The sequence below is a fragment of the Triturus cristatus genome, chromosome 12, assembly GCF_964204655.1.
Source record: "Triturus cristatus chromosome 12, aTriCri1.1, whole genome shotgun sequence".
Lineage (NCBI taxonomy): Eukaryota > Metazoa > Chordata > Amphibia > Caudata > Salamandridae > Triturus > Triturus cristatus.
Genome location: NC_140595.1, coordinates 548,938,071 through 549,082,249, shown reverse-complemented (window position 1 = coordinate 549,082,249; position 144,179 = coordinate 548,938,071). Strand labels below are relative to the sequence as shown.

At 42.9% G+C, this 144,179-nt stretch overlaps 1 long non-coding RNA gene across 1 annotated transcript; it reads right to left on the bottom strand.

Annotated features, from left to right (window-relative positions):
- Positions 1-28,358: 28,358 nt before the first annotated feature.
- Positions 28,359-112,535, bottom strand: LOC146776256 (uncharacterized). The gene is made up of 3 exons (XR_014972347.1): positions 112,443-112,535; positions 79,814-79,912; positions 28,359-28,901 (listed from the first exon to the last, which is right to left on the bottom strand). It is a non-coding gene; the product is annotated as an uncharacterized LOC146776256 (long non-coding RNA).
- Between the last annotated feature and the right edge of the window lie 31,644 nt (positions 112,536-144,179).

The following is a 144,179-nucleotide window of genomic DNA, read 5'->3' as shown; positions in this document are numbered from 1 at the left end:
TGAGAATATTTGTATATATTTTTTTTAATACTATAAAATTATATAATGAAACTATTTAAACTTTTCTTTGTTTTCAGATTTTCGTCATTATTAGTAATAAAGATTGAGTATGGCAAGAAAAGATCAAAAGAAAAGAAAAAAAAACAGTACTATTCAAAGGAAAGAGAAAAGCAGAAATTAGATGGAGTACAACATGTAACATTAAAGAAAAAGACTTCTTGTAAGAGAACTAAAGAATTTGTTAAAAGACTTTTAAAGAACGCAATTAATTTTCAAAATGAGAAAAAGAGAAAGAAAAGTACTACAACCAATCAGAAGGAAATGAAAAAAGGACACATTAATGGAAAAACAGGTTATGGGAAAACAGTCTACGTTGAAAGAAGGAGAAAGGAATATAAAGACATTAGGAAGAGAATGTATAAAAGTAGAGCATTTTACAAGAAAAAGATTGAAAGTGTAGCCAAAAAGGGTTTTGAACTGAAAAGAAGATTGTTTATATTAGTATTGAAGAGAATGAGAACATTGAATAAAACAATGCAAAGACTGGTTAATAGAACTAACTTTTGCAAAAACAATTCAAGAGAATGGAAGCACACTTCTAGAACTGAACCTTTTTTTAATGAGGAAAGCTATTTTCAACAAAATACATTAATTCATGCAGTTGATACCAGTGGTCTTTGTTATGAGGTTGAAAATGGTTGTCCAATTGAAAAAGAACAGATGGTTCCTAGAAATGTGGAAGAAGTAATAGCTGAAGAAGTTCAAGGGAGACGTACACAAGCTCCAGTGTATAAGTGGGATTGTAGTAGTATTTGTAGTATACAAAAGGAATCTATTGACATATTATGAAATTTCTTATGATATTATGGTAAGAAAAGTGTTAAACAGAAGATTAAGATGTTGCTAGGACTAGATCCTTGTAAAGTGAGCAAATATACTAACTTGCAGGGTTATTCTCTGGCTTTTCTTTCAAAAAAGTGTGTTGAAGTACTTTTCATCATTTAAGAATGTTAGCAGTACATCACTCAGAAATGTGGAGGTTAGTAAAAAGATTGTACTATGTGAAAAGTCTTGCATTATCTTTAAGTGAAATAAACACAACTCTGTTGCATGGTTCAGTATTGGATTTAAAAAAAAAGTGTAGGTGTTGAAGAAGAGGTGGAAGAAGTTTGTAGAAGAAATTACAAAGTTTAAGGTACTTTCTTTTTTTTTATTTATATTTTTATTGCAACCTTTAAGAATTACATTCAGAATTCATTCCAGTTTTAGACTTAAAGATTAAACTTAAACATTGGTCACATATGAAAAATTAAGTGTACAGTATCTAGAAATTTAAAGAAGTAATCCATTAGACATAAATAAACATAATTAAACATACTTCAATTATACAGATCTGATATTATTACTCCAAGTCTCGATCGGTTTCCAGATCATATTACCTAGGGCTCTCGCCGTTTTGCCTTTACAGGCAAAAATCGCCTTCTCCTGGTTATACATACCCAACAACCTGGCAAACCACACCTGGAAATTGGGGGGGTCTATATCCTTCCATCGGGCTGTTAAAGTTATCCTATAGACCGCCGTCCCCAAGAAAAGACATATTTCCTCCTCCTTAGCTTGTCCCAGTGTATTATCATAACTCAACATATACAGGGTGGGGGATTCGGCTACTGAGTGCCCAAACACATCCCGCCAAAAACCAGCTATCATATCTCTCAGATCTGTAAGTTTATCACACTCATAGAGCATATGGAATAAATGTGCCCCAGTTTTACCACATCTCGGACATTCTGAGGTTGCTTTTTTCCCCCAGGAGTAAAGCTTAGATGGTGTGAAATAAAGATCATATATAGTCTTGTACGACTGAGCTTTCAAATTAGAGGTCACAAACATCTTCATTGAGAGGGTTAAGGACATATCAATGTCCACGTTGGAATTGTTCAGTTTGCTTGACCTTCTCACTTCCGTGTTTTCCAGATCGTCCCGATGGCTTTCGATTAGGATTGCATATACAGTACCAATCCTAATCGTAGATTTGGCCATACAATCAAATAGGGGGATATTATCCAGAAGAAAATTAGCACTTTTTATATTTAAAATCATATTTATCTGAATAAATTTGAATATACTATTATCGGGGATGGAGAATTTACTCTGCAGTGCTTGAAATCTATTGATGTTACCAGGCAGTAAGAAATCCCCTATCGTTAAGACTCCCAGATATTCCAATCTTCTAGATATGCTATCATATACTTGTGCTGGTAAAACTGTAGAATGCCACAGTGAAGTATACTTATTGTATTTAGGTATATTTAGGTGTCTCGTAGTTTTCCTCCAGATTCCCCAAGCACTTATTATGATCTTGAACTTGACTTTCTTATAGTACGAGGGTTCCAGCTGCTTTACCAGGAGTCCATTAGCCTTATCTCCAATAACCAGCTCAAAAATTGAGGGTATGTAGTTATCCCCTATTTCTTTTTTCGGGTATTTTAACAAAGAGTAATATGGTCATCTGTTGGAGCAAGGTAGCCCACAAGTAAAATCCCAAATTAGGAATTGACAACCCCCCTCTCATAACTGGTAAAGAGAGATACCGAATAGATCTCCTTATTTTCCCATAGCCCCAGACGAATTTAGCCATCTGGAATTCCAGGGCCTTAATAATTTTATCATCCACTAATAGCGGAATCGCACGAAATAAATATAAGACCCTGGGTAGAATATTCATTTTAAGGAAATTCCCTCTTCCAATAATTGAGAGATGTAAACCATCTACCCTTTTCAAATCGTTCTTAATCTTTTGGAGAAGAGGATCATAATTTATTTTAGTAATTTCCTCTATTTTGGGAGATATCCGAACTCCTAGATATACTGCGCTATCAACCCTTCTTGAATCCACAAATTGGGTATTCTGAGTGCAGATGACCAATGTTTTATCTCTATTTAGAGAATATCCCGAAAACCGACCAAGGACGTGGGTAATCTGTTCAATTATCGATATAGCCTCGGTGGGATGGGATGTTATTACTGCCACGTCATCGGCATAAGCTAGAATTTTGGTATCGAAGGGGCCTACTGTAACCGGTTTGATTACCTCTGTGTTTAACAGTTTTAAAATTAGGGGGTTTATATAAAAGGCGAAGAGAATCGGAGAGCATGGGCAGCCCTGACGAGTCCCTCGAGATATATCAAAGTGCCCAGACTCAAGACCCATTACCAGAACCCTTGCCTTGGGTGTATAGTACATAGCTTTGATAGATTTCATGAGACGGGGACCGATTTTATTTTGCTCTAGCACCGCCCATAAAAACTCCCACGAAACCCTATTGAAAGCTTTCTCAGCGTCCAGGAGGATCATCGACATCTGGCCCCCCGTGACACCCACGGCATCAAACAAAGCAATAGCACGGCGGATATGATCCGTAGTGCCCCTGCCCGGAATGAAGCCGTGCTGCCACGGGAAGACCAGGCGCTCGACGACCCCCCTGAGGCGGTTAGCTAAAATCTTAGAGTATAGCTTCGAATCAGTGTTTATAAGAGAGATTGGGCGGTACGATGCAGCCAGATTGGGAGGCTTATCTTTTTTTGGAAAGATAACTATATTCGTTTCCGTCCATGATCTCGGAGGGATGCCACGGACCTGAATACCTATAAATAGATCGAGAAGTAACGGTGTTATAATATTACCCAGAATTTTATGCAACTCCAGTGGTATTTTATCTGGGCCTGCGGCCTTGCCTGGAGCAAGCTCTGTAAGGGCCATTTGTACCTCCGACTGAGTTATATCCCTTTCTAGATCATGTCTAGTAGCACTATCTATTCCTAGATTGCCCTCCTGCTCAGTTGCCCACCTAGCGAGTTCGTCTTTAATTATTACAGGATCCAACATATCCTCATTTTGATATAATTTCTGATAGTATTTTTTAAAGACCTCTAAGATAGTCTTAGGTGTTGTATGTTCTTGGCCATCTGCCTTAATACTAGCAATTAAACTCAAAGATTGTTTTTGACGAGTGCGGAGAGCCAATTGCTTACCGACCTTCTCGCCCGCCTCATAGATCTTATTACGATGAGATTGGTAGGTCTCGGCAGCTCTCTGGGACCACCTGCTGTTAATCTCCATTTTGAGAATCGTCATCTCTCTAAGAATCGGTCCTCCATCTCCACCTTGCGTTATTATAGCGGTGTGCTTTTCCTCTATTGCGGCTAGTTCTTGAAGTTGTAATTCATTAACTCTAGCAAGCTCCTTCCTCTTTCTGGCCACATAACTTATTGTTTCCCCACGGATTGAGGCCTTAAAACAATCCCAAACCATATCTCGCGAGGCGCTGTAGCGATTACAGTCGATAAATCCTTGTGCCCATGCCTTGATGTATTCTACATATTCATTATTAACTAATAGTTTTCTATCGAAGTACCAGCTTGACCGAGGTCTGGAAATATTGTTAGTACTCATTGTGAGCACTAAGGCATTGTGGTCCGAGATAATCTTCGGGAGTTTATTTATTTGTGTCTCATTAACACGGTTACTTGTCATCCAGATGTAGTCAATGCGAACACATTTCTAATGCGGATGTGAGAAGTACGTATATCCCGGATCATGATGATGCTTCATATCCCATACATCCGCCAAGCCTAGACTTTCCTTAAGTTGTAGAATGGCTCTGTATACCTTTGGTTTATATCCAACATATTTAAATTGATCATGGTTGCATATTAGCCCTTTTTGAGTCAGAGAGATGTTAAAATCCCCACAAAGTATTAGCGTATGGGGCCAGGATGCTAACTCCAGTTCTAAATCGGTAAAGAAAGAGGGATCATCCTGATTGGGTGCATAAATAGAACATAGAGTAATACCTATTTTAAGCTCCACAATCACCCACCTACCCATAGGATCAGCTGCCTTGCGTATAGGCTGTCCTAGAAAAGATTTTGCCAATATAGCTACGCCTCTTGTTCTAGTAGTATGGCTTGTACTTGCCAATAAATCAAAGCCCGGGACCCTCAATACATTTCTTTCTGTCCATGGGATGTGTGTCTCTTGCAGACATAGTATATCAAATGTATTTTGGGTAATCAACCCACACATTTGATCCCTTTTCCCCCTATCATTAAGCCCCGCTATGTTCCAAGAGCATAGTTTTAACCTAGCCATTTTCTAATGTATTTATTATCCAATCAGATTTTACCATGTGACCAAACTCAACAATAATCTCATGAATTCCATTTCTACTTCTGTTTTTATTTCTACATCTACGGTTGCCATTTTTATATGCTTCCCCCCCCTCCCCCCTCCCCCATCCCAACTTCTCCCCCATCCCCTTGCCCTCCCTGCCCTAAGCCACCCCACCCCCCGCCCCAGCTTCCCACATTTAGGGCAATTAGACTCCATAAGAGTCTATAATGATGGACGTGTAGTGCATGGCCGGTGCTCGCTGCTGAAACTATACACCTCCTTGCCCTAATATCTTTAACAATTTTTCCCTTTTTTTTTTTTTTAAATACTCCAAACCTTACCACATCCCAAGAAAAATAATTTCGAGATAACACACAGGAGAGAAATAAAAGGGATATCAAGGTTTCAATATTGCCCAGATTCTATCAATATATGTGGGCAAGAAACTCATCCCTAAAGGCTATCCAGATATTCCTTAGCCTTAATTTCCGAGGTGAAGAATTTTATCTGATCACCCTTGATCACTTTCAGACAAGCCGGGTTATTCAAAAATGCCTGAAACTTTTTGTCCTGAAACGGTCTGATGAGCTGGCGGAGACGCCACCTCCGCTCAACCGTTGCATGACAGAAGTCAGGGCGTACAAAATAAATTATGTGACCACTAGTTTTTTTAGCCTCAGGTCTCGCTTTTTCCCAGAATGCCTGTCTTAGAAGAAAGTTACCGAAGTATACCAATATTGCCCTTGGATATGCTCCAGGTTTGGGCGTATTTCTCAAAGTGAGCGGTATCCAATGTGCGCGCTGCACCTCAATATCCCATTTCCAGAATGACAATCGGGGAGGGAGTCCTGAAATAATTTAACTATGAAGGAGCGAACATCCCCCCCTTCCGCTCCTTCAGGAACTCCCAAAACTCGTAGGTTGCCTCGCCGTAGGCGATTTTCCATGTCCTCGAGCTTCCACATCATATCCGAAAGTTTTTTGTCATGCGCATCAGTCTTTTCACGATTTAGAGCTGTTTCTGTTTCATTCGCCAGTAGTCTTGACTCCATCTCAGTCATTCGATCATTAAAGGAGCCAATTTTCCTTGAAAGTTTACGGACCACGCCCTGTACTTTACGTAGCTCTGCTTGAGACTTACGGCCATCATGGGATGTCTCTTCCCTGTGAGTGGCTATAGCTAGCAAAACAGTTTCTAACGTTGGTGCTATTGTGTCTTGGGAGGTTCCTGGCTCCTGATGTTGATCAGTGCCAGGAGTAAACCCAAGTGGCTGTATAAGAGTGACCACTGGGAGAAGATTACTGGTTGGTGTATAATCCCAAGTCAGGTCTATTGAATCACGATGGCTTTTTCTATGTTTGAGTGTCATTTTCTGAGTGGTTCTGACTCTATTGGCGTTAATCTCCTCGTCGCTGGATTCACTCAGATGAGATGCAGTATCTGTTGACCACCCCAACTCATTTGAAAAAGAATAGAAATCACTAGGATCTTTATCCTTATCTCTATCTTTATCCTTATCGGTATCTTCCTCACTCGGATTTTCAGAAGCGAGTTGTACAGATTCGAGTCCGTCCGGTAAAGATGCTAAAGCCTGGTCTGATTGCGGACCTCCTAGGCTATTTGCTTGAATAGAAAGAGCTACTTGTAGGTGTTTGGTCAAAGAAACATCGCTCCCAGGGTTAAAGGTGAGTGATAGAGGGAGGTTACTATCATGTTTTCCCTTTAATTCAGACTGAGCATGCAACTGTGTCTCGTATCTGGCTCCATCTGCTAAATCTTTGGGATCGTCCCCTCTTGGGTGGGAGATCCCTCCTCTCACCGTATGTTCCTGAGTCCGCCTGTCAGCTGGGGAATTGCCTACCACATCGATTCCGGCTTCCACATCTGACTCTGCAGCGACTCGAGCAGCGCCCGCCGACAGAGCCTCAGACGCGTTCCGAGTGCTAGGCTGGCTCCGCCCGCCCCGGAAGAGGTCGCGCCGGGGTCCCGCGAAGGAGCTCCATCACTGAGGGGGCAGTCTGGCCGCTCTTCCGGGTGGCGCCACTCGCACTCGGGGCTTTGGATGAAATCCTCTCCGTTACCCCCACCATAGACGTATCTGTTGCATCTCGGGTGGCCAGCCTCACAGCTCTCGCCTCTCTTGCCTTCAAAGACGCCTCAGCAGCCGTATTCTTAGAAGCATTCTTCGGAGCCATCCTGCCACCCTGCTGACCTCCTGCGACACTCCGGTAAGTTTGATAACACTTCTTATGAGTTTGGGTTTGGTTAATACTGCACAAATACCGGATCACAGAGAGGCCGATCACCGTGGCCAACGCTGAGACTCGGCCCGTACCCAGTGTTCCGTTTTTCTCGGAAAACTCCTCCTGCAGCATTATAACTTCATATACTGCAAATACTGCAACAGCTTAGCTCAGTTTTTTCCCCCTGATCAAAGCAATAACCTTAGATTTCCATTCTCCACGTAACAGCCTTTAGTCAAAAGATCTGTGAGCACCGATCAGACCGCACTACACTACAGTCTCAGGCGGCCGCCATCTTGCCCCCAGTTTAAGGTACTTTCTTGTGAAAAACCAAACTATGTTTGTATTTGTTGTTGACATACTCACTATAGAAGTCAATCTAGGAATGTTGATGTGTATTTAAAAAGTGAAAAGGAAAACATTGATAATTGGGAGCAATTTGGTGCTTAATAGTTGGTGGAAGGTGGTTTTGAGTTGGGTAGTGATCAACATATTTGTAAATATTGTTACAACAAATAAGAAGAGAACAAAGTGCCAGCTAGAGCTGTACATACCAACCTAGAGATGATAGCTATTCCTCCGGAACTGGTAGATTTAAATACATATGAGTCCATTCTTATTCAATCTGTGCATCTGTTTCAGGCTATCGTTCATATGAAGCCTAAAACAGGTAAGCTGACTCCAAGAGATTTACAAAGAGGTTTAAAGGGGAGAGTTGTGTATTTACCTTTAGATTCTAACAAACATATTGAAACTGTTGGCATAGAGACAGAGGAAACTGAATCTGTAGTTATTCTATTTAAAGGTGTACCAACAAAAACAATATGGCAAGAGTTAGTAGATGTCACCAAACTTCAAAAGGCTACATTATATCTTGTACAATACAATATTTATTATAAAACTTTGTATGAGTCAGGACAAGAAATATCTTTAGAAGATGATAGAGAAATTTCAATTGGCCAAATAGAAAAAGTGGACAACTCCAGGAGTGAAGACATGTATTAACATTACAGTATACATCCTCTACATTCAAAAGAAGTTATAGGAAACACTATTGAATTATTCCAAATGAAGAAAGCATAGGGAAGTCCCATGAGTATATGGGTAAAAAGTATAGAAGCTCATTGTTTTCCACAGCTCTACCCCACTGGAAAAGGTGGACGATACAATGAACAACCAGTACAGATTCCAGCTTCAGAATATCGTACAACAAGATTGTACTCAGAAGATCCAAGATTTGGAATGTGTATTCCTTATGTATTTCAACTTCTGTTGGAAAGTGACTTGTCTGGACTTACGTATGCAGTGAACCACATATTAAAAACGGGAGTTCATCTTACCCATGTTTTTGCAAAGGAATTTTTGGACAAAGTTAAAAAAGAGACTATCATTTAGACTCTCAATTAATTAATTTGATGGTGTGTCAACGTGGTACTAATGAGAATTGGTATCAACGTCACGGAGAACTTAAATGTATGTTAAGAAATTTAGGAACCCCTATGTGGTTTGTTACGCTTAGCTGTGCTGAATATGCATGGGACGATTTACTTGAATTTCTATGACATGCAAATTGAAATGTAAAAAACATTGAATTGAAGACAACTGGAGATCTGTGTTTCTTGGATCCTGTAAATGTGTGCAGATATTTTAATCAAAGGTTTCTGGCTATCATGTCTTATCTGCAATAAAAATAATCCACCTCTTTGAGAAGTTATTGATTTATTTTAGAGAAAGGAGTACAATGTCAGAGGTGCTCCTCATATACACATGCTATTGTGGATTAAGAATGCACCTACACTTGGAACTGATTCTGATGAAACTGTTTTGTCTTTTATTGAAGACTATATTACCTGTGTAATTCCAAAAAAAGAAGGTGAAAACAGCTTAAGACAAGTTTTATGGTTTCAAAGTTATCGATGAGGAAAATATTGTCAGCAAAAATACACGTCAAAGAAAAGATTTTATACAAAATATCGTTTTGAATTCCCACGTCCTTTAATTTCAAAAGGAAGAGTCAATAGTTTCATGTCAGCAGTAAGGCGTACTATAACTAAAAAACCTCAGAAGAATACTTACAAAATAAAAAGAACTGAAGAATCAAAGTATATTAATTACTACAATCCAGTGATTTTGACAATGTGGAATGCAGACATGGATATCCAATATGTTATGTTATTTGATTGCTGTTGTTCGCTATGTTATGTCATATATAACAAAATCTGAAAGAGATGTGGAAAGAAATTTCACAAGAGAAGACTCTTAGTAACAAATTGCAGAGCTTTAGTTTTAAGATGGTTTCCCATCAAGAAATTAGATCCTACGAATGTTCGGATCGGATGACCTCTGCACGTTTATATTCAAAGTCAAGAGGAATCATTTGGGTAAGTCTAGGTCTTGCTGCAACATGAAATAGAGTATTGAAATCGCTACAAGAATTTAATTACTTAGCATTGAATGAACTGTAAAGTACAGATATTGTTAAAACTAATATGTTGGATACGTACTATCCCAAAAGGAGTCCATATCAGGAAAACATATGTCTCTATGAAGTACTGCAATATTACAGTTTTAAGAGAAATGTTACAGAAAATAAAAAGGAAGAAAAATATGCAGTGATTTGATGTAATGGATGTTTGGCAAAACATGCCAAAGGAAATCTTATTAACCACAGAAAACAGTTGTGAAACTCCAGAAGAAAATGATGTTTTTTATTTAGCACTTCTGCAACTCTTCAAGGCTTGGTGTAGTGAAATGGAATTACTTGGATACTTTGAGTGCTATGAAGATTATTTTAATGCATGTAAAGATAGCATTCAATGCACAATTTTTCCAATGTATTGACACATGTTAAATGAAAAGATTGAACAAGAAACTACTATTGCAGCTGAAATAGCTAGAGACATTTCTCAAGATAGTCATGGTTCTGCCTCACTAAGTCAAGATACACTAGGTCAACCAATTCTTCAAAATGAAGCAGCAGGAGCCATGAATGAAGTAGAAATGGCAATGCAACAAGCACAACAGGATATTATTGAGTTGGGAAACTTAGAAGAAAAACTAAATATTGAACAAAAGAAATATATCAGCAAGTGACACAACAGATACAGCATGATTTACTGGATGAAATAATGAATGCCAATACACATAATTTAAACCTAATCGAATGTACATCAGCGGGCAAGCTGGAACAGGAAAATGTTTCTTAATTAATTTTTTGACCAGTTATCTACATAAAACCACTGAATCACATGTATCTTGTGTTGTAACCACTCCAACTGGGTTAGCAGCACACAACATGAAAGGGATTACATTACATCGATTACTCATGCTACCAGTTGAACATGAGAATGAGTTGGAATATCACAAGCTATATGGAGAAGCTTGTTATGAAGTTTCGAGAGTACTCAAGAAAATGAAACTTCTAATCATTGATGAGGTGAGCATGGTCTCAAACTTAATGCTTGACTTTGTACATTTAGGAATGCAACAGATTTTAAAAACAGATTGTGATGTTCTATTTGGAGGAAAGCATGTAATTCTATTCGGCAACCTACTACAACTTACTCTTGTAAAAGACAACCTGTTTTAAAAACACTTCCCAAAGAATTCTTAGTGTCTTCATGGAGAAGTATTGGAAATGTCAACATTTGGTCTTATTTTAAATATAAATAACCTATTAAGAATATGAGAAAAGCAGGTGATTAACATTATGTAAGCATTCTTCTCAAGTAAAAAGAATTGGTGTTTTAACAAAACATGGAAAAGAAGCTTAACAAAGTCGACTTTTAAAGAAATTGTTTCCAAATAAAAACATCGCACCTGAAATAATATCCCAAAAAATTGAAGGATAGAAGTCTATAGTTTCCCTAATGCCTACACTGCAAGAGTGTTCTACATTCAATCAAGAACTTTTGAAATTGGAAAAACAACCAATACTGAAAATGGAAGCTATCGATAAAATGGAACACAAAGGAGTTACTATTCTTCTCACAGAGAAATTACAGTCAAAATTGGATTCTTCGTAAAGTCGGTGTCTAAGACGGCAGGTTTAGAAAAGACTTCATATATATGTGTGAACTGTCGGGTGATTTTACAGCATAATTAGAATGTAGAAGAAGGTTTAGTAAACGGAGCAATGGGAAAAGTTGTTGAGTTTGTACATTTTCAGAACAGAGATGGAATTGAATTTTTGAAGATTAAATTTAATCAGATTGAAGAGCTAAAAGAGATTGGACATTGTATTGTTTGTTTTTTGCTTGTAAAAGACGTATATTTGTAGAAAACAGTTTCCTCTTTCTTTAGCATATGCTGTAACCATTCATAAATCTCAAGGTTTATGTGTAGACAGTGCTTTGGTAAGTATTGGAAGTACAGAGTTTAAAGTAGGCATGGCTTATGTTGTATTGTCTTGAGTAAGGACATTATCTGGTTTGTATTTGATTGATTTTGGTGAGAAATATAATAGTGCTGATGTAAATTGTGTAAGAGAGTACAATCAGTTAAGAAGACTTTATGCTCCTAACTTAGGTGAATATCCCATATATAAGAAATGTACAGTGTGTCAAAAATGGAAATATGACAAATATTTCACAGAGATTCAAAAAAGAAAACAATTCAAGAGAATGATGAAACTGCAAAGAAAATCAAAATGGACACAGTTGATGATATTTTAGGATACCAGTTAGAAAATATGCTAATGTAATTGTGAATGTTTTGTTTTATCTAGAGGATCTTCATCATGAAATTATGGAAAATCAAGAAAAAAAGATTCTGTTCTTTACTACATTATATTTTTCAAAAGTTGATAACTGATAGAACTAAAATCCATACTGCTTCTGGCATACGGCATCTTTTGGATATATGTACTGGATCATTGAAATTTGCATTCAATGTACAATAAGATGCAGAAGAATTTCTTATGTGTATGCTTGCAGTATTGGAAGCTGAAGGAATAGGAATTGAAAATTTGTTTGGACTATGTTACAGATGGGATCACAAATGTGAAGAGAGTTGATTTTCATTTACTTCTGAAATAGACACTGAACAATTCATATATTTGACTATACCAGATTGCAAATCAGTGTCTTTTAACAAGTTACTAAAAACAGCTAATCAAGATATGAACTGTTCTCATTGTAAATCAGAAATGTTGCAAACATTATTTATAGAAAGATTTAGACAATATATAATTTTAATGCTAAAATGTTGCAGAGCAGATGAAAAAAAATTGGAAACCAAAATTAAAACATTTGTGTCAAGTATCAATTGGATATTTTCAATACAAATGGATTTGAAAACATTATTCGACCTATTGGGAAGATGTGAACAGTAACTGTTTGGATTATTGTTTGTGCTAATTCCTATTGCATTTGCAAAATTGTGTTTTAAAGAAGTAGTTTATATATTTGATCTTCATAATATATATGATGTAAATGAGAGTGTATAGGTTACAAAACGTACTGCAGAGAAATACATGATTTAATGTAGTTGAAGAATGTAATTTAGAAACTGTTGATAGGTAAACAGATAGTTGCACTTGTTGTAAATATTTTCAACACAGATTTTCTTTTTTTTACAATCTCATTGATTGTATTTTTTCCCCGATGTTATATGATAATCTACATTGAAATCACTGTGTATGGTGAAATTCAGTAGAATCTGATAACAGCAAAAAAAAGGAAACTGAATAGGTTATGTAATTCTAAAATGATGTTGTCTTCTTAAAACACTAATATTATTTGCAATAACAGTTTTTCTTATTTTTTTTACAGAAAGTAATGCCACAGTTTGGAAAGATTTTAAATTCAGTTGACAACAACACTACTGTAAAATAGTTTCACTTAGTTTTGTATTTTCTTTAATAAAAAAAAGGTAAGGTGAAATAATGCAATAAGCATGATAATATGAACTAATGTTTACAGTTGCTTTTACTGCACTCATTTATTTTTTCAAACACTACCCATGCTCTCATCTATACAGTTAGGCACTATCCCCACCCTCTTGCCATCACCTATGCACTATCCATGCACTTTTCCAATCACCTAGCCTGTACTCATATGGTTATAATATCACCCAGACACTACCAATGTACTCCTCCAGTCACCCAGGCACTCTCTGTACACTCATACAATCTACTAGACATTACCCATACACTCCTCCAATCACCCATGTAGTACCTATACACTTCTCCAATCCCCTGAACATTACCCCTACACTCATGCAATCACCCAGACACTATCCTTGCACTCTTTCAATCATCCAGGCAGTATCTGTACAATGCTCTATTTACCTAGGCAGTACACATGCACTTATAAAATCACCCAGGCACTATTTATGCATTCCTCCAATCACCCATGTACTACTCCTGTACTCCTCCAATCACCCAGATAGAACCCTTCAAGTTATAAAATCACCCAGGCACTACCTATGCACCCGTCCAATCACCCAGGCACTACCCCATACACTCATGTAATCAGCGAGACATTACCCCTACACTCATGCAACTACCCAGGAATTACCTATGCATTCCTGTAATACCCCAGACATTACACCTGCACTCATGAAATCACTTAGGCATTACCCATGCACTCTTCCAATGACCCTGACATTACCCCTGCACTCATGCAATCACCTAGCTATTATTTTTGCAGTCTTTCAGTCCCTCAGGCAGTACCCATGCATTTATAAAATCATCCACGCACTACCTATGCACACCTCCAATCAGCCATGCACTATCCATGTACTCTTTCAATCACATAGGCACACCTCTTTCACTCCTCCAATAACTCAGGCACTATCCTTGTACTCAAATAATTACCCAGGCAATACCCATGCACTTATAAAATCACCCAGCCACTACTTATGCATTCTTCCTATCACCCAGACACCCCCACTACTGACATGTAACCACCCAGACATTACTCCTGCATTCATGTAATCAGCCAAACATTACTCATGCACTTCTCCAATTACATACACATTTCCCCTGCACTCATGCAATCACTTAGGAATTACCTATGCACCAGAGTGCTACGGGGAAGTGGGGTGGGGCAGGGGAGGGGCACAGTGGGTGGGTAGTTGTCTGACATAAGGCAAAGCAGAGTAAAATAAGTAAATAAATAAAACAATTTACCTTGCGCGTGCTGCATCACAGAGTTGGCATTGCAGTGCGCGCAAGGTAAATTGTTTTATTCATTTATTTACTTTACTCCGTTCTGCAGTATGTCAGAGTGCACTACCTGCACTCATGCAATCACTTAGGCATTACCCATGCACTCCTCCAATGACCCAGACATTTCCCCTGCACTCATACAAACACCTAGCTATTATCCATGCAGTCCTTCAATCACTCAGGCAGTACCCATGCACTTATAAAATCATCCAGATACTACCTATGCACTCATGCAATCACAGAAGTACTACCGATACACTCCTTGATGCACCTAGGCATTACCCATGCACTCTTCCAATGAGCCATGCACTATCCATGTACTCCTTCAATCACCCAGTCACTACCTTTGCAGTCCTCCAATAACCCAGGCACTACAGCTGTCCTCATATAATTACCCAGGCAATACCCAGACACTTATGGAAACATCCAGACACTACCTATGCACTCATGCAATAACACAGGCACTACTGATGTACTCCTCAATGCACCTAGGCATTACCCATGCACTCTTCCAATCATTCAGCCAGTACCCATGCACTTAAAAAATCACCCAGGCACTACTTATACACGTTTCCAATCACCCAGGCACTACCACTACAGTCATGCAACCACCCAGACATTAATCTTGCACTCATTCAATCAACCAGGCACTAGCTATGCATTCATAGAATAACCCAGACAGTACTCTTGCACTGCTGCAATCACCCAGGGTGTATCCATGCACTCCTCCAATCTTCCAGCCAGTACCCATGCACTTAAAAATCACCCGGACACTGCTTGCACACTTTTTCTATCACCTAGGCACTACCACTACAGTCATGCAATGACCCAGACATTACACTTGCACTGATGCAATCAGGCAGACATTACTCACACACTCCGATTAACTTTATATTATCCGTGTACTCATGCAGTCACTTAGGCATTACAGATGCACTCCTCCAATGACCCAGACATTACCCCTGAACTTATGCAATCACAAAGCTATTACCCATGCAGTCTTTCAATTTCTCAGGTAGTACCCATGCACTTATAAAATCATCCAGACACTACCTATGCACTCATGCAATCAGACAGGCACTACTAATGCCCTCCTCAATGCACCTAGGCATTACCCATGCACTCCTCCAATCAGCCATGCACTATCCATGTACTCCTTCAATCACACCAGGCACTACTTTTACACTCGTCCAATAACTCAAGCAATACCCCTATACTCATAATTACTCAGGCAATACCCATGCACTTAAAAAAAAATCATCCAGGCAATTCCTCTACACTCATGTAATTAGATAGACATTTATTTCTCGTAATCTTGATCACACGGACCAGGGTTCTTGGGGGTCTCGTGTGCTGGAGTCACCTAGGGAGCTACCCGTAGAAGTGCCTGTGCCTGTCCCTTCTGCTTTGTCTAGGGAAGGAGAAGAAATATCAGCAAATATCTCGGCAGTTTCTTTGTTTGCGATGTTTACTGCTTTGTCTTGTGACATAAAAAGAGGGTTTGAGCAATCCTCAGCTATGCAGACGGAGATCCGGGATTATTGTCAGATACTAGATAACAAGATCGATGGGCTGTCAACAAGGACAGGAGTCTTGGAAGATAAGCTAGCCACACTGTCGGCACACCTAGATAAAGCAGAAGAGGATATTATTAATCTTAAAGGAGAGGACCAGGCCTTGTTAGACAGGATGGAGGTTTTGGAAAATAATGCAAGAAGGGGAAACATTCGCATCCTCAATGTCCCGGAGGGATCTGAGGGTTCTGATGTTAAGCATTTTGTTGTCCGCTTGCTGAAAGAAGCACTATGCTTGGATCAATCTCTGGAGCAGCTGGCAACCGATATCCAGAGGGTACATAGGGAACCCTTTAGACAGAACCCCCAAAGGTCCAAACCACGTAAAATCCTTGTTAATTTTCACACGTACACCCTTAAAGAGCAGATCCTTATTGCAGCTCTTAAACAGAAGTCCCTACCTGGTAAGGGGTTTACTTTCCTTATCAGGTCTGATCTATCTAGGGTTACCCTGGAGAAGCAATGGGAGTTCGGGAGGCAGCTGGAGGCCTTTAGGAAGCTAGGTGCTTCAGCTTAATTGGTGTTCCCGGCTTCTCTGAGGGTTATGTACAATAACAAGATGGTAAACATTAGGTCAGTCCAAGCTGCCGATGAACTCCTTCTGGACATAGGTAATGTCATCTGGTAAATAGTACTTAACTCTCTTGATAACATATAGTTGTCGTGGTCGCCTGTAGGTACTGCACTATATTCGAATCTATTGCTCAAGTAAATGAAAATAGTAAAAAAAAAAAAAAACTTTATATAAGGTGAATGAAAAAAAAAAAAAGGAGAAAGGGAAAAAAAACAAAAAAAAAACTAAAGATAGTAAATGTAGTTATCTTCCCTTTTCTCTATTCTATTTCTCTAGGTGTTGGGTTTGGGCAGGTAGTAGCGGGTGCCTGAGGTAGGGGTGGCATCTACTGGACTCGATCCGGTTAGATACTGTGACGGCTTCAAGTCCAGAGATGCCACTATCCATGGGAGCGAAGTAAATGTCTGTACTCTCCTGCAAAGACACCGCTCTCCTCTGCCACCTTGAAACAACAGGCGGAGAACGATATCCTTAGGGAGTGTAGAGACCAGAATGAGCCACCAGGCAACTTCGGGAATACAGGGAAGGCAGGGATACAGGACTTATACTTTCAAAACAACCTGCAGTAACACAAGAACAGAATAAAGGGAAAAGTTAGGCTAAAGCTCCCCGACTATCACAGGCCCTATAACTTGGTTACAGACAAATGTGTACGTTCCCATACTTACACATAGCAACACTGTAGGACGCTTAATGATGCGGAAATAATATCCTTGGTAATAGTTCACAGTTTTTTAGCCATGCAGTTCATCAAATGTAAGCATCCAGGGAAATAAACGAATAAGGTACTCACAACCTCGCATAAATATCCCCCCTCTTGGCAATCCAGGAAGCGTAGTCAGAAGAGAGATATGCACCCGCAGTAATCAGGATAATTCTCCTTTTTCTTTTTTTAAATTGTGGCGGTCTGAAGCAGATGCGTTTGTTAGCGGGGCTGAATCGCTATGGTCCGATGAGATCGGTTAGGCATCACGTTAGAGCATCGCAATTTCTCCAGCAGGGGTTGTGTGCTCACCTGATGTAGCATTGTTGCGGACGCGTGTAGAGGTACACGGTATTCCGGGTTGTGTTGGCCAGATAACAAAAGAGTCTTTGTGTCTGCTTTCTTGTGCCCCACGAGGCCGTGAGAATTATGCTCGTAAGACGGTTCTCACCAGTATATCAGAAAGAAAGGCTGCCTGATGCCTTTCGTAATTGCCAATCGCTGATTGCCATAAACCCACAATGTTCTCCTTGGGTATGACTAATAAAGGGAAAAAATAATTTAAAAAAAAGAAAGTGACGGTTCACAGCACAACTCGCGCTGATACGTCTGAACGTCGGGTATCCCGCAAATGCGCCTCGCGGCGCGTTCACCGGTTCTGAATCTCAGTGGTAGTCTTGAACAAAGTCTCAGTGCATGAGGCTCAAAATTATGCTAGAAACGGACTCTGCATCCGTCCTCCGAGAAATAAGGTCGGTTGTTCGTATTCCGGGAATCAAGGCGTGGCTCACACAATCAGGAAACAGGAAATTCAAAGCCAAGCACTCTGGAGTCGTTTCTGATTGCTTATAAGCTGATATTAATCAGCTGACACGTTCCCAGTGCAACATGGGAAGGCACACATTTCTCCCACCCACCAACTGCATTATGGGACTGGGAGTTCAACGTCTAACAGATACACCATGGGTTCTCCGCGGGGGGGTTGAAAGGGTGGAGGGTGGTAGGGTGGGTGGGGGGGGGGGTTGCACTGGTAAAATTTATAAAATTCCTCATCAGCCAACTTTTGTGTTTTTTTTTTCTTTTACTATTTTTGTTAGTTCCACTTTCATATTGTGCTGCAAATTTTTTTTTTCTTTATAGAGGTGGGTCAGTTTATATCTGGTTGTATCATAATGGCAAGGTTGGCTGTGCTCTGGATCAGCGGGGATGGCTAGTTTAAAGATGATGTCCTGGAACATCAATGGGCTTCGTACTAAACCTAGGGCCAGAACATTGATGCAGTACCTCCGGGATTCAGATGCCCAGGTCATCATTCTCCAAGAGACGCATTTGATCCAGTCTGAAATTGATACCTTGGTTAAAGGCAATAAATGGATTGACTTCACATTATTGACCTCTCAATCCATGACCTCCCGAGGCGTTTCATTGATTTTCAAGAAACATCTTAGGGCCAGGGTAATAGACTTTAAGGTTGACCCTATGGGGAGATGGGTTATTGCCTCCTTGGTAATTCTGGGTGCTCGTTTTACAGTGGTTGGATATTATGGCCCCAATCTTGACGATCCTACATCCTTGGAAGTGATCTTTTCCCACCTTTTGTCCTTCCCGGATCCAGTGATACTAGCTGGTGATTTTAATATCGTCTTAGATCCAATCTTGGACAAATCTCATAATAGTAGATCTCGTGTCCCTTCTAAATCAAGATCCTTCTTGTTGGATGCAATGAAACAATATGGGTATGTGGACATTTGGAGATTAAGGGCCGGGGGTTTTAGAAATTATAAATATAACCATCAGTCCAGGATAGATTTTATATTAATTAACCATAGTATTATTGACGTTGTTAAAGATATTCGATATCTTCCGTTACACCTTTCCGACCACTCAGCTATATTCTATATCCCTGGAGCTTATGGTACCTACTTCTGCCGTAGTGAGGACTTGGTCGTTTGACCGCACCTTACTCTCTCATCCTGAAGATATCAGCTTCTTAAAAACTGAGGTGGGGTCCTTTTTAGAGGTAAATGTGGGTTCTGCAGGACCCGGTGTGGTCTGGGACTCACTTAAAGCCTTTTTGAGAGGCCTTATTACGGGTAAGGTGTCATATAGAAGGAGGGAATACAGAGAAGCCATTGCCTCTGTGGAGGCGGATTTGTCTAAAACTCAGACTGATATCGATGCTAATTTAGCATCCACAGATGATGTCTTAACACCTTTGCGGGCTAAGTTATTTATTTTAAGGGGCCAACTGACCTCGATTCTTAACCGGCGTCTTCAGGAAAGATGGGAGGCCAGCAAAATCGCACACTTCCAGTATGGTGAGGGTGCTGGCAAGTTATTGGCATGGAAAGTTAAAACTGATCAGGTTCGTAATAACATCAACCAGATCAATATCAATAACGTCCCTCTTTTCTTCAGATGCAGATATTAGAGCTGCATTTAGAGATTATCAAACCATTTATCATGAAGATAAAGTATTGGATACTGCTACTATCAATAATTGGCTTATGAAAATAGATCTTCCAAGTCTTTCTGCTGATCAGGCAGTAATGCTAGATAGTAAAATCTCTGAAGAAGAGGTAAGGAAAGCCATCCAGGATGCCAAGAAAGGAAAGGCGTCTGGGCCTGATGGCCTGCCTGCTGAACTATATAAAACCTTGGAGCAGGAAATTGTCCCTTTCCTGGTAACACTGTTTAACCAGATTTTGCTGGAAGGAGTGCGTCCACCCATTCCGTGGGATATCGCATCCATAACTGTGATTTTGAAACCGGGGAAGTCTCCAACAGCCTATGGTTCTTATAGACCAATCTCTATTTTGAATGGAGATTATAAGATCTTTGCCTCCATTCTTGCAAAGAGATTGGCCTTAGTCGCTCCTACTATTGTACATACTGACCAGAAGGGGTTTATTAAGGGGCGACATCTTTTTGAATTGACCTATGATTTGATTGGATCAATAGATATGGCATGTTCTCACGCTGGACGCCGCCAATGCCTTTGAAAGAGTCAATTGGTTGTATCTGTCGGAGGCCTTGGCGAGGTTCAGTGTGGGGGGTGGATTTCGTCGGGCGATTGATCTTCATCGGAACCCTAGTGCCCGCGTATTGGTTAACGGTATTTTATCTGACCCATTTGTCATCTCGAGGGGCACTAGACAGGGCTGCCCTCTCTCCCCACTCCTGTTCGATTTGTATGCTGAACCTTTTGCTCAGATTCTGAGGGATAGTGTTAACATCTAGGCATTCGCATACAGGGGTTGGGAGAGAAAGGTGGCCCTCTACGCCGACGATATCCTTATTTTTACCTCTGAACCACATGAGGCCCTTCCAGCAATATTTAATTTGGCTTTGGAATTCGGGAAGGTCTCCGGCTACGAAATTAATACTTTAAAGACCGAGATGATGACCTGGAATATAGACCACAGCACCTTTATTTCTGAAATCCGGCCGAGGACTCAGATGCGATACCTAGGTCTGGATATTGTACCGGACCTTGATCAGATCACTAGTATTAACTTTTCAAAAGTTGCAAAAGAATGTTGTAAGCTGCTCCAAACCATCCGCTTTCCTTATTGGGTAGGGTCAATCTTGTTAAAATGTCTATTTTGCCCAAAGTTTCTTTTTTGTTTAATACAATACCCTTATATTTTGACCCTGCCTCTATTAGAAAATTGCAGTCTGATATTAGTACCTTTATCTGGAATAAACATCTTCCAAGAATCTCCTGGAAAAAAATCAGGAGGCGTAGGGAAAAAGGAGGGCTTGCTGCTCCTGACCTCCAGGCTTATGCCTGGGCTTTCCAACTTTCTCACACTAGGATCCTATTAAAGAGTCCAGCAGGTTATGGAGTGGGGTCCATCTATTCCATGTTATTGGATGTAGAAGGAGTAAGCCAGTCAGGGTTTCTTTTCAAATTTGGGAACCCCAAGTTCTTCAAAAAAAAAAAATTGAAAATCTTATGGGGTATGGCTAGAATATGGGCTCAGTGGTCTAAGGCCATTAAAGTTGGGTACTATGGAAGCAGGACACCGCTGTGGGATCTCCCTAACGGTCCATCTTGGTTGGGAGATGCACTAGCTATGTCTATGAGAGAAGCTGGACTGGAGGAGTGGGGTGACCTATTTGTTGATGGTGACTTGTTACCCTGGGAATATCTTTGCACTAAAATAGGTCCAAACTTCTCCAGGCTTAGGTATCTTCAAATCTCGAGTTGGTCTCGTGCATATTCTGTTCAACCTCCACATGACGATAAATATCCCTTGGGTGCGTACAGCTACCTTGTAACGCTTTTGGTAGATAAACTGCCTGCCAAGAAGGAAATTTCGATCTGGTATAATCTAATTCTGGAGGAAGTAGATGGAATATTCTCATTGCCAGAGGAGCTTTGGTCTTTGCATGTCACCAATCCCGATTTACAACATCTTTGGAATTCGTCTTGTACGTTGCTGTGGGACATTGTCAAACCTTCATGGCTACGCAGGAACCATCTTTTCACCATACATCGAGCCTATTATTCACCCCTTCGTCTCTCCAAATTTACCGTGGGGAGTAATGTGGCCTGTGCGAAATGTGGTTTGGTGGCTGCTTCTGACATTCACATGTTTTTCAAGTGCCCGCATTTGTCCCCGTTTTGGGAAGCCATTAGCAAGACTCTTTCACTTTCTGTGGGTGTTAACATTACCCTGGACCTTACATCAGTAATATTTGGTTGCTATCATGGGGTCCCTTCTTTGGCAAAAAAGCTTATTTTCTATGCCCTACTGCTTGCCAGGAGGGAGATATGCAGGAAGTGGAAGGACTCCTCATCTCCTTCTATTAACAACTGGTATGCTTCTACTCTGCTGGTCTCTAAGTTTGACTTGGCTAGAACTGGTAATCCAGATAAAAGATCTTTCTGGCATCTTCTGAATTGGGTCCATTGAGTATCTGTTTTTTTTTTTTTTTCCCCAGGTCCAATGATTAAGCCATTAATCCCATTTTGGGGGATAGCCGCTTCCAGGTGCTATTCTTTTCTAGTACGTTGGCTGGATTCTAGCAACCATTGTTTTGGTTTTATATTAGCGATCACTGTTGGTTGAAACATTGTTGCTGAGGGGTGAGCTCCCCGTTCCATCATTGCCCCAACCAGTTATAGTAATTGAGGCAGCACATTGTATGTAAACCTATAAAATTGCATAATGAAACCTGTGTGGCAGATGAGGACAAAAAAGGAAGAAGGGAAAAAAAAAAGAAAAAAAGGGAGAAAGAAAAAAAAAAAAAAAGGGAAAAAAACAAAAACAAATATGTGACATCATCAGCAGTGCATTGCAGGGGCTTGAGTTATAGTTAGCTCAACTAACTTTAACCTCTTCTGTGCCCATGACGAGATAGTCTCGTCATGGAGCACGGTCGCGCTGTGCCCATGACGAGACTATCTCGTCATGAACCCCACCCGCTAATGAAACACCCGGCACAGGAGGGAGAAAGGGCGTGGCACAGAAGGGGTTAACGGCGAATTTCTCTGGTTTGTACGAGTGACATGTCCAACTAACTATAACGTCCCTGAAACCTGTGTTTTTTTCAGAGAATTCCTAAGGTTTTTTAAATGCTAATTACTAACTCTAACATCCTTGAAGCCTATGGTTTTTTCTGTGTATTTCAAAGGTCCTTTTAAATGCTAATTTCTAACTATAACGTCCCTGAAACCTTTGGTTTTTTCAGTAAAAAAAAGAAAAGAAAATATATATATACATATATATTTTTTTTTATTGGTTGCGGTCAGCATGAAAGTGAATAAAATTAGGTAGTGTGTTGGATGGCTCAGGAAGAAGTCTCATTATTGGCTGCTGTTTAAAAAAAGAACTGTAACACAGACATTGATATGCTTTTAAATCTGTGGAGTAAACCACACCTGCTGTATCTCATTTGGAATTAGTATGTTCCTTCTAGAATGTGCTGTGAACTTGTGACCTACTGCTTCCACTCAGCTTCTAGGTACACTAAGCTAAGACTGTATTGGGGGAGGATGTTTAAGAGATAGAACATTTTTTTTAAAGTTGAGGAGTGATGACACAATGTAAGTAATGGCAAGTTTTCATTTCTAACTCAGGATAATGTAATAAACTGTTGTGCAGTATTTAAATTTCAAAATAATGAAACTAGATATAGGTTTGAACTCCGGTTTTGTTTGCAAACATTCCGCGATGTTCGTGAGAACATCACGAAAACACGCCGACAGGAACCTCATTTTGAAAGAGAGGGAAAGGTATAACAGATGCTAACCATTCGCAATTGAAGATGCTATAGACTTTCTCATGATGATAGAGTGGAAAGTTGAAGAGCTTGCCATTTTAGAGTTGTTTTGTATGAGAGGGGTGTACCATTCTTGTCTTTAGGTTTTACAAATCTTAGCACTGTAAAAACTATGCAAAAAGAGCTAAAACAACAATATAATCAACAAACTGAATTTAGTGGTATTTATATAACTTTGTAAATATTTTAAAAATGTAAAGTAGAAATGAGATGAAGATGTATGTGGGATTTTGATTAAAAGTATCGAAGTGATGAGAAAAAATATGTCAAATGAACTGTATGTATTAGAGGGTATTTGTTTAAGAGGTTAGTAGTGAATGTTTTGGGTAGTAAGAGAAAAAATTATAAGTGCCTCCATTACATTGTGTATTGTATTGAAATATAAAAGTATAGTCATATGGAAGGATGCAATGAGGAGCTAAAAAACATTTAAATGTTTATTCATCATGTACAGAATAGAAACATCTGTTATTTGCATTCTGAGAGTTGTAGTACTTTTAGTAACATTATGAAACCGGGATAGTGTATTGAGAAATAAAAGATGAGAACATTTTGTCTGCCTGTATATGAATTAGAAAGAAGTAATACTTGTTAGGTATGTATTGGGAAGTGTTTATCAATGTGGTTTTTAACTTATAATGACCACTTTGCATATGCTTAGATGGTGGATATGGTTTTTGTGCTTGCACATAGTTATATATACACATTGGGACTTTTGAGTTTGCTTAAAGATGCAGAGAGGTATATATTTTGGGAAAGATGGCTTGAAGATGTACATCTATTAAGAAATCATATATATGTTTACATGGTGATCTGTGTTCAGTAAGGCTAATATAATTTTCATGTATGTGGTGAGGGTAGTGTTTTTCTCTAAACATGCATTGTTTCAAATTGGGAAGGATTAATAGTGGAGAATGCCTCAATAATTCTTGTGCTAGCTCCATTTTGAGTGTAACTTTTGTTTGAGATAGGCTGAATATATGGTTTAGAAGCAGAAGAAGTATTTAAGCAATGATGTAGGTATGCCATTCGCAACAGGTTTTGTGCTTTGAAAAATTTCAAAAAGTTGTTTTTCATTTTAGAAACTTACTAATGCATGGGCATGCTCACTAACAAATCAATGTATGTTTCTAGAGGGCCACGCATGCAATTATATTTCAAGTGTGATATCTAGATTTCACTCCCTCATAGCTCAGAAGAAAAGCAGGTGTACAGTAAAACAGGTAGTTTGATACTGACAGAAGGAGATAATCAATGAGTCAGAGACATAATGACAACTGATATGTATCTAACACCAATGAAGGTCAGTAAGGCAGTATTCAGGCACACATGGAATGACACAGCCACTACTCAGGCAGTCATCAAATCAGCGATTCATGGAGTTATTCAATTATCCAGAAACTACGCATGTACTCTTGCAATCAAGCAGGCAGAGATTATGTAGTCATTGAAGGATGCAGGCACTACGTATACATTCACCTAATCACCTAGTTTACTAAATATTAGCTTATGCAATTAACAAGGCTGTAGCTATGCAATCATTATAACATTTACGCTGAACCTATGCAGCCATCTAAACATTCACTTACAACCCATGCAGTCATTGACATACTGAGGCACACTCGTGCACTGATGTAACACTCAGGCTCTCCTGATGCACCCATGTAATTACATAGAGAGGACAATTGTAGGAAACCTATCACTCATCCAGTACCAATGCAGTCATTTAATTACTGAGACAATAGTCTTGCACTAATACAATCGCCCCAGCAGTATATTACTTTCATCCAATCTCTCAAGTTTTTAATAATGGAATCATGCAGTCACTCAGACACTAGTCATGTACTCATCTAATTAGGTAGGCACTACTGATGCACTTATTCAATTCTCTAAGCACTGCCCATGTAGGTATGTATTGGAAACAAAAAAAGTGTCCAGGAGGACTATTTTGTGTGCAATTAAAGGGCACCTTAGACCAAAAATTCTAAAGTTCATTAGCTTTTTTAAGCCTAGTTTCAATCATTTAAATACACAAAACAAGTACACTTATTTATGCATGTCTTGAAATTGTAAACACATATTTGAAAAGCACAATGTTATGAAAAACACATTTTGCGCAATGTCAAACAACTCCTTGTGACATATAGCATAGCACATTTATGGAAAAAACATACTATGAAACATTTATGTTAGAAAACATATGCAAACATGAAACAACTCAACCAGTCCTAGATTTAACATCAAACACTAGGCTGACAGTATCTCATCACACAGCTCTACTAGCTGTCTTGCCTGTGAAATGAGACAGGGGGGTACACATTGAAAAGGTGTTGCCTCAGAGGAGGAAACAAAATTTGACCAATTCCTCATGACACACCCCATTGGGAATACCCCGTACTCGAAAGTCAATGCGTTTCAAACCCTGGTTGGTCTGGGGTTCTCCTCAGGACTCAGACATGGTTGTGAACTCTACGAGAAACAAATAAAAATAATATATTCTAATGTCTGACCCAATCTTGTTTCGAACGATAGCAGACTACTTCATGTAGATTTTGGACTATAAAATGTGGGGCCCAGGCCCCTGAATTTTAGACCACTTTTGGACTTTAAGAGGAACCTTTGCCAAGGAGAAGAGCTGGAAGAAGCTGGAGAAGGAGTACTGCCCCTTTGCTGTGTAATGTCTGGGGTTGGCCTGCAGTGGCTGTTTCTGCCAAGGAGAGGAACAGTCTGTGTATCCTGCTTGACATGGTTTTCCAAGGGCTTGAGGTAGAGCTTGCCCCCTGTTCAAGAAGTCTCAGAACAGCGAAGACTTCACCATCCTTCTGGGCACCATCTTTGCAACCTCTGGTTTCAGTCATCGGAGAAGAAAAGAGCAGCTGACTGTCAACAAGTCCGTCGCTGGGCCCGTGTCCCGAAGGTACCGCCGCACTTTGCACCGCATCTTTGATCTCACCGATGCCACTGGGGGACCGTCACGAGCCGTTGCTTGCACCGCATCCTGTGGGCAACGCACTCCGCACCACCTCGCTTCACTCTGCACGGACGTCACCGACACCGTCGCTGCCCGACCTGAACATCGGCCTGCTTCATCACCTGCTCTGTGACCTACCTGCACTGCATCGAGCACCTCCTCACTACGTATCGCAAACCTTAGTCTCACCGACGCCATTGGACAACCGTCACCAAGCCACAGCCTGCACCGCACCGTGAGGGCACCGCACGCTGCACCGCTTCCACTGCAATGGTTGCCCCGACAGACTCGTACTAACAGGATTGGCCGCAGTCAGGAAGGTACTGTCTATGAGTCTGTTGACGCTTTAGCTGGCCCGTACGGATGCGGTCGGCTGGAACTGTTAGACTCTGTCGTTTTCAGCCTCGCAGTAGCCCCTGACGGAGATACTGACTCGGAAGAACTGTTTTTTCAAGTTATTTTTGCAATTTGAAGGTTATCTGGCAAATTACCCATTTCTTCAGTATTATACGTTGTATTTTTGTTGTATTTAGTATTGTTGGTTTAGATAAAGTTTTGCTTATTTTTCTAAACTGGTGTGGTGTCCATTTGTAGTGTTTTCACTGTGTTACTGTATGCATGCACAAATTCTTTAAACACTGCTTCTGAGATAAGCCTGTCTGCTTGTGCCAAGCTACCAAGGAGATGAGCAGGGGTTATTTTAAAACTGTATCCCCCTTACCCTGACTAGGAAGAAGGGTCCCTACAGGACAAAGGTGCATACCATTGCCAACTAGAGACCCCCATTCCTAAAAGTATTGTTTAAGGAGGACGATGTTATGAAACGAAGAATGGTAGTCCATTAGCAAAAGAGGTGATGGTACCTAGAAATGTAGAAGAATTTATTGCAGGAGGTAAAAGGAAGGTATAGTCTGGGTACTGTATGCAAATGGAATTGTAGTAGTGTTTCTAGTATAAGACAGCAATCCTTTGATATATTAAGTAATCTTCTATGTATCTTTTGAAGGCGATGTTTAAAACTCAAAGTAAGTTATACCACTCAACAATGTGAACTCTAGGTACGAGGCTGTATTATGTGAAAACTCCTGATTTTTAATTTGGAGAAATGAATAGAGCACTTTTGCATGGTAGTATGGCAGACGTGGAAAAGATTTGTGGTGATGTGCAGTTTCCTTTCTGTGGTCCTGAGCAGGATTCTAGGGAAAATGAAGGGTTATTAAGAGGAGAAGTTACAGAACAAGACACATATTACAATGGATAGTTTTAAAGAAGAGATTACAAAATGTAACAGTGTTGTCTAAAAAACCAGAGTATGTTTGAAATGTTGTTGATGCACTTACTAGTAGATTTAAACACAGACTGTTGACTTAGATCTATAAAGTGAAAAAGTAAATTATGATAACTGTCAAAAATTACCTGTTTATGTATTTGTAGAGGGACGGTTTAACTTCTCTATATGGCAAGTTATATGTACGAAGTGTTACAATAAATTAGAAGATAATAAAATGAACAACACATAGATATTAGATACACATTTTTGTAAGATACTAAAATGCCAGCTAATGTAGAAAAACTATGAAGGTCCAAACAAAAAACAACAAAAAAAACATTTATTATTCTTTGCAGCATTGTGAAGGGTCGTTATGGACTGCTCTCCAGCACTGACTACAACCTCAAAATCCATGCAGTATGATGCCATTGCGGAAAACTCTGGAACCAAATCTTGAAATTGAGATTGGACTTTTGAATGAAACTCCGCTTCGGTGTTGTTGTGCTGCTGTTGAAGTTGAGGGCCCTTCAGCTTTGTGTTGCCTTGTTGCTGCTCACTATGAACTCTTCTTATGAAATGGGCGAAAAATATAAAAGAGGTAAAAAATCACCATGTATGATTTTTGGCAGCATTGCAAATAGCTGTAACAAACTGCTCACCAGCTGTTATAACAACACTACCGTCCATGCAATACGAAAGCTGTAGAGCCATATCTGTTGTAGTAGTCTGTACCTCTAAATGGACTTTCAGTACGGGAATTGTTGCTGCTGCCACTGATGTAGATGGTCATCCAGCCTCCTTCTGCTTGATCAGTAGTTGAAGACGTATTTGTATGATCAGTTTTAAGTTGATATAACATTTACGTCGTCCCACATGAGTCTCAAAAAAGTCTCCAGCCAAAATCTACCACCTGCTCAGAATAAAAGTCTGCAAAAGAAGATTCAAGAAGGAGGAGTGTTTGTATACTTCCTATTAATGTTACTGAACAGTATATTATCAAATGATATTCCTTACTTTCATGGTCAGGTGTTGTTTTGAGATTGTTCATTGCACTAGTTTGGCAACATTTTTTAATTCCCTATGAGTTTGGGTGACAATGGGTAGTTTGCTGGTTATGTCTATTTGTGAGTTCAGATGTTGAGTTATTTTTTGAAACTATTCTTTTTTATAGATGTGTTGTTAAAATAAAGTTAAAATAAAGTTAAACCAATATGTTACTAAACAGCTTGAATCAAACTTTCTGTAAATAATGTCTCTCTCTCTCTCTCTCTATATATATATATAGCCTTGATCATATATACCGTGTGATCAAGGCAGGTGTTTCCGGCCGAAACTCGTCATGACGACATTGTGATTTGACAATAAACACCATTCAAGACGAATCTGGGTCTGTTCTTGCTTTCTGCAACTTTAAACAAGGATTAAAGGCAAGCGTTATTGATATATATATATATAAATCTGTTTTTCACTTTGTCATTTATATTCATGTCTACTAAGGTCACTGCGACCTCTGGTGTTGCTGTGAAGAAGCAAAATGCATGTTTGATTCAGTTATTTCAACAAATGAACACAAAGGGAAATATTAAATTATGATCTTACTAATTAGCTACACTGAAACTTTATGGAAAATATGTCTACATTTGTGTTTTATACTTTGTTAACGCTCCATCTCCTGGCATAATACTAGTTGGGGGATGAAGTTGTCTTGGCTATTGAGGGTATTTGGGGGCCAAGCATCCCCCTTGTTACCTCCAGCAGGTCCCACACAGTCAGTTTGCTCAGAGATCTTCAGAGGCCACACCCCCTTTCTGCACCTCTATGCAAACACGTCTCCTGGAATACTACTGGTTGGGAAATAAATATTGTCTTGAATGCGAAAGGACCTTGAGGACCAAGAAGCCTCCTGGTACTTTCTATAAGTCCTACTCAGCTGGACTTCTAGGAGCTGGTCAGAGGCCCCGTTCCCTTTCCACATCATTCTGCAAAGACCACTGCTACTTAAAAAAACATGGAAATTCACTGAAAAAATCAAAGGTTACAGGTAGGTTATAGTTAGGAATTAGCATTTAAAAAACCTTATAATTCACTGAAAATACCAAAGGTTACAGGGACATTATAGTTAGAATTCCTCCTCCATGTTATGACCTGAGATCTGCTTTTTATTCAGTTCAAGAATGTATTTCGACTCCCGCCCTTTCAGTAGCTTCTCTCTATTGCTATCTCTTGTTTTATCCAATCTTATCAATGGCAAAAGATTAAGAAGCATTCAACATCTTGCTGAGGATGGCTCCCAAAATGTCTGACTATTGGGTAGGAAATGTTAGTATGTCATACAGGCCTCATGTGTTCTAAAATTATTTTTCACACGTGGAAAATCTCACTACTGAAATATAACACCTCACAAGGACATTTTAACACATATACACAATAATCAGATGAGCAGATCAGATGTTTGTTGATGAATTTGTGTTTGCCTGTGCGTAATTTGCATTTGTCACTGTTAGAACATTTAAAAAAAACCTTCTTTGTATTTTTAAAAGGCAGCGTGTGTCCGTTATTTTCTTGGAATAGCTGTTGGTTAACATGTCCTTGAGTGATTGTGATTCAGAAAAAGTCACAGTGGATAGGTGTCAGTGGACAGTCCTATTACAGGGTCAGATCTGAGAATGTCCTAGTATTGCACATGAATCTAGTTACTTTGTACTTGTTTCGCCCTGTTGGCTTCAGGGCCCCCACTGCCATGCCACCTCAGGAAATTTCCAGCTTGTGGTGGTCTCCATGGCCGATGCAATGCACCAGACTGGATGGAATGACATATGTTAAGCATAATATTCTTCCGACTCCACATAGGAAGAGCCATTAATCTAAAGGAGAAGTCATACCTTGTCTTAAAATAATCCTACCAGAGATGGTCACATTCCAAATGTTTTTGTCTGAGTTTTTTAATCAAAGTTGGAAGTACACTTTTTTCATTTGATGGTCATGTCCTGACCATAAACTAAGAAAGATTGGATAAGAGAAGATTGTATCGCAACACTCTCATATCTCTGCTTTCTGTTGATTCTATCTACATATAGATCATATTTTTGGTCCTCAGTTTTGTTTCCTTTTTCAGCAACACCAATCCTTGTTGGATGTCTCGCCAAGAAGGCTTTTTGCTTGATGCTTTCTTGACCTTATCTCAAGGTAGTTTTGGTGCCTTGCTTTTCAACATTTTGATTCATCACGTTCAAGCAAGATCTATCAATATTGCCACTGAGATTTTTCTGCCCTCAGTTGCTTTTTCCTCCTAACTGGGAGCCTCCTAAGGAGTAACGTGTCACCTTTAAAAGGCATATTTAATGCACAATGCCACCGTGGCTTACTGGGAGGAATCAGACATTCCTCGGAGAATGAACTAGCAAACAGGAGAGTCCTTCACAATATCTTGCCCTTGACGCTATTACAAAAACAGCATTGAGCAACAGTCTTGGATTGCGAGGTCCAATCATGTAAGAGGTGCTACTCAGACAGACTTTCATGTAATGAGTCACTAAATCACTTAGGCCAGAGTAGGTGGGTGAAGCAGAGGATGTAGTGCTGTGCAGTTGCTACATCTGATTGTCTTACAAAGTCCTATTTATCCACTGAAGTGGCCTGACAATAGAAAAGTGAGATGCTTTAATACAAAATCACAAAACACCAATGGGTTTGGCTCTGATCAGTAAGGCTGAGCCCTTTAGACAACCAAAACAATAAAGATGCCAATACTGATAGTCTTTTTCAAAAAGGTTATACCACAGCGCATAGACACTCATCAATGACAGCCGGACCTATTAAATGGTTTTTATTTTAGAATAATTTTCTCATTTCTGTGATTCTCTTTTGTGTAAGAGAATAACAGAAATGAGAAAATTATTCTAAAATAAAAACTATTTAATAGGTCCGGCTGTCATTGATGAGTGTCTATGCGCCGTGGTATAACCTTTTTGAAAAAGACTATCAGTATTGGCATTTTTATTGTTTTGGTTGTTTAATACAAAATCAGCAATCTTCTGATTGATTGTGATGCCAGAGAGTACGATCGCTGAGTGAGTCTTGTACAGTGTGTCCCATTCACGGAGGATGGACCTCTGTAAATGCATTCTTGGAAAGCAGTCCAAGTTCAGGAGGCTGGCCCAAGTGATTGCCAGGAGTGCAGGGATGAGCATTCTAATTTCAATACATTTGATTTGCAAACTTTAAAAAAAACATTGATTCATCCACTGGAGCAAAGTAAAAGTGGCACAATGTGCAGGTGAATGGCCTAACTGCTAGAGTGGTCAACCTCAAAGCTGGGGAACCAGGTTCAAGTCTTTGACAGGGACGCTCAACATCCTGTGATTCTGGGCAAATCACTTAATCTCCCCATGCATAACAAAATTAATGTGTCCATCTGGAATGCAACTAGTGCTCATGTAAAGCGCTCTGATACCTTCGGGTTGAGTTTGTGCTATATAAAACTCCAATAAAAAATGTATACTGAACACAATTCCAATGAACGTCTGGTGTGCTGGTAGAATCCTTGATATTTGTTCCATAATATTTTTGTGTCAACTATATTTCTGAGGGCCATATTCTGGCATATGGCCAGGATTCTGCAAGTACAATGACCAAATGGGAGGAGTGACCTCTATTTTTATTATTGAGTGTTTGACCACATTCAGCTAAAAATGTCACAGGGTCCTAGCTAGTTCAAACAATTCAAATGATTTTGAAAGCCGGGTGCTAAATCTCAGATTTGTTATCAGTGGCTATCAATTGTCAGTCCTCTAAAGTGGAACTGTAAAGATGCACCATCCAAATAATGGCACTGTATAATGCTTCAATTGACAATCGGTTGACTTCAATTGTAGATCTAGCGAATTGGAATATGGCTGTAGCAGAGGTGATTACCAGTACCTGCACTTGTGCACTGATGTGGGAAAGGTAAGAGAGTTACTGGTCATTTTAAACACTGTAATCCATAACAGGAGAAAAAAAGGATAAGGAGTAAAAGCAGGTTTGTGAGAAGTTAGCCACCTTGAAGGGATGGTGGTTAACATACTTTAAAATCACCTCATCTTAAACCACCAGGTCTGTCATTCAGCCCTTGACTGACCCCGTCATCTTTGCTGGGTGTCTGGTACTTGTGGGAAGACCATAAGGGAAGCTGCAGAAAGTCCAGAGCATAACTGCTTCTTCCAGACACTGTGTATTCTGCAAGGGATGATCACATAGGTATGAGGGGAATGCACTGTTCCCCATCTTAGTATGGTGTATCGGCCAGCAAGAGTTGAGCTGGCAGGCTGCTTCCTTCTGTCCAATATCATTAGTCTGTAATTGGGCTACTGTTTCACCCCTACCCAGACCACTTTCCCTATCCAGGATTAGATTTCAGACCTGAGTCAGGTGACACACTCCCTCCTACCAGTTGTGTCTACCCCAAGGTCTTCACTAGCCAGCGAACTATGATGGATGTCTGACATTAGGAGAAGACCCAAAGGGTTGCTGCAGTTAGGCCTAGACTGATTCCTTTTGTGTCCCAATTATTCAGATTTTGCCACATACGTATTCCCTATGCACAAGGTTTAATTTGCATAAAATACTAAAGTCAGATTTTGGCCAACTTTTGTCACACTAATTTGCACATTGTGAGAATTGATGTACTCCTGTGTTGTGTTTTTTGTGATGCTAGAGCAGCATATTTGAACTTGGTAATCAACCCCATATTATGGTAGGCAGAAGGCATGTGCCTCCATCTTGTGTGCATTCTGCAGGAAAGCTCTCTATGCCCAACAGCATTGTCATGTAATTGACCTGCTGTTCTATATTCTACCCTTGCCTGTCCACTGTCCCCTTCCTGCCCAGGAATGGGCCCCAGGAGTGGGTTAAATCACCTGCAAGGCCCTCCCAAGTGTTTCTAAATCCCAAGCCATACATCCTATTTAATATCTCCTTAAAGGGTATCCAGCTCCAGCATTAATGTAAAGGATAGAGATATTAAGCATTACCTCCAGTGGGGACTTCCCTGTAGGTACCTGGAAAGGGCCTAATGCAAGAACTACTGCCCTGTCTCTCTCTTTCTCACCCTCCCTTTCAATTAAACTGACGTCTTCCTTGTGCAGATGTCTTTACCAAATATTTCAAGGGTGAACCTCAGCCAGTAACACTGTACATAAGAATAATTCAATACCTCTTGGGTTGCATCAACCAATTCTGAGATCCCTCCAAGTATGCTGCTGTGGCAGTTACCTCAACACCTCTTAATTTGCCAATTTATATATCCATCACCAGAGTGTTTTGCACGAGGCCAGACCCGATCATTTATTATTTTCTGGTGGCCTGAATTGTACCAGCTTTTGCCCTACACCTGTGGGTGTGACGTGCGACGTGGCATTGCGATGTAGGAGCGCCATAAATCTGGAAGAAGTGTCCTGCAGCGCGGAAGCCTCCATCAAACCAGCTTTTTCTCTGCACCTGGGGGTGTGACGTATGACGTGGCAGCACGGCGCAGGAGCATCATAATTCTGGTAGAGGCGTTCTGCAGCGCGGGAGCCTCCATCGTACCAGCTTTTGCCCAGCACCTGGGGGTGTGAGGTGTGATGTGGCGCAGGAGTGCCATAAATCTGGAAGAGGCATCCCGCAGTGCAGGACAAGTGCCCTGGCACGGCCTAGGCAAAGACCGGGCCAAGAAGGGACCATCTTAGCCTGTCATAGCATGGAAAAGGCTGGTCTTGGCCATCCCTCTTTTTCTAAGAGCTTGGACTGTGGACCTTTTTGAAGACAGTGAGTGGGTGTCCATGGGGGATCCTTTGTTGACTGTAGACCCTGTTTGTCCCATGCCCTGGTGGGATTATATGCTACAGGGCTTCCCGCAACACAGCTGTTACTAAGGACGGAGGGATCAGTTGTCACATTTGCAGGAGCACTTATAACTTTCCCTCATCCTTGCAGCGGGGGTTCAGCTAAGACTGGTTTCGTCTGCACCCGTTATTGGTTGGTCAGTCATTAGGGTCTGGCCTGGGTCTCTCGGCTCAGTGCGTTTGGTAGGTGTCCGGCGTGGGTCTGGATTAGACAGGATACCATCAACTGAGGTATCATGAGCAGAGGAGACCTTATGAAGCAAGCGCTATCATCTAGTTAGGTTACCACTAGATCTGGCGGGACCACGTGCTCACACAAAAGAATAGTGGTAGGTAGGAACTCCTCCACCCACCACCATGTGTAGATAGTTATTGTTTATAGGTCCTGATGAAATGCAGAGTATACATTTTGAACTCATTGTGTGAAACATGTCGACCACTTGTCTAGAGTTGAGTATTGCTCCAATGGACCATTAAGCCAGTGTGCAGCCACTCTTTTGTATTTTTAATAAAGGTGGATAACCATCCCATTAAAATTTGTTTTTTGGATTGTCCAACCTTTTTTAATATATCACTCACCCACGTCACATCTACACCTTCACCTAGGGCCCTCACACCCATGGCACCATACGGCAGGAACAGAAGATCTCCGCTAAAGAGCCCCTTTATGGGTGCCCGTCGGGTATTGCAGCGCCGGCCCGACGAGGAGCGAGTCCATATGATGAAGCATGACACCTAGCTTGCTGGGTGTGTGAGGACTCTAGTTCCGACAAGGAGTATTCCCCTCCTGTGGGCTTTCAACTGGTTGTCCATCCACTTGGGGAACAGCGTACCTTTCTTTCTGTACATCCCTGCACAGTTTTCATAAATGCCGCCAAACCGAGGCCTGAAGCTGGTCACTGGGTCAACAGTCAGCATTCTTTTTGTATGGCGAGATATCTTGCCCTTTTTTTTAGTGCTAGCCAAGTGAATCATCGCTGCCCTTTCCTTTGTAACCTTGGGCCGTCGGATTTATTGCCTCAGGACATTGCCTGATATAGCAATATAGGACAAAGGAAGGCACAACCTGTGACCCCCTTGGTGCAGCCGCGCCTCACCATTAATACATTCTTGGAGAAGGCTGTGAGAGTTATTAACAAGGAATGAATGAATGACCAGTATTTATACAGCGCACAGCTACTCCCTGCGGAGTGTCCCGTCGCTACCAGCTCACAGGGGGCTTAGTTCTTAAATAGCCAATTGTCGTCCACTGGTTGGCCAAGGAATACAATCTCAGTTTAGTCGGGATTGTACTTGATCTGGTTCTGCATCAACCATTTAAAAACCTTGGTGCGGCAGGATCTAATTGCATCTCCTTTGAAATCATCCCCTTTCTTGCTTGTAAAAATCATCTGAGTATCATGCTAGCGGTGACATGTACAGGTTGAACAGAGTTGGACTTAGTGAGGAGCCCTGCGGGACTCTAACCTTTATGCTTGGCATTGGGGTTAGGAACGGAGGGGTCCAGATGACATGTTTCCTGTTTTCCAAAAAGGATGTGATCCATGCCAATGCTTTCCCTTCTATGCCCAAGTTGCTTATTCTGTCTAAGAGCATCCTGTAGGGGCACCGTATCGAATGCTGCTGACAGATCAAGTAAGAGGAGCATTGCACTTCCCCCACGATCCAGCTGATCTCTAAGATGTTCAGTCACTTCCATTAGGGCAAACTCGGTGCTATTGTTGGCCCTAAAGATGGATTGCGTGGGGTGCAGGAGATTGTGTACCTCCGCGTACTCCATGAGTACTTTGTAGACATGTTTCTTCACTACTTTGCGAAAGCAGGAAGAAGGGAGATTGCTCTATAGTTAGTGGGAGGGTTGGGGTCCGCATTTGGTTTCTTTAGGAGAGGCAGGATTTTGGCCTGCTTCAAGATTGGAGGCACAACACCCTTTTCCAGAGAGGAGTTGAGTACCATACTGTGTGTTTAAGGAAGCCCAAGAGGTATGTAAGGGAGTCCTCAAGTTTGATGGTGGGGATTTGTGATAGTGGCGGCCTTTGTGAGAGCGCCCCCATGGGGGAGGGTAGAGTGACACATCCCAGCTGTGTGTGAGGAAAGGATGTCTCTTCCTCCACCTCCGTGGAAAATGACTGCTGGATCATCATTATTTTATCATGAAAGGAACGGGCCACCTGCTTTGCCCAATCAGCTGATGGCAGCGCTTCTTTGTTCTCTGCCTTAGAAGCCGTGAACGTTTAACGATTTTAAAGATCTCCTTGCCACTATTGTTAGTATTTGCAATTCTATTTTCCAAATAAATCATTCTAGCTGTCCTTGTCGGTTTGTAGTGTGTTTTGAGAGCTGCCTTATAAAAATGTCTGTCCTCTAAAAAATATTGCCTACGCCATTTTATTTCAAGTCCTTCGAATTTACTTTTGCTGGCTCTCACAGATTCATCGAACCAAGGCGTCGTATGGCCAGTTCTCTTAGAGGTGCGCGTGGACAGTGAAGCAGCTGCCTCAATATTAGTCCTCAGTCAGTCTTCTAAAGCGTGAGCATCCGTTTCAGGGTTGGCCACCAGAGAGGGGGCAAACATGTCGAGCGCCCTCTGAAGGGAAGGTAGATCTATTTTATGGAGAGCTCTATAAGTGAGTTCTGACTTTGCCTCCCCTGATGGGTTGAGCTTCCCTTTGACTGGTATCCGAAAATTTACTAGGAGATAGTCTGGGCTGATAGGCGGCTCTCTGTTGAAACAGGAAGATCGGGCCAGGTCTCTTATCCACTCCATCTCTGGTTTTGAAGGCTCCCATGGCCACTCCATCCCCAGCCCCATCCTTCTCGCTCTCAAACCCAGACCCAGTCGAATCATCTCATTGTGAGCCTGCAGTCGCTAGGCCCGCATCCCTCCCTCTTCAGTTTACACCACCTATTGGCGTGGCAAGTCCCCCAGCTCCAAAATGGTAGAGGAAGGCCAGGAGGGCAAAAGAACCTTCTGCAGTTACACAACACGACCAGGCGAGTGATGTATCAGGGTCCAAAATGGAGGTACTGTTGAACCAGCAGGCCCCAGCGCTACACAACATTAAGGTGACATTCACTGACCTTATATCACCAATGCTGACTAAAATTGATACGTTGGAGTCGGCATCTAGGGACTTGGCATGCAATTTCGACATTGTTTTAACTTCTTTGGCTAAACCGCCACCTGACAATTTGTTAGTGCCTGTCCCTTTACCGAACCCTATATTCTCTGGTAACTCCCAGAGTAGTAATGGTACCGCACATGTTAATGCGCCCAAGGGAGTGTGGGCACAGTATGCTACTCATGGGCCCAGTAGCTTGAGCTTAGAGGGAGGCGAGGTGCCTTTTGTCATGCGTATTATTCAGGCCCCAGGTAGGGTAGATGACCCTCTTCTTGGGGTACAACCTTCCAAGGCTTTACAGCCTCCAGTGACTGACCTCCCCAAAGCATGAACTCCTTCCACTGTGGTTCTGTCAGGGGTTCCAGGCTTGGCTGCCCACAATGGAGCAATCCACCACCCAACTGATCAATAAAGCCTCATATTGGCTAGCGCAGCACTCTGGGTTTTCGGCCAGGGATTACCAAGATATTTTCATGGCGGGTGGCCTGGATAGGCTCATCAAGGAAAATGTTTAATGGAGATTGTATCAACATCTTCACACGTTATACAGAGTTAACAAGGATAAACCTCTTTGGGGCATCCAAATTATTCTCCGCAGGATCATGCATTAAATTACTCCTGCTGGGCTTTTTTAACAGACCCCCACTGAGTAATCAGGGAGAGGAATCCCATGGGGGGTGGATTCTCCGAAGGAATTATGAGGCAGCAGTTGCAACCTAGAAATCAGTATGCTCCCTTAGAGGGCCTAAATGAGCTGGATGGACTTTGTGATTATGAGGCATCACATGTTCCCTCTCTGTAGCCCACTAAGGAGGTATTAAGCACAATCCTGGAAGAGAATTCAATCTCATCTCCAGGAATGTAGCTGGTTTGTCTGCAAAGTTTTCAGATGACAGATGGCTTTCATACGATAAATCATATAACATTATATGCCTACAGGAAACCTGGGAGACAAAGAACAACTTCATTCTGGAAGAGTATAAGACCGTTTTTTGCCCAACACAAGACTCCAATATGGGAAGAGCTAGCGGGGGCCTTATCATATTTGTGAAATTAGAATTATCAAAGGAGTTGCTGGCCTTAAAGTGGGATTCCCAGGTGTTTCAGGGAAAAACATTGCATGTGGGGAGAGAGGCCCCACTTAGCATAATCAATATCTATAACCTGAAGAAGGGTAAGGGCTGGCTCTCCAATTTTAATGCCCTAAATTCTGCCCTTCACTCTGTAAAAAGTGGGATGGTTTTGGGCATGAATCTTATTTTAGCGGAGGATTTTAATTGTCATTTGTGTTCATCCTTTGTAAAGAGCCCGGCAATTGCACAACCCTGCCCATTTTCATAGGAATTGCACATGAAGCACACTATGGAAGGGGACGAGTTAAACAATCTCTTATCCTCTCATAACCTTGTATACAACTTAGACCACTGGCACACTGGGCTTATCTCACACCCGCCCACGTCCTATAAAGGTGGGGGTTATGCTACTATTATAGATTTTTATTTTCGTTTCTGCATCTTTGGGTGCGGGCTCGGACTCCTTTAGCATAGAACATAATCCATTTAGCGACCTTTAACCCTCTGACACTTTTATTGAGGGGGATGGGTATCTATACTAGGAGTCCTCGCAAACCTCTGGCTCCTCTAATCCCAATAGATCAGGGTAGGGGCCTACACTGGTCATGCATAGATGCCAAGCCCATTAATCATACACTTTTCCGTTCTTGCCAGCTTGAGCTAGGCTTTTGTTTGGACCCTTATTCCTCGAGTGAGGACATATGGAGTTCATTCAACTCCATCACCCAGGTAGTCTCTGGTCTTTTAACTACACAGACAGTGAGGGGTGCCTAGGCTCCCCACTCGTGGTTTGATCGCAAATGTTCAAAAGCATTGAGGAAGCTAAAGGTAGCCTAGAAGCTGGTGCCACGGGAGAAAGAAAGAGTGACTCAGTGCCGGTTCCTTTACAAAGAGTCGGTGAAGTCTTGCAGGTGCCAGTTACAAAAGTAGGCCTGGGAGGACCTACTGGGAGATTTGAGGGATTTAGCCTTATTTTGGAAAATCATTAATAGTCCCTGCTTTGCGGAACCAGCTAAACCGACTATGTGCCATCATATTACCCCAGACCAGTGGGTCTCCCATTTTGAAAAGGTTTATACTGCAGGTCCCTTGGTGGAGCCAAGCATAGACGTAACCCCTAGCCTAGATGTAATCCCCATTAGTTTCTCTTTGGATGAGGTATATTCTAGTATGGAGCTGGTTTAGCTAAATAAGCCTTGAAAACTAAGGAGAGGGGACTCTTGAAGCCAAAGGCTGGAGTACCCAGAAATACAAGTATAAAAATATATGTGCCTGTTGGCTATTGGTCAACCATCACTATCCTCTCAATCATCCAACACAACACTTTACTCACACACTCACTGTTGGGTAGGTAGGAAGCACTTCTAATGAAACGAAATAGATAAAAAAAATCTGTATTTTAATAATCAATATAAATTCATCACTGCTGTGTTGTATAAAACATAATAGATCATACACATAAAGATCATATACAGTTAAAAATGATAAAAGCACCACACACTTTATCACAGTTGTTTCAAAACATATTCCATGTCATGAAAAGGAGAACAAAAAATTGACAAGCAATGTGTCATACATCTGTCAATTTGGATTTCTAGAGGCAGTGTCAGACATAAAATACTGATCCCTGTCTTTCCCTAACTGTACCAAATTTAACACTTAAAAAACAACAGGCGTCGACGCGTTTCGGTGGTGAAACCTTCACTTAGAACCACCTTCCTCAGGACTCAAGCTATTTTCTCCTTGTAAATATAAGTGTTCAGTTATGATGTAGAGTTCACCTATTAAAGAAACATATTTGTACATTTTAAACTCTAAACCAATAAATTAAAAAATATTCTTTTGTGTTACAACGGTGCATTCATATATGTTACCAATACAGATGTATAATTTTTCTACAGGCATTCATTTTTACACTGTGTCTATTAAATAGACTAGTGTTTCTACATATATAAACTATTTCAAGATCAAAAAGTGCTTAATACCGGACAACAAACCCAACTATTCATTATTCCAATCTATGTGGCTCCTTGCACGCACCTTTTCATACTCATTCGACCCTTGTCATTACACCCAACTTTTATCCTCCACTTCTACATGGAACTCACCGGTACAATTGTACTGCGGCAAAGGAGTCTCCAAAAGTGGAGTACTTGTAGATGTCTGGACGGACGTTGGAAACTTGCAGAGATTGCTAGAATAATAGAAAACTCAAATATAGATCCCTATTTCCGGAAATAATTGCGAAACAAAACGGACCTCCTTAATTATCCTTATTTGATGTCACTAATTTTCCTCTTATTATATCATTTGGGCAAATTTTCACGATTCCTTTTTAGTGGTTGTGCATTTACATAGATTGCTACAATGAAGAGATACATCCATGATAATCATCGGTGGACTTTTATAAAAAACCTCTATAATTTGTACCTCCAGATAAAGCATTCCCAAGGTGGAAATATAATGCATTGATTGTATCTAATTATTATGCTCACTGTATAGGTATACTTCAATTGTTTTCATATTCAGGACCAACAACCCACCTCAATTTTTTTCAAGGAACGAAAAAGACGGGGTAGGTTTCAATTCGTATTCAATTAGTTTGCCAGGGACGGTCTCGGTCACTGTAAGATTAAATTAGGGTAATGGTTGTTAATTAATCTCCCTTTTTATTGAAAGTATACATCGGTTTTTTGAATGGTTTGTTCAATTCGCGCTCACCTTTTGTTTCTGGAGCTTCATTTGTTCCAGATGGATATCGATCCCTCTTTTGTGTTTATTTATTTTTCAAGCAGGGGTGAGCATATAGTTTGTCATCTCCCTTGATATTCTGAAAAGTGAGTAAAAACCACTGTGTGAGACCCAGTATATATACATCGCTTGTTTGTTAAACTATCTATTCATCCATTTCTTATTTATTCATTAATGCTTTCTTTTAGACCCCCTATATGTTAATACTGAAGGGTAACCTGAAATGGAGGTAGGCGTATTTGTGACCCCCTTTGTTTATATTTCCTGTTCTAAAAGGATAAACACATTCGTCCACCTTACCGGATCGACATCACCCTCTTTACGACTACTTAGTTAGTTTACCGCCAACTCCCACCCGTTGGGTCAATATTTTGGTCAATTACCAAGAGCCCTCCGGTGTTGGGATACTTCTTAACTGACTTCTAGTACTTAACTGCAAAGCGGCGCATGTTGGAACTCGATAAGGCTTTAACTGGTTCCGACACAATATAAAAGATATTTCTACCCCCGTGTTATAGTGTCACTGATTGAGCGGACTAATTCTGTGCCATATCGTTAATTAACCCACCCATTGCTTACCGTATACCGGGGTCGTATATGTATCCCTCCGTCTTTCGTCTATTCTTCCGCTTTCTGTTCGGGCTTACTACAATTGGTTGTTATATCCGCTAGATCACGTGTGACGTCCTACCTTGCGTGTCTTAGTGGAAACTGACGTTTTTTTTCCCCCGTGTTTGATCCATAGTCGCCATCTTGGAATGGGATGAAAACTATCACTCGGATAGTTTCATGCTCATAGGTGGCTTAATTTACCCGTTTTAATCCCGGAATTATTCAGGTATACAAAAAATGGACCTCTTTTATCCAAATGATGTCAGATTGATTGTCATCTAAATAGATACTCAATATTGTCTTTTTTATTATTATTATAATCTTATTCATTTCGTGGTTGGGGGGTCATCCCTGTATTTAATACATCCCCTTCTTGATACGTAAAGACCAGATATCGGTTGTATATAAAACCTGTTTTTGATGTTGCTGACTAATGACAACCACTCTGATTTTTTTAGAATTTTTTTTTTTATATTATTCCTTACTTCCTGTTTTTTTTATTATTATTCCCCCTATATCTCTCGCCTATCATTCTGAGGGTTCCTACGCATGACTCATTTGCTTGGGATTTTTCTGTATATTCTTATTGAATTTCTCTTCACTCAATCTAAGAGTCTATGTTAATTCCTAATCTAAATCCGATTCCTGTTGCAGGTAATAATACTGCACCAAAAGATTAGACCACTAATGTCATCCAATCCTCTTTCGAATTCAATCCTTTTTGGACGGTATTTAGAGTGAAAATGTACCATTGCTCTCTGTTTTTTCTCTTTGTCTCAATGTTCCCTCCTCTTCTGTTGGTCGTAATTCTCTCTATAATGAACCATTCAAAGTCGGTATGTTTGTGGTTCATTGAGTTATAGTGCTCTACAAGGGGGGCATTAGGTTTCTTTATTTTGATTGCTGACCTGTGTTCTAATAGTCTCAGTCTTAATTCCCTCCCTGTTTCACCAACATACGCTAATCCACAAGGGCAGCGTAGGAGATATACCACATTTTTGGTTCTACAGTTGTTTAAATGTTTGGGGACCATTGTGTATCCGTTGTATGTCAAAGATTTGGTGACTATACAATTAGTGCATATCGAACAATTGCTACATTTATTGTTTCCTAAGGCTACATTTCCCTCAATTGTTCTCTGTGTTCGTTGGTTCTCCTCTCTGTACGTTCTAACCAAGTTTTTACGTATGTTGTCGTTGCGTTTAAACGCAAATAGAGGTTTAGGTAGTTTTTTTTCCTCGCCTTCATTAAGAATACCCCAATTGGAGTTAACTATATTTTTGAGTCTGTTGCTTACATTAGAGAATTGGGTAACAAATACAATTCTGTTATCCGAGTTACTTTTCTTTCTCTCTTGATCTTCTACATTAGGATTTAACATACTTTCCCGATTATAGAAGCGGGCTCGCTTGAAAGATCTTTTAATCAGTTTTTTGGGGTAGCCCCTGTCATGTAGCTTGTTTTTAAGTATAGCGGCATGCTTGTTGAAGTCCTCCAATGTTGAGCAGTTTCTTCTTAGGCGTAGAAACTGCCCAAATGGGATATTGTCCCTCTGGCTCTGAGGATGATAGCTCGTGTAATGGAGCAATGTATTCCTGTCAGTAGGTTTGGAGAATAGTTCCACTTCCAGGAGTCCTTCACTGGTCTTGATTGTAATATCCAAAAAGTTGACTGCCCTGTTGTTGTAGTCAGCAGTGAACTTGAGGTTGGTGTCCCCCAGGTTTAACCATTCCAGGAAATCAACCAGGGTGGGTTCATCTCCCTCCCAGATAAAAAAGATGTCGTCAATGAAGCGGCGCCAAAGACGGATGTTCTCAAAAAAGGGCGCCGCTTCATTGAAGATATGCTTCTCCTCAAATTTGCCCACATAGAGGCATGCCAGACTGGGAGCACAGGTGGCTCCCATGCTGGTACCTTTGCATTGTAAAAAAAGATCCTCCTTAAAAAGGAACATATTTCTGGTCAGCACCAGTTCAATACAGTTCATAATGAATCCTTTGTTGGCCCCTCGCAGGTCCTCCTCAGTTAAGATCTCCTCAATAACTTTAATGGTATCCCATTGGGGGATATTTGTGTATAGGGCTTCTATGTCGAGGGTCACCATTATCTGATTCCTGGTGTCAAAATTGGTGCCCTCGATCATAGAAATGATGTGCGCTGAGTCACGTACATATGATTTTTGTTTGTGGACTAGGGGTTTTAAGAAAACATCCACATATTGGCTTAAGGGTTCTAATAGTGAGCCTATGCAGCTGACTAGAACAGGAAATATAAACAAAGGGGGTCACAAATACGCCTACCTCCATTTCAGGTTACCCTTCAGTATTAACATATAGGGGGTCTAAAAGAAAGCATTAATGAATAAATAAGAAATGGATGAATAGATAGTTTAACAAACAAGCGATGTATATATACTGGGTCTCACACAGTGGTTTTTACTCACTTTTCAGAATATCAAGGGAGATGACAAACTATATGCTCACCCCTGCTTGAAAAATAAATAAACACAAAAGAGGGATCGATATCCATCTGGAACAAATGAAGCTCCAGAAACAAAAGGTGAGCGCGAATTGAACAAACCATTCAAAAAACCGATGTATACTTTCAATAAAAAGGGAGATTAATTAACAACCATTACCCTAATTTAATCTTACAGTGACCGAGACCGTCCCTGGCAAACTAATTGAATACGAATTGAAACCTACCCCGTCTTTTTCGTTCCTTGAAAAAAATTGAGGTGGGTTGTTGGTCCTGAATATGAAAACAATTGAAGTATACCTATACAGTGAGCATAATAATTAGATACAATCAATGCATTATATTTCCACCTTGGGAATGCTTTATCTGGAGGTACAAATTATAGAGGTTTTTTATAAAAGTCCACCGATGATTATCATGGATGTATCTCTTCATTGTAGCAATCTATGTAAATGCACAACCACTAAAAAGGAATCGTGAAAATTTGCCCAAATGATATAATAAGAGGAAAATTAGTGACATCAAATAAGGATAATTAAGGAGGTCCGTTTTGTTTCGCAATTATTTCCGGAAATAGAGATCTATATTTGAGTTTTCTATTATTCTAGCAATCTCTGCAAGTTTCCAACGTCCGTCCAGACATCTACAAGTACTCCACTTTTGGAGACTCCTTTGCCGCAATACAATTGTACCGGTGAGTTCCATGTAGAAGTGGAGGATAAAAGTTGGGTGTAATGACAAGGGTCGAATGAGTATGAAAAGGTGCGTGCAAGGAGCCACATAGATTGGAATAATGAATAGTTGGGTTTGTTGTCCGGTATTAAGCACTTTTTGATCTTGAAATAGTTTATATATGTAGAAACACTAGTCTATTTAATAGACACAGTGTAAAAATGAATGCCTGTAGAAAAATTATACATCTGTATTGGTAACATATATGAATGCACCGTTGTAACACAAAAGAATATTTTTTAATTTATTGGTTTAGAGTTTAAAATGTACAAATATGTTTCTTTAATAGGTGAACTCTACATCATAACTGAACACTTATATTTACAAGGAGAAAATAGCTTGAGTCCTGAGGAAGGTGGTTCTAAGTGAAGGTTTCACCACCGAAACGCGTCGACGCCTGTTGTTTTTTAAGTGTTAAATTTGGTACAGTTAGGGAAAGACAGGGATCAGTATTTTATGTCTGACACTGCCTCTAGAAATCCAAATTGACAGATGTATGACACATTGCTTGTCAATTTTTTGTTCTCCTTTTCATGACATGGAATATGTTTTGAAACAACTGTGATAAAGTGTGTGGTGCTTTTATCATTTTTAACTGTATATGATCTTTATGTGTATGATCTATTATGTTTTATACAACACAGCAGTGATGAATTTATATTGATTATTAAAATACAGATTTTTTTTATCTATTTCGTTTCATTAGAAGTGCTTCCTACCTACCCAACAGTGAGTGTGTGAGTAAAGTGTGCAACATGAATGTGTTGGATGATTAAGAGGATAGTGATGGTTGACCAATAGCCAACAGGCACATATATTTTTATACTTGTATTTCTGGGTACTCCACCCTTTGGCTTCAAGAGTCCCCTCTCCTTGGTTTTCAAGGTTCTGAGCACAACCATTTTGGTTGGAGAGATTTCTTTCAATTCGATCGTTATCTAACGACGCCCTCTATACACAAACGCTGTGGGAAATGGATCCATTCAAAACGTTTGGATTCACAGAAGACCAATTCCAAAAAATAATCGGGAACTCCTCTAAATCTGGAAGTAAAATTACGGTCTTAACGGGTAACAACGACAAATGGGGAAAAGCCCTAAACTTAAAGAAAAAACTAATTAGAACTGAACTCCACGCTGAATTTCTGATAGAATATGTAAAAGCAGGAGTGATCCCCATTGGACTGCAGGTTCGCAATGAACCAGGCCTCTTTGTAGAGAATAAAAATTTTTTAGAACTATGGACCCATATTGCGAACAGGTGCAGTAGGGACTGGATCCTATTAATTATTGAAACAGCCTTAGAGATGGTAGTCTTGGAAAAACAAGAAATTGAAATCTTAGAACAAGCCTTAAAAGAAATGTCAGCATTGGAGGACGCTAAAAAACGCCTTGACGAACTGAATCAGGAAGTAAACGGATATAAAGAATACCTTGTCAATAAAAAAACAATAAAATTAAAGAAGGACGTGAATAAATTTAATTTAGAATTGATATATCCGTATACCAATAAGGATTACTTCACTCAACCAAGGGAACAAAGAGAAGAAAGACCGTATGACCACAAAATAATATACTCAAGGGGTGGAAAAAAGAAAGTCACATTCTCTGATACCTGGGGTCCAGCAGCGAAGAGGAAGGAAGACCTAACGAGGACTCTGGAGCACATGCCTCCAACAGTAACTTTGGGGGTGGTTTTTTAGAGCACCGCCAAAGGAGAGGAACGAGATACAACCAAAATCCACACCAGAACACAGGGAGGGGACAACACCAATGGAACCAACCCCAGGAATATCTAAAAACAAGGAATCAGAGATACTGGCGTTAAGCCAAAAATTTCCCATTGTGAACCTTTCCTCATATAATCTTAGTGAAATAGAAATAAATGTTCTAGAAAGAGGCTTCACCTTTGCTCCAACAGCCAAAGTGAACCAATTTACATTGGAAAAGGATCTTAAAGCCTTTTTCCGCAAAATAAGACTAAACAGATTTTTTGAGGATAAAGATTACAATGGACCTGAAAATGTCTCAGGATTAAAAGGGAAATCTACTTTCACTCCAGCCATCACACAAGTCTGTAAAAATGTAGACACATTTGAACGAGTCATAGAATCCAAGATTAAACAAATTGTAAGAGAAGCTCACCCAGATGTGAATAATATGTCTCACCAACATAGAGTAGCTTTGACAACGTTAAAAAACAACTCCAATTTGGTCATAAAACCGGCCGATAAAGGTGGGGGAGTTGTAGTCTTCGATACTATAGACTACGAAGATAGGATGTTAACACTCCTTTCAGTGAAAGAACATTATATCCAAATCCCTGATTATAAACTAAAGGACTTAAAAGAAGAAGTTCAGGCACTAATACTAGAAGCTAGGAATAAGGAATGGATTTGCGAAGCAGAATTCAAATTTCTGAAGAATGAGAACGCTGTTACCCCAGCTATTTATGGATTGCCCAAAATTCATAAAAATGAAAGGAATCCCCCCATGAGACCCATAGTCAGCTGCATAGGCTCACTATTAGAACCCTTAAGCCAATATGTGGATGTTTTCTTAAAACCCCTAGTCCACAAACAAAAATCATATGTACGTGACTCAGCGCACATCATTTCTATGATCGAGGGCACCAATTTTGACACCAGGAATCAGATAATGGTGACCCTCGACATAGAAGCCCTATACACAAATATCCCCCAATGGGATACCATTAAAGTTATTGAGGAGATCTTAACTGAGGAGGACCTGCGAGGGGCCAACAAAGGATTCATTATGAACTGTATTGAACTGGTGCTGACCAGAAATATGTTCCTTTTTAAGGAGGATCTTTTTTTACAATGCAAAGGTACCAGCATGGGAGCCACCTGTGCTCCCAGTCTGGCATGCCTCTATGTGGGCAAATTTGAGGAGAAGCATATCTTCAATGAAGCGGCGCCCTTTTTTGAGAACATCCGTCTTTGGCGCCGCTTCATTGACGACATCTTTTTTATCTGGGAGGGAGATGAACCCACCCTGGTTGATTTCCTGGAATGGTTAAACCTGGGGGACACCAACCTCAAGTTCACTGCTGACTACAACAACAGGGCAGTCAACTTTTTGGATATTACAATCAAGACCAGTGAAGGACTCCTGGAAGTGGAACTATTCTCCAAACCTACTGACAGGAATACATTGCTCCATTACACGAGCTATCATCCTCAGAGCCAGAGGGACAATATCCCATTTGGGCAGTTTCTACGCCTAAGAAGAAACTGCTCAACATTGGAGGACTTCAACAAGCATGCCGCTATACTTAAAAACAAGCTACATGACAGGGGCTACCCCAAAAAACTGATTAAAAGATCTTTCAAGCGAGCCCGCTTCTATAATCGGGAAAGTATGTTAAATCCTAATGTAGAAGATCAAGAGAGAAAGAAAAGTAACTCGGATAACAGAATTGTATTTGTTACCCAATTCTCTAATGTAAGCAACAGACTCAAAAATATAGTTAACTCCAATTGGGGTATTCTTAATGAAGGCGAGGAAAAAAAACTACCTAAACCTCTATTTGCGTTTAAACGCAACGACAACATACGTAAAAACTTGGTTAGAACGTACAGAGAGGAGAACCAACGAACACAGAGAACAATTGAGGGAAATGTAGCCTTAGGAAACAATAAATGTAGCAATTGTTCGATATGCACTAATTGTATAGTCACCAAATCTTTGACATACAACGGATACACAATGGTCCCCAAACATTTAAACAACTGTAGAACCAAAAATGTGGTATATCTCCTACGCTGCCCTTGTGGATTAGCGTATGTTGGTGAAACAGGGAGGGAATTAAGACTGAGACTATTAGAACACAGGTCAGCAATCAAAATAAAGAAACCTAATGCCCCCCTTGTAGAGCACTATAACTCAATGAACCACAAACATACCGACTTTGAATGGTTCATTATAGAGAGAATTACGACCAACAGAAGAGGAGGGAACATTGAGACAAAGAGAAAAAACAGAGAGCAATGGTACATTTTCACTCTAAATACCGTCCAAAAAGGATTGAATTCGAAAGAGGATTGGATGACATTAGTGGTCTAATCTTTTGGTGCAGTATTATTACCTGCAACAGGAATCGGATTTAGATTAGGAATTAACATAGACTCTTAGATTGAGTGAAGAGAAATTCAATAAGAATATACAGAAAAATCCCAAGCAAATGAGTCATGCGTAGGAACCCTCAGAATGATAGGCGAGAGATATAGGGGGAATAATAATAAAAAAAACAGGAAGTAAGGAATAATATAAAAAAAAAATTTCTAAAAAAATCAGAGTGGTTGTCATTAGTCAGCAACATCAAAAACAGGTTTTATATACAACCGATATCTGGTCTTTACGTATCAAGAAGGGGATGTATTAAATACAGGGATGACCCCCCAACCACGAAATGAATAAGATTATAATAATAATAAAAAAGACAATATTGAGTATCTATTTAGATCACAATCAATCTGACATCATTTGGATAAAAGAGGTCCATTTTTTGTATACCTGAATAATTCCGGGATTAAAACGGGTAAATTAAGCCACCTATGAGCATGAAACTATCCGAGTGATAGTTTTCATCCCATTCCAAGATGGCGACTATGGATCAAACACGGGGGAAAAAAAACGTCAGTTTCCACTAAGACACGCAAGGTAGGACGTCACACGTGATCTAGCGGATATAACAACCAATTGTAGTAAGCCCGAACAGAAAGCGGAAGAATAGACGAAAGACGGAGGGATACATATACGACCCCGGTATACGGTAAGCAATGGGTGGGTTAATTAACGATATGGCACAGAATTAGTCCGCTCAATCAGTGACACTATAACACGGGGGTAGAAATATCTTTTATATTGTGTCGGAACCAGTTAAAGCCTTATCGAGTTCCAACATGCGCCGCTTTGCAGTTAAGTACTAGAAGTCAGTTAAGAAGTATCCCAACACCGGAGGGCTCTTGGTAATTGACCAAAATATTGACCCAACGGGTGGGAGTTGGCGGTAAACTAACTAAGTAGTCGTAAAGAGGGTGATGTCGATCCGGTAAGGTGGACGAATGTGTTTATCCTTTTAGAACAGGAAATATAAACAAAGGGGGTCACAAATACGCCTACCTCCATTTCAGGTTACCCTTCAGTATTAACATATAGGGGGTCTAAAAGAAAGCATTAATGAATAAATAAGAAATGGATGAATAGATAGTTTAACAAACAAGCGATGTATATATACTGGGTCTCACACAGTGGTTTTTACTCACTTTTCAGAATATCAAGGGAGATGACAAACTATATGCTCACCCCTGCTTGAAAAATAAATAAACACAAAAGAGGGATCGATATCCATCTGGAACAAATGAAGCTCCAGAAACAAAAGGTGAGCGCGAATTGAACAAACCATTCAAAAAACCGATGTATACTTTCAATAAAAAGGGAGATTAATTAACAACCATTACCCTAATTTAATCTTACAGTGACCGAGACCGTCCCTGGCAAACTAATTGAATACGAATTGAAACCTACCCAGTCTTTTTCGTTCCTTGAAAAAAATTGAGGTGGGTTGTTGGTCCTGAATATGAAAACAATTGAAGTATACCTATACAGTGAGCATAATAATTAGATACAATCAATGCATTATATTTCCACCTTGGGAATGCTTTATCTGGAGGTACAAATTATAGAGGTTTTTTATAAAAGTCCACCGATGATTATCATGGATGTATCTCTTCATTGTAGCAATCTATGTAAATGCACAACCACTAAAAAGGAATCGTGAAAATTTGCCCAAATGATATAAGAGGAAAATTAGTGACATCAAATAAGGATAATTAAGGAGGTCCGTTTTGTTTCGCAATTATTTCCGGAAATAGAGATCTATATTTGAGTTTTCTATTATTCTAGCAATCTCTGCAAGTTTCCAACGTCCGTCCAGACATCTACAAGTACTCCACTTTTGGAGACTCCTTTGCCGCAGTACAATTGTACCGGTGAGTTCCATGTAGAAGTGGAGGATAAAAGTTGGGTGTAATGACAAGGGTCGAATGAGTATGAAAAGGTGCGTGCAAGGAGCCACATAGATTGGAATAATGAATAGTTGGGTTTGTTGTCCGGTATTAAGCACTTTTTGATCTTGAAACAGTTTATATATGTAGAAACACTAGTCTATTTAATAGACACAGTGTAAAAATGAATGCCTGTAGAAAAATTATACATCTGTATTGGTAACATATATGAATGCACCGTTGTAACACAAAAGAATATTTTTTAATTTATTGGTTTAGAGTTTAAAATGTACAAATATGTTTCTTTAATAGGTGAACTCTACATCATAACTGAACACTTATATTTACAAGGAGAAAATAGCTTGAGTCCTGAGGAAGGTGGTTCTAAGTGAAGGTTTCACCACCGAAACGCGTCGATGCCTGTTGTTTTTTAAGTGTTAAATTTGGTACAGTTAGGGAAAGACAGGGATCAGTATTTTATGTCTGACACTGCCTCTAGAAATCCAAATTGACAGATGTATGACACATTGCTTGTCAATTTTTTGTTCTCCTTTTCATGACATGGAATATGTTTTGAAACAACTGTGATAAAGTGTGTGGTGCTTTTATCATTTTTAACTGTATATGATCTTTATGTGTATGATCTATTATGTTTTATACAACACAGCAGTGATGAATTTATATTGATTATTAAAATACAGATTTTTTTTATCTATTTCGTTTCATTAGAAGTGCTTCCTACCTACCCAACAGTGAGTGTGTGAGTAAAGTGTGCAACATGAATGTGTTGGATGATTAAGAGGATAGTGATGGTTGACCAATAGCCAACAGGCACATATATTTTTATACTTAGCTAAATAAGGCCATGGGTCCCGATGGAATACCTCCAGATCGCTTTCGTGAAAATATTGAGGTCTCGGCCCCTCTTTCAACCCAAGTCCTGAACGTGGCATCCTTAAAGGGGACGTTGCCCTCTTGGTCTACAGCAACAATATTTCCAAATATCAAAAAAAGGGACAAGAACACCCAATCTCACTTATTGATGCTGTAGTTAAGGTTCTGGGATGAGTCTTCTTATCTAGATTGTATTTGTGGGCCACAAATAACCAGATATTATCAGTTGTCCAATTTGGCTTCCGTGAAGGCATGTCAACTACAGACCAATGCCTCAATCTGTATCTTTTGACAGCCAAATACACACTGATTCAACCAGGTGTACTGTACCTAGCCTTCTTGGACATTTTGTCTGCATTTGATCAGGATAATCTGACTAAGTTGTGGAATATTTTAATCTCTTTGGGAGTGGACCCTTTTATTGTTCATTTGCTCACATCACTCCATACCCAGATGACAGCGACAGTGAGATACACACGGGAGGGAGCACTCACAAATCATTTTAATTATACAAAGGGGGTGCACTTAGCTGTATTTTAGACAGATTCCCCTAGAGTTGCGAGGAGATCCTTGCCAGTTTTACTCTATGCCGATGACACAGTGCTTATGGCCTGCACGGCTCGGGCCTGCAGATTTTAATAGAGGGTTTCATTTCTTTTATGGACAGGCTGGACCTGTCTGTTAATATTACTAAGTCGTATGTATTAGTTGCAGGTCGTCGGGGTGTCATGTGAAAAGTTTTAAAGCTGGTCTCCACACTCTCACTAAGGTCCCGGTCATTCCATACCTAGGAGTGTTATTTGATAATCGATTACAGTGGAAAGCCCTCCTAGATGGGAAGCTTAGTAAGCAGAACAAATCTGCAGGGGCTATTACCAGCTTTGCTAGCAGACTGAGTTCTTGGGCACCGGAGGCCATTTTAAAACTGTTACAAATCCAAGGCCATGGCAAAAGTGTTATACAGAAGTGAGGTTTGGGAGTACGGCCCCTCTCATAGGTTACAGGTGACAGAAAATACGTTTTTGCTCTGTTTCCTGCGTATCCCCCAAGGTAGGCCAACTTGGTCTGTACATGAAGAGTTAGGAGTATATTATTTGGTGGACAAAGTGGCAATTAAACCCATACTTTGATGGCTAAAGATATGGACATGCAAAGAGAAGGTTTTTACTGCCTGATCTTAGCAGACTGTCTGGTTTTGGAACATGGTAATAAAATCCCCTGGATAGGTTATATAAAGGAATACTTTCAGGCCATGGGAGGGCCTGACCTTTTTTTTTTTTTGCACATGTCACTTTAAGCCCCAGGGATGTTATCTTCACAAAAGCCTTACACCATAAATTTGCCTCTGTCCAGCATGAAAATATTGAGCTCAGCAAACCTACAGTGAGGGCTTATGTAATGTTACAATTTATGTCGGTATGGAGCCATATCTTCTTGCACTTTCTAGTACCCAAGATAGATTTTTGATTACACATTTAATTAACTTCACCATCTTTTAGCTTCTCCGCCTTGATTTATTCCTCTAACTCAAAGAGGCACTTGTGGCTGCGATCTCAGACACGCTTCATTTTGTTTTATTGTAATTTGTTCTCAGTGCCTAGAAAACATTTCTTACAGACTTTATTAAAGAGTCTGAAGTTTAGGCAGGCCAAAGTGGCACTTTTGCACCTGCAGTTGTTACCAAACTTCCATACCCTTCATGCAGTCATATGTTTTTGCGGGCAGCTCATAGACCTAGGCTATCAAGAATAGATTGATCTTTCATTGCATTGTATTTATGAGGTCACTGTTGGCGCAATGGGGTGTATTGTCCTAGATTTGCGTGACTCCACTGTCTTGACTTGTTTTTAATAAGTTGCAATGTTTTATCGGTATGTAATGATTTTTACATTGTATGACTGTTTTACTGTATCTTTTATGGATGTTTCTTTTCACCCGAAAAAATAATTAATTCTTATTATTACTGATGGCATAACTGCTACTCCAATGGTTGAGCTTCTTATACCATTCCACAAAATCTCTACAAGAGGGTCTAAGGGGGACCAGTTTACCGACTATACTACCTTCAGTCCCCAAAGCATATCTACAAACACTACATGAAGGTCCTAAGTCGAAAAGTAAACAAAATGTTGCATGATGCTGTCTGTGCTGTCCCTTACGTCAAAACATTAAAGCATTACTGCATCACTAGGCAGGAAGATTAAAGGGTCTATCAGGCCACCCTTAATGGCGGAGCTTCGTCATGTAAGACCCTAGGGGATCAGAGTCAGGGCCCCTACTCTCTTGAGCCACCCGGCTCTACTGGGTACCCGCCCCAATGATCCCCAACAAAGGAAATCTCCTGCCAAAAGTGTGCAACAATATTTCAAAGAATACAAAAAAGTGCAGTGCGATAATGTGATAGTGCTTTAAAAATGACTACGTGGTCAAAAAATCTGTTTAATGTGGATTGACCAGGTGTCATGTCTAAAAAACCAAATTAGTCAAAAAACTTATATATGACTACTTCCTGACTTGGTCTGTCTAGGTCGACATGTTTCAGCCGATCTGGTTGTTTTACCCGGCTTTCTTCAGGACCTATTAATAATGATGTCAAAAAAAGGCTACTGCAGGATCAATTTGGTAAACAATGGTGTAAATCAAATTCAAAAAATTCTCGTGAAAAAATGTTATGTGGCCAAAGCCACCCTACCAGACTAGCATGGTTTATGCTTTGATTAGGTGTAGTCACCTCTTCTTCTTTCCTAAAAGAGAAGATAGTAGGGGTCACAAATGATTTATGATGGGGTTTACACAGAACAACACAGCATCAGCGACTAATGTTTAATAGTGCCTCTCTTGGGCACCACTTAGTTTAAAGAATGGCCATCAAATGGTCCATATGAAAAGAGAACATTCTCTCAAAACATGCAGGATTGTAACTCACCCAGCGTTCTGTGGGAGAAAAGCCTCACCTCACCCGGCAGATTGCTCGGTATAGGAGGCACCGCTCTGTTAAAAATAATAAGGACACAAGAGAACGGGTTGTATAAACATATGCCAGTACTCAATGGTCCCTACATACAAGTTAACAAAAAACCAATCAACTCTTGACTCTCAGACCAACATACCCAATGCCTGACAAAACTGTGCCATGCACATTATTTCACTTTGAGTCTGCTTGGTGGTGATATCTTACAAAGCATTATTCGAATAAAGTCTAAACATATCACCATCTTATATGGTCATTTCAAATCAACAGTACACACCTCTGTTTACTGGTCGGGGTGTAGAGGTTAGAATGATAGAAAAACATGATAGAAAAACAGAGGGTGGTGCTATATCAAAGACCTAATCACAGAGGTTCAAAGTTCACCCATGTTGGTAATCTCGCATGTATTATCTTCAAAACAATCCTGAATCAAGGTACACGGTTACTAAATGCCTTACCTATCCGTCGAGACCTCAAACTGGACCTCGAGCAGTCTGGGAGGTAGCGACGTCTAGGTATAGGCTCCTTAAATAGCCGCTCCTGTTAATTGGGAATCGCGCCAAACCGCAGGTGTTGTGTTTCAAACTCTGCTGAGGGTAGATCATTACAGCGACGCGCATGCGTGAATACAAAGCCGCCACTCCCAATGATCAGGGTTGGCCACAGAAAGCATGCGTCACATAGTGTATGTTGCGCCTGTATTGAGACACTCACGCCGCTCTGACTGCGCATGCGCAGCCCGAAATGTCACCAACAGCTGCGCGTGCGTAGTACCACCGATCAATCGCGGCAGTGATTCGCGAAAACAACATGTTGTCCACTTATACTCCCATAGGAACTACTACAGTGTACGCGCCAGTGTGGACACAGTACCGGATTCACAGGTCCCAAAACGGAAACATAAAGAAAACAAGGCAGGGATAAACCTAGGCAGTGATCATCTTGGTCGTTATTACACAATGTATAACCACACCCATACTAACCAAACGTCGCCTTGAAAGCCACTACACACCGCGCATGCGTAGTGATGCAAACCGAGCAGAGCATACAGTGTGTAGACACTGTTCAATCGTGCATCATACAGTCAAGAATTCTTGGTGTATGCAATAGCGAACAATGTGCAGAACACGCGATGTTTTCACTGTTGGCAAGCACATCGTGTTGTTTATTTTGACTCTATGTCATAATATATCTCCTGAACATTGTGATTTGTACGCTAGTGTGAACATGGTGTAAGACTTGGAGGGGAGGCCAGCCCAATTACTTCTCCAAAATCTGGATCGGAGGTTGTACTACTTCAAGCAGTATTAAATAAGCGAAACCAACGTTGAGGTATTATTCTGGACAATAGGGTACAGCATCTCAGTTAAATTACCCAAGTCTATCGGTGGAACAGGGCCCAAACGAGGCTAAAATATTAATGTAAGTATCCTACCTCTTAGGGTAAATGTACTAAATCCCAGAGTAGTATAGGCACCTATAGGGAACAACATAATGTTATTTGTAGCAGGATTAGGGAACTGTAACGTGTGTTATCTCCCTAAGTAGGTATACTAGTCCAAATCTCTCTATTAGTGTAGTCCTAGTCGTAGTCAATCTAGTTGATATCATCTAGATCTGTTGAAAGTAGGTATATTCAAGCTGTAATTGGAAATAGACCAGGTCTACTTAGATGTCCCAATCCATATAGTACTACGTGTCACACCGCCCAATGGCCCTCCAAAATCTCTGTGGCAGAATGGCAATGTATAGGATAGTCCACTCACTGTTAATCAGTTACAGAACAAAGGAAGTTTATATGTCTCGTGGAGTTATACACATACAGTGGCTATTCAGAAAGCGAGGGGTTGACAATCAAATGGATGTCCACGGAATGTTGTCGTTGAGTCCATGTGTGTCCGTTTTCATTTTAAAAATCCATTTCTGCTCTTTCACAAATAGCAATTTTGAGATGTCACTCACATGTGAGGGAATGAGCGGTCGTTCAATCACAATCCATCTCATGTCGTCTGCTCTATGATGTTTTGCAAGAAAGTGGTCTGTCAGACATGTGGACTGTTTTCTGCACCGGATCGTGCTCTTGTGCTCGCTGATACGGAGCTTAATCTTCCTTGTTGTGTTGCCAATGTAATGCAGAGAGCAAGGGCACGTGATCATATAGATCACGCTCTCTGAATTACAGTTCGTATGGCTGTTCAGTATCCAAGGCCGTGCCGTACCAATATCAACGGAGGTGGTTTTTGAAGTCTGAGGGCAGACACTACATGACCCACATGGGTAGTGTCCCCTTACTGGTGGTAATGACCACAACGTTTTTTCACCCCGTATTTGTTCAGTCCGTGGTCGTGTGTGGACTAGACTATTGCGCAGACTGGGACCTTTTCTGAAAGCAAACAGAGGAGACGGAATGTTCTCTGCGGCCACGTTCAAAATGTGCCAATGCTTCCGTATCATCTTCTGCAGATTGTTTGAGAGGGTGCAGAAGGTAGTCACAAAAGTGAGCCTCTCATTAGGTGTCCTCATTGTGCTATTGTCCAAGAGGGCATCACGATGGTTATTGGATGCTCTTTTCCAAGCCTGTCGTACAAGTCTCCTGGGGTACTGGCGTGATTGCAAATGGTTAGCCAATACCTCTGCATGTTTGTGAAAGAGGTCTTTGGTGGAACAATTCCGTCTAACACGCAGAAACTGACCCACCGGGAGGTTCTCTCTTAAGGCCCTCGGATGGTGACTGTCGAATGACAAGAGAGAATTCCTGGACATTGGTTTCTTAAACAGCTCACAGTGTAACGAGTTGCCAATAGGGAAGATTGATATGTCAAGAAAAGACAAGCGTTGTTTGTCAAACTCTATCGTGAATTTCAGGAAAGTGTTTTGCTCATTAAGCCAGGCATGAAAGGCCTGAATCTCAAGGCTGGAGCCCCGCCACACCACCAAAATATCATCTATGTACCTCTTCCACAACACCAGATGTTTAAAAAAAGGGTTGTTGTGGTTCAGTACATGTTGTTGTTCAAAGAGGTGTACATAGAGGTTGGCGAGGCTCGGCGCAAAAACACTCCCCATCGATGTACCAGAAATTTGTAAAAAGATCTGGTCCTCGAAACGAAAAAAGTTTTCGGTCATCGCTATTCTAGCGCACTGCATAATGAAATGGACCGGTGTTATGCTGTCAAGATCCCGTCTTTCCAGGAGCCCTCTGATGGACTCAAGGGTCTCCATTTGCGGGATGCATGTGTAGAGCGATTCTACATCAAAGCTCGCCAGAATGTCAGTTTCAGGATGGAAATCAATATCTGGCAGCAATCTCAAGACATCCGACGTGTCCTTTAGATAAGTTGGCATTTCTGACACCATAGGCCGTAGAAAAACATCTACGAACTTCGAGAGAGGCTCGAGGAGTGACCCTATCCCCGAGATGATGGGGCGTCCCGGAGGGGGTGTTTTGTTCTTATGTATTTTAGGGAGGCAGTAGAAATAAGGCATTACTGGATTATCTATCACTAGAAATCGAGCCTCTTGTGGCGTAATCCATCCCTCTGCCTCCCCTTCCTCAACCAGGTGTTTGATCTCAATGGTAAGCCTGTGTGTAGGGTCCGTGGCCAAAATACGATAGAATTTATCATCAGTAAGTTGTCGAAGACATTCCCTCTGGTAGGTGACCATGTCCTGTAGGACAGTGGCACCTCCCTTATCGGCTGGTTTGATAATGACGGACATGTCTGAACTGAGGTTGTGAAGAGCCTCTCTATCTTTCCTTGAGAAATTGCAAAAGCTGGTGGGCCGTGAGTCACATAATGCCATCATGTCGAATGTAACAGCTTTTTCGAAGGTGGAGACCTGAGAGGGAACTTGGTGTGCCATAGGTGTAAAGCTACTCTTGGGTCGTAACCCAGTATTCGTAGTCAGCATGTCATCAACAGAGGCGGTAGCATCATCTGTCGATCTGTTCTTTAAAAAGAAATGTAGTCGAATTTTCCTGAAAAAGTTCTCAAGTTCGCATCTCATGGTGAATGGGTCACCTTGATAGGTGGGCACAAAACCCAAACCTCTGTTAAGGACACTTAGCTCACTTTCAGTTAGGGTTCGCGAACTCAGATTAACTACAAGATCGTTTCTCAACTGCTGATTGTGCTGTTGGTTTGCTGGAGACCGCCTCTGCTCCGAGTGTTCGGAAACGTTGGGTCCGGTTGCCAATGGACAGTTGTCGTGCCTCTCCGTTTGCCCCTCGTTCGGCCTGGGCCTTGATCTAAAAAAGGCTGGTTAGGGTAAAACTGGGGTTGTGGTGGGAAAGGTGGTGCATGCGATGGAAAGGGAGGTTGGTAGCCCCAGGGTCCTGGTGGCCACCACTGACCTTGATTCGGATAATAGCCCTGCATCCCACGACCCCGTAGATACAACAGGGGGCGGGCCGAACGAGGGGCAAACGGAGAGGCACGACAACTGTCCATTGGCAACCGGACCCAACGTTTCCGAACACTCGGAGCAGAGGCGGTCTCCAGCAAACCAACAGCACAATCAGCAGTTGAGAAACGATCTTGTAGTTAATCTGAGTTCGCGAACCCTAACTGAAAGTGAGCTAAGTGTCCTTAACAGAGGTTTGGGTTTTGTGCCCACCTATCAAGGTGACCCATTCACCATGAGATGCGAACTTGAGAACTTTTTCAGGAAAATTCGAATACATTTCTTTTTTAAGAACAGATCGACAGATGATGCTACCGCCTCTGTTGATGACATGCTGACTACGAATACTGGGTTACGACCCAAGAGTAGCTTTACACCTATGGCACACCAAGTTCCCTCTCAGGTCTCCACCTTCGAAAAAGCTGTTACATTCGACATGATGGCATTATGTGACTCACGGCCCACCAGCTTTTGCAATTTCTCAAGGAAAGATAGAGAGGCTCTTCACAACCTCAGTTCAGACATGTCCGTCATTATCAAACCAGCCGATAAGGGAGGTGCCACTGTCCTACAGGACATGGTCACCTACCAGAGGGAATGTCTTCGACAACTTACTGATGATAAATTCTATCGTATTTTGGCCACGGACCCTACACACAGGCTTACCATTGAGATCAAACACCTGGTTGAGGAAGGGGAGGCAGAGGGATGGATTACGCCACAAGAGGCTCGATTTCTAGTGATAGATAATCCAGTAATGCCTTATTTCTACTGCCTCCCTAAAATACATAAGAACAAAACACCCCCTCCGGGACGCCCCATCATCTCGGGGATAGGGTCTCTCCTCGAGCCTCTCTCGAAGTTCGTAGATGTTTTTCTACGGCCTATGGTGTCAGAAATGCCAACTTATCTAAAGGACACGTCAGATGTCTTGAGATTGCTGCCAGATATTGATTTCCATCCTGAAACTGACATTCTGGCGAGCTTTGATGTAGAATCGCTCTACACATGCATCCCGCAAATGGAGACCCTTGAGTCCATCAGAGGGCTCCTGGAAAGACGGGATCTTGACAGCATAACACCGGTCCATTTCATTATGCAGTGCGCTAGAATAGCGATGACCGAAAACTTTTTTCGTTTCGAGGACCAGATCTTTTTACAAATTTCTGGTACATCGACGGGGAGTGTTTTTGCGCCGAGCCTCGCCAACCTCTATGTACACCTCTTTGAACAACAACATGTACTGAACCACAACAACCCTTTTTTTAAACATCTGGTGTTGTGGAAGAGGTACATAGATGATATTTTGGTGGTGTGGCGGGGCTCCAGCCTTGAGATTCAGGCCTTTCATGCCTGGCTTAATGAGCAAAACACTTTCCTGAAATTCACGATAGAGTTTGACAAACAACGCTTGTCTTTTCTTGACATATCAATCTTCCCTATTGGCAACTCGTTACACTGTGAGCTGTTTAAGAAACCAATGTCCAGGAATTCTCTCTTGTCATTCGACAGTCACCATCCGAGGGCCTTAAGAGAGAACCTCCCGGTGGGTCAGTTTCTGCGTGTTAGACGGAATTGTTCCACCAAAGACCTCTTTCACAAACATGCAGAGGTATTGGCTAACCATTTGCAATCACGCCAGTACCCCAGGAGACTTGTACGACAGGCTTGGAAAAGAGCATCCAATAACCATCGTGATGCCCTCTTGGACAATAGCACAATGAGGACACCTAATGAGAGGCTCACTTTTGTGACTACCTTCTGCACCCTCTCAAACAATCTGCAGAAGATGATACGGAAGCATTGGCACATTTTGAACGTGGCCGCAGAGAACATTCCGTCTCCTCTGTTTGCTTTCAGAAAAGGTCCCAGTCTGCGCAATAGTCTAGTCCACACACGACCACGGACTGAACAAATACGGGGTGAAAAAACGTTGTGGTCATTACCACCAGTAAGGGGACACTACCCATGTGGGTCATGTAGTGTCTGCCCTCAGACTTCAAAAACCACCTCCGTTGATATTGGTACGGCACGGCCTTGGATACTGAACAGCCATACGAACTGTAATTCAGAGAGCGTGATCTATATGATCACGTGCCCTTGCTCTCTGCATTACATTGGCAACACAACAAGGAAGATTAAGCTCCGTATCAGCGAGCACAAGAGCACGATCCGGTGCAGAAAACAGTCCACATGTCTGACAGACCACTTTCTTGCAAAACATCATAGAGCAGACGACATGAGATGGATTGTGCTTGAACGACCGCTCATTCCCTCACATGTGAGTGACATCTCAAAATTTCTATTTGTGAAAGAGCAGAAATGGATTTTTAAAATGAAAACGGACACACATGGACTCAACGACAACATTCCGTGGACATCCATTTGATTGTCAACCCCTCGCTTTCTGAATAGCCACTGTATGTGTATAACTCCACAAGACATATAAACTTCCTTTGTTCTGTAACTGATTAACAGTGAGTGGACTATCCTATACATTGCCATTCTGCCACAGAGATTTTGGAGGGCCATTGGGCGGTGTGACACGTAGTACTATATGGATTGGGACATCTAAGTAGACCTGGTCTATTTCCAATTACAGCTTGAATATACCTACTTTCAACAGATCTAGATGATATCAACTAGATTGACTACGACTAGGACTACACTAATAGAGAGATTTGGACTAGTATACCTACTTAGGGAGATAACACACGTTACAGTTCCCTAATCCTGCTACAAATAACATTATGTTGTTCCCTATAGGTGCCTATACTACTCTGGGATTTAGTACATTTACCCTAAGAGGTAGGATACTTACATTAATATTTTAGCCTCGTTTGGGCCCTGTTCCACCGATAGACTTGGGTAATTTAACTGAGATGCTGTACCCTATTGTCCAGAATAATACCTCAACGTTGGTTTCGCTTATTTAATACTGCTTGAAGTAGTACAACCTCCGATCCAGATTTTGGAGAAGTAATTGGGCTGGCCTCCCCTCCAAGTCTTACACCATGTTCACACTAGCGTACAAATCACAATGTTCAGGAGATATATTATGACTTAGAGTCAAAATAAACAACACGATGTGCTTGCCAACAGTGAAAACATCGCGTGTTCTGCACATTGTTCGGTATTGCATACACCAAGAATTCTTGACTGTATGATGCACGATTGAACAGTGTCTACACACTGTATGCTCTGCTCGGTTTGCATCACTACGCATGCGCGGTGTGTAGTGGCTTTCAAGGCGACTTTTGGTTAGTATGGGTGTGGTTATACATTGTGTAATAACGACCAAGATGATCACTGCCTAGGTTTATCCCTGCCTTGTTTTCTTTATGTTTCCGTTTTGGGACCTGTGAATCCGGTACTGTGTCCACACTGGCGCGTACACTGTAGTAGTTCCTATGGGAGTATAAGTGGACAACATGTTGTTTTCGCGAATCACTGCCGCGATTGATCGGTGGTACTACGCACGCGCAGCTGTTGGTGACATTTCGGGCTGCGCATGCGCAGTCAGAGCGGCGTGAGTGTCTCAATACATGCGCAACATACACTATGCGACGCATGCTTTCTGTGGCCAACCCTGATCATTGGGAGTGGCGGCTTTGTATTCACGCATGCGCGTCGCTGTAATGATCTACCCTCAGCAGAGTTTGAAACACAACACCTGCGGTTTGGCGCGATTCCCAATTAACAGGAGCGGCTATTTAAGGAGCCTATACCTAGACGTCGCTACCTCCCAGACTGCTCGAGGTCCAGTTTGAGGTCTCGACGGATAGGTAAGGCATTTAGTAACCGTGTACCTTGATTCAGGATTGTTTTGAAGATAATACATGCGAGATTACCAACATGGGTGAACTTTGAACCTCTGTGATTAGGTCTTTGATATAGCACCACCCTCTGTTTTTCTATCATGTTTTTCTATCATTCTAACCTCTACACCCCGACCAGTAAACAGAGGTGTGTACTGTTGATTTGAAATGACCATATAAGATGGTGATATGTTTAGACTTTATTCGAATAATGCTTTGTAGGATATCACCACCAAGCAGACTCAAAGTGAAATAATGTGCATGGCACAGTTTTGTCAGGCATTGGGTATGTTGGTCTGAGAGTCAAGAGTTGATTGGTTTTTTGTTAACTTGTATGTAGGGACCATTGAGTACTGGCATATGTTTATACAACCCGTTCTCTTGTGTCCTTATTATTTTTAACAGAGCGGTGCCTCCTATACCGAGCAATCTGCCGGGTGAGGTGAGGCTTTTCTCCCACAGAACGCTGGGTGAGTTACAATCCTGCATGTTTTGAGAGAATGTTCTCTTTTCATATGGACCATTTGATGGCCATTCTTTAAACTAAGTGGTGCCCAAGAGAGGCACTATTAAACATTAGTCGCTGATGCTGTGTTGTTCTGTGTAAACCCCATCATAAATCATTTGTGACCCCTACTATCTTCTCTTTTAGGAAAGAAGAAGAGGTGACTACACCTAATCAAAGCATAAACCATGCTAGTCTGGTAGGGTGGCTTTGGACACATAACATTTTTTCACGAGAATTTTTTGAATTTGATTTACACCATTGTTTACCAAATTGATCCTGCAGTAGCCTTTTTTTGACATCATTATTAATAGGTCCTGAAGAAAGCCGGGTAAAACAACCAGATCGGCTGAAACATGTCGACCTAGACAGACCAAGTCAGGAAGTAGTCATATATAAGTTTTTTGACTAATTTGGTTTTTTAGACATGACACCTGGTCAATCCACATTAAACAGATTTTTTGACCACGTAGTCATTTTTAAAGCACTATCACATTATCGCACTGCACTTTTTTGTATTCTTTGAAATATTGTTGCACACTTTTGGCAGGAGATTTCCTTTGTTGGGGATCATTGGGACGGGTACCCAGTAGAGCCGGGTGGCTCAAGAGAGTAGGGGCCCTGACTCTGATCCCCTAGGGTCTTACATGACGAAGCTCCGCCATTAAGGGTGGCCCGATAGACCCTTTAATCTTCCTGCCTAGTGATGCAGTAATGCTTTAATGTTTTGACGTAAGGGACAGCACATACAGCATCATGCGACATTTTGTTTACTTTTCGACTTAGGACCTTCATGTAGTGTTTGTAGATGAGCTTCTTATACTCCTTGCCTTGGTATACTTTACATAGTATTTATTTGTGGCTCAACATTGCGTTCAGGGCCTTGGTTTCTGTCATTCCTCGGTGGATCCCAAATTGTATTTGCGGGTGGCTTAACAGTGCCTGTAGAGTTTGATCTTCCTTTGCACCTTAGTGGTCTCCACATAGTATTTAATCAGAATATAAAAAACGTGAGGCATAGGTCTATAGGGTGGACTTCATATTTAATTTACTGGTAGTCTAACAGCCCTCTATGATTTCAGATTATGACACTCCTAGCTGAACACCATTTAGCATTTACTGGTGGCCAAACAATACCTCCAAGGCTTTGACCTTTGCAACTCTGGAGTGGACTTCCACCAAGCCTGCAACAATGGGAACAAGCTCTCTCTCCAGACTGGAAGCCCTTGACTATTCTACAAAAGAGAATAAAAGTCATCAATAGACACCATGAATTCAGAATAGCGTCAAAGATTTGGCGCCTCCCAAATTCCAGACTCAATTCACCTTAACTATAAGTTACACTGGTTTGCAGATAATGCAGGTAAGGTTATACCTCACACTCCCTTTGCACCTAATTCCCTATGTAGAATGCTGCTACATGTCCCCATGAAATGTTTGCAGCACATTCTGTACTCAGGCACTACACCAGGATACGCTAATTATAGGTGGCACATTTACCAACACCTTTCCTTGACCGTGCACAACAAACAGAATATCTATATGCACTCAACAACACAAAAAGCACATTTGGGCCCTATCAAGGGGCAGGAACGCTCTTTAGACATGTTACAACACAATATGAGACCTTACTCTAAAGTATGATTTACACCAGAAACATTTTGATGATTACAACAGAATGAATACAGATTTTGAGTCATGGGAATTCCATCCATTGTTATTGAAAATATAGGAACAGGTTTAAAAATAAGTACTACAAGGAGAACCAATTCAGTCCTGGAACTTAATAAATATTTTTTTCTTGAACGAAATGCATGAATTAATTGTTTTTCCAAGCAGCCTTGGTTTTTAGTCACAAAAGAAAAAACAAAAATCACAACTCAAGTTAAACTTAAGGTAAAACAACTTGATGAAGGTGGAAGTCCTGGCTGCTCTGGCTGTGTTGACTTCCACCAAACTACCCTAAGCACTGGGAATTGATGTGGGGATGCAGACAAGCCAAAGTGATTTGTTAGATGTTATAAAGCCATTTTGCAAGGCACCATAACAGAGGGAGTATACAACTTCAAACAAATGTTGTGTCCCTTCTGAGGAAAAAAATGTAGGGGATTCATAAAGAAACTAAAGTAAATTTAAAAGCTCTTAAAATCTCTGAGAAATATGACATTTTCGTTGGTGGGGCAACTTCACTGGATTAACCTTGTCAATTGCTTTGAACACTAGTCTGGTGTACACTATGAAGAAATGTGTCACTTACAGTACAAATGAGCCTGCTTGGAGCAAAACGCTTTCACCTGTACATTACCTGAAGATCCAAATCAGAAATGTATAGAAGCACCAGAGGTATTGGTGATTTCATATAAAAGAGCAAAGGACCAAAATGGCTGTGATAATTTATTTCTATTGTGAATCAAACATTCAGTTCTTCCGGTACTCATGAAGTCTTAATTAGGGCCAGAGTATGGCCTATAGGGTTCATGATAACTCACCTTGAGTCAACATTATTGCCTTATTAAAGTCAGGTCCAAAACTTTATTATTATTCACCTTCAAATTATATCATTTGAATTGGATGTAAGGAACATGATGGCATGTTGAATAAACCCACTTGCATCACTTAGGCAGCTTCTTAAATAGTAGTCTCTTAACTTGTCCCAGACAGATGTGTTTATGCATTGGGAAACAAAGTGGGAGGTTCTGTGAAAATATTCTACCATTATTTGTTAATTTCTAGAGGAGGAAGCTAGATGATTACATTAATTTCAACATCATATACTTAAAAATGGCATTGAGAATGCTTAAATATGTGCAAGGCGGTAAACACTCTATTTAAAGGAAATTGCAAATCTAAAAGAATCCTAAGGAGACACTAAAAAGCAGAAATGCTGCCCAGCACAACAACACACAGCAACCTCAACCAAACGAAAATCAAGAATGGAGCTGGGTGTTCACAGTTCTGTTAACTTCAACTAGGCTTCTACTCTGGGGATCAAAGACTAAGATGTCCAATGGATCTATGAGAATCTTCCCAGGTTGCCTAGGACCATGTATCTGCTGGGCATGGTAACAATGTGTATCGGCTTTAATGTAAAACTCTCATACAAATCTGGTCTATTAAATTATTTGCCATTAAAGTTTACTGCTCCTTTACTGTTATGTTATTATGGAGCGTGTCTGGCCATCCAATTGTTGACTTACAGATTAATAAAGTATATACTCTTAAAAAGCAAAATTGAAAACTGAAAATGTTAAAATGCTCCATAAATGTGAAGGAATTTGAAATTGTAGGTTACAAATGTGGGGGCAGATTTACTGAGCTTTGTCATGAAACATAGCAGCAACCACAGTTGTGTTAAGTCAAAAAGCTGGAGAGAAAGTGACTTTTAAATTATGACATTGTTCTTTTCTCCCCCAGAGGGGTCCCTTCCAGTACACAAATTATGATGCTATAATGTCCCACTTGTGTATGTTCTGCATAGTGCAGAAGACATGCAAAGTTGGAAAAGTGTGGAGACTTTTAATAGTTGCTCCACATTTATGTCTGCCTTAGGAAGGTGTAAACTTTTGGAGCAAATCCTTGTCTTAAAATGTTTGTAGACAGGGATTTCTTTCAAGATCTATGGGTGGTTGCATTATAATGCCAATGTACAACCCAAGGTGCAGCCTCTTAAGCAAAGTAGCACAAATTAATGCATAGCATTAGTTTGTCTTACTTACAGCAACTTTCCAATGCAAGTCATAAAAGTAATCCCACCGCAACACTTTGCAACATGTCTGCTTCACTTTTGTGACACAAACCACACTTGCATTAAGTGTTAGTAAATTTGGGCCTATGTTGTAAAGTTTAGCTTGATTCGTGGGAGTAGCATAAGCACAGAAACAGAAAACTGTTGTATGGATGATTGGTGTCCTCTATTAAAACATTAATATGCACTTTCATAAAGAGAGCATGTGTTAGGAGCAAAAAATAGAATGTGATATGCTGGAGTACAGAATATCACTTTATGAGAAATAAAACACATTTTTCCTTTAAAAATGTTAATTTAAATTTTTCTATCTGTTTTGTTTATGAATTAACAACAATATTTAATCATTTATATGTTTGATTTGTATTTTTTCTGCAGTTCGTGAGTATTGTTTGAGGCTTAAGTTGTAGAACTTGATTATGCCGGAGTGTCTGACTTCCAATTTCCAAAAATCATTCAGTGGGAGTCCACTGAAGTCAAAAAGTTAAGAAAAGCTATATAAAAGGATGGTAAATATAATGATAATCACTGTTTTATACTTGTAGCTTCCCTATTCAAAGCAGTTAAGTACTACGTGAAGATGTTTATTTTCTCTTACTAGATTCTAAGACAAGGGGTATAAATGGTAGATTTAGTTCTGACATTGTGATAAAATACAGTTATCACTCTTTTGTTAGATTAGTGGTGCTAGAATACTTTTATTTTTTATCAGCACCACATTTTAGGCATTATACCAAATTTATAATGACCCCTATGATGGAGAAAATTGTTTTTCCAGTATCTCAGTTTATGAGCTAAAGGCTGTGCCAAAATCTTTCCTATGAGGTCATTGGGGCGTTGGTGGACCTTTGTATACCATTAGTCTCTGCTTTGGTCAACCAAATGGAACTGCTCTTCTTGCATTAGAAAATTTGAAAAATTGCTGAGCTGCCCACCCAGCCATAAATAGTATTACCAAGTAAGGGGAGTAGATCTAACATGCCTATTGGGATGTAAAATGTAGAGGATAAATGGCATGAGATTATTGAATCGATAAACACAACATGTGATGCAAAACAGACTGTAAATTAGTAAAGGCAACAATTGATTACCAGTGGGAATTACAGAACTCTTAACCCCTTCTGTGCTCATGACGGAATGGTTCCATCATGAGCACCGGTGCTCCTGTGCTCATGATGGAACCATTCTGTCATGAGGACAGGGGCATGAAATCCCTCTGCTGCAAACAGCAGTGGGATTTCAATTTTTTTTTGGGCCACAGGAGGTGGTGAAGAGCTTCTCCAACCTCCAGAGGCCCCTCACTGGTTTTCAATCTAATGGCGCGCTGTCGTCATTAGCTTGAAAACGAAACTGAAACTTTCTTTCAGCTGTAGTGTTTCAGTGCTCGTGAGGCTATCTCAGCCCCCGAGCACCAAAACACTTGGGAGAGGTATCGTTGGAAAGGGGAGATTGTACCCCTCCCTAGTGGATCCCGGCTTGGGCATCACTGGGCTGACACAAATTTCCTACCACCCAATGTTCCCCCAGGTCTCCCGATAACAATGGTGCATCACTCGTGTGGGAGGCCCTAGTACCCATGACAGGCAAGTGCCCAAAACGCATTAAGGCGACATCAAGATTGCCTATCACAAAATGTTTTGGGCCGTTGCCTGTTGCAGGTACTTGGGCCTCCCACACGAGTGAGGCACCATTTTTATCAGGAGACCTGGGGGAACGCTGGGTGGTAGGAAATTTGTGTCAGCCTGGTGATGCCACAACTTTCCCACACAAAAATGTGTGGAAAAAATTATTTTTTCAGGTAAATTTGAGGTTTGCAGGGAATTCTGGGTAAGAAAACGTTGGGGGATCCACGCAAGCCATATCTCCCTGGAATCCTCCGGATGTCTATTTTTCAGAAATGTGTGGGTTTGGTAGGTTTCCCTAGCTGGCCGCCGAGCACGGGGCCAAAAACCCAGGTGACCCCCCTTGCAAAACCAGGTCGTTTTGTGATAGGAAATTTTGATGCCGCCTCAATACGTTTTGGGCCCTTGACTGTCACGGGTACTTGGGGCTCCCACACGAGTGAGGCACCATTTTTATCAGGAGACCTGGAGGAACACTGGGTGGTAGGAAATTTGTGTCAACCCAGTGATGCCACAACTTTCCCACACAAAAATGTGTGGAAAAAGTGATTTTTTCAGCTAAATGTCAGGTTTGCAGGGGATTCTGGGTAAGAAAACGTTAGGGGATCCACACAAGCCATACCGCCCTGGAATCCCTCGGTTGTCTAGTTTTCAGAAATGTGTGGGTTTGGTAGGTTTCCCTTGCTGGGCGCCGAGCACTGGGCCAAAAACCCAGGTGACCCACCTTGCAAAACCAGGTCGTTATGTGATAGGCAATTTTGATGTCGCCTCAATACGTTTCGGGCCCTTGCCTTTCGTGGGTATTTGGGCCTCCCACACGAGTGATGCACCATTTTTATCGGGACACCTGGGGGAATGCTGGGTGGTAGGAAATTTGTGTCAGCCTGGTGATGCCACAAAAATCTACCAGCGAGGAGGCGAGGGAGTCGGATGCAGGTGTAGAAGCGGGAGATCTTCCTTTTTACACCCTTGACCAAAGGGGTCTCCTCCCCTCACTCTCCTATGGGGCAAGTAGGTCCCATATGTTAGGGCGTGAATATTTTAGCCGCACACATGGTGGTTAGTGATATTAAGGGAAGCAGCAGAAAGTCCAGAACATAACTGCTTCTTTCAGACACTGTGTATTCTGCAAGGGGTGATCACATAGGTATGAGGGGAAGCCACTGTTCCCCATCTGAGTATGGTGTATCGGCCAGCAAGAGTTGAGCTGGCAGGCTGCTTCCTTCTGTCCAATACCATTAGTCTGTAATTGGACTACTGTTTTACCCCCACAAGACCACTTTCCCTATCCAGGATCAGGTTTGAGACCTGAGTCAGGTGACACACTCCCTCCTACCAGTTGTGTCTACCCCAAGGTCTTCACTGGCCAGTGAACTAAGATGGATGTCTGACATTAGTGGAAGACCCACAGGGTTGCTTCAGTTACGCCTAGACTGATTCCTTTTGTGTCCCATTTATTCCGAAAGATTTTGCCACATACGTATTCCCTATGCACAAGGTTTAATTTGCATAAAATGCAGAAGTTATATTTTGGCCAACGTTTGTCACACTAATTTGCACATTCTGGAAGAGGCGTTGTGAGGAAGACTCTGGGTGCGGACCCTCTAAAATCACCCAAACCCCATCAAACCCAGTGTGTGAACATTACAGTAATGACGACCACGAGGCATCCAAGGGGTCAGAAATAATGCACGACTTCTCCCTCATCCCGCAGAACGAAGCAACTGACCTGGAAACCAAACATCCCGAGGGACGCGGGACGAATCCTCGTTTCGACCAATCAGCAACATCAGACAAAGGTTAAGCCAGGCAGAAAAGACAAGGCGACGAGACATCCGGTGTGTCAGCTGGTAGGAAGTATCCGGAACAGGAAGATGGAAGAGACGCCGAGACGCTGCGCGAGATTGCCGCTGGGACCACACCAGAAGACATCGAAGAAGAGGATCCAGAGGCCCCAGACACCTGGACGGAGGATTGGTGGATCCTGGAGGATGCACAAGCCACCACAACTCAGGAGTTGTGGCTTCCAGCGGTAAGTGACGGGACGTAGGGGCATCCCGGGGAGCGGGGTAGTCGGAATCTGGGACACGAAGAGAGACGTTTTAGGTGGTGGTTGTTCCTTCGTTAAACCCTCTGCCTCCATCGTACCAGCTTTTGCCCTTGCCCTTGGGGTGTGACGTGTGATGTGGCAGTGTGGCGCAGGAGTGCCATAAATCCAGAAAAGGCATCCCGAAGCGCAGGACGCACGCAGGCTTGCCCCGGATTGGCCTAGGCAAAGACAGGGCCAAGAAGGGACCATCTTAGCCCGTCATACCTTGGAAGAGGCTGGGCTGGGCCATCCCTCTTTTTCTTAGAGCTTGGACTGTGGACCTTTTTGAAGACAGTGAGTGGGTCTCCGTAGGGGATCCTTTGTTGACTGTAGACCCTCTTTGTCCCATGCCCTGGTGGGATTATATGCTGCAGGGCTTCCTGCTACACAACTGTTAATAAGAACGGGGGGCCAGTTGTCACATTTGCGGGAGCACTTATAACATTCCCTCATCCCCGCAGCGGGGGTACAGCTAAGACTGGTTTATTCTGCACCCGTTATTGGTTGGTTGGCCATTAGGGTCTGGCCTTGGATCCCTGCACAGTTCTCATAAATGCCGTCAAACCGAGGCCTGAAGCTGGTCACTGGGTCAACAGTCAGCATTATTTTTGTATGTTGAGATATCTTGGCCTTTTGTTTTTAAGTGCTAGCCAAGTGAATCATCGCTGCCCTTTCCTTTGTAACCTTGGGCCGTCGGATTAATTGCCTCAGGACATTGCCTGATGTAGCGATATAGGACAAAGGAAGGCACAGCCTGTGACCCCCTTGGTGCAGCCGTGCCTCACCATTAATACATTCTTGGCGACGGCTGGGAGACTTATTAACAACAAATGAATGAATGAATGGATGGATGAATGACCAGTATTTATAGAGCGCACAGCTTCTCCCTCTGGAGTGTACCGGTGCTAACAGTTCACATGTGCCTTCCCTGCATGGGACTTAGTTCTTAAATAGCCATGTTTTCAGCTATTTTTTAAAGTGGGAGAGAATTGTTACTGCTCTAAGAGCTGCCGGCAGTTTGTTCCAAGCGTGAGCTCCCAGGAAGCCGAACGATCTACTGCCTCTGCGTCACAGACCTTTATTGGGAATACAGGCCAGGTCGGCGGAGTACGATCTGAGTGTCCTGGTAGGTACGCAATGGCTGACTCGTTTTCGAAAGTAGAAGGCTTTGAAGAAAATAACCATGGCCTTAAATGTTATGCTTTGCCTCACTGGGAGCCACTGTAGGGACTTCAGATGGGTGGGTCATAGGCGATCTGGGTTTCAGTTTAGGAATCGCCCTTGCTGCTGAACTTTTCACTACCTGGAGGCGTTGGAGAAGGTAGTCCGGTAGTCCCAGATAGAGGACATTAGCATTGTCTAGTCTGGATGTGATCAGTGCCTGAACCACTAACCTCCTGGAACCCAGGGGAAGAAGTAACAGAAATGTCTTCAGTATCCGCAGTACTCCAAAACAGGTTCCTATTAGGGCTTGAACCTGGGACCGCATCGAGAGCGCATTATCGATGTAGATACCCAGGTTTTTAACTGTTGATTGGGCAGTTCTGGGGGGAGGGAGATATCTGCGGGCCACCACAACTCTAATTGTCCTCCACTGGTTGGCCAAGGAATACAATCTCGGAATACGATCTCGGTTTAGTCGGGATTACACTTTAGCTGGTTCTGCATCAACCATTTAAAAACCTTGGTGAGGCAGGATCTAATTGCATCCCCTTTGAAATCATCCCCTTTCTTGCTTGTGTAAAAATCAGCTGAGTATCAGCAGCATAAGAGACTATTTTTGTGCCCTGTGCCTCTGCTAATAATGCTAGCGGTGACAAGTACAGGTTGAACAGAGTTGGACTTAGTGAGGAGCCCTACGGACTCTAACCTTTATGCTTAGCATTGGGGCTAGGAATGGAGGGGTCCAGATGACATATTTCCTGTTTTCCAAAAAGTATGTAATCCTGCCAATGCTTTCCCTTCTATGCCCATATTGCTAAATCTGTGTAAGAGCATCCTGGGGGGGCACCGTATCGAAAACTGCTGACAGATCAAGTAAGAGGAGCATTGCTCTTCCCCCACGATCCAGCTGATCTCTAAGGTCTTCACTCACTTCCAGTAGGGCAGACTCGGTGCTATAGTTGTCCCTAAAGACGGATTGCGTGGGGTGCAAGAGATTGTGTACCTCCGCGTACTCCATGAGTACCTTGTAGACATGTTTCTTCACTACTTTGCGAAAGCAGGAAGAAGTGGCATTGGTCTATAGTTAGTGGGAGGGTTGGGGTCCGCATTTGGTTTCTTCAGGAGAGGCAGGATTTTGGCCTGCTTCCAGATTGGAGGCACAACGTCCTTTTCCAGCGAGGAGTTGAGTACATATTGACAGGTGTGTTTAAGGTAGCCCAAGAGGAATGTAAGGAAGTCCTCAAGTTGGACGGTGGGCATTTGTGACAGTGGTGGCCTTAGTGAGAGTGTCCCCGTGACAGAGGGTGGAGTGACACATCCCAGCTGTGTGTGAGGAAAGGATGCATTGTGTTCCACCTCCTTGGAAAAAGACTGCTGGATCGTCATTTTTTTATCATGAAAGGAACGGGCCACCTGCTTTGCCCAATCTGATGATGGCAGCGCTTCTTTGTTCTCTGCCTTAGGAGCCGTGAACGTTTTAAAGATTTTAAAGATTTCCTTGCCACAATTGTTAGTGTTTGCAATTCTATTTTCCAAATAAATAATTTTGGCTATCCTTGTCCGTTTGTAGTGTGTTTTGAGAGCTGCCTTATAAAAATTTCTGTCCTCTAAAGGATATTGCCACGGCCATTTTCTTTCCAGTTCTTTGTATTTACTTTTGCTGGCTCTCAGAGATTCATCGAACCAAGGCATCATATGGCCAGTTCTCTTAGAGGTGCGCGTGGACAGTGAAGCAGCTGCCTCAATATTAGTCCTCAGCCAGTCTTCTAAAGAGTGAGCATCCGATTCGGGGTTGGCCACCAGAGAGGGGGTAGACATGTCGAGCGCACTCTGAAGTGAAGGTATATCTTTTATGGAGAGCTCTATAAGTGAGTTCTGACTTTGCCTCCCCTGATGGGTTGAGCTTCCCTATGACTGGTATCCGAAAGTATACTAGGAGATAGTCTGGGCATATAGACGGCTCTCTGTTGAAACAGGAAGATCGGGCCATCTCTCTTATCCACTCCATCTCTGGTTTTCAAGGCTCCCTTGGCCGCTCCATCCCCAGCCCCATCCTTCTCGCACTCAAACCCGGACCCAGTCGAATCATCTCATTGTGAGCCTGCAGTCACTAGGCCCGCATCCCTCCCTCTTCAGTTTACACCACCTATTGACGTGGCAAGTCCCCCAGCTCCAAAATGGCAGAGGAAGGCCAGGAGGGCAAAAGAACCTTCTGCAGTTACACAACACGACCAGGCGAGTGATGTATCAGGGCCCAAAATGGAGGAACTGTTGAACCAGCTGGCCTCAGCACTACACAACATTAAGGCAACCTTCACTGACCTTACATCACCGATGCAGACTAAAATAGATACGTTGGAGTCGGCATCTAGGGACTTGGCACGCAATTTGGACATTGTTTTAACTTCTTTGGCTAAACCTCCACCTGACAATTTGTTAGTGCCTGTCCCTTTACCGAACCCTATATTCTCTGGTACCTCCCAGAGTAGTAATGGTACCTCACGTGTTAATGCACCCAAGGGAGTGTGGGCTCAGTATGCTACTCATGGGCCCAGTAGCTTGAGCTTAGAGGGAGGTGGGGTGCCTTTTGTCATGCGCATTATTCAGCCCCCAGGTAGGGTAGATAACCCTCTTGGGGTGCAACCTTCCAAGGCTTTACAGCCTCCAGTGATTGACCTCCCCAAAGCATGTGCTCCTTACACTGTGGTTCTGTCAGGGGTTCCAGGCTTGGCTGCCCACAAGGAGCAATCCACCACCCAACTGATCAATAAAGTCTCATATTGACGAGCGCAGCACTCTGGATTTTCGGCCAGGGATTTTCAAGATATTTTGATGGCGCGAACGGTGGCCTGGATAGGCTCATCAAGGAAAATGTTTAATGCAGATTGTATCATCATCTTCACACGTTCTCCAGAGTGAACACGGATAAACCTCTTTGGTGCATCCAAATCATTCTCCGCAGGATCATGCATTAAATTACTTCCGCTGGACTTTTTTTACAGACCCCCAATGAGTAATCAGAGAAAGGAATCCCATGGGGGTGGATTCTCCGAAGGAATTATGAGGCAGCAGTTGCAACCCAGAAATCAGTATGCTCCCTTAGAGGGCCTTAATGAGCTGGATTGACTTTGTGATTATGAGGCATCACATGTTCCCTCTCTGTAGCCCACTAAGGAGGTATAAAGAACAATCCTGGAAGAGAATTCAATCTCATCTCCTGGAAAGTAGCTGGTTTGTCTGCCAAGTTTTCAGATGACAGATGGCTTTCATACAAAAAATCATATAACATTATATGCCAACAGGAAACATGGGAGACAAAGAACAACTTCTTTCTGGAAAAGTATAAGTCCTTCGTTTGCCCAACACAAGACTCCAATATTGGAAGAGCTAGCGGGGGCCTTATCATATTTGTGAATTTAGAATTATCAAAGGAGTTGCTGGCCTTAAAGTGGGATTCCCAGGTATTTCACGGCAAAACATTGCATGTGGGCAGAGAGCCCCCACTTAGCATAATCAACTTCTACAACCTGAAGAAGGGTAAGGGCAGGTTCTCCAATTTTAATGCCCTAAATTCTGCCCTACACAGTAAAAAGTGGGATGGTTTTGCGCACATGAATCTTATTTTAGTGGGGGATTTTAATTGCCATTTGTGTTCGTCTTTGGTAAAGAGCCCGGCAATTGCACAACCCTGCCCATTTTCATAGGACTTCCACATGAAGCACACTACGGAAGGGAACGAGTTAAACTCTTATCCTCCCATAACCTTGTACACAACTTAGACCACTAGCACACTGGGCTTATCTCACACCCGCCCCTGTCCTATAAAGGTGGGGGTTCTGCTACTATTATAGATGTTATTTTCTTTTCTGCGTCTTTGGGTGTGGGCTCGGGCTCCTTTAGCATAGAACATAATCCATTTAGCGACCATAACCCTCTGACACTTTTATTGAGGGGGATGGTTATCTATACTAGGAGTCCTCGCAAACCTCTGGCTCCTCTAATCCCAATAGATCAGGGTAGGGGCTTACTCTGGTCATGCATGGATGCCAAGCCCTTAAATCATAGACTTTTCCATACTTGCCAACTTGAGCTAGGCTTTTGTTTGGACCCTTATTCCTCGAGTGAGGACATATTGAGTTAATTTAACTCCATCACCCAGGTAGTCTCTGGTCTTTTAACTACAAAGACAGTGAGGAGTGCCTAGGCTCCCCACTCGTGGTTTGATCGCAAATGTTCGCGAGCATTGAGGAGGCTAAAGGTAGCCTTGAAGCAGGTGCCACGGGAGAAAGATAGAGTGACTCAGTGCTGGCTCCTTTACAAAGAGTCGGTGAAGGCACACAGGTGCCAGTTACAAAAGCAGGCCTGGGAGGACCTACTCAAAGTGGAAGATTTGAGGGATTAAGCCTTATTTTGGAAAATCATTAATGGTCCCTGCTTTGCGGAACCAGCTAAATAGACTATGTGCCATCATATTACCCCAGACCAGTGGGTCTCCCATTTTGAAAAGGTTTATACTGCAGGACCCTTGGTGGAGCCAAGCATAGACGTAAACCCCTAGCCTAGATGTAATCCCCATTAGTTTCTCTTTGGATGAGGTATATTCTAGTATCAAGCTGGTTTAGCTAAATAAGGCCATGGGTCCCAATGGAATACCTCCAGATTCCTTACGCGACAATATCGAGGTCTAGGCCCCTGTTTTAACACAAGTCCTGAATGCGGCATCCTTAAAGGGGACATTGCCCTCTTGGTCATATGCGACAATAATTCCAGATATCAAAAAAGGGGACAAGAACAACCAACAATCTTATCGCCCAATCTCCCTTATCGATGCTGTAGTTAAGGTTCTGGAATGGGTCTTCTTATCTAGATTGTATTTGTGGGCCACAAATAACCATATATTATCAGTTGTCCAATTTGGCTTCCGTGAAGGCATGTCAACTACAGACCAATGCCTCAATCTGTATCTTTTGCCAAATACACACTGATTCAACCAGGTGTACTGTACCTAGCCTTCTTGGGCCTTAGGTCTGTATTGGATTGGGTTAATCGGACTAAGTTGTGGAACATTTTAATTTCTTTGGGAGTGGACCCTTGTATTGTTCATTTGCTCACATCACTCCATACCCAGATGACAGCGACAGTGAGATACACACAGGAGGGAGCACTCACAAATCATTTTAATTATACTTTAGCCGAATTCCCATAGAGTTGGGAGGAGATCCTTGCCAGTTTTATTCTATGCCGATGACACAGTTATTATGGCCTGCACGGCCCGGGGGCTGCAGATTTTAATAGAGGGTTTCATTTCTTTTATGGACAGGCTGGACCGGTCTGTTAATATTACTAAGTTGTATGTATTAGTTGCAGGTTGTCAGGGGTCTCATGTGAAAAGTTTTAAAGCTGGTCTCCACACTCTCACTAAGGTCCCGGTCATTCCATACCTAGGAGTGTTATTTGATAATTGATTACAGTGGAGAGCCCTCTTAGATTTGAAGCTTAGCAAGCAGAACAAATCTGCAGGGGCTATTACCAGCTTTGCTAGCATGCTGAGTTCTTGGGCACCGGAGGCCATTTTAAAACTTACAAAATCCAAGGCCATCGCAAAAGTGTTATACGGAAGTGAGGTTTGGGAGTACCTCCCCTCTCATAGGTTACCGGTGACAAAACACAGATTTTTGCTCTGTTTCCTGGGTATCCCCCAAGGTACGCCAACTTGGTCTGTACATGAAGAGTTAGGAGTTGATTATTTGGTGGACCAAGTGGCAATTAAACCCATACTTTGCTGGCTAAAGATATGCACATGCAGAGAGAAGGGTATTACCGCCTGATCTTAGCAGGTTTTGGAACATGGTAATAAAATCCCATGGATAGGTTCTATAAAGGAATACTTTCAGGCCATGGGAAGGCCTGACCTTTTTGTTTTTGCACATGTCACTTTAAGTCCCAGGGATGTTAACTTCACAAAAGACTTACACCATAAATTTGCCACTGTCCAGCATGAAAATATTGAGCTCAGCAAACCTACAGTGAGGGCTTATGTAATGTTAAAATCTGTGTCGGTATGGAGCCATTTCTTCTTGCACTTTCTAGTGCCCAAGACAGATTTTTGATTACACATTTAATTAACTTCACCATCTTCTAGCTTCTCTGCCTGGATTTCTTCCTCTAACTCAGAGACACTTGTGGCTGCGATCTCAGATCGCCACAGGACATGCTTCATTTTGTTTTATTGTGTAATTTGTTCTCAGTGCCTAGAAAACGTTTCTAACAGCCTTTATTAAGGAGTCTGAAGTTTAGGCAGGCCAAAGTGGCACTTTTGCACCTGCAGTTGTTACCAAACTTCCATACGCTTCATGCAGTGATATGTTTTAGTGGGCAGCTCATAGATCTAGGCTATCAAGAATAGATTGATCTTTCATTGCATTGTATTTATGAGGTCACTGTTGGCACAATGGGGTGTATTGTCCTAGATTTGTGTGGCTCCACTCTCTTGTCTTGTTTTTAATAAGTTGCGATGTTTTATCGGTATGTAATGATTTTTACATTGCATGACTGTTTTACTTTATCCTTTATGGATGTTTCTTTTCACCCAAATAATTAATTAATTATTATTGTTACTGATGGCTTAACTCCAATGGTTGAGCTTCTTATACTCCTTGCCTTGGTGTACTTTACATAGAATTTATTTGTGGCTCAACATTGCCTCCAGGGCCTTGGTTTCTGTCATTCCTCGGTGGATCCCAAATTGTATTTGCGGGTGGCTTAACAGTGCCTGTAGAGTTTGATCTTCTTTTGCAACTTAGTGGTCTCCATATAGTATTTAATCAGAATATAAAAAACGTGAGGCATAGGTCCATAGGGTGGACTTCATATTTAATTTACTGGTAGTCTAACAGCCCCTCTATGATTTCAGATTATGACACTCCTAGCTGAACACCATTTAGCATTTACTGGTGGCCAAACAATACCTCCAAGACTTTGACCGCTGCAACTCTGGAGTGAACTTCAACCAAGCCTGCAACAATGGGAACAAGCGCTCTCTCCAGACTTGGAAGCCCTTGAATATTCTACAAAAGAGAATAAAAGTAATCAATAGACACCATGAATTCAGAATAGCGACAAAGATTTGGCGCCTCCCAAATTCCAGACTCAATTAACCTTAACTATAAGTTACACTGGTTTGCAGATAATGCAGATAAGGTTATACCTCACCCTCCCTTTGCACCTAATTCCCTATGTGGAATGCTGCTACATGTCCCCATGAAAGGTTTGCAGCACATTCTCGACTCAGGCACAACACCAGGATACGCTATTTATAGGTGTCACATTTACCAACACCTTTCCTTGACCGTGCACAAGAAACAGAAAATCTATATGTACTCAACAACACAAAAAGCACATTTGGGCCCTACAAAGGGGCAGGAACGCTCTGTAGACATGTTACAACACAATATGAGACCTTACTTTAAAGTATGATTTACACCAGAAACATTTTCATGATTACAACAGAATGAATACAGATTTTGAGTCATGGGAATTCCATCCTTTGTTATTGAAAATATAGGAACGGGTTTAAAAATAAGACCTATAAAGAGAACCAATTCAGTCCTGAAACTTAATAAATATTTTATTCTGGAACGAAATGCATGAATTAATCGTTTTCCTAAGCAGCCTTGGTTTTTAGTCACAAAAGAAAAAACAAAAATCACAACTCAAGTTAAACTTATGGTAAAAAAACTTGATGAAGGTGGAAGTCCTGGCTGCTCTGCTTCTGTTGACTTCCACCAAACTACCCTAAGCACTGGGAATTGATGTGGGGATGCAAACAGGCCAAAGTGATACGTAGATGTTATAAAGCCATTTTGCAAGGCACCATAACAGAGGGAGTATACAACTTCAAACAAATTTTGTGTCCCTTCTGAGGAAAAAACTGTAGGAGATTCATAAAGAAACAAAAGTAAATTTAAAAGCTCTTAAAATCTCTGAGAAATATGACATTTTCGTTGGTGGACTGGATTAACCTTGTCAATTGCTTTGAACAGTAGTCTGGTGTACACTATGAAGAAATGTGTCACTTCCAGTACAAATGAGCCTGCTTGGAGCAAAACGCTTTCACCTGTACATTACCTGAAGATCCAAATCAGAATTATATAGAAACACCAGAGATATTGGTGATTTCATATAAAAGAGCAAAGGACCAAAATGGCTGTGATAATTTATTTCTATTGTGAATCAAACATTCAATTCCTCCGGTCCTCATGAAGTCTTAATTAGGGCCAGAGTATGGCCTATATGGTTCATGATAACTCACCTTCAGTCAACATTATTGCCTTATTAAAGTCATGTCCAAAACTTTATTATTGAACTTCCAATTATATCATTTGAATTGGATGTTAGGAACATGATGGCATGCTGAATAAACCCACTTGCATCACTTAGGCAGCTTCTTAAATAGTAGTCTCATTACTTGTCCCAAACAGATGTGTTTATGCATTGGGAAACAAAGTGGGAGGTTCTGTGAAAATATTCTACCATTATTTGTTAAGTTCTAGAGGAGGAAGCTAGATGATTACATTAATTTCAACATCATATACTTAAAAATGGCAATGATAATGCTTAAATATGTGCAAGGCAGTAAACACTCTATTTAAAGGAAATTGCAAATCTAAAAGAATGCTAAGGAGACACTAAAAAGCAGAAATGCTGCCCAGCACAACAACACACAGCAACCTCAACCACATGAAAATCAAAAATGGAGCTGGGTGTTCACAGTTCTGTTTACTTCAACTAGGCTTCTACTCTGGGGATCAAAGACTAAGATGTCCAATGGATCTATGAGAATCTTCCCAGGTTGCCTAGGACCTTGTACATGCTGGGTATGGTAACAATGTGTATTGGTTTTAATGTATAACTCTCATACAAATCTGGTCTATTAAATTGATAGCCATTAAAGTTTACTGCTCCTTTACTATTAGGTTATTACGGAGCGTGTCTGGCCATCCAAATGTTGACTTACAGATTAATAAAGTACATACTCTTAAAAAGCAAAATTGATAACTGAAAATTTTAAAATGCTCCATAAATGTGAAGGAATTTGAAATTGGAGGTTACAAATGTGGGGACAGATATACTGAGTGTTGTCATGAAACATAGCAGCAACCACAGTTGTGTTATGTCAAAAAGCTGGAGAGAAAGTGACGTTTAAATTATGACATTGTTCTTCTCTCCCCCCAGAGGGTTCCCTTCCAGTACACAAGTTATGATGCTATAATGTCCCACTTGTGTATGTTCTGCATAGTGCAGAAGACATGCAAAGTTGGAAAAGTGTGGAGACTTTTAATAGTTGCTCCACCTTTATGTCTGCCTTAGGAAGGTGTAAACTTTTGGAGCAAATCCTGGTCTTAAAATGTTTGTAGACAGGGATTTCTTTCAAGATCTATGGGTGGTTGCATTATAATGCCAATGTACAATCCAAGGTGCAGCCTCTTAAGCAAAGTAGCACAAATTAATGCATAGCATTAGTTTGTCTTACTTACAGCAACTTTCCAATGCAAGTCATAAAAGTAATCCCACCACAACACTTTGCAACATGTCTGCTTCACTTTTGTGACACAAACCACACATGCATTAAGTGTTAGTAAATTTGGGCCTATGTTGTAAAGTTTAGCTTGATTCGTGGGAGTAGCATAAGCACAGAAACAGAAAACTGTTGTATGGATGATTGGTGTCCTCTATTAAAACATTAATATGCACTTTCATAAAGAGAGCATGTGTTAGGAGCAAAAAATTGAATGTGATATGCTGGAGTACAGAATATCACTTTATGAGAAATAAAACACATTTTTCCTATAAAAATGATAATTTAAATTTACATTTTTCTATCTGTTTTGTTTATGAATTAACCACAATATTTAATCATTTATATGTTTGATTTGTATTTGTTTCTGTAGTTCGTGAGTATTGTTTGAGGCTTAAGTTGTAGAACTTGATTATGCCAGAGTGTCTGACTTCCAATTTTCAAACATCATTCAGTGGGAGTCCACCGAAGTCAAAAAGTTAAGAAAAGATAGATAAATGGATGGTAAATATAATGATAATCACTGTTTTATACTTGTAGCTTCCCTATTCAAAGCAGTTAAGTACTAGGTAAAGATGTTTATTTTCTCTTACTAGATTCTAAGACAAGGGGTATAAATGGTAGATTTAGTTCTGACATTGTGATAAAATACAGTTATCACTCTTTTGTTAGATTAGTGGTGCTAGAATACTTTTCTTTTTTATCAGCACCACATTTTAGGCATTATACCAGATTTATAATGACCCCTATGATGGAGAAAATTGTTTTCCCAGCATCTCAGTTTATGAGCCAAAGGCTGTGCCAAAATCTTTCCTATGAGGTAATTGGAGCGTTGGTGGACCTTTGTGTACCATAAGCCTCTGCTTTGGTCAACCAAATGGAACTGCTCTTCTTGAATTAGAAAATGTGAAAAATTGCTGAGCTGCCCACCCAGCCATAAATAGTATTGCCAAGTAAGGGGAGTAGATCTAACATGCCTATTGGGATGTAAAATGTAGAGGATAAATGGCTTGAGATTATTGAATCTATAAACACAACATATGATGCACAACAGACTGTAAATTAGTAAAGGCAACAATTGATTACCAGGGGGAATTACAGAACTCTTAACCCCTTCTGTGCTAATGACGGAATGGTTCCGTCATGAGCACCGGTGCTCCTGTGCTCGTGATGGAACCATTCCGTCATGAGGGCAGGGGCACGAAATCCCTCTGCTGCAAACAGCAGAGGGATTTCCATTTTTTGGGGGGGGCCACAGGAGGTGGGGAAACCTTCCCCAACCTCCAAAGGCCCCTCACTGGTTTTCAATTTAATGACGATCGCGCTTGGCGCGCTGTCGTCATTAGATTGAAAACGAAACTGAAACTTTGTTACAGTTGTAGTGTTTGAGTGCTTGTGGGGCTATCTCAGCCCCCAGCACCGAACCATTTGGGAGAGGTATCGTTGGAAAGGAGAGTATCTCCCCTTTCCAATGGTACCCCTCCCTAGTGGATCCCTGTTTGGGGATCCACCCACTAGGCCCCAGGGAGGGGGGAGTGGCCCCTTGGGCAAGGGCCTTTGCTCCCCCGATATTTATGGGGCTAAATTCAGTCTTCCTGCCCCCCCTGGGGGGCAGATGGGGGCAACAGGCCCACTAGACATCAGGGTTTTTTATTAACGATTAATTTAGGGGTGTGGGCTGCCAAAGATGGGCATGCCAATGCCCCCATCCCTCCCCCCCACAAAATTCCAGTCTTTCTGCCCCTTGGGGGACAGAAATCACCCTAGACGCCAGGGACTTCTTTTTATGCGCCAGGGGTAGGGGCTGCCCAGAATGGGCATGCCAAAGCCCCCACCCTAACCCCCCAAAGTAAGAGGAGGACTTTCTGCCCTCCCAAGAGGCAAATTGGGGGCAATAACCCCCGATCTGCCCCCCGAGGGGCAGAAAGCCCACTAGGCCCCAGGGATTTTTTTTTTATATATACGTAGGGGTGGGGGCTGCCCAGAATTGTCATTCAAATACCCTCACCCAAAAGAAAAAATGTTACAGTCTTTCTGCCCCTCCTGGAAGGCAGGTGGGGCAATAGCCTCCGGGCGGGCAGAAAGCCCACTAGGTACCAGGGATTTTTATTTTTCCAAAGTTCGGGGCATGGGCTGCCCAGAATGGCATGCGAATGCCCCGACCCCCACAAAATATGCCAGTCTTTCTGTCCCCCCCACAGGAAGCAGATAGGGGTAGTAGCCTCTGATCTGCCCCCGGGGCTGGCAGAGAGCCACGAGGCAGCAGCAATTATGCTGGCCTTCTTTATATGTAGGGGTGGGGGCTGCCCAGAATGGGCATCCCAATGTCCCCACTCACCCAAACAAAATAGCCAGTCTTTCTGCCCCTCTTGGTTGCATATCAGAGCAATAGTCCCCGATTTCCAGGAGACCTGGGGGAAGGCTGGGTGGTAGGAAATTTGTGTCAGCCTGGTGATGCCACAACTTTCCCACACAAAAATGTGTGGAAAAAATTATTTTTTCTGCTAAATTTGAGGTTTGCAGGGAATTCTGGGTAAGAAAACGTTGGGGGATCCATGCAAGCCATACCTCCCTGGAATCCCCTGGGTGCCTAGTTTTAAAAAATGTATAGGTTTGCTTGGTTTCCTTAGGTGCCGGCAGAGCTAGGGTTCAGAATCGACAGCTAGGCACTTTGCAAAAGAAGGGTCAGTTTTCACTGTGAAAATGTGGTGTGCCCACGTTGCGTTTTGGGACATTTCCTGCCGCGGGCACAAGGCCTACCCACACAAGTGAGGTACCATTTTTCTTGGAAGACTTTGGGGAATGCGGGATGGGTGGAATTTTGTGGATCCACGCAGATTCCAGAACTTTCCACCACAGAAATGTGAAGAAAATGTGTTTTTTTTTACAAATGTTTAGGTTTGCAAGGGATTCTGGGTAACAGAACCTGGTGAGAGCCAGTCAAGTTACCCCATCCTGGATTCCCCTGGGTGTCTAGGTTTCAAACATGTATAGGTTTGCTATGTTTCCCTAGTTGCCGGCAAAGCTAGGGTTCAAAATCTACAGCTAGGCACTTTGCAAAAAAAAGGGTCGGATTTCACAGTGAAAATGTGGTGTGTCCACGTTGCGTTTTGGTCCGTTTCCTGTCGCGGGCACTAGGCCTACCCACACAAGTGAGGTACCATTATCCTCGGAAGATTTTGGAGCACGCGGTGTTGGGGTAATTTTGTGGATCCACGCAGATTCCAGAACTTTCCACCACAGAAATGTGAGGAAAATGTGTAAAATTTGAGGTTTGCAAGGGATTCTAGGTATTAGAACCTGGTGAGAGCCAGTCAAGTCACCCCATCCTGGATTACCCTGGGTGTCTAGTTTTCAAAAATGTATAGGTTTGTAAGGTTTCCCTAGGTGCCGGCAGAGCTAGGGTTCAAAATATACAGCTAGGCACTCTACAAAAAAGGGTCAGTTTTCACTGTAAAAATAAAGTGTTTCCACCTTGCGTTTTGAGCCGTTTCCTGTTGCGGGCACTAGGCCTACCCACACAGGTGAGGTACAATTTTTATTGGGAGACTTAGGGTAAGACAGAATTGTCGAGCAACTGTTATTACCTTTTGACTTTCGATGCATTTCTGCCTTCCAAATGAAAGACAATGTGTAAAAAAGAAGTCATTTTGAAAAATGACCTATAATTCTCATGCTAGTATGGGTACTCACAATTCGGAAATGTGCAAATATTTACTGTTTCTAAACTCGATATTTTGTTCCAATTTCAGCAATACATAGGTGTCTTTCATACCGATTTTTCCATGTATATATTTTCCCAAATGAATTGCCATATACTCGGTACATAATAAAAAACCATTGCAAGACGCTGCTCAGTTACTGGCTCTGGGTTCGTCGGATTCTTGGTAAACCTACAAGTCCTATATATCCTCACAACCAGAATGGTCCTGCGGATGTAACGGTATATTGCTTTCAAACAGCTGTCATAATTAAAAGAAGTTACAGGTGAAAACGTTGACACAAATGGCTGTTTTTTTCAACTAATTTTCAATTTTTCCTATATTCAACGGTTAGTTTCTATAAAGAAACCTTGAAGGATCTACAAAAATGACCCCTTGCTGAATTCAGAATGTTGTCTACTTTTCTAAAAATGTATAGCTTTCCAGGATCCATTATTGCTTTTATACCCATTTTCTACCATTAACTGGAAAGAGGCTGAAAGCACAAAAAATAGCAAAATAGGACATGTCCCAGAAAAATGCCAAAACTGTGTAAAGAATTTTGGTTTTCTGACAAAAGTGTCCTTGTCCCTGAAAGCTGGGAAGATGTTGATTTCAGCACCACAACCCCTTTTTTGATACCATTTGCAGGGGAAAAAAAACAGACGCTTTAATCTGTAGTCCTTTTTTCCCATTTTTCCATTAGATGTTGGACAAAAAGGATGCAAATTTGGAGTGGATAGCTTATGTGGTCAAAAAGTTACAGGGGCCTAAGCACAAACTACCCCAAATAGCCAAAAAAATGCTTAGCACAGGGGGGGGAAAGGCCTAGCAGCGAAGGGGTTAATGTTTGGAGAGTCATCTTGGGTAACATTCTGAAAGTAATTTATGCTCACAAGGCCCTGTTAAATTTAGTTACTACAGACATAATTGTAAGAAAATGGGTTCTTATTAGTAGGGGTGGATGTGACTCCTTTTACCAATAAATTCAAACTCCTGTCAGATTAAACATAATTTCACTAATTGAAGTCTTAGTTCAACCCCTGGTAGCTATGGCACAGAGTAGATAGGCTTAACCTAGGAAAAGTGTGAAACATATTTAGAAGTACCCAATCAATTAAAAAATCAAAACACAACACAATAAAAATCTCACAACCAGTTTCAAAAATTCAAGAAACTTTTAATGAGAACAAGGACACAAAAATGACATAAATCAAATAAGGGAAACCAGGGATATGATTTTTAAAAACGTTATAGAGCAAAAAGTGCCAGATAAAGTAAATCATCAACCAGAAGCCACTGCTCGATGAAATCAGGATCTAGGTAGGATTTCAGACTGACTGCGATGGAGAAGTTGTTGGATATACTAAGTGCCAGAATATGACTTTGGGTTCACCGCGGCGCAGCGTTCACCCTGCCGCCACACCACCATAGCAGAGGTCAGCCTGCCAGCCAAATTAGGAGTTTCCTCCTGTCTGGCGGGCTTGTTTTTTGACATTTCCATGGTGGTGCCCTGAAAATGGGCACCGCAATGGGAATGCCAAAAACAGTCCTCACCGGCATGGACTGTAAAGTCCACGCTGAGCAGGAACTGGTGTGCATGCATACAGGGGGGCACATGTTGTGCCCCCCTGTGTGCATCCACAGGGCATGAGGCACCAGTGTTTCCTCTCTGCCACGGTTTTCATGTCAGTGTAACCGCTGAGAAAAACGTGGCAGAGAGGAAATTGTAATATGCTTAGCGGGATTGCTACAACACGGGTTGAGATGGGTCTGTGGCAATCTGACTGCCCATATCATAATAGGGGGGAATTGCCATGCCCCTTCGAGACTGGCGGTCCGCTCGTAATCAATAAAAATATCAATGCATTATAAATTAAAACAAATTATATTACAAAGTGTGTTAGAAGTCATACAACAAAATGTAATAACATTGTATTGAAAATACAGCATGGCAGTATTGCACTTAAGAAGAGGGTGCTACCCCGTCATAGTCTGGTTAATTCTAGTAATCCAGTTGTTTCCTAAGGCAAATCACGGACCACAGATAACTATATACCTAGCAACAAATTGGTAGAGATGTTAATTGTTGCAGAACCAATAAGGCAGGGTGGCACTGTTAGAAATTATGGTCACATAAAATAGGCAGAACGGACGGGTCCTGAGTGACATTCTGAGAACAAGAACGAAGTTAGAGTTGTCTATGTTAGTCAGACCATGAGGTGAAAATTATCCTATTTTTGAGAGCTGCCCCATCTACAATGTTTTGTAATATATGGAGTGAATCCCTATTAACTATTGTAAATATGGTTGCCTTTAGAAAAATGCTGTTTTATGTATTTTAGGTAGACAAAATAAAAAGTACAATGATTTACATTGAAGAAAAATATCTTTATTTATAACTTCGAAACTATTTACATGTACCGAAATTTGCACCCTGAGAACTTATGTAAATAATATTATTAATACCCGTGGTTAATAGTTACATAGTTAGAGGAGCATTTAATATGCTATGTGATCCACCGGTGTTTATTTGAGATGCACTGTAATTTGGTGTTGGAACAAATGCATTGGCACAGAAAGCCTTGCTTCAGGTGGCTACTCACCAAACATCAAGTGGGAGTTTGTTTTTGAAAAACAAAATACTAATGAACCTGACACCCTTGTATTTTTCTATAAGGGCCTGGCGGGTCATTACTATTTCTTTCTGTTTGAGACCACCATGCAGCCCCAATCAGAAAAAAAGCTTCCATCCGTCGGCTCTATATAAGGAGGGAATCCTGATGTGTATACACAGATGGCCAGGAAGCCAGTGTAAGGTTTCCAATGATGGAGCCAGTGGAGGCACTGCCACTGGAGACCTGATGTTCCACCCAACTCAAAATAAAGCAGGCAGACTGATAGTTGAAGGACAGGGTGCACCATCAGTTTTGTGGCAGAGCACCTGTCCACTAAATTCAAAATGGAGCCCTTAATTACTAGAGGACAGACTTTGTTTTGGGGGTATTCAGCAACTCCAAACATGGGCCTGGTTTTTTTTTTGCATTTGGCCAATGGGTGTCATGCCTCATTAAAACATTATGTGTACCATAGCCTTACACAGTGCTACATACATGCCCCCTTACTATGTGATTCCTAGACGGAGGATTTAGAGATTCTTTTCTCCCTAGAAAGGAGGCCGTCACATCAAAAATCTGGTGAAATGTGCTTGTTGGATCATACATCTATTGGTCTCCAATGGCCACTTGATTATCTGACCATGTTTATTATAAATATTAATATGATTAGCTACACAAGTTGTTATTTCGGAGTCCTTGATCCTGTACAAAGGGCAACATTTGTTCAGACACTACATACCAAGCAAAGAGCTTGTTATGTGTAGGAAAGTGACCTTTTTGTATGGTCACCCCCCACTTTATGTCCCAATGCTGATGATTATGACTCTGAAAGTGCACTGGACCCTGCTGCCCAGGCCCCAATGTCAGTGCTCTCTCCCTACAACTGATATGTGTAAATTGGTAACCCCAATGCATTCCTATGAGAGGGCAGCCTCACAGTAGTGAGAAACCAAATAGGCTGTCTGTCACTACCAGGACATGCCACACAGTTAAAGCACATGTCCTACCTTTTACCTACACCGCACCATGCCGATTGGGCTAGCTAGGGCCTACTTTCAGGGGGACTGATATGTATTAAAAGGGGAGTCACAGACGTGTCAACCATTTTATGTGCCACGTCACAGCGGCAGTTAACTGCACGCGCAGGCCCCGCAAAGGTTTCAAAGGCTACTTTTTTTTTAAATTGATTTTCACAAATTATAAACATGGTTACAGTGCAGTATAGAGTATGACATATTATAAAGTAAATACATGTCAAGGTTCAGACATAAATATGCAAGGTTAACATTGAGTACAATAGACCAGTCCTACAATGGGGCAGAAAGCACACATATTGAGGTTACAAACCCTGCGGTGTCCCAGCGGTCTCGGGTGTATCCTCCTCCACTCCATCCAATGCAGGAGTGTGTTGTGGCAATGTTGAAATGCCACCAGTGTCCTGTGAGGCCCGCAGGTAGGAATGGAATGGTTGCCATATGTCGAGGGGCCTAGCAGTGGGTGGCTGTAACTGTGCATAAATATCGCTGTTAGTGTTGCAATAGGTCATACTGTGCAGCCATGTGTGTACTGTAGGTGTGAGTTTAATACCCCAATTAATGGCCACTTCACGTTTGGTGATGGGCAGTGCGATGGCGACAAACCGTTGTTTGGGTTTGAGGTGGTCATGTGTGTACCTAAGCAGTGCCATCAGTGGCTTGGATGTGATCACCATCTCTATCATTCGGGAGATTTCCCCAAAAACTGCTGTCCAGTAACCCATTATTTTAGCGAATGTCCACTTAATATGCGCAAAGTCCACCTCTGGGGAGTGACATTTGGGGCAAGAATGTGACTGAGATGGGTCGATACGATGTAGTGCACTGGGTGTCTTATACGCCCTCCAAATAATTAAAAGTGCAGCAGTTTGTGCCGGTGGTTGGGTGAACCATGGCGCATTTGTGTGCAACATCTACCCCACTGTATAACAGTAATAGGGTGGCCAAGGTCCTGCTCCTAGGCCGCACCCACCCTGGAGTCCCAGGACATCAGCAAGAACACTGCAGCCTTATACATTCTGGCCATAAGGTGGGTCCAATCCCCTTCTTTGATGATGCCCATCAGGATTGGGAATTCAGTGGGTTCTAATGGATAGCTGAAAGGATGAGCTTTTAGGACTCTCTGAATTCTCTGTAAAACAAAGTGGTTCATGACTGTAGCCTAGTGGAAGCGGGGGTCCTCCATGCATGAGAAGACGTGCCCTTTAGGGAATAGATCTCCAAATGTTACCAAATGAAATTTAGCTAGCGTAAGCTTTACAAGTGTCTCCTGCAGAATAGGGATCCAGCCAATTCCCACTAGCGGTATTTTGGGTGAGTACAGAATACGTAATCCACTTATGCTTAATAATTTGTGCCAAGCCCAACTAGATGTCGTGAGCGTTTGGATGTCGTGCCTGTCCCGCAGGAACCCAACTGGCAGCAGGGTGCTAAGGAGTGCCTGGAGCGCCAGATCTGCCTCCGGCCTGAAATAGGGAATCCTGACATCCGCATGGTACCAGTGCCAAGTAAAGCTCGCCTGGGCTACCAAGTAATAGATATGAAAATTTGGTACCCCAAACCCGCTCTCATATGGCAGTATTAGTGTTTCCCAGCTAATACGAGGTTGTTTACCGCCCCGCACCAGCAGTAAACAACCTCGTTGGGTCTCGAAGGCTTGAGAAGAAGCTGTTATATAACGGAATTGGGATGTTGTGGAGGAGATATAGAAATTGAGGGAGGACAACCATTTTAATAATGGCTATTCTTCCCGGCATTGACAGGGGTAGCATCAACCATCGCTCTATATTGCGTCCCAACTTTTCCATTACCGGACCATAGTTTAACTGGAGGAAACGATCCTCATCTCTGTGTATGTGAATTCCTAGGTATTTAACAGAGTCTGCACACCACTTTAATAGATACTCCGCAAGCTTGCCACAGGGTGCTTCTGTCATCTTAAACACCTCCGATTTCTCCCAATTGATGCATAACCCGGACAGGGTGCCATATCTTGTCACTTAAGCAGAAGTGGCACCAAATTAAAATTCGGGTGTTGTACGTTAATATAATGTCATCTGCATATAGTGTAAGCAGTAGGGGTCCAGTGTTAAACTGTAGGCCCCAATGATTGTGCCGCTCTTGCAGGTGGCGCACCAGCGAATCCAATGCCAACACAAACAATAGGGGGGAGAGCGGGCATCCCTTCCATGTTCCCCGTGTAAGTTGAAACTTGGCCGACAGTGTACCATTAAGGCATATGCGCACCATGGGTTGTGTATATAGTAATTTAATGACCGCTAAAAATAGTACAGCACACCCAGGCGACCCAGCGTGGTGTACAGAAAAGGCCACTCGAGTGAGTCGAAAACCTTTTCCGCGTCAAGCAGCACAACAGCTGCTGGGACCGACGGTGATATTCTATGCAGTGTGGTGAACAACGTACGAAGATTGAGCGCTGTTGATTTGTGAGGAATAAATCCCGATTGAGCGGGTGAGATCAGTTTTTCAACAATTAGGGCAAGCCTCATTCATAATATTTTATCTAGAATCTTATTATCAAAATTTTAAAGTGACAGCGGTCTTTAAGAACCATATTTCAGTGGATCCTTTCCGGATTTCAGAAATAGGATTATAACCGCCTCTCTCAGAGAAGGCGGGAGCACACTGGTCTCCAACACCTCTTGGTACACATCTATAAGTTATGGCACGAGGATAGCATTGTACATCTCATAAAAGCATCCAGAGAACCCATCGAGCTCCGGTGCCTTAGAACCACCCACTGAATCAATAGCTTCAATCACCTCGTCGTCCGAGAAGGGCTCGGCCAAGAACTCCTGTGTGCTTTTTCCATCCAGACTAATGAGATCTCATCTAAGTAGTCACTGTACGCCAGTGGGTGCACCCCAGTGGCTCTGGAGATTTATAATGTGGTGTAATATGTGAGCACCTCTCCAAGAATTCCCACCTTGCCAGTTATCTGTGAGTCGTTGCATCCCGTCAGCTCAGCTATGTATGTCGGCTTATGGGACTACTTCATTAGTCTGACAAGTGTCCTGCCCGGCCGTTCACCTTCCCCATATTGCCTAGAAATTGCATGCTTGCAGAGATAATGTGCCTCTCGCGCTGCTGCTTCTCGAAACTCTGTCAGAAGAGCTTCACGACGTTACAGACCCGGGGACCAAGGGGTTGCGTATCCAGTTGGTCAAGTTCTGCTAGCTGCGCTTCTATTCGTGTGAGTGTGGGATGTATGTCGATACAATGCAAACATTTACAACGCATGCCTTTACAATGCAGTTTTTACATCGCAACATCCATTACAACGCATGATTTTACATCACATGCCATCACAACACATTTTAGAAACTACATTTACAACACATTTCATTACAACACATACCATTGCAACGCATACCATTACAACACACATTACTTTTAGAGCAACAGTAGGGTAAGTGTTGGAGAGTGTAGGTATAAGAATTACTATTCCCACTCCAGTTAGTGCAACAGTAGGGTAAGTGTTGGATGGCATAGGGGTAAAAATTACAATTCCCACTCCAGTGAGTGCAACAGTAGGGTAAGCGTTGGATAGTGTAGGGGTAAAATTACTATTCCCACTCCAGTGAGTGCAACAGTAGGGTAAGTGTTGGATAGGGGAGGGGTAAAAATTACTATTCCCCATTACTTACCTTATATTGCGTTGTAATGGTATGCGTTGTAGTGACATACGTTGTAATGACATGCGTTGTAATGGCATGTGATGTAAAGGATGTTGCGTTGTAATGACTGTGTTGTAAAGGTAGTGCGATGTAATGACTGCGTTATAAAGGTTGTTACCCGTGAGTGTGCGTCTCAGACCGCTGAGTACACCTGTGCTCTTTAATATACACACGCCCCTGGCATAAGCCTTAAAAGCCTCCCATAGTGTGGCCTTGGATGTCACCGTACCCATGTTCAGTGTTTTATAGTCACTTATTCCAGTGCTCAGTTCTGATGCAAATACCGTGTCTCTCAGGGCCATGACAGAGATTCTCCATGGTCATTCTACCCCCCCTGCGCGTGGATCTATCAGCTGTATTACGACAGGGGAATGTTCCGACAGTGTGACCCATAGCGCCCCCTCCTGCAGAAAAGCACCAGTAATCCAACCGAGTCCATGTGTTGTACGGTGCAGAGAAGTGTGTGTACCGGTCCTAATTGGGGCTGTTGTGTCTCCACGCATCCACCAGCCTGTAACTGTCAATGATATCTAGCAGCACTCTCCTTGCCCTGGGCTTTGTATCTGCCGTGGTTGCAGTGCTGTCACGCTTTGGATCTAGTAGTAGGTTAAAATCCCCACCAAGGCAGATTTGGTACGTCCCCATTCGCTCAATGTGCGAGTGAATGGAATCAAACAAATGTTATGTTATTATGTTATGTTATCAATATCGCCACACCACTTGCATACGAGCTATAGCCAGCAAAATACCGACACGCCCCCCAATTAATTGCCAGTGGAGACTTCGCTGAAGGCACCAGGTGAGTTTCTTGTATAAATGCACTGTCCACCTGGTGGCATTGCAAATAGTTGGTTACTTGCTTACATTTGCGGGCATTATTAAGGCCCCTTACATTTCAGGACATCAAGACAACATTAGCTTTCGGGTGTACCTTGTTAACCATAACCTATATCTTGGTTACTAAATGTGCCTGCATCCAAATAACTATTACTGCACTGTACTTGAACATCTCGACTAAGCCATATTGCCAACAGTTGCTTGAGATCCCAACTTCCCCCCACCCACCTCCCATTCCCCATACCAAACTTCAGGGGAAAGTTCCAACTGCTAAATGTAAATGAAAAACCAGTGATAAACAATACAGCGCCAAATCAAACAGGTGCATCCGCACTCTGGGGTTACAACGCCATGCCGCTCTCATTGTACTTGGCGCATACGCGTCTGAAGGAATGAATATAGTCCTTTCCCGGGGAACATCCACCTCAGTCCAATCTTGTTATGCAAGAACCTGGTCTAGGCTTTGCAACCTGTGCACAGTCACAAATCAGCTAATGTCAGTTTAAGGGACAAGTGGTTTGTCTAACTGGCCATGAAGAGATCAACACTTACACCTGAGTCCAGATAATTCTGTGAGTGCTGTGGGGAAGGCATTCTTTGCTGCCGCCCCGACTTGGAGTAATACTGGCAAAATTACTGGGCCTCATGGGGAGAGTCAAATTTTCAGTAGCGTCCATCCACATCCACCTTTAGCCGTGCAGGATACAACATCCCATAGCGCAGCCCCAGTTTTCAGAGATTCACCTTCACCCCGGCATATTTTTGTCTTGCTTCCTGCACCATTGCAGTGAAGTCCGTGTATAGAGAAATAGAGGACCCTTGCCACTCTAGCTGGCCCTTCTCCCGTGCCAACCTCAGGGCGGTATCCCTGTCTCTGAAGTTAAGCAGATGAGCTATGATAGGCCTCGGCGTGCAGCCTGGGTTCGGCCGTGGCCCAAATATGCAGTGCACACGCTCTACTAAAAATGTAGTGGTGAAGGACTCCACACCAAAAAGATCAGTCAGTAATGTTTCCATGAACCAGTCCAGCCGCCCAGTATTGGTGGATTCGGGCACTCCCAATACTCTTATATTATTACGCCGCCCCATTGCCTCCAAGTCTTCATTCTTGATTGCAAATGATTCAATGAGTTTCTCCACCCGTTCTATATTGTTGATGGTCTGGGAAGCACCATCTTCTAGGTCAGAAATGTTGCCCCCAGCCGTGGTTAAGTGTCCCTCATGTTTGTCGAACAGGGCTTCCGTGTCTTCCAGTCTCTTGTCCAGGGTGTCAAAACGGGTGTCCAATACCCTGAAGCCCACACTGAGCTCCGTCAATATGGTGTCAGACCCTGCTGCTACAGCCATGCGTGATTCACCTCCCTCAGCCATACTTTCTGGTGCTGTTGCCTGGTGCCTTGAAAGGGAGGGTGCTTTGCTTGGGGTCTTTCCAACCCATGCCACAGGCCCGTGGGTCCGTCTGGTCGGCAATGCGATTGTTACCCTCCTCTCAGGCCTCTCTATGCAATGCCAGGCCAACTGTGTCAGTAGCCAAGGCCTACCAAGGCCTAAATGTCTGTCACTGTGTTCCCTCATCTGACGAGAAGCATTCACGTCCCAAAGTGTCCTTTAGCGTGTCCTGGAATGCGTGGCTGCCACGCTGTGTTACCGGATGGGGGGCCTTGCACAAAGTACATCAAGGGCACAGCAGCGGGGGGGCAATGACGACGTCCCGCAGTACCCACCCCGACGGGCGGTCCCCAGGCTCACCCGTGGACCCTATCACCACGGGGCCTCCGGGGAATGACTGCGGGACTCGCGAGAGAAAGGCCTGTGTAAACTGGTCACCCACCGCTGCTTCTGCTTACCCCGCCTTTTGCGTTGGTCAGGTCGGATCCTCGGCAATCAATTGCAGGCGCGCCGAGGGCACGGGGTGGCACACGCTACCAGAGTCGCCGGCTTCTCGCATGACCGCAGGCCGCAACCTGCACAGGCTTTGCAACCCGGTGCCGATCCGCACCATGACTGGCCACAGCCCAGTGTTCACTCCAGCCACATCTATACCCCTTCTCACAGCATCTACCGGCTGGTTAGTGCAGAGAATGTCCCCCGGGTGGGCATATCTATAAGGGTTTGTGGCAGAGCTCCAAGCCAACGCGGCCGTAATGGTCGGCGGCTTGGCCACGCGCCCTCAAAGGCTACTTTGGTGGGTGGCGCAAGCAGCGCTGCAAGCCCATCAGTAGCATTTAATTGACTGGCCCTGGGTATATGAGATACCACTTTACAAGGGACTGATAGGTAAATTAAATATACCAAACAGGTGTAGACCCATCTTACCAAGTTTACCATAGAGAGCACATGCACTTTAACACTGAACAGCAGTGATAAAGTGCCCAAGGTCCTAAAACCGCCAACACCAGGTCAGAAAAAATACCAGGAGGAAGGCAAAAAGTTCTGGGATGACCCTGCAGAAAGGGCCAAGTCTAACAGTACCATCTAAATATGTTATTTTGGTATCAAGAAACGTGCCTCATCTGTCCTGACATGAATCTCATGTCAAGGGCGATGCTCTGAGTTTCACCGCCCGTGCTTGTTGCTGCCAAGACAGGACGCTAACCTCCTGCCAGGAGGTGTGAACCCTCCCAGGAGTCAGAAACAATGGCCTGGATGGGAAGAAGGACATACCTACCACCCTGACTGGATGGCTAGTGAAGTGGCACATCACGGCGGTGAGCTTCAAAGGCTGCATTGCCTGTGACATGCAACTAGGCTGCCTCCCAAAGAAGGAATCAGGCCTCCAGGACATTAACATCTTGGCAGGTGGGAAAATTAAGTATTCAGGAGGTGTACACCCCCATAAGGCTAGCCACACCTCTAGCGTGGGCTACCTGGTCTGTACAGCTAAGGAACAGTTGTGCCATTTTTTAAAGTGGTAGAATAGTGGTTTGTGGGTCGGAAAGGTGACCTCATACCCCGGATGTAGTCACATCAGGGCTGGATTAGCTGCTGGGGATAGTAGCTCATTGGCCACTTACACCCACACCCCTAATGCCCCTAAGTCTAGATTTTAAGGGCTACCCCTTACACCAGAACCTCAGTTCTGAACCAACCTGCATCAAATAGGACAAAGAAGAGACCCACAGGAATTGCACAAACCAAAAGAGGGAGACTATTCACCTGTGGCAACACTCCAGGGACTGCATGATTGAGACTCATCCTAGGCTAAAGCTCAGCTCTCCCAGACAGAGGGGCCCTTGTGAGAGCCAGAAGCAACCTCAGACTCCCCTGGACTAGTGGCACTAGTCCTCTGCAAAGCTGCAGGCAAAACAATACTCTGGATCTGAAGAATCACTGGCCATCGGGCCCTTCAAGGGATCACCCAAATCCAGTTGGTCTAGTGCATTGAGGGATCTGTAGTCCTATTCTCCATTAGGTTTTAGGCAGCTACCGTGTTCCCAGGGACCTCTGGGCATCAAAGTACTCACCTGCTAGGCGTACTGCTGCCAAAGCTTGTTGGCGACCAGTCCGGCAACTAACCCCTTTACTCAATGCTGTATCTAAAGGGAATTCCATACAACTTTTGTCTGACATCAGTAGAAGCCCTATTGTTGAGATTTTGCACCCTGTTCCCTCGCTCCACTGTATGAGCAGTAAAAGCAGGTTTCCCACGTCTCCTGTTCAGAAACAGGGACAGCCAGGACCACTTTGCACCTGGGGTCTACATGCCAGGTAAAATTGAACTGACTTTTGTGGCTTGGTCCTGGGACCCGCATCACATTTACCCTCCTTGGATTCCACTCAACTCTACCTGCAAAGGACCGATTGTCACTACCACTTTTTCCCATTGACCACAATGAAAATGTTCTGCAGTATTAAATTGCTGTGATTTATGTTTTCTACTAAAATCCATAATTCTGGTTAAATGTATCTGATCATGTTCATGTTGGTGTTTAAATTAATATAAAAATCTGCTTTATATTTATAAATTGGTGTTAGATTTGCTTCAAGTCATGTCAATTACTTATTGTCCATGTTGGTACTCTGAAATGTTTAACACATGTTCCTCTAGTAAACCCGGACTGCTCTTTGCCACACTACCAAGACTGACCTAAAGATTTATTATTGTTAATTTAAGGACCATCTTTGGGGTTTGTGAGAGTATTGCATTGTGAAGCCTAACCACCATCACCACATAATACTCCAGCTTCCTACATTATGGCATTAAGATGTACATCTTGTGCAAGAGCTCTAGTGGTTATATGAAGCCTGAGAGTATATGCATGGAATGACTCCACTATCAATCCTTCTGGTTGCCCTTCCACACTAGGAGTTAGTGAAAATAATTTTTGGGAGCTTGTCCAACTACTCGTTCATAAAAGTTGTGATCTTTATTTGGACAACTTCTATACAGGAGTACAGCTTTTCAGCAAGCTATACCAAGCTGGCACTGTTGTTTGCAGTACAATCTGAAGTCACCAGAAAGTATTCTCTCTGAGCCTGTTTGCAAGAAGCTCCAAAAAGCCCAAAACAGTGCGCTACATTCAAACAAACTACTAACAGCCAAATATTTAGGTAGGTGGGAAGTATATGTTCTCAAGATAATCCATGGTGAGAGCACTTTCCCAGTCATAGTTTGGAGTCAATTGGCAGAATTTCAGAGGCTCAACTGTATACTTGATTACAAATACATAGGCAGAGTTGATAAAAATGACCAGGTTGTTCAACCATATATTATGATTTGTAAAACTCGCTCATGGTATAAGAAGCTGGCTACTAACCTAATCCAATTGGCAACATACAATACATGTGATGTTTACCGTCAGATCACCACAGGAAGAATTACATTTTTCCTTGCCATTCAGTTAACCATAATTCAAAGTTGTACTGCCATAAGCTTCTACTTTATCAATCTTTGTATAAAGTAACATGTATTTGTAAATCCCATATTCACCCAAACCTTGGGTCTCATGGCGCTGAAACAGCAGACGTTTGTTACTCTAGTCAGTGGTACTCGTTGTTCTCCATTATTTCCCCTGTAAAGATTTATCCACAATCCAAGACTGTGCATCTTCCTAACTTAGATTTGTGAGTATTTGCATCTTTACTGACTCCGTTAAATAGGTATACATAGGTCTTGCTTATTGACTGCTTGCCACCATACTCCTTTGTCGGAATGTGGTGGATCTTCTGTCCATGGCATTACAGTCAAAGCACTACACATAATGGTGGACTGGAAATGCACCATGCTTTGATGGAGTACACTGTCCTCCAACCTCTAAGGTCTTTATTATTTTAGGAAGTGCTCTTTAGGGATCTTTGGAGAATCTGCCCTAGCATGGTTACTCCAGTGTACCGTGTAGATATGGTCATGCTATCTGACAAATAGGCCCCAAAAGCATTGACAGACAGCCCCAACATACTTCTGCACACTGAAAGGATTTGAATGTGATGCTACGAGTTTGCTCAAGGCACATAAAAGGCACGTTTTCCTGAGCCACAGATGGCTGCAATGGGAGGCACTAGAAAGATTCACTAGGAACATGTATAAACATTTGGCTAGGATTGCACTATACAAATAACACATCAGTCACAACCATGCCCAATTTTCTAACTACTGCACCAGGCTGCCTTCACCTATCTCTTCTTCTCCTCACTTGAGATGGAGAACAATACCATACCCCAATGCCCTAACCCGGCCCACTAGACTGAACGATCGATTATCCAAGAGCGACATTCATTCCCTCCTTCTTTCATATAACTCTACATACTCCAGTAACACAGACAATCTGGGCCAAATCCAAACTATTCCTACAGAGAAACTAGGCCTAACGCCAGAGTGGTTAACAAATCCAACCTTAAGCTTATTACCATCACACAGACTTCCTCAGCTGACACCAATCCTTACCTGAAATGCATGCTACTCAATTGCAGATTGGCAGTGAGACACACGGCAAACATTGCTGAACTCATCCTTATACATGAGCTTGACCTCTTAATCCTGACCGAAACATTGGTAAATTACTTCTCTGCACCTATACTTGACATACTACTCTCTCCCATTATCACCAAAATTAGATAGAGCTAACAGACAAGGTGGTGGTATCGCCTGCACATACCGTAACAGACTCTTAGTGAAAAAATCACAAACAGTTGATTTATCCTCATGCAAATATCTATGTATTGATAGTGCAAGTAACAACAGGCCACTTGCAACCTGAACGTGATCTACCATCCACCAGGAGACAACCTCTTGTTCATTGAACAAATCCTGGAAATCATTTAAACCAATGTGGGACATCAAGGCACCCAGATTTTCCTCGGAGACTGGAATGACCTGAATAACCGTGCAGTGAACAGACTTAAATCCTTCTTAGCGGACCTCAATCTGACCCAAATCTGCAACAGCCCTAAACACAACAAGGATGCAAACTTGGATCTAATTATTGAAAAGATTAACTCATCCAACTTGAATCCATAGTCCACTGTGTCATCTTCCTCATCACAGAAGCTGTGAGAAGAATCATGGTTCAACTAAAGTAACCCAAACACTTAAAATGGAGCATGCGAAACAAAAACTTAATTGAACCGACATCCCTCAGCAATAACATCTTGCCTCCGCCTGTGGACATGTTAGATGTCATTGAACTTATAGATCACTACAACAATTTCAGGATGAGCATCCTAGACTCGATTCCACCCTTACGGCTAAAAAGAATGTCCACCAAAGACTTGAAAAAATAGTTCAGTGGTAGCCTAAATCCAGAAAGATGTAATCTGAGACTAGCCAAACAATCTTGGAGATTCTCTCCATTCCACTAACACCTAAAGAACTTAAGATTATTGTAGAACATCTATAAAAAATGCATTAGAAGTTTGAAAGCGAATTTCCTTTTACTCCAACTAGATCAAGCTAGAAATTGACCTAAAAAACTGTTTGAATTTGCCAAACCACAATGGAATAACCAACCTAACCCTTCCTTAATTGGGTCTAGTCCACTGCCAAACTGCGAGGAATTTGCCTCCTTCTTAATGGGAAAGACTGAAATGATTGAAAATGAATTCTGGACACCTATGGAGCACCTTCGGGATATACCACATATCAGCCTCTCTCCTTCCTGGATCGTTGAGCCCCCCATGTCTTCCAGGGCACACCCTCAAAAACAACGCTTTGTGGACATGCAAAACCTTTGAAGAAAATGACATTCTCAAAATTCTTACAGCTCCAAAACCCTCAAACCACTTCAGCGACATGATGCCAATGAATTACTTCAGTGAGATCAAATCGTTTATATCCCCCACTTTGGTCCAAAATAGTAAATGCCTCACTACTTCAAGGTGCTATTGCTGACTGCTTAAAAGGTGGGCAGGTAATCCTTAATTTGAAAAAAACACACAGCAGATCACTCAGACCCAAACGACTTCCGCCCAATCACCACTATTTCAACTCTAGCGAAGCTCCTTGAAAAATGTGTTCACCTCCAACTATGCAACTACATAGAACAATTTAGACTTCTAGACCAATTCCAATTCAGCTTTCATCAAGCTCACAGCACTGAATCAGCTCTCACGCACATAGTAAAGGATGTTCTAAAAACGCTAGATCAGAACAAATCTTGCCTTCTAATCCCCTTCAACCTATCATCAGCTTTCAAAACGGTTAAACATGACAGCCTCCTAGACTTACTGGTACATAGGATGGGGCTGTCAAGGTTTGTCCCAGACTGGTTCACCTTTTTTCTCCACAACAGAACTCAAAGAATCAAGGTTAACCAGTCCCTGTCCAATTTCACATGGGTCACATTAGGGGTACCACAGGGATCCACGCTCTCACCCACACTCGTTTTTTTTATCCTCATACCACTAGAAGCATCTGCAAATCTCAAACCACTCAATCTATCTGCCCTGCAGTCACTACATTCACCCAGGGTCCCAACAAATCTAGACAGAACTGTCACCTCTCTCTGTGCCTTGGTGTAATCTTTGGAATACTTGACCAATTCCTTGGTCTCTGCACCACATTGAAAAATCGTCCCATTAATCAGGGGGACGGACCATTTTTTTATCCCGGATCTGAGCGCCACACCCAAAAGACACCCCAATCCAGTCTTATACCTTCGGGGGAAGCGGATCGATCCACTTCTTACAGACCTCTCTTCTTGCAATGAGAATCAAGTAAAAGAGTAGCCCTCTCTGCTGCCGCTGGAGGAGGTTCCTTGTTGTCACAGCCACTCCTAAAAGGACAAGCATTGAGTTCATAGCAATCCCCACGCCAAAGATATCTTTCAGGGTAAATTCTATTCCTCCCCAACAGTTCTTTAGCCTAGGACACTGGAAGAAGACATGTACATCGTTAACTTCCATACAGCCAAACCTTTTATACTTAGGAGGTGGCAAGAAGGAAACCTTGGCAATTTTAGATGGTGTCCTGTAGAGCCGATTGATAGTAAAGAAATGGTTCCTCTTTAAATTAGCTGGTTTAACAACTGAATACCAAAACCTCAGAGAGTTATCTCAAACAGGTAGTAGATCCATCTCCTGAAAGGCTCCTCTCCAGACTGAGTGGCAAGGTGTTAGATTTTTCTCATCAGCAATCAAGAGTTTCCAATACCAAGTTGCAACCTCCTTACACTTAGGTCTTACGTCCTGGATGGAAAGCTCTAACTCCCAGTCACCCCCTATCTCCTGCTTTGAGTCCGTGAACCAGGAGGGTAGTTGGAAAAATTTAAACCTGGACATGTTTTTACCAACTTTCGCTTTTAAGACTTCCCAGGGATACAACCCCTCGTTTTTCATCAGATCAGCACATGTAGCGATACCCGCCTTTCTTAATGGGAGCCTTAAGCCATCTTTCAAACATACCCGAGTACCAGGGAAATCCCACATTGGGGCAAAATCAGAATATTAGCCTAAGCCAAGCATTCTGCTGATCATATACCATAAATTCAGTGCTGACCTCAAGACTTTTAAGCGGACTTTCTTGAAACATCTAGGGGCACCAAACTTATATAAAAATCCCTCACCACTCGATTCTCTCACCATTTCCTCTAGGAGCTTTCCCCAAGTAGAAATGTTGGGTTTCCCTAACAGTATCCAGATATTTTTTAACAGAAACACTGCACAGTAAAAATTAAAATTGGGTCGAGACAGACCTCCCTTTACAAGCCTACGTCTGAGCTTTTTCCAGGCCAACCTAGTCCCCTTATCAGCCCAAATAAAAGTAACCACCTTCCCATGGATTTTATAAATGCCAGATTTTGGGAACGCAAGAGGGATAGAATTGAAGAGATACGTCAATTTGGGAAGGATCTCCATCTTTATCAGATTACCTTGCCCAAAGATTGTTAACAGCAGGTTTTCTGACCTGCGAGGAGACGATCTATCTCTACAGCTACCCTTTGCAGGTTACACTCGGGGGTTTCATCCACCTCATTTACAATTGAGATCCCTAGATACCTGATGCCCGAACTGGCTCTCCCACCCCAACCGTTGACATTCCAACGCATTACTTCAGTTTTGTAAGCATTCCCTAAATGTCCTGAGAGGGCACCACATTCTGTTATTAGATGTTCTACTCTAGGGATAGTTGTAGTGGGATCTGCAGTGTAAATCAATAAATCATCTGCATACAGCACCACCTTATAGCTGTAAAAAGGGGAGCTAAAAGGGCCGACCTGCCAATCTGTTCTTAGAAGTTGTGCCAAAGGCTCTATATAGATATCAAACAGGAGGGGTGACAGGAGACAACCATGCTGTGTACCTTTTGATATGCTGAAACTATGAGTCAATATGCCATTGAGGAGGATCTTAGCCGATGTGCCCTCATACAACATCTGGAGGACATATATAAAACCTGGACCAAATCCCATTGCTCTCAGGAGCTCCCAGAGATACATCCAACACACCAGGTCAAAAGCCTTGGCCGTGTCTATGGCGATGACGGCCAAGGGATTAGAGCGTGCTGTAGCAAGCTCTGTCATGCCAATGAGTTGTTGTGTCAACTCCTGTGTCTGTCTCTTAGGGATAAAACCCTTCTGATCTAAGTGCATCAGCTGTGGCGCAAGCTTTGCCAATCTTCCCGCTAAAATGCTGATGAAAATGTTATAATCTACATTCAGCAGGGAGATTGGTCGGTGAGAGTCAGCCCTACTGGGATCTTTAGAAGCTTCTGGGGATAAATTGAATTAAACAAATTCTACAGAACTGGAACCAGTTGTTCTGTTAAACGTTTATAAACTTCATTCAGCAGGGTGTCTGGCCCCGCGGCCTTGCCATTCCTGCTCTTGGATAGACATGAACGGATCTTTTCCTTGGTAATAGGGGCGTGAAGCCCCTCCCTACTCTCCGTTGTTAATCTTGGCAATTGCATTTTGTTCAACCACGCGTTAAGTAGATCTTTATTTGGGCGGACCTCCTCCGTATAGAATTCGGAGAAAAAGTATTTAAGACAGGCTTGCATTTCTTCAAATCTTATCCAAAATATTCCCCTTGGGGTTCACTCCCAATTGTCTAATAACATTCCTTGATCTGTCTGCTCTAGCTTTCCATTCTAGTAGTGCCCCTGTTTTATCCCCATATTCAAAGTTCTTCATACAACCAGCTTGCCACTGCTCCCTAAATTTTTGATCCAATTTAATACTAAAGTTTTGCCTCACCTCTTCCCTCTTCTAAAAGTATCTGTGTCTTCTCCCTTCCGACATTTGGCCGTGAGCCAAGCCGCAGAAGATCAGCCTCTAAAGAACCCACTCTGTCCTCCTTTCCCTTAAGACTTCTGTTTTAAAACATGCCAAGTTTTGCAGCACCCCTCTAATATATGCCTTAAAGGCATCCCAAACTACAACTAGAGAAGTGGATCCAATAATGGCAATGAAATAGGCCATGCTTGCTCATTTTAGTGCCTCCCCAATCTCTAAATCAGAGAGAATGGCCCTTTTCAGCGTCCATCTTGGTCTAAGCAGACTACCATATCCCTCTAATGACATGATAACCAAGGCATGGTCTGAGATATGACCAGGTAAGATACTTATTGTTGTTATAGCATCTACAATGTCTCTGTCCACAAAGAGAAATGGCCATACTTTTTACTGTGGAACGTGAAGCCTTGTCTGGCTCCCATCCTGTACCTCCATACATCCAATAGCGCCAAGTCAAGCGGCATATTTTTAAGGGCCTGCCGCACACAGGGGCATGGCCATGACTCTTTATATTAGACCTATCCTGTGTAGGATCCAGTAGGACACTGAAGTACCCCGGATTACTGTTGGGGATGTAACCTCCATTAAATTCCACTCCAAATTTGATAAGTGGCACGGGTCATCAATGTTAGGTCCACAGAAAACAGCACATAATAACTCAGTGCCTCGGCAGTCCAGGGTTGCTATTATCCATCTCCCGGAATTATCGTTTTTTGAAGATTTTATGACACATCCAGCCCCCCTCCTGATTACAATTGCTACACCCTTACAGAGCTTAATCTGCTCTGACACTAATAAACTCTCTATCCAACGGTGTTCAGAGAGGAGGGCTCGGCTCTCACTAGCAGCTAGAGGAGTTTCCTGTAACAAGCTCACATGAGCTTGGCTTTCTTCCAGATATCTCATTACTAACCTCTGCCTATGCTTGGCCCTGAATCCATTGACATTCCAGGACAGGAATGTTAGCTCGTTAACCCACCTCATCTAGGTAGTTTGAGATGTGATTATGCAGAGCTGCCACTGCACTATATTCATGCATAATGGTGATATTGAGGACTAACTTTTAAGATTTTTTCCCACTGCTCCCCACCTCGTGCCCATCCCAACTGCCACCCCCCCCTCCCCCACTCCAGCCATGTGCTCCCCTCCTCCCACCACCCCCAGGAAACTCTCCCCAGATTTTTAGGATTGATGCCTAATGGTCTTCCCTCAACGGCAAACTGACAATGAAATAAAAACTATATTGAGCCTAACCGATCCCCTTCAAACCCGCCTCTCGTAAGTGAATTCAGGAACCTGTTTCTTTATTAATTATGTCAATCAAAGCATCCACTTCCTCCACTGATCTATTATTGTACATGTGATTATTCCACATTATCCAGAGTGAAGCAGGGAACTTCAGCTGTGCTTTAGCTCCAAGTTTATTCAACTCCTCCATACCCTTCCCCAGCTCCCACTTTTTCTGAGCGTTAGCATAGCATACATCTTATCTTATAGAGAATGAGTAAGCGCCAGAGTAAAGCCATGGTCAAATTGCCTCCTTAGCTGTATATGAAAGAAAATTATTTAAAATTTGCCTCTGTTTCTGCCTCCCGGAATTCCTCTTGAAGGGGTCCCGATGTACACGTTGGGTCTCAGAAGCAAGGTCGATGTAGGGCCTATTTTTCAGAACAGTATCCTGCAGCAGTGGGATGACAAAATCCTTGATATCTGAGCCCTCCATAGACTCAGGAACATTGAGAAGTCTACGATTATTCCTAAGTGAATGATTTTCAAGCCTTTCTAGATCTTCTTTCAGCTCCTTATTTTGTTTAGTCAGATGACTAACACCTGCAGTGTTCTTATCAATATCCTGCTTCATGTTAGATACCTCCCACTCTAGGACTTCAGTTCGAGCAGAGCCTTCTTCAAGCTTCTGGGCCAAGGCTGCACAGGAGGCCTGGATCTCCACCTGATTCTGCTCAGATATCTTAAACCTGCTCCTCATCTCCTCTTTAATACCCATAGGGTACTCCCTATATCCAGCTCCTGCTGAGAGGGCCACCCCTGATTGCACTCATCCTGAGTCGCCAGAATTTCCAACCTTTTTGACGTTGGAACAGTCACCTGGGAAAAGCTATTTACGCCATCTGGTAAGCAATTTTGACCTTGTGGTGGCGGGGGATACCGTATTAACCCCCAAGACTGTACTGGCGTTGTGCTCCATACTAATAAGGTGCTGGCTTGTACCCCCTTGCATTGCCCTCTGCAGCTATAGCCAGGGACACAAGGACCTTATAATATGACTTAAGAGATGGTGTAACTTTCACCTTAGATTGGGGAACTCTCCTTCCCCTACCCTACTCCGCGGAATCCTTCCTACGGCAGCCTGCCCAACTCTTTCCAATTTACCAACTGGGCCCCTGTTACTCCCTGCCCGACCAAACTGCGTACTCTGACTTTTGGTAGAGACAATTATGTCAGAAACTATCTCCCCAAGTGGAGGTGCCAAAACTGACCCTGATTCAGGTGTGATTGAGGTTCCCCTGGTACGCAGGGTATACCTGCAAAGTTTCCCCACAGGGTTAGCACTACTGTTCTGAAAACTTTTACGCTCTCCATAGACAGAGGAGCCTCCCACCCTCCTACTGCCTAGGAAGAGTCTTCAACTCTCCATATATCCTTTATGGTCTGCAACTGGCATCCTCCTACCTCTTGGGGGAAGCACTTTCCTGCCCCACACTGTAGTTTCTTGAAAGAAGAAACATTGTCAGCCCGGCGTTACTTGCATTCTCAGCTACTTTCCAGCCTCCATTGCCCTGAAACAACACGGCGGCCCTGCAGCTGTGACACAGCTCCCTCGCCACGCCCTCCCAGCTTGGGGCCCACAATGGGGAGAAGCTGCCATCCGCCGCTATCACAATCCGCAGTGGCAATCCCATCCACTGAATGTACAGGGCAAGTTAGGATTGATGGGGAAAGGGAGAAGCCCCTTTTAGCATAGAGTTAGCTGGCGGCCGCCATGTTTCCCCCTCTGTCCCACTCAAAGCACCCAACTCTCTTTAACCTGTTCATGAAACCTCTAACTGAAATTCCGAAAATGTCCAACATCTTCTATCACATGTATGCCGATGACACACAACTGTACTTGAACATCTCCTCCACCGAGAATATTAGGTCCCTCAAAATAACTACAAAATCACAAAACTGGATGACCTACACCCACTTCAAACTAAAGCTCTCAAAACGGAATTCCTCTTAATCATCCCACCCAAATACTCACGCTATATCGAATTCTGGATGAAGCAACTAATAGCTCTTAACTGCTCACCACATGTAATATATCCCACAAGATCCCCAGAAATAACACTTGGAATGAAGTTGAACATGCAGAAGCACAGCAGTATAAAACCCTTCCTCCCTTTGACCCCATGACTTCAAGGCAGTTGTTCAAGCCCTAGTTATTTCCAGCTTGGACTATGGAAGTGCAACCCTCTATGCCCACCACAAAGGGCCTCCCCTAATTCTGCTGCAAGAATCATCACAGGATCAAAAAGCAACAAACACATCAATCCAGATCTGAAATCCCTAAACTGGCTCCCATATGAGACAATGATAGTTATAAATTGCCTTCATGACCCCTATAGCCCTACACTTTAACACCCTGAGGCACTTGGCACAAAAACTGGAGTTATCTGGTACCTGCAGATCCTCTAGAAGCACCAGCACCTTATTGCTAAAACCACAGAAATTGTATAAAAAAGAAAACGTGCAACAGAACCTTCTCGGGTATTTCCCTGAGAATTTGGAACTCCTTGCTACCTGAAATGAGCCTGAACCCCTCAAATGCATCATTCAAAAAACAAGCTAAATTGCTATGGATTAAAACATTTATTTTGTAGTTCACACAAACTCTACTCTTCTCGCCCACATATGACTACACCCATGACTATTATTCACCTGTTTTGATTGTGTCTGCTGACTTGTCGGCTTGGATCTTGTGGAGGTCTCTTACCTCAATTTGGGAGCTATTAACTCCTATACTGCTTTCGATTATGTTGTTGTTTGCTCTACTTGTTTCTTTCTTACGATCATTTGTAAAGCCCTTCAATACCCTCAAGGATCATTTTCGCATTATATAAAATATAATAGATAAAATACATACAAATAAAAATACATACAAATAAAAATACATACTTGACTGCAGACTTTGACCTCTGTTCTTTGCCTCTCTCTCCAGAGAACCTGGATGAGGCGGTAGTTCAAGGGTAAGGTGTTCATGTAAGCCCCACAACATGGCGATGTTGTGCAAAATGCAACAAGCTTTTATGTTATTGCATACAACTTCTGGGGAGTACTGGATTAATTCCTAATATTTTCAAGACAACTGAGTAACAACTTGAAGATACCAAAAGTGTCCTCAAAGAAGCCTCTAGCATATTTGAGTACCCTACTGAACCTCTGTTGATGCTGTGTGGTTGCACATCAGATGGGGTGAGACGGCATATCTGAAATCACCTACAATAAAGAAATGTGATATATATCTTGTTTTGGTTACCTTCATAATTGACCACTTGATCTATACATGCATGCATTCAGCCTAAATGCCATGTATGGCTGTTGTATTGTGCAGAAGTTATGAGTGTCTGTGCCGAGATACTATTCCTGATAGAATGTCAGTGCCAGTGTGCATTCTTTCTACTTAACTATTAGCCACGCATCACTGAAATCCGTAGGATCCAATTGATATACTATTATTGATTGTCTAAATATGTAGCCGACATGTATGCTCCCAGGAAAGGTTGCGTTTACATAAGTGAAGGAGACTCTGGCATTACCAACAGCTTGCACATTGATGGAGTGCCGGCAATGTCTAATGTGGTAAGGGTGTTTCCTGTGTTGGAGTGTCTGACTTGCCACGTGTGTGCAATCAATGACACCTAATACCCTAGGGAACTGGTAAGTGGTTTAAAGGTCCCTTGCCACTCCTTGCCTTTCACAAGTTACTGTGGGATGGCAATGAACTGGTGCACCGGCTGGCAGCACATCTGAGTACCCACTGCAAGCATCATGATTGGCTTGCCTGTGAGATGCCCAAGGACCCAGCGGCCAGGAAGTGGAGTACACTTTGTATTTTGAGATGTGCAGGGATATCTTGGGAACAGTCTGATACTCTGAGGGTGAAGGAAGTGAGCTCCTGCTCACAGTTATGAAACATGTCAAGGAACAATTCAGGCAAGAATCAGTATCTGGCTACTTCCAGAATATGCTAAAAATGGGATCCTCTGTCTAGAAATCCTCTCTGTCCAATGAGGTTCACTGACATGGTGAAAGGAATTATTTTAGGTGTACATTGATTTCTTTTCTGGGCAGGTTGTGTGTTGTTAGTTGTTGTAATAATTAGTTCCACCTGTCGATGGATGTGGTGGAGACCTCACGATCCTTGTTACATTATTATTTAGTATGATCAGAGCAAGTTTTATGTGCTTGAGATTTCTACAACTCAACACAAGTGCATTTAAATTTGACTGGACAAACTCGATATTAAATTATAAATGCTATTGCCTGTGTTGTCTTAAATCGCAGGCAGTGTCTAATCCACTTGTTATGCATATGTATAAGTAGATGTAGTTTGTCAGATTTGTTTGTCACTGTGACCTTTTAGTTTTTATACTCTACCTTATAGGGCTGGTATATGGAAAGCTTTTGTTAACTACCTATTTTGATATGATGTATATGTATTTGAATCAATTTTCTTCAATAGTAACTTTTTTAATTAACCAAGTGTAATAATCTAACTTAGCATCCATTGCCAAATATCAAAGGCAGCATTCTTGCATTATAAAACTTCCTAGATGCCAGGATAGACAATCCTCCTTACATTCTATTGACTGAATTAAGGCAGTGAAGTCCACAAAAAAGCATAAACCTTTCTGGCGGAATTAATGGTGTCTGCTTCACTTAGTAGCAATAACAATACTCAAGTATAGGTGTTTAATAATTGCTTCCAGTATAAAAATCCTCAAGGGCAATCTACACCTTCCTTGCTACTTTGTAACTCAATGATTATTTGGTCATTTTTCAATCGACAAAGGATTGTCTTTTGTGTATATGTGACAGAAAAGTACCCCACTCTTTATTCCTCCCTGTGTGTTTTCCTAAATTACCAAACACATACAATCATATCATTCAGTCAATGCAAGATATACAACTCGGAATGAATGGCTGCACAATTAGTCTGGGTTTTAAAAATGGATGTAAAGTCATTGGTTTAACTTCCAGCACAGCAACACTGTGTGATCTTGGACAAATCAAAGTTCCTTGTTGTGTCTGTGTTGACAGGCTTAAAGTGTATGGCTAATAGATAGTATTATTTCTGGCCCATATTTAATGCCTTTATTTTGCCACTACTCAGGTACCCTCAAGGTCACCAAAGAGAGACTTTCCATTGCTGGGCACTCTCAATGATTAATGAAGGTCAGTGGTGGTTTTAAGTACCGTTGAGGAAAGTTCTTATTTTGTGAGTGTAGTCTATTGCCTTTCCCAATGATTGACCTTTTAACAGCTCATAGAGTTTTCTGTTTTTCCTTCGAGAGTCTCAAACTCTGGGTGGAATTTAAATTATTGCAGAGTAATTTCTCGAATTCCTAGTTACTCTTTTGGCGCTGAATTACCGATAATTACGTGATTACTCCTACTCACGTAATTTGGGGGAAGCAATCCTACTGTAAGAACACATACAGCGAGGGTGAGCCTCGGCTCATGGTCGCTATTCGTGTTCTGCTGCATTTAGTGCAATTTCTCAGCACAAAATGCATCCTCGCATCCATTTTAGTCACAAAGGGGCACTTTGCGCTAAGAAATGGCGCTAAACATAGAATTACTGGGGCAGATTTATGAGCCCTTTGCGCCACTTTTGCGTCACTTTTCCCATGTTAAAAGTGACGCAAAAGTGGCGCAAGGGGCTCATAAATCTGCCCCACTATTTCCACTTAATCTGGCGGAAATCTTAAATATTTCTCGTGAGTACTCTGAACCTGCGTGTCTGCCAATTCATGAGGAATTTATAAACAAGAGCACCCTTTGCTCTGCTTTTCATTGCAAGTAACTCAATACAAGTCACACTAAGGTTTATTTTTCCTTCTCTGCAGAAAGAAGTGACAACAACATGATCCGTTTCCTTGTTACCCTTTTACATTTCAGTAGTACCAAATGAGTGCATTTTTGTAATTAAATTTCAAATCCGCTCTTCGATTGTTTGTTTGTCGTTTTATGACGCAAACGATCACAACGATACGATATAAGACACATCGGTAAAAAGGTTACTAAGGCGGAAATGTGATTTAAATTGTGTTTGCACTTTGAGAAAGCACAGTAACATTGTTTCCACACAGTGGGAGTTTGGCAATTGCTGCCACGGTTCTACACAGTACAACCTGGAACGCATTGACTGTCAATAAAATAACTTTCAATAAAAACATACGTGTGTGCCCTTTCAAAGCATTTGCTGAAGAACACAGGCTCGTAAAGGATGCCTGTTGGCTGTCACTAACGAGCGCGGTTCCCTGGCGCATTCTCTCTCCACCTCAGAGGCGCTTTCAGTCAAATGTGGAACTTTACTGACCTCTAGAGACTGATGTGACCACGCGCACAAGCACACTTCCGACAGTTTGGTTTCCCCTCCCAACCGTTTGTAGCGCAATTACTGACCTTAACAATGCTCCGGAAGTTCTTAGCTCAATTACAGAAAAGATCGCATTTCAAGTGAAACCGAAAGCGTCGCGTTCTCGGCTGCAGACCATTCTGCAAAATGGAGATGACATTTTTATTAAAACTGATATTCGAAAGTATTTAAAGGAAAATACAAATGCACACAACGTTCTGCTTTCAGACGCCATGTCCATGTCTTGATTTACTTTTAAATACTATGGGGCAGATTACAAGCCCAATGCGCCACTTTTGCGTCACTTTTCCCACGGAAAAGTGACGCAAAAGTGGCGCAAGGGGCATGTAAATCTGTCCCATAGTTATTAGATTGGGGCTGCATCACAAATAGTGGCGCTATTATATATCCTTGGTGGTATGTTAGGTAGTCCAAACTGCAAACATTTTCTACCACCGTATTACAAAGGCAGATTTGTGGCGGTTGAAATGTGGTACACGCATGTTTGTAGTGATGTTTTATGTGGTAGTGATGTGTTTTTGGTGCTGCATTATTTCAGTATATTGTTACATTGTGCTATTTTCTGTGATGTCTTTTGGATGTTCTTTTTTTTCATGCCCTTTTATATTCTTGTTCTGCTGTTATTTTCTTTTCTGCTGTGTTTTTGGGGTGCACTGAGTTTACTTCAGAGATATCGAAAACAATTCTGAGACCTTTCTTGCCAAAACATAGAAATTCCTTTAAATTTCCCTTAAATTTCCATTGGCTAATGACAATTTTCCACCATCTAGGTTGGTAATATACTGCTGCTTCAGCTCTTAAACTAGTTAACACACTAGTCAGTCAAAAATTGTTTCAGATACCAGGGCCCATAGCACATAAAATGATCACAGTGAGCGCTAAGTTTCGACTCATTCTTAAACTAGTTAACACACCAGTGAGTCAAAAACAGTTTCAAAGACCAGGGGCTATATCACATAAAATGATAAATTGTGAGTACTAAGTTTAGACCCAGTCTCTGCCACAGCTTTGAGCTGACTTGTTTCGTATGTAGTTGATGAGAAGGAGCAGTGCTATTTAACCACCTTAGACAGTGGTAAATGGCTGCTTGTCATGGGAACTTTAAAGTAATGTGCTGCTTTTGATTGGAAACGTAGCAGCATTTGTTGACATCTAAATGAAACAACAGAACACAACACAATAACATACTCAAAGCAACATAAAAGCACATTTAAAACATGACAGGGCACATCACAACAAAGCAGTCAAACCAAAGCCCCACACCAACTACTGCAATAAAATATAACAAAATCACATTGCTATAATGCTGCTCAAAAACACAGCAGCATACAAAACAACAGAATACTGAACCACCACCCCAACAAAGTACCACAATTTGCACAAATGTTCTTGTCACACGTTACCACCTTCTTAGTACTGTTTTCATAATGCGATGGTAAAAGGTGTTTAGAGCAAGCACTTCCTTATCTTATGACCAAATATTTAAAACAGCACCAGTCAAGAATGTTTTTGGTTTCATATTATGTCATACGGCTCAGTTGGTTCATGCAGATTCGGAACTGCCTTATGTTTAAATGCTGAGCAGAGAGAATGAAAAGATGCACAGATATGGCTTTCATTTGTTCTTTATTACTGAATTTTTTTTCAATACATGGTCTTATTTACATAAATATTACCACTGAGTGAAATTACCAGACTACAAAGATTATTGTTCTGCTAGGACTACCGCCAGGTTGTTTTACAAGTATCCATATATTATTACTGCTCCAAATAAAAAGAAAAACAGGGAGTATTTACTCCCTGTGGTAAAAAACATAGAGTAAGCAGAACTCGGATATCATAATTTAGCAGGCAAAAAATACTGGTGTTACTAAATTTATCTCAAATCTGTAAATGTTGAAACCGGCAGCCGTGAACCACCTAAAAATTCTAAGCCATATACTTTACAGTCTTGCCTCGTACCTTCATGTTTATTTGGTTAACACCATAGTTCAGTTGGGGTTTGACTATGGAAAAAGTGTGTACTTGGGTGTGGCAGTGAAGATTTTTGATTACCTACAACTTATTCAAAATTCATCAGCAATGTTGGTAGCGCCTAAAAAAATGGCACCGTAATTGACTCCGTTTCCACCAGCTGTTTAACATTGGTCAACATTCTTTCCGTCAATTGTTCTTTTTGCATTTGTCACCCTGAGCGGGACGGATATGCCCAGATGTGGGTCCCATACTCTCCTTGCCACTAGAGTCAAGCTAACCTGGCTGATGAGGGGTGATACCCTGAAACCGGTCCCATGATGCTTGATTCTGGTCCACGGAGGACCTGGCCAGGCAGCTCGGGCTGGACTGTCTCCATGCAGAGCAGGGTCAAGACTGATTTGCATATGGCTGGGTTTAAACCGGAATGGCATGGGAGCAAAAAAATGACGGATTTAGGCCAAGATCTCTGTACTAGGGTGAACGTTTGAATTGTTTAAACATTCTATCCATCAATTGTTCTTTTTGCATTTGACTAATGTAATAGGCACCAATGTTCCAGCCAATTTTTTTCCCCTAGTGTGCGGCAATAGGATTTTATAGTCACTCTTTTCTTGCTGTATGCCTTTGCGTAAGCCACTTTGTGAGAATGTAGTCTACCGCTTCTATGTGATAATTGTGAGGGAGAAGACCAGACCCAACAAAAAGTTTGTTTTGCATAAAATGGTCCTAAAGAGTACATTATGAAGCTATTGTCCAACTATCGTAGCTAAAATGCCAAATACTTTAAAGACTGGTCTGAAGGGAAGCTCGTAAAATCATTCAAACTCTTCAATATTCTCAGGAGCATCATTCCTCTGCCACAGAAAATTACGAATAGAGGGTGTTACAAATGGGGATCTCTAGTTGGCAGCGGCTGGGGCCGATGTCCAAATATGGATCCTTCTTCCTAAGTCAGAGTAAGGGGCTACACCGTTTGATAACCCCTGCTCAACCCTGTGGTAACGTAGCACGAGCAGACAGGCCTATCTCAGAGGCAGTGTGTGAAGCATTTACGACCATACACAATAACGCAGTGAAGACACTACAAAAGGACACCACACAAGTAGCTATAGAAAAATAAGTATCTTTATATAGGCTTAACACAAGGTTCAAAAAGCGATCAAGAAACCACAATGCACATAATTACAGATTCACTTCAAAAGCAATAGAGGCACTCAAAAAACATTTAGAACAAACTTAGTTCGAGGCCGGGGTCCATGCGACCCGGTGATGCACAATGTACCTGAGATTTAAAGGGGCACGGCACGCAGCCTCACAAGGAAGCCGCGGTGATGACAGGTGGACTAGCAGCGGCCACAGCGCCCCGCTGTAGCGGTCCGCGGTGTGCACTCACGATAATCCTGGGACGGGGCTTAGAGGCGGGCACCCAGTGGCACCCGCAGGTGATAACAAGATCCTCGAAGTGGTGACTAGTGCGGGTACTCAGTGGCACAACTCCTCAGCTGCAGAGGCCCACAATAGCGATAGCGATGATTCTTGTAGGACGGCAAATGCGGGCACTAAGCGGCACAGCTCCTCAGCTGCAGCTGCCCACAATAACGATAGCGATGATTCTCGTAGGATGGCAAATGCAGGCACTCAGCGGCACAGCTCCTCAGCTGCAGCGGTCCACAATAGCGATAGCGATGATTCTCGTAGGACGGCAAATGCGGGCACTCAGCGGCACAGCTCCTCCGCTGCAGCATCCCACAATAGCGATCACGATGACTTTAGTAACACAGGCAAATGTGGGCTCTCTGCGGCAACAGCTACTCAGCTGCGGGGGCCCACAATAGCGATCACAATGACTTTGGTAACACAGGCAAATGCGGGCTCTCAGCGGCACAGCTCCTCAGCTGCGGTGGCCCACAATAGCGATGCGATGACTTTCAGCCCGTGTTCCCCGCAGTAGAACCAGAGGCTCTGGAATTCTCAACAGAGGCCTCACCTGCGAGTAGAATCCCTCTCAAATAGGAATCTGGATGGCTGATGGGTGAAGTCTAATGTCCCTGAGACTTCAGCAGGGGGCAAGCTTAAATCAGGCCCTTGGGTAGTTGCTTCAGCAAGATGGATAAAAGTTTCAAAGTCCTTTCCCTCTCGTTACACGGACAGAGGTTCGTCTTGACATCCAGAAGTAACACACCATGTAGGGGTTTTAGCACAGATCTTTATACCCCAAAAGTCTTTGTTCTCAAAAAGTCACAAATCACTGAACCCAGCCAGAACCAGTTTGGTGTCGTCCTGGAGCACTTTATTTACAAGGCTACATCCTGCCTTTCAGGGAGAGGGGGTCTGCCATCAGACGCACAGTGGGAGGTGGAGGCATCATTCACCTTGCCAGGCACAGCCCTGCCATATCAAAGTGTCACCACTCCCCATACTCCAACTGCAGATCTCTCTATTTAATCCAGGTCGGTCTCAGCCTGCCCTGACCCTCCAAAACCAGACAGCCAATACACATAACAGCAGAGCACATGGGAAGGCTTAGGCAAGAAAATACCTACTTCCCAAAAGTGGTAGTTTTAAACACAGAATATAGAAATAAACGTCACTAAAAGATGCACAGTATGCTCAGGCATACTAAATTTGACGTTCCTAGCATGTTCCTTGGGTCAATTAGGATTATACCAATTCATACAGTCAATTTACAATAGGGAGCATCCGCGCTGTGGCAATGAATGGCAGTGGCACAGTGCCCAGAGCATCTAACACCGGCAAACACAGAGGAGACAAAAGCGAAAAATGGAAGGGAGACCCACGCCAATGGTGCCAGGTCTAACAGAGGGCTACTTAATTGTCAGAAGCCCTGTAGAATATCTTTATGGTGCATTAGAAATTACAGCTGTCGGAAGGAAAACAAGATCACAACCCCAACGTTGACTGTGAGAACTCATTCAGAAGAGGAAACATCCCATTGTAGTTTTTGTGAAAGGAAATATAATATCTATGATGATAACTATGAAGAAGCATCAATCAGAATACATGTAATAGAAAGTTCCATCCATATTACTCTATGATTTTCTGTATGATTCCTGCGCAGATCTTTTCATGTCACTGAAGAAATATTATTTTGCAGGTCTTTTAATGTGCTGCAGAATGCCTGTCGAAAAGTGACATTCTGATATGAGGAGTAATTCCTTTCACAAAATTCCAATGTTTGCAGTTAACACTGCTGCTACACGATTTTTCAAGGTATATTTCTGGAGGTTTGACCTGCAGAAATTTACACTAGGAAAACTGCCTGGAAAATACTGGACATGTGGGTTTTGGTACAGTTAGTACAATAATCTGCTTGTTATACCCTATATTACAAGGAGTAATTTGTAATAGTTGATAATTAATGCAATTGTTAAATTCCAATCCTTCTGGAATTCAATTCTAACAGATGAGACAATTATCTCACCTGGGACCTAGTCACTCTGAATGAGGGATTTAGTGTACCTCACAATGTCCTATTACTCTCCGGCAATCTTCATTACTCCTGGTCCCGTTGTCCTCGTCCTATTCATAACAAATGGAGATAACCATATATCAGACAGAAAGAAAAACTCAAGCCCCACAGGTGGGAAGGCCATGGAAACAGCAGGGAAACCGGGACACACTAAATTTCCACAAAGTGGTCGCCGATCCCAGCACCAACCAGGAACAACCCTGCACAAAGGCCAAGAGAAGACGAGACCAGGTGCATGCATGGCAAAATAGCCATAGCACCAGATCCCAGAAAGGCCAAGGAGCAGGCAGAGCACCCAAAATTGACAATAAAAACATTCCACCGTCTGCCCCCACCAGCCATCCCAGGCGCCCTGCAACACATCGGCGTGGGGCAAAAGTTCCAAACGACAGCACCTGGATTTCCCGGGCAGTCTCGCATCCAGGTACCAAGCAGGCCCGACCATGCTCAGCTTCAGAGATCAGACAAGAGCAGGTGCTCCTAGGGGGGAATCCCTGAGCTGCCAGCCATCTCCCAACACATTCTCCCACCCTGAAGAAATAAAAACCTTCTAGGGGATTCACTGATACACCTGGTCCTTTAAACCAACAAAGAAGAGATTGGCACAGAAGCTGTAATTTCAAGAAAACATATTTATTAACCTCACATGAGGGAGATTGCGTCACACAGTACCCTCAGGCCACTGTAGGAGGCATTCTAAGGAGTACAGAGAACAGGGGCCTTCTATATGCATAGGTTACATAGTCAGCATAAAACCAAGGGGAGGTCCTGGCACATACACACATGCCTATTGACTAATATGTGTACACAAAATTTGCTTGCTCAATAAAGTGGGAGGGGAGACTAAACTGCTTACATCAGTAAGAATAGCCTAACATTTCTATACTAGGAGCAGGTGCATTCCTCCAGCTAGGCCTTTCTGAGCATGTGCAAGGCTCTGGAAGAGGGAGAAAGCACATGGCTAACTAAAATGGCTGCCAGGAACAAAATGGCTTTTAGCTCATGCTAACAGCAATTCCTGCAATCTTTAACAGACGGTCCTTTTAGCATGAGTTAAAGACATTCCTATGATCTAGAAGGAACATGGAAAATGTTTTGCACATTTATTCTCATAAATTCATCAATATCCTAATCCATTGCTAGGTGGGCATTTTTCATTCTAAACGTTTCATTAAGGGGGTATATATAAGGTATAAGCAGGAGTACAAAGGGAACAGAGCATTGGGTCATAATTAACATACTGATAGCAGGAGAGAGTAATGGCTATTATTTCAAACAGGACCATCAATATTTTTCAACCCCAAGCAGAAAGCAAATCCTAGAACCATATAGTCCAATTCTATGTAAAAATCATTTTCTATAGACTTTTCCAGTGTTCCTTTTATGAGGGCTAGAGTATCAATCATTATAGTCAAGGAAATGGTAAAGTAACATTTGTCACTTGCTCAGAACAATATCTCTCTCGCAAAAAAACATTATACCTAATGCAAACATTAAAGCAGTCAGACATATTATTACAAAAACAATCCTGGCTCCAGGGGACCAGGAGGACCACACAGGGCCATAGGAATTAGGACGAGGAGCCGCAAAGGGCTGCAACTCCTCAAAAATGGGATGACTAAAGGGGTACATTACTAACAAAAAGAAGTCCTTGGGAAATTGAAGCCGCTGTACAATCAGCCAGAGGGAAGTCTTCTCCCTGTGTCTGTTTGAGCCTCACAGGCAGGCTCTTGTTGTTCCCACGGTGGAGCCGCACAACTCGCAACTCAGGAAAACATTCAAGGCTTAGTTTGAGAAGAAAAAGTCTTTCAACGATCCTGTCCAGTGTCTCAGGCAGTGCACCCGTTTTCTTCACTTTAATCTAACAGGCACCAAAGGCACAGCACCTGTCCCCTGAACTCAAGTCCTTCCCTAACTCCTGTATTGCTCTGCTGGCACACTGCTCTTTCGTTGGGGCCACAGATTGTATCCAGTGTGCCCAGGTATCTCTTGATCAACAAACAAAGGTGCAGACTTTACAACCAGCATTTAGTGGTGTAATGCTGAAGTACCTGAAGCAACCCTTGTTTCAAAGGGGATCACCTCAAGCAAAAGCCTCCTTGCCGTTCTGGTCGGTAAGTGACTCTCTCAGCTGGGCATCAAAACTTGATCCACGACTTCTCCTTTCTGATTTGTGACCCCGTCCTTCGCCCAAGACAGTGGCAGGGGTACACACTTCACATCCCAGTGCTTCCAGCCTTCTATCTTCACTGAGGTTCTAGTTGTCAGCAACGCCTGTGCTGGTTACCTTCACCTTGGCTTCAAACTGGACTGGTGCTGACTCCCTAGACTGGATCTGATGTCCAGGCCCCTCTGGCAATGGTTGTAAGGCAGGAAATATCTATTGTTGGACAGAACAAAAGGTATTTGGACAAGGCACAGAAATAATCTATCAACAGAGAGGATAGTCTCAAAATACTTCCTAGTCTTGGGGCGCCCCATGTATTAGCAAGGCACCCAAGAACCACTTCATCTATCTGAGAGTAAAAACCCTGGACCTATTACACTATTTGAAGCAGCTAAGGAAGTCTGTGTTCATTTACTAAATTCTGAGGAAAAGAGAAAAACAATACAGACATACTCTAAATCCTTACATTTGTGTATTCCTATATTATTCATCTGAAGAACCTCAAGAAAAAAGGGAAATGTTCTACACTTTTACTCTTAAACCTTGCATTACTTATACAGGACTGCAGACACTTCTAAAATGATTTTTCTTTCATAAAAGCACCTACATTGTATGCTTAGGACCATTATCTCATGTTATAGGTGCAGCAGGAAAATCTAAAACTGCTATTTTAACAGGGATTCTTTTTACATAAAGAACTAAAAAAACTAAATGTAGTGGGTACATCAATTTCTCCAGCAGAACATGTTGTAACAAACAAACTCCTATAAAACAATATTTTCCTTTAAAAATGTTTTCTGAGGATCACATGGGCGTCTTCGCTGACATTATAAACCTTATACATTCTACTTTTCACAATGTGGACTATGCAACATCATTTTCAAGGGGAAAAATCCTATTCACCAGCTCTAATAAGGGCTGTCAGCTCAATTACACAGACTAACTAATAAAAGACTAGCAACGCCCTTGCAAAACTGTATGTAGCATGAGAATAACATATAATTTCCCCTTAAAGGTCAAATAAGGGAACAGCAATCTAGACTACTCATCCTTTCATAATTTCATCAGACAGGACGGGAAGTAACATAGCATATTTATTTTTTCATTTTATTAATGCTAATAATTTTAGAACAGTATTACTGAATAGCCAATTAAATGTCTCATGGCTGTTTCCCAGACAGCTTAAACAGGCTCAAAAGAGAGTGAGAAAAAGAGAGAGAAAATATAAATGTGCCTACCCTTAACTTGTAGAGGAGCTAACCTCCTTCCCCCATTTCGACAGTAGGAAACTTGAAACAGGTTTCACTTCTGTCGACACTATCAACCACTATTTGTGGCAGCTGGGCACAAATACACTTGTAGGAGGTAAATAGCACATTGAGCGAGCTAGAAAACATTAATAACCAACCACCAATTCCTTTTGCAATTGTACTAGTTGTAACATCGGGGTGCATGAATTCAAACTAAATCCCATTGCCTCCTTATCTCAGCCCTTGCACAGTAATCTTTCAGCTAAAAGCATTAGTGCCATTTACATGGCAGAGCTATGCTCTGATCAGGGCCCACATATACCACTATATTTCCTTCTGTTCATATGACTGCACAAAAACTTCCTTTTGCCAAAAACAGTAAGCAAAGCTTCTCTTTCTCTCCCTGCACTGTCATCACGTCTTTCAGAATTTTTCAGAGGCCGAAGTGTCAAAGCAAAACCCTGCCTTTAGCCCTTCTAGGCTGCTAAATGCAGAACTCGACTTTTAACCCTTACCAGCTGTCCTATTTTGTGCAAGGCTTTCCATGCGGCTTTTCCAATGCAACGCAACTTATGGAGACTCACAGCTGAAAAGCAGTCCTATTCCGTTCCTGTTTGCCAGTAATTTAGAGGTAGGATAATAACTTCTGCTGGTTTTTTATACTTATTTTCATTTGTGTGCAGTGTGTGGTTCGCTTTTCTATCAGTATAGAGGTCAGCTGCTTGTTCTATACTTGCAGGTGTGCATTACTGAAGCCTGAGATCAGTTTGAAAACTGGCCTGAGTGGCAGAACTGCTTTTAAACAGTACATTTTGCCCAAATTCGACTTTAGTGTTAGGGGCACTTAAAAATGAATAACCTACAATGTTTTGGCATTTTAGTCATCTCCAGAGTGTCCCCTAGATATCCCAGGAATGGGGATCAGAAATGTATAAGGTACACCCTTATAAAAATGAGTTTTGTATGCCTGGGTAAAGTCACATTTTCCATTTTAGTTCCCCCCATTGCAGTAATGCGCTGCTTAAATTCAACTTTGATGCTAGGAATTCACAGTATGATTATTAGGCATTATAGAGATTAAAAAACAAATTTAGTGCACTTATTTTTAATAAACTTTTTGTTCATATAATCAAAATTCCCTTGTTATTTTTATTAATGATCACCCACCCTTTTTATGGTTCCACATATGAAAAGCAAGCCTCATTCCTTTCCTATCATATTTAAACGCATTCATTTATAACCCTAAGCACAGAAGCCTTCCTTTAAATATGAAAAGTCTGCGCCACTTTTTAAAGGACAGTTATTATTTACCATCAGAACCACAGATGTGCTTATGTAAAAAAGCTTTAAGAAAGGAAATCCCTTCTTTTAATCTTTTCTCTGTTATCCAAAATAATGAAACTGTCTTTTGTAACTTTTAAAATCAACAGTTTATAATGCAGGCCTTTATACCGTGTTTTGCACTAACTTAAAATCTAGTTGACTCAGCAGTTTCCTTGTGGCTTGGGACCAAGAATAGCCATGTATTATTGACGCAGCTGTGCTCTTGACCAGCAGGCGTCACTTTACACACCTTTCAAGCCAGCACACATCTATCGTTCTGTAATGTGGTATTTATTTCAGCAACAACCAATTCACTTATCTGATGTGAATGCCTTTTAATATCTAATACAATGTATCTAAGGAAAATGCTGTAACATTTTATATCTTAGTCCTAGTTATTGCAAAGCACATTTTTCCCTTCCTTTGTATGAGGCCTATTTTATTCCTATTGAATGTGAATTCTAATTTATCTTTAGCATTGTGGCAATTTGCACATCCAGACTTTGTTACTATTTTACTTCCAATGTGATATTTAGCATATGTTACATAATTAGTTTCTTCAATTTTAAAATTAATTCTTTCAATGACATTTGCATAACAGAATGACGACAAAAAACACATTGATCTCATTCCAGACATTTTCAGAAGGGGGTCATACACTCAGAACACAAAATACAGCGCGCTTAAGGCTAGCCATTCTTACACAAAGAGCGCAATCGCTACTTACTCAAACAAGTACCACCAATGTCAAACCACGTAGACATTCAAACACACAATTAACCCACAAATCAACACTTAGGACAGAAACAAAAGACAGCCCACAGACTGTACTCAAACCAAACCATTTGTAAATATTAACTGTAAGTCATGTTTACAAGAAAAGCTTCTCAAAAGTAGTTCAAAGAAAAACTGCACCAAAAAACAGTCCAAAGACTGTTCCATGTTGAAGAAGCTAAAATACACCAAATTTGCCAGTTTTGGCTAGCAGAACACTCAAAAAGCGCTCTGCATATCACCACTTATGAATGTTAAAGTGCACAGATCAGGATCCTTTTTTGTACATATTTAATTCCATGGGGTACTTAGTCACCAAGGAAGAAATACGTTTTTATACCTAAGCCTATTTAGGTATCCCCTCTAGGGGAGCCGGCAGATTCCATTCAAGATTCACATTGGTACCTCCAAGAAAGCAGCACATTCTTCGATGTGCGCTTAAAACAGGCATGCCAAAAATATTGTAGCATATACAATATTATACAGCAGTGGCACTTAACAGAATATGTGCCATTACGAATTATTCAAAAGTTAGAGAAAAGTCTCCTCATTACCTGCCTACATAAATTGCAATTTACATATATTTCCAAATTCCAAAGTCTTTGGCCAAACAAAACAAATCACATGTCGACGACCTTACCAAGAACAAATCTCCAACATCTCACTGCCAAGTTCTGAATGACCTAACGGTCGTTTTTAGAATACTCACGCCAAAAAGGTTCTCAGTCCGGAGCGGCAAGCATTTGGAGGATCAGATCAGAAAGACCAGAAATATATTGGGCTGCAGAGACAGAGAATCTCCGTGCGCAGGCTACCTCCTCAATAGATTCCTGTCCTGTCCTCCTCATTAGATTCCTGTCTCCCATCAAGACCACTCCCTTGGATATCCGCTTCTCCGTTAAGGTCCACGTTTCGGGCGCCATCTGAAGAAATAAAAACCTTCTAAGGGGTTCACTGATACACCTGGTCCTTGTTAGACCTGGCACCTTGGCGTGAGTTTCCCTTCCACTTTTTGATGGTGTGCCTCGATTGTTTTGCTGGTGTTGTCCGCTCAGGGCACTGCGCCACGGCTAATCCGTGCCGCAGTGCAAGTGCTCCCTAGGTAAAGTGTACCTGTAATTGATGTCCATGATTGGTTTATTGGATTCACTGTCAGTCCCCAGTAAAGTGCACCAGGGGTGCCAGGGCTCGTGAATGCCAATGCCGCTGGTGGGCTTGCAGCGCTGGTTGCGCCACCCACAGAAGCGGCCTTGTAAAAGGTGTCTAGGGTCTGCCACCGCAGACCCTGTGCGCGGTCCAGGACCGTCGCGCTGACTGCGCAAGTGCCCCCACTTGCCAGTCCCTAAACCTTCCCTTACCTACATATTAGCCACCCCTCTGGTAGGCCCAAGGGCAGGGTGCATTGTAGGCATAAGGTAAGACATGCCCTGGTGTGTGTGGCATGTCTTAGTAGTGAATTACAGCCCTTTCCGTTCTTCACTATTGAAGGCTACCTGCTCTCCATAGGCCAGAATGGGCTGCCGGGATCCCGCCAACGCTGTGACCCCAGTGGACTCAGAGAGCATGGTAGAAGTGTCAAGTTTAGTATGCCTGAACTCAGGATGATAAAATACTTCTTGTAGTCAAGTTTATTTTAATATCCTGGGTTTGTAAATACTACTTTTAGAAAGTTAGTATTTACTGACCTGACCATCTCAGTCCGCCTCTGCTGTGTGTGTGTGTGTTCTGCCTGGCAACAGTAAGGAGCAGGGTGGGGGGATCCCCAGAGACAGGTTGGCTGCCAGGTGGTGGGTAGAGAGATTACACCTGGATGGGTGGGAGGAGTACACCTTGACTCTTGAATAGACCTGTGCCCTGCCACAACAAAGCCGGCGCCGCCCCCTGTGGAGCGGCTGATGTCTCTGCCCTGCTGCTGAAAGGAAAGAGCAGAGTCACCATAACAAAGTGCTCCAGAACTGGACTGAGCCAGGCCTAGGCCCCCTGGCGCTAAAGAACAAAAGAATCATGGTATAAAAGAAGGAGCCTGGCTCCTAAGAAATCAGAATCCTGTTTACCACAAAGAACCTCTGCCCGACTAGAAGGAGAAGAAGACGCTGGAGGAGCTGGCCTGCTGCTTGCCTTGCTGAGAAAGGAGAGGAAGAGACTTACTGAGAAGACTTTGCTACTTTGTGCTTGAACATTCTCCAAGGGCTTGATCTGAGCTTGCCCCCTGAACTGAACCCCAGGAACAGTGGGTTCTCTGTGCTTTTGCTCGTCCTCCAATTCGAGCCGTGTGTGCATCCCGCTGGAAAGAGACTGCGCCCCTCATCGTCCCTCCTAGGGCCGTGACACTCAGAAGCTCGCCTGCCTCAAACCCGTGAGAGCCCCGCTCCGTTCCGAGCCGCTCTCTGTCCCCGGGCCAGGCCGCCTGCATCCCTGTCACCGCCTGCTACTGGAGTGCATTGAACGCGCTATCACCCCTCCTGCCGGAAGCCGTCCGACGACTGTGATCTACGCCGGGTCATCCAGCTGCACTGACCGTGCCCTGCGACCCCGCTTCGCTATCCCCGGACATCTCAGGCCGCGCCGCCCCCGCTGTGGAGACCCTCCGGCACCGCCGTGCTAAAGGGTCGCTGGCCGCGCCTGCCTACGTGCCCACACCTGCTGATTGAGGACCCAAGAACACTTCCCAAGCTGAGAGTCGCACCGACCTGTGCCGACTCTCCACATCACGAAAGAAGTTCCAGTATCGGGCTCGGGGCCCGCAACGCCTTATTTCCCCCGTTCGCAGGAACCGATCTCTGTGAGTACTGGAACTACAAGTAAAGAGACTACAAAGTATCCATTTGAAACTACGAACCCAGAACATTTGCCTGCTGTATAACCTGGCGGCCTAGCGAAAACGTTATTGGTCTTGTGATAAGTCTGCTGAGATATATATACCTTATTTTTACATAAAGAATCGTATTTTGATATATATCCAAGTCTGGTGTCCGTTTCTGGGGGGATTGATGTATTTACTGTGTGTATGATTGTAAGTGCTTAACCAACAACGCCTGAGGAATCGCCTTGGCTGCTCACGCCACGCACCTAGAGGGTGAGCAAGGGTCATTCGCGAGGGGTTATCCTGCGCCCTGACGTGGAGGAGAGGGTTCCTGCTTGACACAAGGGCAACCTTGCGCCAACCAGAGATCCCCGACTCTAACATTGGTGGCAGCGGCTGGGATTTCGGATTTGCACTTGTAATTTGCATACAGTGAGTTATTAATCACCAGATAGTGAGAGCAGACCAAGTAACGCAGCCACAGGTTTTCATTTGTTGAACTTTGTCGAGACATCGGCCATTACTGCAACCATGCCTGGCTCACTCTCTGCTGGAAGAGCGCTCTCTGTGATTTCTGGAATAGATGAGGTGGATTGGGAGAGACTGGAAGGCTACTCGATGGAGCAATTGAAAGGCTACAGTGTAAAATTCCGAGTCCCCCATGCTGGATTCAAGAGGAGGGTCCAGTACGCCAAGGCGTTGAGAGCCTGGAAGGAGTCACGAGACCCACGGAATGCGGGGGACATCGTTCCACCCGACAACCTTGAGGAGCCCAGCAGAGTCCGGTCGCCAGAGGAGCTGGCAGACAGGGCAGCCGACAGGGCGCATGCAATGGAGATGGCAAAGTTGGCAGGACAAATGGAAATGGAAAAGCAGAAGTTGGCCCTGGAGGCACAACAACGCCAAATGGATCATGATATAAGATTGAAGGAGTTGGAGCTGAAGGCGAAAAGTTTGGACACCGCTCCTTCTGGTGGCAGCACTCCACCAGCGCAGGTAGAGTCCAAGGTGTACATCCCCAAAGATGTAGTAAAGGAGTATTTCAGAAAGGATGACATAGGGCAGTGGTTTAGGGCCTACGAGGTGGCCATGTCCTCACACCGGGTCCCTGAGAAAGACTGGGGAGCGGGGTTGTGGGGAAGGTTCCTTGCTGAAGGGCGTGACACACTGTTAGATTTACCCTTAGATCTCCAAACCTCATACCCCCATATGAAGGAAGCTTTAATGACCAGGTATGGGTTAACTCCTGAGCTATATAGACAGAGGTTCAGGGAGACCAAGAAGATCCCTGAGAGTACGTATGTGGAATATGTGACCTTTTTCTGCAGAGCGCTGGATGGTTGGGTGAAGGGTAGCAAAGTGAATGATTATCAAGGGCTGCTTGATTTAATTGCATGGGAGCACTTGTCCAGTCAATGTTTTCCTGAGCTACGCCAGCACCTGATAGATAGCAAGCTGTCCAACCCGAGGAAGCTTGCTGAGGAGGCGGACCGCTGGCTCAGCACCAGGGTCCACAAGGGTCAAGTGGGAGACTCCGCCAAAGGTGGGCAGGGTCCCCAGCAGAAGAGTGGGGGGGACAAGGGTAAACAGAAAGGGTTCCAAAAAGGCCCCCAAAGTAATCCCCAAGGGAACCAGCAGAAGGGTTCTCAGCCTCCCCCACCCCCGCAGCAGAACGGGGCCCCGACAGGTAGACCTGTTCCAAAGGGGCCCTTCAATTGTTATAGGTGTGGTGACCCGGGTCACATTGCCTCTGATCCTAAGTGTCGCCTGTTTGGTAAGACCGCACCCACTGGTGCTCCACCCCGGCAAGTAGCTAGTGTTAACTTTGGGGAGGAGGTAGCAGTCCAGGAGGGTGGGGGTCCCGGGCAGATGACCCTAGTCTCGCTAGGAGACAGTGAGATGGTCCCTGTAACCTACCTGCCCTCTAACACTAAGAAATATGGGCAAGTGGTGACCATCAATGGAAAGAAGGTTGAGGCTCTTAGAGATACAGGAGCCAGCGTGACCTCGGTGAGGCAACACCTGGTGTCTCAAGATCAAATTGTACCCAATGCCTACTGTAGGGTTGTCAATGCTGACAACGTAGAGAGTCGTTGTCCAATGGCTCAAGTTCCCTTTGAGTGGGGGGAGGTCTCTGGTACTCTACAAGTCGCTGTGAGAACTGACATGCCTGTAGACTGTCTGCTAGGGAACGACCTGGAGAGCTCCCCTTGGGAAAAGGTGGAGAAGACCACGCATCTGAGGATGGTGGGTCTACCCGACTGGGCGTGCGTGACCACCCGGTCCATGGCAGCCAGTAGGGGTGTTGAGAGGGTCCTGGAGCCTGAGGGAGAGGTCCAGGAACCGGCCTTAGGGAGAAGGCGCAGGAGGCGCGGGAAACCGGCCCCCGAAGTTCCCACGGCCCAGGAGGAAGTAGACCCTGAGGGGGATGCTCTGGAGCCTACCGGGGAACAGATTGCCGAACTGGGAGATCTGCCTGAGCTGACCCATTGGCAGCAAGAAGGAGGTCCCTCCAGGGAGGAATTCTGCAGGGAGCAGAAAGAATGCCCTTCTCTCATTGGTATGCGGCAACAGGCTGCAGACCAGGCCAACGGTGTTCAGGCCAAAACACACTACGTGTACTGGGAGAGTGACCTCCTGTATTCCGAGCCTAAGGCTGCTGAACCTGGGTCAGCCCGTGTGCTGGTGGTACCCCAGAAGTTCAGAACCTTCCTACTGGGGCTGGCTCACGATGTGCCGTTAGCAGGACATTTGGGGATGGACAAGACCTATGACAGGCTTGTCACCCACTTTTACTGGCCCCAAATGCATAAGAATTCAGATTCCTACTGCAGAACCTGTCAGACTTGCCAGGCAAGTGGTAAGAGCGGAGGGAAGCACAAGGCTCCTCTGCAACCTTTCCCTGTGGTCGGTACGCCATTCCAACGAGTGGGTATTGATATTGTGGGGCCTCTGGACCCCAAGACAGCCCTGGGCAACAGGTTCATCCTGGTCTTGGTGGACCATGCCACCCGGTACCCTGAAGCCATCCCTCTGAGGACAGTGACGGCCCCCGTGGTGGGACGGGCACTGATGGGAATTTTCTCCCGAGTGGGATTCCCTCTAGAGGTGGTGAGCGACAGGGGGACCAATTTCATATCCACGTATATGAAATCCCTGTGGAAGGAGTGTGGGGTAACTTACAAGTTCACCACTCCTTACCACCCCCAAGGAAATGGGTTGGTTGAGAGATTCAACCGAACCCTCAAAGGCATGATCATGGGCCTGGACGGTCCAATGAGGCGTAAGTGGGACGTCCTCTTGCCATGCCTGCTCTTCGCTTACCGAGAGGTGCCACAGAAGTCTCTAGGATTCAGCCCCTTTGAGCTTCTGTATGGTCACCCGGTAAGAGGACCTCTGAGTTTGGTAAAGGAAGGCTGGGAGCAATCTCCCAGGAAACCTCCCCAGAATGTATATAGTTACATGCTGGCCTTCCGAAACCAGACTCGGCGTTTCAGGCAACTTGCTGAGGCAAATCTGGAAGCCAGCCAGGAGGAGATGAAGCGGTGGTACGACCGGAATGCCACTCTGGTAGAGCTTCAACCTGGACAAAAGGTGTGGGTCTTGGCCCCAGTGGAGCCTTGTGCACTTCAGGATAAGTGGACAGGTCCATTTGAGGTTGTGGAGCGCAAAAGTCCTATCACCTACTTGGTGGACATGCAGACTCCCAGGAACCCTTTGAGGGTCCTACATGTTAACCGCCTTAAGCCCCACTTAGAGAGGACCGAAGTGGGCATGCTGCTGGCCACTGATGATGGAATGGAAGAGGAGACCGAGCCCCTTCCTGACCTCTTAGTGGCCTCTGAGAAAGATGGGTCAGTGGATGGAGTTAACCTCTCACCCACCCTGACGCCCGAACAACAGGAAGATTGCCGCCACCTGCTGGGACAATTTTCCGACCGATTCTCCCTGGTTCCTGGTGTCACAGATTGGTGCGTCCATGATGTGGACACAGGAGACAGCTTACCTGTGAAGCACAAGGCTTACAGGGTAACTGACAGGGTCAGAGCTTGCATCAAGGAGGAGGTCTCCAAAATGCTTGCGCTAGGGGTGGTTGAGTCCTCCAGCAGTCCTTGGTCCAGCCCCGTGGTCTTGGTCCCAAAGGCTGCTGCGCCGGGAGCCACACCTGAACTCCGGTTCTGTGTGGACTACAGAGGACTCAATTCAGTCACGAAGACTGACGCGCACCCCATCCCCAGAGCTGATGAGCTCATTGATCGGCTGGGGGCTGCCCGGTTCCTCAGTACGTTTGATTTAACGTCTGGGTACTGGCAGATCGCCTTGACCGATGGGGCCAAAGAGAGGTCCGCATTCTCTACACCAGATGGGCACTTCCAGTTTCGAGTCATGCCATTTGGGATGAAGAATGCCCCTGCCACCTTTCAGAGGTTGGTCAACCAGGTACTGGTTGGGCTGGATGCGTTCAGTGCCGCCTACCTGGATGACAGCGCAGTGTTCAGTGCCACCTGGCCTGAACACCTGCGCCACCTCTGGGAAGTGTTGATGGCGCTGCGCCGAGCAGGCCTCACGATCAAGGCAAGCAAGTGCCAGATCGGGCAGGGTTCCGTGGTGTACTTGGGACACCAAGTGGGGAGTGGCAAGGTGGCACCCTTGCAACCCAAAATTGAAACCATCCTGGCTTGGGAACCCCCCAGGACGCAGACCGCAGTGAGGGCCTTCCTGGGGCTCACTGGGTACTACAGGAGGTTTGTCAAGGGCTATGGAACGATCGTTGCCCCCTTGACAGAGCTGACTTCGAAGAAGCAGCCCAGGAACGTGATTTGGACTGACACCTGTCAGAAAGCTTTCGACACCCTGAAGACGGCCATGTGCACGGCGCCCGTGCTCTTGGCCCCTGACTTCTCCAAGGAATTCCTAGTCCAGACAGACGCTTCAGAGCATGGTGTGGGGGCTGTTCTCTCACAGATGACTGAGGAGGGCTGGGACCAACCCGTAGCCTTCATCAGTAGGAGGTTACTTCCACGGGAAAGTAGGTGGAGTGCAATTGAGCGAGAAGCATTTGCTGTGGTCTGGGCGCTGAAGAAGCTAAGACCCTACTTGTTTGGGTCTCACTTCCGGGTTCAGACGGACCACAGGCCCCTCAGATGGTTGATGCAAATGAGGGGTGAAAACCCGAAGCTGTTGAGGTGGTCCATCTCCCTACAGGGTATGGACTTTACGGTGGAACACCGTCCTGGTACAGATCACGCCAACGCTGACGGTCTGTCCAGGTATTTCCGCCTTAGTGACGAGGAACCCCCTGGGCAAGGGTAGTTCTCCCCACATTTCAGCTGGAGGGGACACGTGTTAGACCTGGCACCTTGGCGTGAGTTTCCCTTCCACTTTTTGATGGTGTGCCTCGATTGTTTTGCTGGTGTTGTCCGCTCAGGGCACTGCGCCACGGCTAATCCGTGCCGCAGTGCAAGTGCTCCCTAGGTAAAGTGTACCTGTAATTGATGTCCATGATTGGTTTATTGGATTCACTGTCAGTCCCCAGTAAAGTGCACCAGGGGTGCCAGGGCTCGTGAATGCCAATGCCGCTGGTGGGCTTGCAGCGCTGGTTGCGCCACCCACAGAAGCGGCCTTGTAAAAGGTGTCTAGGGTCTGCCACCGCAGACCCTGTGCGCGGTCCAGGACCGTCGCGCTGACTGCGCAAGTGCCCCCACTTGCCAGTCCCTAAACCTTCCCTTACCTACATATTAGCCACCCCTCTGGTAGGCCCAAGGGCAGGGTGCATTGTAGGCATAAGGTAAGACATGCCCTGGTGTGTGTGGCATGTCTTAGTAGTGAATTACAGCCCTTTCCGTTCTTCACTATTGAAGGCTACCTGCTCTCCATAGGCCAGAATGGGCTGCCGGGATCCCGCCAACGCTGTGACCCCAGTGGACTCAGAGAGCATGGTAGAAGTGTCAAGTTTAGTATGCCTGAACTCAGGATGATAAAATACTTCTTGTAGTCAAGTTTATTTTAATATCCTGGGTTTGTAAATACTACTTTTAGAAAGTTAGTATTTACTGACCTGACCATCTCAGTCCGCCTCTGCTGTGTGTGTGTGTGTTCTGCCTGGCAACAGTAAGGAGCAGGGTGGGGGGATCCCCAGAGACAGGTTGGCTGCCAGGTGGTGGGTAGAGAGATTACACCTGGATGGGTGGGAGGAGTACACCTTGACTCTTGAATAGACCTGTGCCCTGCCACAACAAAGCCGGCGCCGCCCCCTGTGGAGCGGCTGATGTCTCTGCCCTGCTGCTGAAAGGAAAGAGCAGAGTCACCATAACAAAGTGCTCCAGAACTGGACTGAGCCAGGCCTAGGCCCCCTGGCGCTAAAGAACAAAAGAATCATGGTATAAAAGAAGGAGCCTGGCTCCTAAGAAATCAGAATCCTGTTTACCACAAAGAACCTCTGCCCGACTAGAAGGAGAAGAAGACGCTGGAGGAGCTGGCCTGCTGCTTGCCTTGCTGAGAAAGGAGAGGAAGAGACTTACTGAGAAGACTTTGCTACTTTGTGCTTGAACATTCTCCAAGGGCTTGATCTGAGCTTGCCCCCTGAACTGAACCCCAGGAACAGTGGGTTCTCTGTGCTTTTGCTCGTCCTCCAATTCGAGCCGTGTGTGCATCCCGCTGGAAAGAGACTGCGCCCCTCATCGTCCCTCCTAGGGCCGTGACACTCAGAAGCTCGCCTGCCTCAAACCCGTGAGAGCCCCGCTCCGTTCCGAGCCGCTCTCTGTCCCCGGGCCAGGCCGCCTGCATCCCTGTCACCGCCTGCTACTGGAGTGCATTGAACGCGCTATCACCCCTCCTGCCGGAAGCCGTCCGATGACTGTGATCTACGCCGGGTCATCCAGCTGCACTGACCGTGCCCTGCGACCCCGCTTCGCTATCCCCGGACATCTCAGGCCGCGCCGCCCCCGCTGTGGAGACCCTCCGGCACCGCCGTGCTAAAGGGTCGCTGGCCGCGCCTGCCTACGTGCCCACACCTGCTGATTGAGGACCCAAGAACACTTCCCAAGCTGAGAGTCGCACCGACCTGTGCCGACTCTCCACATCACGAAAGAAGTTCCAGTATCGGGCTCGGGGCCCGCAACGCCTTATTTCCCCCGTTCGCAGGAACCGATCTCTGTGAGTACTGGAACTACAAGTAAAGAGACTACAAAGTATCCATTTGAAACTACGAACCCAGAACATTTGCCTGCTGTATAACCTGGCGGCCTAGCGAAAACGTTATTGGTCTTGTGATAAGTCTGCTGAGATATATATACCTTATTTTTACATAAAGAATCGTATTTTGATATATATCCAAGTCTGGTGTCCGTTTCTGGGGGGATTGATGTATTTACTGTGTGTATGATTGTAAGTGCTTAACCAACAACGCCTGAGGAATCGCCTTGGCTGCTCACGCCACGCACCTAGAGGGTGAGCAAGGGTCATTCGCGAGGGGTTATCCTGCGCCCTGACGTGGAGGAGAGGGTTCCTGCTTGACACAAGGGCAACCTTGCGCCAACCAGAGATCCCCGACTCTAACAGTCCTTTAACCAACAAAGAAGAGATTGGCACAGAGGCTGTAATATCAAGAAAACATATTTATTAACCTCACATGAGGAAGATTGCATCACACAGTACCCTCAGGCCACTGTAAGAGGCATTCTAAGGAGTACAGAGAACAGGGGCCTTATATATGCATAGGTTACATAGTCAGCATAAAACCAAGGGGAGGCCCTGGCACATACAAGCATGCTTATTGACTAATATGGGTATACAAAATTTGCTTGCTCAACAAAGTGGGAGGGGAGACTAAACTGCTTACATCAGTAAGAATAGCCTGACAGTTCTATACTAGGAGCAGGTGCATTCTACCAGCTAGGCCTTTCTGAGAATGTGCAAGGCTCTGGAAGAGGGCGAAAGCACATGGCTAACTAAAATGGCTTTTAGCTCATGCTAACAGCAATTCCTGCAATCTTTAACAACCTGGCCTGGCCCACAGGAGGACGCACCTTCGCAAACAGGAACCACTCCGCTGAACCGGCCCACCAGCCGCAAAGGCAACCACCGCGCCTCCCAGCAAGCCCGGCAGGCCAGGAGGCGCCAAAGAGACCCGTAAGAGACAGCCCAACTGTCAGACAGGGAATCCTGGAGACCGCCACTCCCATCCAGCAGGAGCAGCAAACAGCACAAACCTCATCCTATTGTGTCAGCAGATAGAAAGAAGAACAGGTGGAATGCTGGATAACTATGGTTTATGTACTTCCAGTGGGAGGGAGGTGGGGTTAGGATCCCAGCATTCCTCTGTTCTTCTTTCTGTCAGGGAGATGGTTATCTCCACTTGTTATGAATGGGACGAGGACAGGAGGGACCTGGGGGAAATGTCTCACCTTCATTTACTGCCTCTACAGATGGCAAAGATCTATACTGTGTTAAAAATTATAGGGGGCCCTTATATGCCTGACCCTTGAGTTACTATGCAATAGAATACCTATTACTTGCTGTGCCATACAATTCATTTCCACTTTTTTGGTTCCTCTTTCTACTTCTATGTGTCTCCCACTGTCTATACTCTCCTGCTTTCCATTTCAACATGACCCTATTAACATCTGTACCCCTCACCCTTCTAGTGCTCTAGCTTCAGACTTCACCTTATCAATCTTATTCTTTCACGCTTAATTAATTTTTGCTTCCATTCCGTCACCCACACTCTCTCGGTTGTGTGTTTGTTGCAATCTTACCCATTCCCTCTAACACCTCCTTTCCCACTTGTGTCGACGACACTCTTACTTCCTTTGTAGCTCAGGCATTGTGTTAGCTATCTCAGTACTTCTATGTCGCTCACTATCGTTCTACCTCTGTGACTATTGTTCCCTCTAAGTACAACGTGCCTGTGCGCCTGCGCACAGAGTATATTATCACCACTCTCCCCTTCTTTCTTTTTTATCTTCTTTGCGACATTTTTCATATATAGTGGTGGGGGAATGTGGTGGGGTGGGGGGGTTTGAGAGCTAGGGGGGCGGAACGGTGTTCTCTCAAGGCTGTCAGCTAAAGACAGCCGGGGAAGGGGATGATTCCTTTCCATAGTCACAGGGGGGTTAGTAATGGTAGGTCGTAGGCTGGCTCCTTGTTAATCTGTTGGAGCGGCAGGAGGGAATGGGGATGGGGAGGGAGGGGATTAATTAGTCACACTTTTGTTAGAATTTCACTGGTAGAGGAAAGGACAATGGAATAAGGGGGAGACGACTGAATCGAGCTCATGGAGATTACTTGAAGTCTTACTTTAAATACATGTGTTGGAATGTTGCGGGGCTGAATCAGGCCAGAAAGCGTCGATTAGTTGGGGAGGAACTCCATGTGTTTAAACCTCATATATTAGGCCTTACTGAGACTCACCTAGCGTACAAGGATAAATCTCAGTTAAAATAACTTGGCTTCAATACACTTGTTTGCACTTCACAGGCGATCTCCATTTGAGGGGTCACCATATTGAAAACTAGGAACTTTAAGGCAACAGTTTTACGTACATTATCCGATTCTAAGGGGAGATGGGCAATTGCCCAGTTATTGATTTCTGACGTAAGACCATGATTTGTGTTGTATATGGCCCTAATACAGATTGTCCTGAGGTTTTCTACCACTTATGCTCTGAACTACTGGAGTGGGCTGGAGATTTGATAGTTATGGGGGACTTCAACTGCATTATTGATAGAAGATTGATACCACTAACGCTAAAACTTTGGCTAGAATGGTTAGCACTAGGGCCGCCATTCTTGAACTTCTTCACATACATCAACTGAAGGATGCCTGGAGGAGACTATGTCCAACACTCCCAGGTTTTACGTATTATTCATCCCCACACAAACAGTACTCCCGAATCGATATAATCTTTACTAATAGAATTCTGTTGGAAAAGGCACTCATAGAGGTTTGTCCCAAAATTACATCTGACCATAATCCAGTGATGTTAACTTTGCAGATTCAGCTGGGGGATAGAGAACCTTTCCGGACATTTTCATTTCCTTGATTTTCAGGCATATATTTGAAGAACACTTGGGGAATACTTAGAAAATAATAGGGGCACTGCCTCTACTTCAACGGTTGGGACTGAATGAAGGCTTATGTTAGAGGGGCCCTCTCCAGTATATTTAACACAGAACCGGCGTGCTACTCAGGAGGCAGAGCAGGAGCATAGGCTCTATTTAGGTTTGCAACGACAATACGCAAGAGATATTGCAGTAAGGGATGCAGCTGAACAGTTAATATATCATTGGCTTGTAGAAGTAAGAGCTAAGCTTAATAGAAGGCTAAATGATAAATTCGCCACTAACTATCACAAGTATAAAACTAAGCAATAGTAATACGGGAAGAGGGTTGGTTGGTTGCTAGCTACTCAGATCGCTGATCAAAGGGCCAGATCCTACATTAAATCAATAAAAGGTGCAGACGGTCTGTTCTATGCTTGACCACTGGATATAGTCGAACAGTTTAGACTATTCTATGCTGATTTATATGGTGAGTCAGTTTCTTTTAATGAACATACTTTTCTAGATTATATACAGGAGAGTGCATTATCGATTCTCGACCCTTTGGAGTCTGCTTGTTTGCAGAAAGACATAGAGCTGTGTGAGGTTGAGGAGGCGATTAGAACCTTACCATCCGGCAAGGCCATCAGTGAAGACACTTTTCCGCTGGAGTTTTACAAAATCTTTACGGACATTTTGGCACCTGTCTTCACTCTATTACTCAGTAACATCATCAATGGGGACGATGCCCCTGCTTCTTGGAGCATTATTAACATTGTTGTATTTCCTAAGAAGGGGAAACCAGTAGAGGACATGGGCTCTTACTGTCCTATATCATTGATTAATGCCGATGCTAACATTTTCTCTCAAATCCTAGCCTTCCGTCTGGCTCCTCTTATCCAACAATTAGTCTCAGAGACACAGCACAGCTTTGTTCCAGGTAGAGAAACGGCATCTCACATAAACACAGCTATCGCCGCCTTTGACATTTCTGATCAGTTAGATCAACATATAGGGATGGTGATGTTTGATGCCGAAAGACCGTTGATCGAGTTGCCTGGGAAGCACTATGGCTTACTATGTTATCATCTGGCCTCGGTCTTAGGTATATTTCTGCAGTTCAGAAATTGTATAGCAACCCGGTGGCAGCAGTCATGTTGAATGGCCTTTCCTCAGCTCACTTTGCAGTTCAAAGGGGTACACAGCAGGGCACCCCGCTATCCCCACTACTGTTTGCCCTTTATATTGAGCCTTTTATAAGGCATTTGATGCAAAATGTTAGGATTTCTCCAGTATGTCTCAGTGGATTAGAATTAAAATATGCATATGTGAACGACATCGCTATTTTTTCTTCTACAAAATTACACAAGAGGCACAGCGCTTTGGCTCCTTCTCCGGCTATATATTAAACTTGACTAAGACTTAGACAATTTGAAATGTTCAACCTGAAACGGTACCGATAGCATTAGGGGTTACAAGAACAGCGAATTATTTGGGAGTTCGTCTTGGCAGCCAAGTGGAGGATGTGATTTCCTTGAATTATGAGCCACTGCTTAAAACAGTCATGGCGAAACTTTGCAGTTGGCATCGGCTCCCTCTCACTGTATACAGAAGATGCAATAAAGTGAAAATTAATATTCTCCCTAAATTTTTATATCTATATCGCACAATTCCTTTAAGGGTTCCTTGGTCTTTCTTCAAGTGGTTAGATAGTGCTATAGGTAGTTTTATATGGGGATAAAGACGCGCAAGGAGAGCTCTTCGATATATCAAATTAGCTTACAAACAAGGGTGCTTTAAGCTCCCAGACTTCAAACTTTATATCTGGGCTGCATTTTCCGGTCGGATTCGAAGCTTGCTCAGTGGGCCTGACACCGGCACTGCTTGGCTATCATACCAGCTAGCCTGCGGACCAGCTACTGGGTTCATGCTGTATAAAACAGCTGGCCCCAATTACTTTAAGCGGGTCATGTTCAAGATAATCAGGGACATTGCAACGATCTGACAAGACATTTGCAAGGAATACTCTCTGCCAGTGGTGCACCAGTATATGGTGTTGTGGGGCAATCCTATGTTGCCCAACATATTCCACGATCACATTGGAAGATGTTGGCAGCACAAGGGCATTAATCAACTTGCACAGCTACACGATGGACAAGCGTTTCGATATTTTTTAGCCCTGAAAGATGAGTTCGGACTTTCAAAGAGTCAATTTTTCAAATTTTTGCAAGTAAGGCACTATTTCCTACAGGGCCAGAGGCTATCAGAAATGGCAAGTCCCTCTGAAGTATTATCAGCATTATTTTCGGCCTTCGGCCGAGGAACTATTGCTATAGTCTACCAGAAATTCTTGCAGCTGTTAGCGATGACAGTCTGCAGATAGCAGCGAAACTAAGCCAAATTTTCCAAACCGACATAACAGAGGAGGAAATACAGGCCTCATTGGATACTTTAGATGCAACTGGAACTTCTGTTAATCTGAAATTTCAGCAACATCGGACAATTTTCAGGCTGTGCTACACCCCTAGCTCATCTCCAAATTAGCTATGTCCCAACCCTTGGCCAAATCATCCTGTCCAAAATGCCAAGTTTTTGCTGCAGATTTAAGACATTTGTTCATTACCTGTCCAAGGTTGAACACATTCTGGATAGATGTATCCTCCACACTTACACTACTCCACGGCTACAATGTTCAGCTCACAGAGAGGGAAGTGGTATTGGGGCAATACGCAACATGGCTAGTTACGAGAGATTATCAGCTTTAATTGTCACAGCATGTGCCCGCCTACGTATATCCCGAGTATGGATTAATAGCACAAACCCAAGCATTAATGAATTTTGGGCTTTACTCAGACAAGTATATGAAACAGAACTTGCACTAGCTAAGGCCAGAGGCCCATGTTCTTGGTTAAAATTTAAAAGGGTCTGGTCTAGCCTCCAATGGGATTAATGTATTATTGTCTTTCTGTATTTTTGCATTATCCTCCCTATATTCCTATTCTAATGCTATAACTATTTCTTCTGACTTTTATATGTCTCTTGTCCTTCTCTTTCATGCTCATGGATATTTTACTTGACTTGGACTTTGTTGGTATTTTTCTATCTTCATATACTCATGGCTAAGAAAAGACAATAAAAATAATTTTTAAAAAAAGCAATTAAGGGACCGATTACGATGTCAGTCTGAAAGCAATCCGATGACTCCTTGTCAGATCCATCTCTGACCGACTCGGGTTTGGGGAGTCCGACCGACCGATTGTGATGTTTCCCAACACCGGTCAGTTGGACTCCCATTGACTTCAATGGGAGCCTGTGTTCCAACCGACAACACAGGCTCCCATTGACAAAAGGAGTGGTTGCGGGAAACCTTGCACCCTGTGGCGGACACCCCATGGTGCCTGCCACACTGTGCATGGTTGTGAGGAGAGGTCCCACGGGTACCCCCATGAAGCCCATTTGGAAGCCCCTGGGTTAAGGGGGCATGCTATGGGCCCCCAAAGTCAGTTTCCAACAGCCTTTTCATGTCGGACAGACCCAGTCGGAAATGCTGTCGGAATCGACATTCTAATCGGTCGGTCATTAACGTGGTCCATAGAGGTGTACGAATCAGCTCCAACCGACTAGGAGACTCCGAATGCTGGTCGTAAACCGAGTCGGACAGACTGAACGGTTACCTACCATCGTAATCGGCCGGTCGGAAATGTTTCCTAGTCGGTCGGAAACATGGGTTCCATCTCAGATCTGGAGAGTCCGAATGCCATTCGGAGCCTTTCCGACTAACATCATAATGAGCCCCAAAATATTTTAAAGTGGAGCGGGGTGGTAGTTGGCCTGTTGTGTGAATGGAGACTCTAGGTAGTATGTCTTTAACAATTTTGCTTGTCGGGTCCTGGGAGCCAGTGCTTGCCTCACTTATATCTTGTAATATTTCTCTAACTTCTATATCTGCCACATTTGAGAGATAGTTGTGCTCTTTTTCATTAACTATAAAATTATCCTTTGTAGTTGCCATCCCGTAGCATGCATGTGTATAATATTTAGCACATTTCCAGGTAATAGTTTCTCTTGATGCACTTTCTTAACAGTAGGTGTAGCCCATTTGATTTAATAATTGCTTTCCTTTCTGGGAAGTGATCAATTTGGCAGCTTTGATAATTGTATCTGTAAGTAGTATAAATATATATTATAATTTAACTTTTACATGATTGTTATTAATATATTAAAAAATGCAGTTACTTATTATTTGTTTACTTACTTGTATGCTTTGTTGAGATGTTTTGCGCGGTTTTGAAGCTTTACTTTTGAGCTAGTTTTAACTTGGAGCAGGAGCCTACTTTTCTGTTGAAAGAGAACCAAGTTTGATTAATTAAAATGTGCATTTTGTTGCATGTTTGTCAAGGTTCAGTAAGTTAGGTTTATTTTCGGTCATTGTTTGGGAGAATTTTTCATTTATTCTTTATGCATACGTACATTATTATATATTCTTGGTGCTTTGTTATAGTTCATATTTTCTGGCAGTTTGTTGGTTTGGAAGTTGGCTTTATTTTCTTTCAAGTAGTCTATGTAAAAAGAAAAGTTACAGAGTGTGTTACTATTTATTCATTAAATTACATTTCATAGTTTAATATGTTACATTTTAGTTGAAATAGGAGTATCGCGTACTTGAATTTGTAGTTGTTGAGATGTATTTTCTTTTTTAACTGTTTGTTGTGAAACTAAGGCTGAGTTTCCTCTTCTTGTGGGGTTTGTCATTTTTGGAGTATTTAGTTGTTTGCATTAGTGTGCCTTATATGTTGTCAGTTTGTTTGTTTGATTTCATTGGTTAAAGTTGTTTATCATTTTATTTTATTGGTTGGCTTAGTATAGTTTAAATTTTTTTCATCAGTTGAGTTCTTGTTTGGTAAACGATAACTTATATTTTATTTTTGTAGTATCACATATTGTCTGTTTCATTTATATATGAATTTAATTGTATATATAACAAAGAATCACGTATTACCATGTACATGCGGCTCTCTCACAGGGGCTTACCTTTGTTTGGATTATTGAGTGCGGCTGAAGCCCAGCCGCGAGAAGAGCCCACCGCATGGAAGCGGGCCCGAGATGGAGTCTCACTGACTTCATCTACAGCAAGGGAGGTGGTGCAGTGAATAAGCAGCTGGTGAAAGGCGGCAGCCAGTGAAGCCAGTATTTCATCAACCCACTGGAGAAAGAGTTTTTAAAGATGACTGCACATCAGAATAAACTCACATGAGGACACTTTTCCTAACACTACAAGGACCATAAGGCCAAAGTGTTGGCCACGCCCACTGGGACAGGTGCCTTTAAGTAGTGGGTGCAGGACGTTAGTTCGATGTTTGCGGTGAGTCACACCACTGAGGAAGGGAACTTTGTTCCAGAAACGTGTCTGGTTGGACTCTAATACCGGATGAAATCTTTGTTTCCTGTTTGCCTGCAAGCTGTTTTAATACAGAATCACGTATTACCACGTACCTGCAGCTCTCTTACAGGGGCTTACCTTTGTTTGGGATATATATATATATATATATTCACTGAAAAAACCATAGGTTTCACACACGTTATAGTTAGGAATTAGCATTTCAAAAACCTTGCAAATTCACTTCAAAAACCATAGGTTTCACACATGTTATAGTTAGCAGGACATTTCACTCGTGAAAAACCAATGAAATTCCCCCGTTATAGTTAGTGCAGGCAGCTATAACTCACGCGACCGCAATCCTCTGCTGATGACGTCAGATATTACATCACTGTATTTAGACACTTATTTACCCATGTTTTCTTCCATTAATTATTAGCTATACATATATTACATTTTTTTTTTTTCAGAAAGACACATATGTCATCAGTGATGTAATATCTGACGTCATCAGCAGAGGATTGCGGTCGCGTGAGTTATAGTTGCCTGCACTAACTATAACGGGGGAATTTCATTGGTTTTTCACGAGTGAAATGTCCTGCTAACTATAACATGTGTGAAACCTATGGTTTTTTAAGTGAATTTGCAAGGTTTTTGAAATGCTAATTCCTAACTATAACGTGTGTGATACCTATGGTTTTTTCAGTGAATTTGTACGTTTTTTTAAATGCTAAGTTATGTATTTATTAATATATTTTTTTATATATCTTTTTTCCTTTAAAAAATGTTTTTGTTTTTTTTCGGTTTTTCACGGTGCGCGCACGGTGCGCGCACCCCCGCGATTTTTAAAAAAAAAACTAAAAAAAAATTCTGCCTTCGGGGTCCTTCAGGGACCCCCTGACAAAGGCTAGGGGGTCAGGAACTCTCTACCCTGCCCCCTTTTCACGTTCGCCACTTTCCTTTTTCACTCTCGCACTGAAAACAAACAAAATGGCAGCCGACACTTCCTGATTTCGACCGATTCGAACGTTGACTAACATGTAACCACCAATCAGAATTACGCTCGCGCACGTTAGGGTGCTCGCACGGTGCGCGCACGGTGCGCGCGTATAGATATATATATATGCTTTTAAATGCTATTTTCTCAGGAAATACTGAACAGATTTACACCAGACCTGCAAAAGGCACTTCCTTGACCTTATGGCTACCTCTCTGCCAAATTTCAAGTAATTCTGTTCAGCCGTTCGGGCTGTAGCTGCGACTAAAGTCCCTAAGGAAAAATCCATGGGCAAAACGCGTTTTGGGACCCCCCCTTTTTCTCAGCCCCCGCTTGACGAATCACCCCGAGACTTACAGGGTACGAGCGGAACGGAGCGCCCCATTAGTTTCGAAAATTTCGTGAGGATTCGTCAACCGGCGCCAAAGTTATTCAAAATAGAATTTTGAGATTTCCTATGGAAACTCGGTCCTAACTATAACTATCTACTGGCGACCGCCAGTAGATAATATATATATATATATATATATATATATATATATATATATATATATATATATATATATATATATATATATATACATTTATACTTATGTTTTTGCTTAAATGTTCATAGTTAATGTTAATGCTTTTGGTGATTTTATCATATGTGTTTTAGGTTTGTGATGTTCTTTGGGGTTTAAGTTTTGGTTGATGTACTATATTTAATTATAGATGTTTATTAGCAGTTTTAGGTTTATTTGAAGTAATTGTTTTATGATACAATTGTTTATTGCATGTATTTTTAGGGAGTTGTTAGCTATGTTGGCAATAATATTCTAGTCGATATTGTTTGAATCAATATTTTTGACATGTTACATGTTATAGGTAATGATATTTGTGTTTCTGATATTTTGTCATTGATATATGTAAAAATCTGTGGTTTTGCCAACGATATTTGTGTGTTTGATATTAGTGAGTTTTATACTAAGGTATTCTGAGTCAATATTTTTGTTTTCGATATTTAATTTCCAATATTTGTGTATATAGATATCTGTTGGATCAATATTATGCCAGTGATTTGAAAATACTATGGTCATTTGTATGTATGTATGTATGTTGTATGTTGAACCCTTGTTTTTCTTAGCTACTTCTGTGGAAAGCATCTGCGTTACAGAAAATCTGAAGGGTTAGAAATTTGTGAAACATCCCCCAAAACGTTTTACCTTTGTAATCAATTGTAAAACATTTTCAAAAGGAAGTCTTCCATTCAAGCACAAGCACATTTTGAGGAAGTTATGGTATTCTGTCTTCTTTGACACACTTTCTGCACTACATACAGACTGCTAATTCTGATGT